Source organism: Microcaecilia unicolor, unplaced genomic scaffold (assembly GCF_901765095.1).
Source record: "Microcaecilia unicolor unplaced genomic scaffold, aMicUni1.1, whole genome shotgun sequence".
In the NCBI taxonomy this organism is placed as follows: domain Eukaryota; kingdom Metazoa; phylum Chordata; class Amphibia; order Gymnophiona; family Siphonopidae; genus Microcaecilia; species Microcaecilia unicolor.
The window spans coordinates 1-121,397 of NW_021963312.1; the positions used below are offsets into that span (position 1 = coordinate 1).

At 43.0% G+C, this 121,397-nt stretch overlaps 1 protein-coding gene across 1 annotated transcript; it reads left to right on the forward strand.

Moving 5' to 3' along the window:
* Window positions 1–21,670: 21,670 nt before the first annotated feature.
* On the forward strand, window positions 21,671–117,985 carry LOC115459180 (proton channel OTOP1-like; the record flags this gene model as incomplete). Its single annotated transcript, XM_030189042.1, is given in 10 exon segments — window positions 21,671–21,964; window positions 61,266–61,402; window positions 88,375–88,433; window positions 111,361–111,491; window positions 117,056–117,112; window positions 117,115–117,362; window positions 117,364–117,441; window positions 117,443–117,528; window positions 117,530–117,657; window positions 117,660–117,985. Coding segments are annotated over 10 exon segments (1,544 nt in total), but the record flags the coding sequence as incomplete, so codon positions are not given.
* Window positions 117,986–121,397: the final 3,412 nt, after the last annotated feature.

Consider the following 121,397-nt stretch of genomic DNA (forward strand, 5'->3'; position numbering starts at 1 on the left):
TTCTTGTATCCTGATCACAGTGAATGGATGCTTAGCTCCCTCCAGCAGATGATAGCTGATAGCTAACAATTCCGATCGCCGATGGTATAGATTCTCTCTGCAGGGTAACAGTTTACCTTTCTCATTTGATTGAGAGAGGATGGCTCCAGCTCCTATCAAGGGTGTGTCGACTTTTATGAAAAAAAGTTTCTCTGGGTCAGGATGATGAAGCACCGGGGATAAGACAGAGGTTCACTTCAACAGGTCAAAGGCTGAGACAGCTTTTTCAGGTTAGTCCCGGGTATTAGCATCCTTCTGGGTTAGAGCCGTGAGTGGTGTGGCAATGGTAGAATAGTTCTGGATGAACTGGCAATAGTAGTGTTAAACTGTTCATGAGCCCTTGTGCCCAGGCCAAGGCTTAGGAAAGACCTTGGCCAAGACCTAGGGTGGACCAAACAGGCGCTAAGCAAATCCCAGCCACAAAGCCCCGCACACTCAGAACAAACAACTAGCACCACCAGAAAAGGGAGATAGAGCACTCAGGCGGGCCTCACGGCCAAATGGGAACCCACTCATACAGAGTCCAAGCGTGTGGGCCTCACGGCCGAACTGGAACCGAGTCACACACTGGGGAAGGGAAAAAGAACAACGAGGGGTCCCAAACGGGACTGGCGCACATGCAAAGCACGCAGCGCTAGCTAGAGACACAAGGGAAGGGTGACAGACAAGAAGCTGGCAGGTACAAGCTATGACCAGGGGAAGAGAAAGTCAAGGACAAAATGGGACACAGAGTCTATAAGAGCGAAGCTCCACAAGAACACTCTAGGCTGTACCATACAGCACACAAATACACTAGGCTGTGCCACACAGTACCCAAAGGAAAAGGGAAGTCACCTAAAGGAATACACAGGACTGTGCCACTCAGCACTCAAGGGTCAAGGGAATCCATACACAAGAGTACACAAGGCTGTGCCACAGAGTCAGATAACAGATACTAGAGACAAAGGAAAAGCAAGCAAACAGGAAAGGCTGCCTTTACATACACCAAACAGATAAGGGAAATGTTCACAAGAATCAGGAGACAAGCACAACAGACAAAGCGTAAAAGCAGGCTAAAGGGAAGGGCTGCTAAACACAAGTCAGGGAGCAGCAGGGCTTACACTGCAGTTAAAGGATAAACGCTAACAAAGGGGAAAAAAAATAATGCTCTTACCAGAACTCAGTCAGTACACAGAGACAGAGCAACAGAGCACCCACAGGTGCAGGGGAGCAAGGTAATCAGGGAAGGCAGCTTAGCTAGAGAAACAAACAAGCATACGCTGGGAACAACCAACATACAGAGGAGCTACGAGCATAAGAGGAGTAAACAAACTCCCATGAAAGCACGGTGTGCTACTAGTACAGACAGAGAGAGGGTAACAGGCTTCATCTTACAGGGATCAACACTAAAGCATGGACTGTAGGGAAAAGTAGGTTTAAATAGATCTGATTTCTAGGGAAAAGTAGGTTAAATAGATTGATTCTGACGTCTGCTGCCTCAGACGTCAGCTCAATCCCTAACAGGCCAATCAGAACCAAGCCCCAGTCATTCCCTTCCCTGTCTAGCAGAATCATAACAAGTAGTGAAGTCCAGAAAATGCTGTAAAGCCCATCACCCTGGGGCCGAGGCCAGTCACAAATGGCTGACAGCTTTGCAGGGTCCATACACAGGCCCTGATCAGATATGATATAGTCCAGGAAGGGTAGTTCCTTTTGCTCGAAGATGCATTTTTCCAGTTTGGCATACAAATGATTCTCCCACTGGTGTTGCAAGACCTTCCTGACCTGTTCCTGGTATAGCAAAAGCATCATGGAGAAAATTAAGATGTCATCCAGATAAACCAGGATGCAGTTCTGTAATAAATCTTGGAACATATCATTGACAACATTTAAAAAAACAGCAGGGGTTAGAGAGTCCAAATGGATGACCAGGTACTTATAATGACCATCTCTGGTGTTGAAGGCCATCTTCCATTCATCTCCTTCACAAATGCATATCAAATTATAGACTCCCCTCAGTTCCAGCTTTGTGAAGATGCGAGCCCCTTTTAGATGAACAAATCATATAAGGGGAAGTAGGTACTTGTTCTTGAATGTAATTTATTTATTTATTTGTTTCATTTGTATCCCACATTTCCCCACCTATTTGCAGGCTCAATGTGGCTTACATGGTACCGCAACAGCGTTCGCCAGTTGCGGTATGAACAAATACAGGTGTTATTGTGGTAAAAGAAGGTTCGTGTTTGATAGATACATTGGGGAAGTTAGGGAGGGGGGATGAGGGTTAAGGTATGTCCATTACAGTCTATGGTTTTTCAGTGTCACAGGAACTTAGGTTTTTATGTTGGGTCGGTGGGGTATGCCTTTTTGAACAGGTTTGTTTTTAGTTCTTTCTGGAAACTTAGGTGGTCGTTCATTGTTTTTATTAACTTTGTCATTCAGTCTCAGTAATCGATGCAGGGACGTAGGGACCCATCCTTCTTCCCCCACAAAAAAAAAATCCATCTTCCACCAGGGATGTGGAGGGGCAAATAAAACCCCTTTGAAGGTTCTCAGCAATATAAGTTGACATGGCCTAACTTTTTGGAGAGCGGAAAAACCCTTCCTTGGGGTGGCATCTTGCTCGGTAAAAGAATGGGACAATCGTACTCCTGGTGAGGTGGAAAAACTTCTGCCTGTTTTTTAGAAAACACATTGGCATAGTCCAGAGGATGACCCCCCTGAGATGTCCAGCTCCGTGATTGCCAAGGACGTTACAGGGCTATCAAGTCAAGGCAACAGCGCTGATAGAGCATACTCCAGGACATTAACTCCCCACTGTCCCAGTCTATCCCTGGGTTGTGTTTCTGTAGCCAGGAGAGACCCAGGATGATTAGATTGATAGATGTCTGGAGAATGTACAGGGCGATGGCTTCCCCTGTGGAGTACCCTGATTCTTAAATGTAGGGGAACCATTCAGGTCTTGATGTGTCCCTGAATATTCCCATAAACTGAGGAAACTGGGATGGTCTGGGGAAGCTCCTCAGTGGGAATGTTATAATGGCGCATGAAGGCCTCATCAATGAAGTCTCTTCCAGCACCTGAGTCTATGAAGGCTTCAGTGGTGGCTAGTTCATGGTCAGGTTCCAAGGAATCAAGGACGAGGAATTACGCGTGGAGAATTTTGGCAAGAGAGTCTAGCATTGTTTCCCCTGCCAGGGCTAGGCCTGAGAGTTTCCTGATATTTCATAGCATAGTGCCCTCTCTCACCACAGTAGAGGCACAAATTCAACAACTGGTGTCTCTGTTTCTCCTTCTCTGAGAGGGTGGACCAGTCCACTTGCATTGGCTCCCTGGAGTCAGTAGGTGTGCTATCTTTCTCAGGCATGTGATTGTGTGTGTGTGTGTGTGTGGGGGGGGGGGGGGGGGGTATGCTGGAAGCTAAGTGCCAGATGGACCATCCTGCAGGATTCCTGAGCCCACTTTCAGAACCAAATGTCTACCTGCTTACAAAGATGAATGAGGTCATCTAGCATCGTGGGGAGATCACACCAGGCAGTTCATCTTTAATCTGGGGTGCAAACCCCTGCTAGAAAACTGTGATGAGACTGTCATTGTTCCATGTAATATAGGGCTTCGTTCTGTTTCTGTGAGTCTGACGTCCTGCATGTTGTACGTGCAGGACGTCAGACTGAGAAACCAAACGAAGGAAGACGACTTCGGCTGGCGGGGGTTGGGGTCCCCCGCCAGCAAAGGTAGGCGACGGCAGGCAGGGGGATCGAGAGGGTCATCGGCGGGGGGGGGGGTCAAAGTTGTTGGAGATGTCGGCAATGGCAGGGGGGGTGTTGGCTATGGCGGCGCGGGGGGGGGGGGGCTAAAATGTGCCCCCTCACCTTGGCTCTGGACCCCCCTACCGCTGAAGTTTGGCTATGCCCCTGATTTATTTATTTAGATTTTGCTCACATCATTTTCAGTAGTAACTCAAGGTGAGTTACATTCAGGTACTCTGGATAGTTCTCTGTCCCTGGAGGGCTCACAATCTAAGTTTGTACCTGAGGCAATGGAGGGTTAAGTGACTTGCCCAAGATCACAAGGAGCAGCAGTGGGATTTGAACTGGCCACCTCTGGATTGCAAAACCGGTGCTCTAACCACTAGGCCACTCCTCCACTCCACTGATTGAGAAACCCCCCTATAGGTCTTAGGATTTGCCTTTCATACTGGGGAGGGGGCACTAGATGAATTCCAGATGCGGTGGACATAGCTACCAGGATAGCACTGACAATCGGAGGGGGTGCGGGGCACAGTGGCCTGGGATGCCACAGATGTCTGAAGGTGATCCATGCAGAGGGTCACATCCCAGATGGAACTTGAGAGTTGTTAAAGCTGGAGGGCCAGCAGCTGAAGCAGCTGCATGGCTGGTGACTCACCCAAGCTCATGACCTTCACAATCTGTCACATCTAGAAGAGAGAGCCCTTGGGCTGCCACCGAGCAAGCATTATCCTTCCAACCTGGAGGTCAGGAGGGTCCTGACTGGTGGCAGGCGAGTCACTACTGGAATGGAGGAGGCCCATGGGGTGGTTCTAAAATGAGCCCTTGGGAGCAGGCCTGGCAGAAGCTGGACCTGAGGTGACTCTAAAAAGAACTCTTGGAGGCAGGTCAGGAGGAACTAGGACCTGGAGCAGCTCTGAAACAGACAGAAGCAAAGCCAAGGACAGGGCAAGGTGGAGTGGAGGTGAAGCAAGGCAAGCTTAGGTTGGACTGGGATAGACAGAGAATGGGACAAGGCAGGCAGGAAACAAGGCAGGCAGGAGATAAGGCTAGGCTAGCAGCGGACAGGGCATGGCAGGCTGGAGACATGGCTAGGCAAGCAGTGGACAGGGCAAGGCAGGCAGGCGGCAAGGCTAGGGCAGGAGACAAGGAATGTGCTGTAGGTAGGCAGATACGTTGTAAAGGCAGTAGGTGAGACAGCGCAGCCTCCTTAAAAGGACCTGTAGAGCTGTTGTCAGCCTGGAGTTTCCCCAAAGCCTCCTCCCCTGCAGGTCTCCAAAGACATGCATGTGTCTATGTGACCCTGCTCCCTGCGTCGCCCATGAGATGCCCTGGAGCAGGAGATAGATTTGCATACCATGGAGGCAGTGCTTGCAAATCTTTCTCCTGCATATTCATTGTGGATATCCTGAAAACCTGACCTGCCTGCGGCTCTCGAGGACCGGAGTTGCCTACCCTGCCCTGGAGCATTGAAGAAGGCCGCCTGCCGCTGAGTGGAGATTGTCAGAGGATGTTGCAGAATTGTGCCCCGATGTCCTGCGATGTGAGTGAGCCGCTGGGGCTTGGGACATGGCTAGGGCCCTGACAGACATCAGATGCTGCCGTCATGTTCACTAGAGTGGTAGCAGTGCTAAAATATGTGTGTGCCTGATGAGACATGTAAATTTGTGAGTTGCGGATTATGCTTTTTTTAAAAAAAATTCTCTTTACAAGCTGCTTGACACTGTGAGTAATTAGTGTTACCTTATTTCCAGAGAATGCTTCCCTGACAGCCATTACGAAACATAGTGCTATGTCGGAGGCTGTGTCAGAGAAGCATTTTTGGATTTTTCTCTTTCAAACATGAGCTCCACAGGCACCTATTTTATAAAGACATAAAGCACCTATTTGTCCTTTACACATAGGAGAGTTTTTATTAAATTACTCTTTAACCACTTGTTTATTCACACCTTCAAAAAAAAAATTATAAATTCCAATGGCAAGACTTGCCTTTGCTGAACTCATGCTATTCATTCCCATTAAGCCAAGTCTATTTTATATGGCCAGTGATCTTTGCTTTTCAGTATAGCTTCACCAATCTATAGTTCCCCAGATCATCCCTTTAGCTCTTTTTTTAATAACTGGCACTACATTGGATACACTTCTGTTCTCACATATGGTTGCTATTTTAAATAATAAGTTACAGATTCCTATTAACAGGTTAGCAATTTCATATTTGAACTCTTTCTGGAATCTGGGATGAGTAACATTCAGTCCTGGTGATTTGTTGCTCTTTAGTTTGTCAACTTCTGATGTGCTTTGTTTGCTCTGAATCATCACCATCAAAGAATGCTTCCTGTGTAGGTATGACCCCCAACATCATTTTCTGTGAAGACTGAGGCAAAGAAATTGTTTAGTTTTTCGGTTATTAACTTATCCTACCTATGCATTCCTTTTACTCCGTGGTTATCTAACAGTCTAATTGACTCCCTCAAGAGCTTTTTACTTTGGGTGTACTAAAATAGTTTTTTAGTATTCTTGGCTTTATAGCAAACTTGTCAAAGTTTCTCATGGTCTGCCTTATTACTTTCTTACATCTAACTTGCCAGTGCTTGTACTCATCCTTACCCCCCTGTTTACTAAGCCGCGCTAGTGGCTGCTGTGTGCAAATCTGACACAGTCCATTCATTTGAATAGGCTGGGTTGGCATTGCGCACAGCATAGTAAACAGGGGGCTTCATTTCTTCATTAGGGTGTGATTTCTATTTTCTGATAGATGCCTTTTGGCTTTCGCTGCCTCTTTCACCTCATCATTAAACCATTGTTTGGCCTTTCAAACTTTTAAAAAAAAATATGTGTAAATATTGTATTTCGGCTCCAAAATGATCTTTTTAAATAATGTCCACACCTCATACAAACTTCTGACTCCGGGAAATGATTCTTTCAGGGTTCCTCCCCCCCCACCCTACTTTCCTTATTTTATCAAAGTCTCCCTTTTGAAAATTAATGCCACAGCCGTAGGTTTTAAAAATTGTCTTCCTGCTGCAAGTGATGAAGAATCTGATTGCACTGTGGTCACTATTGCCTAGAGACCCAACCACCATTATCCCTAGCAGCAGGTCTTGTCCACTAATAAGGCTAGATCTGAAGTACTTTCCCTTCTGGTCAGTTCCAGGATCACCTGCTCCTTGAAACAGTCATTTATGGCATCTAGAAATTTTACCTCTTTAGCATGTCCCAATTGAAACATTTTCCCAACCAATACTGGAGTAACTGAAATTTCAACCACAATCAAAGAGAGATAACAGACATAAACTTGAAAATCAACCACTGCAATCTGCTATAATTTGAATTCAGGGGCATCCTAAGGCAAGATGCCACCTGAGGCAGACTGAGATGCTGTTGCTACTACTACCCCCATCTCCCCCCCCCCCCCCCCCCCCGAGCCATGGACTGGCATTTCTCCCTTCCTTCCTCCACTCTCTTCCCCGAGTTTACCTTCTTTTCCCATGTTCCAAAAGGAAGTGACAGCAATTCTCATGCGCTGCCCTGCCGCTGGCACCAGCACCGGCCTCTTCTCTACTGCGGTCTGCCTCTGAGGAAAGAGGTAGCTACATCAGAGAGGCAGGTCACAGTAAAGAGAAGAGGCCAGTGCCGGCGGTAGGACAGCATATGGGAATCGCTGCTGCCTCCTTTTGGAAAATGGACAAAGAAGGTAAACTCGGGGAAGAGGGTGGAGGAAGGAAGGGGAGATGTCACTCCAGGATGAATGCCACCTGAGGCCCCTGCCTCAGGTGGCCTAATTGTAAGGCTACCACTGTTCATATTGCATGGAATAAAACTTATTCTTTCTTGTGAAATTGAGTTATGAACATAGTACACTTACATAAAAAGTGGAGAAAAAAGAAATCAGCCAAAGGATCCCACCTTTACACAGGTGTGGCAAAACGTGGCCTTAGCGTGCCATTATGGGTCTATCCCATGCACTAAGGCCATTTTTACTGCAGGGGTAAAATGACCGACTTTCAGATTTTTCCATTATTGGCCACCTATTTTGTAGGCTGTAGGGACTCATGTGCTAAACCTGCACAATCGGTTAGTATGTGGTAATGCTGATTTGTATAGATGAGCTCACTCTCTGCCCCCAGACCTGCACCCTCCATGAAAATATTTAAAAAATATTTTAGCAAGCGATTTGTGCAGGCACATGCAAAAATTATTGTGGGACACCTCAGAGTGCTCCCCCCCCCCCCCTGATGTGATTTTAAGCTGCAGTAAGTACATGTTAGTGCTTACCGCAGCTTTGTACAAGGGTCCCACAGTCTCTTGCTGATATATTGGAGCTCAATATAATCATTGGTCATAAAAATATTCCACCTTAAAACATCCATACATGACAAAAAGTATCATCACAATACAAATTTTGGAATACAAAAAGATGAAATGATGGTTCCCTTCTTCTACAAAAAAAATCCAATTAACTTGCAATAAAAAAATGTGCACACATCTTTTTATGAAGCCGCTGAAACTCCACAATACAGTCAGGGTTAAGTAGGGTTTCAGCAGCTTCTTAAAAAAGATTGGGATATTTGAAATTAGGTTTTTTGAAGAAAAGAAGGGAAGCCTTGATCTAAACATCTAATGTAATAAAACGCACCGTGAACGTTCTGAAGACAACGTTCTGAAGCCACTCAAACACTCCCTGTAGGGTTCGTGGATTCGTGGTGTGAAGCCAGCCAGCCGTCTCTGCCCCGCCCTCGCGTCAAACGTCATGACGTCGAGGGCGGAAAAAAAACCAAACAATTCCGGCAGCGAAGCGTCAGGGAAGGAGGCGGCGCTCCCGACGTCTAGCCTTCCCTTCGCTGTGTTCCGCCTTCTTCTGACGTCATCCTTGACGTCAGAAGAAGGCGGAACACAGCGAAGGGAAGGCTAGAGACGGGGAGTGCCGCCTCCTTCCCTGACGCTGCGCTGCCGGAACCGCCACGGAGGTAAATTTAAAAAGTAGAGAAAAAAAAAAAGGGATGTTGGGGGGAGAGAAGAGGGGGGGCAGTAAAGTTGAACAATGGGAGCGGGAGGGCAGGGGAGAAACGACAGCATGGATGCGAAGGGGGGGAGAAGAGGGCGGGCCAGGCTGGGACATGGGAGAGAGAGGAGCATGGATGCGAGGGGGGATCATGGAAGGGGAGAGGGGACTTGCTGGAAAAGGATGAATGGAGGGGGCAGGGGACAGATGAGCATGGATGGGCATGGATTGGGAGGGCAGGGCTCAGGGAGAGAGGGGAATTGCTGGATAGGATGAATGGAGGGGACAGATGGGCATGGATGGATATGGATTGCAGGGCAGGGCTCAGGGAGAGAGGGGAATTGCTGGATAGGGATGAATGGAGGGGGCAGGTGACAGAGGAGCATGGATGGGCATGGATTGGGAGGGCAGGGCTCAGGGAGAGAGGGGAATTGCTGGAAAAGGATGAATGGAGGGGGCAGGGGACAGATGGGCATGGATTGGGAGGGCAGGGCTCACACTCTCTCTCTCATATACAATGTCTTTCTCACTCTCACACACTCTGTCTCACACTGTATCACATTCACTCTCTATGTGCCACACAGTCACTCACACACTCGCTTGGTCTCATACACTCACTCTCACAGAGAATCTGTGTCTCACACACACTCTCTCTCTCGCCCACACACATACACTCTCACACTGTGTCTCACATACACACTTGCACACACTCTCATTCTCACACACACACTCTCTCACAAACACACTCACACCCAGACTCACTCTCTCTCACACACACACACACTCACACTTTCACTCTGACTCTCAAACAGTCACTCTCACATACACTCTCCCAAACATACACACTCCGAGGAAAACCTTGCTAGCGCCCGTTTCATTTGTGTCAGAAACGGGCCTTTTTTACTAGTTGAAAATAAAATCCTTTTTTTTGTGCCTTTGTTCTAGGAATGTTTTATTTTTCTAAAGGTGGTCTCAATCTCTCTTTTCACTTGATGGTATTTTTTCTACAGTTTTCTTTCTATCTTTCATTTCTTCTCTCACTTTGCTAGGGGGGAAAGGAAAGGAGCGGTTTACATGGTATATACAGGTACTTATTTCTATCTGGGGCAATGGAATGTTAGGGGACTTGCCCAGAGTCACAAGGAGTTGCAGTGAGAATTGAACCCAGTTCCCCAGGATCAAAGTCTGCTGCACTAGCCACTAGGCTGCTCTTCCACTCCCACTTTCACCTTTATCCTGTGCTCCCTCATTCCAGAGCTGTCATTGACATTGATCGTTCCCTTCATATTATTTTCATTTTTCTTTCACTACCGCTACACACTCATAACCACATTTTACCTCTCTCTCTCTCTCCCCATCACCCTCTCGGCTTCAGTCTTCCTCTTTTTACTTCTCACTTACCACCTTTCCATATCCCATTCTTACTCCTTTCCAGCCAACCCATCTTTGTCTCCTGCTCCCTCATTCCCATCCTCTGTACTCACCCCATGCTAGCTCTCAATCTATAATTCTCTACCCCTGGTTCCTTCACCTGTTCCAGTTTCTTCTGTCACTCATCCCCTCACTGGCCTCCAAACTTTTCTTCTGTCTCATATCCCTTTTTCAGAGTCCCTTTTTCCCTTTCACCTTTTCCCTGTCCCTCCATTTCTACCACATCACCCATTTCACAGATCTGCCTCTTTCCCCTGTTTCTCACCCTTTCTTCAGTCCTTTTAGGTCATTCAGTTTCATACCATCTCATAAGCACATAAGCACCGCCATACTGGGAAAAGACCAAGGGTCCATCAAGCCCAGCATCCTGTCTCTGACAGCGGCCAATCCAGGCTTCAAGAACCTGGCAACCCCCCCCCCCCTAAAAAAAAGCCAGCCGCTGCCACCACATTCTCCGGCAACGACTTCCAGAGTCCAACTACACGCTGAGTAAAGAAAACCTTTCTCCTATTTGTTTTAAATCTACCATATTCTAGCTTCATCGTGTGTTGCCTGGTTCTATTATTGTTTGAAAGTGTAAACAAAAGCTTCACATCTGTCCGCCTTTTCTCCAAGCTGAAGAGCCCTAACCTTCTTAGCCTTTCCTCATAGGGAAGTCGTTCCATCCCTTTTATCATTTTCGTTGCCCTCTCTGCACCTTCTCCAATTCCTTTATATCTTTTTTGAGATACGGCGACCAGACTTGGACACAATATTCGAGGTGCGGTCGCACCATGGAGCGATACAACGGCATTATAACATCCTCATGTTTGTTTTCCATCCCTTTCCTAATTATACTCAACATTCTGTGTGCTTTTTGGCTGCCACAGCAAACTGAACAGAAGTTTTCAATGTCTTGTCAACGATGACTCCCAGATCCCTTTCTAGGTCTGTGATTCCTAACGCGGAACCTTGCATGACATAGCTGTAATTCGGGTTCCTCTTACCCACATGCATCACTTTGCATTTGTCAACATTGAACTTCATCTGCCACTTGGACGCCCAATCGTCCAGTCTCGCGAGGTCCTCCTGTAATCTTTCACACTCCTCCTGTGACTTGACAACCCTGAATAACTTTGTGTCATCTGCAAATTTAATTACCTCACTAGTTACTCCCATCTCTAGGTCATTTATAAATATGTTAAAAAGCAGCGGTCCCAGCACAGACCCCTGAGGGACCCCACTAACTACCCTTCTCCATTGAGAATAGTGACCATTCAATCCTACTCTCTGCTTCCTATCCATCAACCAGCTCTTAATCGATAGTAATACCCTACCTCAGATCCCATGGCTCTCCAGTTTCCTCTGGAGTCTTTCATGAGCACTTTATCAAACGCCTTCTGAAAATCCAGATACACAATATCCACCGGCTCCCCATCGTCCACATGTTTGTTCACCCCTTCAAAAAAAATGCAGTAGATTGGTGAGGCAAGACTTACCCTTTTATATTCCGTTTCCCACAACCCAGTCCATCTAACATACTTGTATAAATACCTCCCATCAAATTGTCTGGTCTTTACTATTGTAAAGCTCCTGGCCACTGGGTGATTCAGAAATGCAGCCCTCTGTGGGGCAGAGTCTGACTTGCTAGTCTCCTTGGAGATCCCTTGGCTCTGAAGCCAAGCTACATATTGTAATTGTTGGCTCTAAAGCAAAACAGCACAGAAACAAACAGTTCAAAACAAAGTGGTTTCCTTTATAACCCTCTCTGGATATTCTTGAGCTCAATCCTCTTGAGGCTTTCTAGCTCTTGGCCTTAGAGCTGTTTATAAAGACATGTGTTCTTCTTGCTTACTATCTTATCTTAGTAGCCCCAGGCTCCTGAGTAAGACTCCAGCTGGTCTTCTCCTAAGCACTTGCAAGCATCCACCTCTATATATGAGGCTCCTTCCTTAATCGGGGTGACTGCTCGGGCATGCCTTCCTGCAGCTGGAAATCCTCCCCTGTCCGGTCCAGTGTGACCCGGTCACCCCTCTGATCCACGGGCCGTGACCCCTTGCACCCTCCTGGAACTTCAACTAGGATACTCCAGCCTTCACATATATGCAAATGAGACAGTCATCAAAATGCAAATTCAATTTATTAGACTATACTTCAGTCTTGGGGAAACCCTTCTTTCCAGCCGTTATTCACTTATCACAAGTTCTCTCACTGAGCCCATCTACTGTGGGGAACTTGGGTCTCGGTGTCTAACAGCCTCCCCCTGGATAGGACACTCTTCACTCTCCACAACTTTATCGTCCTATCCTCCACCCCACAGCTGTTAGTTGCTTTCACCTCACACAATACATCTTGTCACATACCTTGGCCACTGCCAGGTAAGTACCTCTTGGGGGTTGTGAGGGAGCCTTTTTCTAACTTTTTCAGGAGCTCTTTTCCAGCATGTTTCCTTCTTCACTTTCTTTTTCTAGTACTCCTCAGGCTCCTGTCATTGTAGGTCCCCCCCCCCCCCCCCTATTCTCTTTCTTTAGCTCCCTAGAACTAGGAGGCACTGCTTATATAGGCCTGCTCCTATATACATTCATGCCTACACATAAATTTAGCAATTATAAAGAAAATATCAATACTATTATCATTTCACTGAAAAATATCATAAGTTCCTTAGACCACAATAAATTTGTCCAAGATCAAAGAAATAAAAAGAAAATTAAGATTAGTAAAGCGAAAACAGAAAGACTCGTCTAAGAGCGCAGCCAGTGCATAGCATTCTATTCAGAGATTAATACACTATTCTTTACTGGAAATAAATTCTAGAAGTTTCTCAGGTTCAAAGAATACATAATTCTGAGAACTAAAAACTACCACACATCGACAGGGATATTTAAGCAGAAAGGTTCCACCTATAGTAAGAAGTCTAGATCTAAGCTGTAAACAAGCTTTCCTCCGTTTCTGCGTATCCCTGGATAAGTCCGGAAAAATTTGAACCTTTGCTCCTAAGAAACCTTCATTGAGGCGGCGGAAATATAATTTGAAGACATTATTTCGGTCTAGCTCGAAGGCAAATGTCACTAACATGGTTGTTCTCTCAGTAATTAGTTCAAGTGAATCTTGAAGAAATTCAGTTAGGTTGACTTGTGAGGAAGACCTCCCAACATTAATACCAGTGATATACTGTATCCTGGTTATAGGTGGGAGATTTTCCATAGGAATATGCAATATCTCTTTCAAGTATTTTTTAAACATCTCCAAAGGTGAGATTAAAGGTGATTTAGGAAAGTTCAGTATTCTTAAATTATTTCTTCGAAGCTGGTTTTCTAAATACTCAATCTTCCTAAATTGAATAAGTCTATCTTTGGAGAACGATGAGGAAACATTTTTTAAAGTTTGTACCTCTGTATCCAGAACTTCCAATTTCATGTCATGTGCTCCAAGCTTGCTTGAGTAATTTTCCTGAGTGGATTTTATCTCCGCTATCTCCTCCTGAGTGGACTTTGCCATTTGTTTCAGAGTAGCGTTTAAGCCCTGGATGGCATCCCACAAATTTTCAAGAGTCACTACGGCTGGTCTAATTATTTCTCCGGGGTCTACTGGAGGTGTCTCCTGCCTACCCTCAGTCAAGGGCACGATTCCACGCTCTTGCTAGATTGATGTTTCAGCTGGAGAGGAGGTAGCGAAGGGGCCTCCTACAACATCCGCCAGGGGCAAACCCTCCTCGGACGCCCTATGGCGTTGTTCAACCGACGTTCTCATCTCACCCCCAGGCCTCGGAGGAGCCGCGTGAGGGAGAGGGCTCAAAGATGCCCCCTCGATGCTATGTTCCAACAACCCTGTCGGATTCACCAAAGCGCTCGTAGCGGGTCCCAGTGGGCGCACCACCATAGCGTCCAGGGTCCCCTGACACATCCCGGAAGGTTCCGTCCGGCTTGAGGAGGTAAGCACGGGGGGGCTTCGCCTTTCTCTTAACCATTTCGGGCTTCAGAAAGTTCAGGCACGTCCAGAGGACAATGGCGCTTAGGAGGTGTCTGCTCACACTTCTGTCTCAGGCGCCATCTTGGACATATTCCATACTGTATTGTTTTAATCTAGTTTGGTTCCTGGGTTTGAGGTTCTTTTTTCTCTTTAGTAAGATGTGTATCCTATTATATGTTTACCCCTTCTTTAATTATCTTTGTCTGCCTAGTATTCTTCTCTTGGACAGATAGTTTATATTAGTATGTTCCCTGCTTACCTAATGCTCTACCAAAAAGTTATAGCCCCAGAGTACTAGATGATCTCACCAGGCTAATACTGATGTTTTTCATCAGACCCAACCACTTCAGTGGCATAGTCAGTAACCGGCATGAAATGCTTTCCTAATAGATAGTACTGGAGGGCCTCAATGGCCCATTTTATAGCCAGGCACTCCTTTTCCTTGGAGTATTTTTGTTCTGTTTCTGAAAGTTTTCTACTAATATACATCTCCCCTAGCCCCATCCTGGAGGCATCCATTTGTAAGGTAAATTCCTGGCCAAAGTCAATGTTTTTAGCACTGGTTCCTTACAGAGGGCTTCCTTTAGGTTTTTAAATGCTTGCTCCACAGTCCCGTCCCAAACCAGCTAGTTCGGCTAGGAATTCTATATTAGGGTCGTGAGAGCAGCAGTCTTCCCTGAAAATTGGGGAATGAATTTTCGGTAATACCCTATCATACCCAAGAAGGCTCTCAGTTGATCTTTGTATGGGGTATAGATATAGCCTGAATAGCCTTGAGTTTGGATGGTACTGGCTTCACCCACCCATTTCCCACTCAGTGACTTAGATACTGAACTTCTCTTTGACCTAAGTAACACTTCTTGGGGTTTGTGGTTAGTCCGGCTTGTCTTAAGGACTCACAGATGGTCTCAATGTGTCTCTGGTGACTCTCCCACATGGACGAGAAAATTACCACATCTTCCAAATAGGTATTGGCATACTCCTGATGGGGTCTTAACACCCTGTTCATGACCCCCTGAAATGTTGCCAGGACCCCATGAAGTCCAACTGGGAGGACTGTAAATTGATATAATCCCTGGGGTGTAATGAAGGCTGTTTCTTCTTTAGAAGTTGGCTCCGTGGAATCTACCAATACCCCTTAGTTAAATCTAGGGTTGAAATATACTGGGCCCCTCCTAACTGCTCTACCAGGTCATCGACCCTGGGCATAGGGTTAGCATCAAAACATGATACAGCATTGACATTCCTAAAGTCAATGCAAAATCTGTTGACCTGTCTGGCTTGGGTACCAGTAATATGGGACTGGTCCATTCGCTTACCGATTCTTCGATCACCCCTAACTTCAACATATTGACCACTTTTTGTTTTACTGCTTCTCTTTTAGCCTCCGGGAGGTGATAAGGTTTTTGCCTTATCACTTTCCTGGGTTGGGTAACTATTCTGTGGACCCCTAAGTGGGTGCATCCTAGCAAAGGGGAACACACATCCTGAAATTTTAAACTTAAGTGTTCAACCTGCACTTTCTGTTCTAGAGTCAGGGATTCCCCTATGTTCATTTATTTATTTATTTGTTGCATTTGTATCCCACATTTTCCCACCTATTTGCAGGCTCAATGTGGCTTACATTGTTCCGTAATGGCGATTGCCATTCCTGGAATGAGAAATAAAAATTGGTATTGCACTTTTTGTTCTTCTTTCAACCCGGCCACATCTGGTTTAGGTCTTCCTCCTCTTCCTGGGCTTCTACCATCAACCCTTCCCGAGTTACCCATGGCTTCAACAAATTAACATGAAAAATCTGGCTTCATTTACCTTTCTGGCTGACCTCATAATCGACTGGACCCACCTTTCTCTTTATTACATAGGATCCTTTCCACTTGGCCAGTAATTTGTTAGGTGTAGTGGGTAACAGTACTAGCACCCTATCTTGGGGCTTAAATTCTTGCTGCCTAGCGTTTTTGTCATGATAAGCTTTTTGCTTGGCCTGGGCCTTCACTAAGTTTTCTCTTGCCTCTTTCATTATATTCACTAATCTCTCTCTGTTCCATGACATGCTCAACTACTGAGCCAACCTGTGTATTCCTTCCCGTCCAGGCTTCCTGTTCTATCTCCAACAGGTTCCTGGGCTGGCTGCCAAATATTAGTTTGAAGGGTGAAAACCCTAAGGACTCCTGAGGAACTCCCTATAGGCAAACAGTATATATGGAATTACTGTGTCCCACTCATTTTTCTTATCCTCACTGCATTTCTTTACCATCCTAATGGGGCTTTGGTTTAACCTCTCTACTAATCCATCCATTTGCAGATGATATGCTGCAGTTTTTTGGGTTTTCTAGCTCATTATAAACCATAAAAGTTTCCCGCCTTCCTATGATGACGTATTTCCTGTTTCCGCAAGGGCGGGACACTGTGAGAGAAGGGAAAGACTGGAGGCGAGACTGCTTGCTATGCAGTTTTTTTCACTGCCATCGTAGAGAAGAGAAATCGCTGGACATGGAGGGGAGAGCAGGGGAGATAGGAGAATTGCTGGACATGGATGGATGGATGGATGGAGGGGGCAGGGCAGAGAGGAAATTTGCTGGATATGGATGGATGGTGGAGAGGGCAGGGGAGAATGGAGAGTTGCTGGACATGGATGGATGAGAACTCAGGAAGGAGATGCACATGGATGGAGGAGAGGGAAGAGAGGAGAAATGCTGGACATGGATAGAGTGGAGGACAGGGAAGAGAGAAGAAATGTTGGACAAGGATGGAGGGAAGGAAAGAGAAAGGAAGGAGATGCACACGGATGGAGGGGAAGGGAGAGAGGAGAAACAAATGAAACAGTCAAGCTATGCCCATGACCTTCTTATAATCTCTAGCCTCCTCCCTAGGGTTTTTAGTTATTTTTTTTCTGCTAGGGGTGTTTGGTATTTCTTAAGTGGGTACCTCCTGTTTCTCCCTCCATCCCTCTTCAGCCTCCATATATCTCTCCACTAGCAAGGTAGCCTCCTCAATGGATTGTGGTCCTTGCCTAGTAACCCAGGATTTTACAGGGGATGGTAAAATGGTCAGAAATTGTTTCAAGACTATGGTTTTAACTAAGTCTTGTGGGGATTTCCGGGCTGGTTCTAACCATTGAGAGGCTGAATCCATCAACTGCTGTACCACTGCTCGAGATTGATCCCCTTTCTGAAAAATACAGGCCTATACCTCCTGCGATAATTTTCTGCTTTGAGGCCCAACCTATCCTGAATAGCTGCTTTCACTTCTCTATAATCCAAGGCCCGGGTATTGTCTATGGCCCTGTAGACAGCTTGGGCGCCCCCATTAAATAGGGTGCCAAAAAGACTGCCCATTGGTCCAAAGGCCACTGGGCAACTGTAGCCACATGCTCAAAAGTAGTCAAGAATGCCTCTGGGTCATCCTCCGGTCCCATCTTAGTAAGAGGCAGCCCCCTAGACCAGTCCACACGAAAGAACTGCTCCATCAGACTGCCTTACCTCAGAGTCCCATTGGCTCTCTTGGTTCTGCAGTCCAGCTGCAAGGTTGCGCAATTCCAAAGCTTGTGTCTCTAACAACTGTAGCAATAGCCACTGCTGTTGTGTCTGCTGCTCAAGGGTCTTAGACAACTGGGTCCATTGCCTCTTGCTGAGCCTTCCTTTGCTCCATGACCCATTTCATGAAGGTTTCCAACGCCATCTTCCTAAAAAAAAGTGCTGCTCTCAGGGGCGTAGCCAGACACTCAATTTTAGGTGGGCCTGGGCCCAAGATGAGTGGGCAGAAGAACCATGTCCCTTCCCACAGGTGATTTGGTCTCTCCTTCTCTCACCTGCATGCCATATGGTCTCTCAAACACCCCCCCCCCCTCCCCTGCATGCCTTTTAAATAGCAGATTTTCATCAGCAGCATGCAGCAACTAATACACACTGCTCATGTTGGCCCCACAGGCTTCCCTCTGATGCAACTTCCTGTTTCCGTATTAGGTGGGAATACATCAGAGGAAAGGCTGTGGTGCTGGTGTGAGCAGTATGCATCAGTTGCTGCTTACTTCAGGTGAAGATCTGCTATTTACAAGGTATACAGGAGGGACAGTTGTTGGGAGTTTTCGGATGGTGGGACTTTGGGATCCCTGCCAGCCACATCACAGATGTGCTGCTACTGGGTGGGCCTGAGCCTAAAGTGGGTGGGCCTGGGCCCACCTGGGCCCACCCTTGGCTACGCCATTGGCTGCTCTTCAAGCTCTGGGTAAGTGCTAGGCTTTTACCCAAAGTCTCTGTAAAACCCCTACATTTTATCCTTTACCTATAACCTCACGATACTTTTACCAGCAGTACAAATGAGTCTGTGCTCTGCAAGGATCATTGGGCTTTTGATCACTGTGTGTGGTCCTACCAATTCCACTATTTTTCACACTTCACCTATCTGACGTGTATAGATAAAGTATCCAAGCTCTAAAACACTAGTCTATCTGAAGATGTGGACTGAGTATCACAAATAAAAATAAGGATTCTAATCAAAGATCCATCCACAAATAACTCTCTGGAAGCCATCAAGCAATAATCTGCCAATACATTATCCTTCATTATCTGTACGCAGTAAAGACCATGTACTCCTATTCTACTACCTGGCTGACTATTGTGGTCTGGCTTGGTTTCTGGACTGGATGTTCATACTTATTTTAATCCATGGTGTTCTTCTTTCTGTAATCACAATTTTTAAGGCAAAAGATATTTGTTACTATTGTACTAGGCTCATTCCTTCTCTTTTCTATATTAATCTCCATTTTTCTAATTTTTGTTGCCTGAAGATTAAATTTAGTAGGAAGAGAAGGAAGATAAGCAGTGCTTTGGATAATTGTTTTCTACTTAACTAGAACTGATAGCAATCATAGTTTCAGGGAACAGCAGCAGGACCCACATTTCCATGTCAGGAGTGGTAGTTGTGACTGTGGTAGCGGAGGGAGAGGGTGCAGGATGTAACATTTCAAGCTCTGACTGGGGTGATCAATGTGGCAGTGAAAGTGGGTGCAGGAGGCAATATGGTGGTAATTTTTAGGGTTTAGGGAAAGCAGGAGAAGGTTATGGTAACAGGGATTTTAAGTACCACATGCTTGTTATGACACAGGCTTGCTAAGTCAAATTGTCAGTGGCACACCTCACAGCTCTTGGAAATACACTCCCAAGACCTTCACTAAGATTTGGCCACAGATTGCATGCATTTGACTTATCAGCTCATTCTTTGTAAATGGCATTTGGCTTTAATAATCCTTCTTTTGGTAATATAGCATCTTTAAGTGCTCTAGGAGCTTAACTTGCATAGTTCATGTTATTTCCCATAATGCTCTGTGACATAACTTGCTGTATTCACTTGTAATATATCTTCTTTGTAATTTTTCTTAGGAAGCTTTTCTGATAATACTGTTGATGAGTCAGACCCTTCCTCTCCCTTTCCTTGGTACAGTATACCCTTTACAGATTACAGGGAATCAGCGTTCCCTAGCCAGAATCTGCAGTGACCCTTGTCTCGGGTTTGAACCATGATTAATCAGTATGGGGTCTAAAGCTTTAGATTATAATTTATATGTAAATATAAGAAAATAGCTGGGTTGCACTTCGAATCATAGGGCTGTATATTTCTAAGCTGTGTTAACCTATTAATGAGGGTTAATATGCATTAATGGACATTAATTAAAGCACATAGAGCCAGGTTCTGTAAATGGTGTCTAATAATAGGTGCGTCTAAAAATAGTTAGGCGCAGTTTATAGAAAAGTGCATAGGGCTGGGGAAGACACCTACATTTAGGTGCAACCATTTACACTACTGAAAACCTGGTATAAATACCCGAGCGTAAATATAGGCATGTTCCCTTGACTTCTAGAACCATGCTCATAAATTTGAGGAATGCCTCCAACACGCCCACACTCCTCCCATGTTCACATTCCCTTTTCATGTATGGGCATTAGAATTTGTGGACCTCTTTTTAGAATATAACTACAAAGAAGCATGTATAAATACCAATTATTGCCAATTAGTGCTGATAATTGGTTGTTAATGGCCAATTATCACTGATTGGCTCACTACTCAATTAAGTGTGCTTGCCCAATTTAATGCGTGCAACTCACCACATGTTGTATAGAATCCAGGGGACAGTTGGTAAATAGACTCCACTAAGAACAGCGTAGGAAGGAGGGGGCGGGAGGGGCGGTCCACCCCGGGTGCACGCGCTCGGGGGGTGCCGGCCCCGCTGGTTCCCTGCTCCCTCTGCCCCGGAACAGGTTACTTCCTCTTCCAGGGCAGAGAGAGCAGGAACCAGCGGGGCCGACGCAGCTCCGAGTGACGTGAACTCGGGGTGGATCGGCCCTCCCGCAGGTAAGAATGCGGTCCGGAGGGTTTTTTTTTCGCTCCGGAGTGGAGGTCGTGCCGTGCTGCACCTGGGGGGGGGGTGCGCAGTGGCGACCTGCCCCGGGTGTCATTAGCCATCGCTACGGCACTGACTAAGAATAATGCAGTTTGATTATAGAACATGAGATAAATCACATGAATGTGCTTTAATGTGCATTAACATAGCTTCATAAATAGAGCCCATAAACTGAAGGCATGGATTAGTACAAAAAAATTAAGAGTAAAAAAACTAGTTCATCTATTCTTTCTTTCTCACCCATGTCATGTTGACGCCAGCTTAAAAAGCAACCTGCTTGTAAGTTAGAGCTGGTATCTGCATGGTTAATCTTTGCAGCCTGTCTCTTTGTGGGGAAGCTGGGGGTTGTGGCTTTTTTCATTCTCAGGACTGCACTGTAGGTGTTACCACTGAAATCCTATCCACCTGCAAGTGGAATTCTGCTGACGTCTCTTTACAAAAACCATCTGTATAAAAAGGATCGAAGTTTTTAATTACTGAGGGAAATGCAAAAATATATAAATACCTGAGAGGAAAATTTAAAGAGAAACATTGCTTTGTGCTGAGGCAGCAGGTTCCACTGATTCTAAAGCCTCTACTTCTTGGGTAAGGCAAAGAATACGAACATCCCTTTTGCATATATTTTGTTTACATTGAGTGATAACATTTTATATTTACAGAGCTTATCATGAATGTGAACTTTGCTTTTCTTAAAAACTGATCTCTTCACTTCAATGAGAAAATTTTGGCATTGAAATAGTATTTTGGCAGTCAGTCTCCAATCCTACAATGTTTATAATTCCTATGCTAGTACAGCTTTTTACACTTTCTTAAAGAGTTTGGCTTGATTTTTCATTTTGGACATATACTTTTTTCTCATTTTGTAACACTGTCCTAAAATCAGATTTTTCCCCCTTCTTTTCAGGAATTAAAAATATAAACAGGATGGCTGAAGGAAATAAGTTAGACATCTTGTCACAAGAACTGTGCTCAACGAATTTATCTGTTCCCAGTTCAGCAATGAGTCCCATACATATTCCAACTCCAGATCCCATACAGGCTCCAGGTCTGGGTCGCACCCTGGGTCCGGCTCCAGGTCTCATACTGGCTCCAGTTCCAGGTCCTGCTCTAACTCCTGAGCAGGAGAAAAAACCTCTGGAGGAAAAATAAACTTCAGTACAATCAATAACCGCCCAAAGAAAAATTGTGAAATTCTCAGCAGCCAGTATGGCATCAATGTTTTCTTGGCTGGACTTTTACTGATGTTTGCTTGGGCTATACATGCTGTTGGATTAACCGAGGGAGACCTACTATCCTATTTGATTACATTAATGTTGATCCAGCTCATCTGGATGCTGTGGTATGTTTTCAGAAGTTATTCCCAGAGAAGATTAAACAAGGAGAAAGACACTCACGCAGGAGCACGATGGTTAAGGTGTAAGTAAACATATTTATAAGCTGACTCTCTAATCTTACCAGATTTGGAGATCATGTTTCTCCTGTATTCATAGAACTTTCCTAGAATCCCATCTGCGTCTGGACGTATCAAGAATTATCCTAATTGTCTATCTTGGGCCATCTGCTTTTTCACCAGGCTCTTGCTGGCTTTTTTCTTCCTGCCACTGCTGCACCCTGCTTCACTCCGGGACTTTGCTGTTCAGTGCTAAAAATCTCTTAGGCTTCCTCTCGTATTCATAAATGATTCTTATTCCCTGTTAAAATCCTTATTCAAAACCATCTTCAAAACCATCTTAATTCCTTTTCCTTTGATCTTCAGGAGATCTCTGTAATTCTGATTCAAGTTGTGTCAGGGTCTGGTATTAAACCTATCCATCCATATCAGTACATGCCACCTGTCTTTTTCTCTCCCTTTTTCTTAATTGTATTGTAATTGTTTTAGTGATTTAAGTATTTTAGGATAGATAAAAGATGCTATAACCCCCTCCCGTATCACTGTATTTGAGACAACAGAACTATTTTGTATATAATTATTATTATTTATTACATAATCCTTTTATGGATGTGCATTCATTAGCATGCATTTATTTTATTTTTATTACATTTGTACCCTGCGCTTTCCCACTCATGGCAGGCTCAATGCGGCTTACATATTGTATACAGGTACTTATTTGTACCTGGGGCAATGGAGGGTTAAGTGACTTGCCCAGAGTCACAGGGAGCTGCCTGTGCCTGAAGTGGGAATCCAACTCAGTTCCTCAGTTCCCCAGTACCAAAGTCCACCAACCTAACCACTAGGCCACTCCTCCACTTTGATTTGTCAACATGCTTTAAACTATCTAGGGGTGCTTTAATTAAGCTACTATAAACACAAACGTGCTTGCCACAGGTTAAAAACACTGCAGCTCCTTGTGACTCTATTGAAGTCACTTAACCCTCCATTGCCCCAGGTACAAAAATAAGTACCTGAATATAATACGTAAACTGCTTTGATTGTAAAAGCAGAAAGGCAGTATATCAAATACCGATCCCCTTTCACTTTCCCTAGTTTGAGGGTTGAGGCATGCTTCCCAAATGCTATACAGTAATACCTCGGTTTTTGTTGACTTTGGTTATCATCGGTTTGGTTTTCGTCAATTTTTTTCCGCAAAAAAATTTGTCTCGGATTTCGTCGGTTGCCTTGGATTTCGTCAGCGTGCCCATGTGACCCGCTGTTAATTTTGCGAAAACAAAGGGCGACCCCTGTGTTCTCCTGCTCAGTGATTCATATGGAAATAATTGCCTCGGTTTTCGTCGGTTTCGGATTTCGCCGATGGTTTTCGGATGGATTATCGACGAAAACCGAGGTATCACTGTAAAATGTAAAATGATTTTTAGAGCTGGGGGCAGAGAGTAGGCATGCTCAGTGTTAATTGTGTAGTGCAGCTGCAACACTGCACACTAACCGATTAGCATGTGGTTAGTGCGGAAGCACTTACCACCTAGTAAATAGGTGTCAGTAGGGGTTCCTGTGCTAATGACCACATGCTAATTGGGAAATTAGTGCATGGCCATTAATGGAACAAATGGAAAATGTGGCCATTTTACAGCCATGCTAAAAGCAGCCTCAGCATGTGGAAACTCAACGCTAGTAATACCACAGGCCACTTTTTTACCACAGCTTAGTAATAGATTGTAAGCTCTTTGAGCAGGGACTGTCTTTCTCTATGTTTGTGCAGCGCTGCGTATGCCTTGTAGCGCTATAGAAATGCTAAATAGTAGTAGTAGTAATAGGGTCCCCTAGTGACTGCATAATAGATTTAACATAGACAAATTAACACATATACAGTTAATCTGCATGTATTAGGAAGTTCTAAAGGATATAACTTGTTTAAAGTAAAGTTGTGTAGTAGCCGTGTTAGTCCACTTTTAAAGATAATAAATGTGAGCTCTGGGCCAGGAGAAGCCATCCATTCTGGTGGCAACAGGTGCTCTCACAGTTCTCCTTGAACCCTCTGCTCAGTGTGCAGCAGCGGCTAAGAAAGCAAGTAGAATGTTAGGCATTATTAGGAAAGGAATGGAAAAGAAAAATGAGAATGTTATAATGCCTTGCATTGCTCCATGGTGCGACTGCACATCGAATACTGCATACAATTCTGGTCATCACATCTCAAAAAAGATATAGAGGAATTAGAAAAAGTATAGAGGAGGGCAACAAAATGAAATGAAGATGGACCTACTTCCCTATGAAGAAAGGCTAAAGTGACTAGTTCTCTTCAGCTTGGAGAAGAGACAGCCGAGGAGAGATGTGACAGAGGACTAAAATACTGAGTGGAATGGAACGGCTAGCTGTGAATCATTTGTTTACTCTTTCTAAAAATACTAGGACTGAGGGCACAGAATGAAACTACCAAGTAGTAAATTTAAAACAAATCAGAGAAAAGTTTTCATCACTCATCAATGAGTAATTAAACTCTGGAATTCATTGCCAGAGAATGTAGTTAAGAACGTAAGAATAGCCACACTGTGTCAGACCAATTGTCCATCTAGGCCAGTATCCTGCTTCCAACAGTGGCCAATCCAGGTCACAAATACCTGGCAGAAATCCAATTAGTAACAACATTCCATGCTACCAATCCCGGGCCAAGCAGTGGCTTCCCTCATGTCCATCTCAATAACAGACTGTGGACTTTTCCTCCAGGAACTTGTCCAAAACTTTTTAAAACCCAGATATGCTAACTGCCATTACCACATCTTCCGGTAGTGAGTTCCAGAGCTTAGCTATTCATTGAGTGAAAAAATATCTCTCCTATTTGTTTTAAAAGCATTTCCATGTAATTTCATTGAGTATACCCTCGTCTTTGTACTTTTTGAAAGAGTGAAAAATCGATTCACTTGTACCCGTTCTATACCACTAAAGATTTTATAGACCTCAATATCCCCCCTCAGCCATCTCTTTACCAAGCTGAAGAGCCTTAATCTCTTTAGCCTTTTCTCATATGGAAGGAGTTCCATCCCTTTTGTCATTTTGGTTGCTCTTCTTTGAGTCTTTTCTAATTCCACTATTGGGCTCATTTTCAAAACAGAAAAGCATCTAAAAAGTGGCATAAAGTAGCATTTGGATGTTTTTCTCACAAAAACATCCAAATCAGTATTCTCAAAACCTGTTTTTAAATGTTTTTCTTTGAAGTCTGTCAGACGTGCGTCCAAATCTCAAGGGGGCGTATCAGGAGCGTGTTCAGGGCAGGACTTGGGCATTCCCGAGACTTAGATGTTTTTGTTTTTCAGCCATAACGGAAGAAAACAAAAACGTCCAGGACTAAAGCTAAGACGTTTTGAGCTAGACCTGCGAATAAGGCACAAAAAGGTGCCCTAAGTACTACTACTACTACTACTACTATTTAGCATTTCTATAGCGCTACAAGGCGTACGCAGCGCTGCACAAACATAGAAGAAAGACAGTCCCTGCTCAAAGAGCTTACAATCTAATAGACAAAAAATAAAGTAAGCAAATCAAATCAATTAATGTGTACAGGAAGGAGGAGAGGAGGGTAGGTGGAGGCGAGTGGTTACAAGTGGTTAAGAGTCAAAAGCAATGTTAAAGAGGTGGGCTTTCAATCTAGATTTAAAGTAACCGGATGACCACTGGAGGGAATCAGGGATGACCTCCCCTTATTCCCCCAGTGGTCACAAACCTCCTACCACCCCCCAAAAATATGATGAAAAACATTACTTGACAGCCTCTGTAGTAATCTAGTGGTGGGTGCAGGGCACTGCAGACAGGTGGATCCAGGCTTCTACCTCCCCCTACCTGTTACACTTGTGGAGGAAACTGTGAGCCCTCTAAAACTCACCAGAAACCCACTGTATCCACATAGAGGTGCACCCTTCACATGTAAGGGCTATGGTAGTGGTGTACAGTTCAGTGAATCCAGACTGCCCCAATTTGACTGCCCCTATCGGACCGACCGTTCACTTGTCTATTAGATTGTAAGCTCTTGAGCAGGGACTGTCTCTCTTGTTAAATTGTACAGCGCTGCGTAACCCTAGTAGCGCTCTAGAATATGTAAGTAGTAGTAGTAGTAGTAGTAGTACAGTTGGGGATAGTGGGTTTTTGGGGGGCTCAGCAGACAATGTAAGGGAGCAATGGTCAGATGTGTACCTAGGAGCATTTTATGAAATCTACTGCAATGACCCCTAGGGTGCCCCATGCTTTCCTGGGATGTCAGGGGGACCAGTGTACTAAAATGCTGGCTCCCTCCACATCTCAATGGCTTGATTTTGTGCGCTTTGCACTTGGACATTTTTTTCTTCAAAGATGGACCAAAAAATAAATGTCCAAACCACAAAAACTTCTATTTCGAAAACAAAAGATAGACGTTTTTTCTTTTTTGAAAATGATCTTCTTTGCTATTCAGATGTTGGACGTTTTTTGCAAAACATCTAAAGCCAGACTTAGACATCATATCGAAAATGCCCCTCCACATCTTTTTTTCAGATACTGCGACCAGAATTTAACACAATATTCAAGTTGGGTCACACCATGTAGTGATACAGAGGCATTGTAATATTCTTGATTTTATTTTGCATCCCTTTCTAATTAATTCCTAGCATCCTGTTTGTTTTTTTTTAGCTGCCGCCGCATGCTGGGCAGAAAATTTCAGTATAATGTCTACAATGACACCTAGATCTTTTTCTTGAGTGCTGACTCCTAAGGTGGACCCTAGTATCAGGTAACTGTGATTTCAGATCATTCTTTCCAATGTGCATCACTTTGCATTTGTCCACATTAAATTTCATCTGCCCACTTGGATGCCCCAGTCTTTCCAATTTCCTAAAGGTCTTCTTGCAATTTTTCACAATTCAACGTATGTGTTGACAACTTTGAATAGCTTGTGTCATCTGCCAAATTTAATCACCTCACTCGTCGTTCTGTTTTCTACATAATTTATAGATATGTTAAATAGCTCCGTTCCCTGCGGCACTCCGCTATTCACCCGCCTCCATATAGAAAAAATGGCCATTTAACCCTTTCCCTCTGTTTTCTGTCCAATAACCAGTTCTTAAACAACAACAGAACATTGCCTCCTATTCTATGACTCTTTAATTTCTCAGGAATCTCTCAGGAGGAACTTTATCAAAAGCTTTCTGAAAATCTAGATACACTACATAAACTAGCTCACCTTTATCCACATGTTTATTTATGCTTTTCAAAGAATGAAGCGATTAAGGCAATAAGCGATATGGCTGAACCCATTAAAACATGTTTGCCTACGTGTTCTGTAATTTATTCTCTATAATAGTTTCCCACTATTTTCCCTGGCACTGAAGTCAGGCTTTCTGGTCTGTTTCCCAGATCACCACTGAACCCTTTCTAAAAATTGGTTGTTACATTGGCCACCCTCCAATCTTCAGGTACTATGGATGATTTTGACAACAAGTTACAGATCACTAACAACAGATCGTCAATTTTATGTTTTGAGTTCTTTCAGTACCCTGGGGTGTATGCCATCTGGTCCAAGAGATTTATCACTCTTTATCTTGTCAATATGGCTCAGCATCCAGCTATTTTTGAAAGAGAAAGACGCCCAATTTTCGACCCAATCGGGAGATGGGCGTCTTTCTCCCTGTGAGCGCCCAAATCGGTATAATCGAAAGCCGATTGTGGTCGTCTTCAACGCAATCTGTTGCGGGAAACGGGCAAAGTTGACGGGGGGCGTGTTAGAGGCATGGTGAAGGGAGGGACTGGGGCGTGGTTATCGGCTGAGGAGAGATGGGCGTCCTCGGCCGATAATCGAAAAAAGAAAGGTGTTTTTAGCGCAAATTTGGGTCACTTTTGTTGGACCTGTTTTTTCACGAACAAGTCCCAAAAAGGTGCCCTAAATGACTAGATGACCACTGGAGGGAATCGGGGATGACCACCACTGACTCCCCCCAGTGGTCACTAACCCCCTCCCACCAAAAAAACCCACTTTACAAGATTTTTTTCCCCAGCCCTCTATGCCAGCCTCAAATGCCGTACCCACCTCCATGACAGCAGAATGTGTTCTGTCCTGTAACAGCCTTTCCCTGGTTCTGATGTGGCTCTCGGGTGAGTGTGACACCTTTTCTGTTATGCGCACTGCAGAGTCACATCAGCAATGCATTGTGGTGGGTGTAGGGTAGTGGGCTCCGTGATTCCACTAGGTTGTGTTCAACGCTCACGAGGTTGGTAGTTGGTAGGCTCTACTCCCATGGTGCTTTTCCCCCTGCTTACTGGCTCAGAGTGTGCCCTGTTTTGTTTCCGGTAGTCCGGTAGTGGCCATTTTTGTAAGCCAGTTTTAGCTCCCTTTCATGTGTTAACCACGTTACTGAAAGTGGGCATTGTACACCATTCTGCCAGCTCTGACCTACTGCTAATCTCAGTACCAGGGAGACTCTTTGCCAGTGGGGCACAACCTCTGATCTGCAGTTAACTGTGAGTAAACGTGTTTATTCAAATAAAGGACTTTTTCCGAGAGATTAGTCTTCAGGTGTGGACTGGTGTGCCAAGGTTATACAGCAGCAACAAGTCCTGTCCCTGGAGCACTTTTAGTGGGTACTGCAGTGCACTTCAGGCAGGCAGACCCAGGCCCTTCCCCCCCTCCCTGTAACACTTGTGGTGGTAAATGGGAGGCCTCTAAAACCCACATGTACTTGCCCCCTTCATCCCTAAGAGATATGGTACTGTTGTACAGTTGTCCTTCCTACGACCAAATGGCTTGGATTAGGACGTTTCTGAGCTGGGCGTTTTTAGTTTCCATTATCGAAAAAAAAAAAAACCCGCACATCTCAGAAAGGACCAAATCCATGGCATTTGGTCCGTACAAAAACTGTATTTTCGAAATGAAGGATGGACGCCCATCTTTTTCGAAAGTACAGTTCAAACCGCCCGCCCCTTCACATACCCGTTCGCGGACATAGACGCCCATGGAGATGGGTGTTCGCGTTCGATTATGCCCCTCCACGTCTTCCAGGTTTACCAAGATTTCTTTCAGCTCCTTCCCCATTGTCGCCCTTGAAAACCATTTCCAGTACAGGTAGATCTCTTACATCTTCTTCCCTAAAGACCAAAGCAAAGAATTCATTCAATCTTTCGAATATGGCCTTGTCCTCTTTGAGTGCCCCTTTTCCTCCTTCAGTTAGCTTAGCAGGGTTACAAAAGGTTTGGATAATTTCCTAAAAGAAAAGTGCATAAGACATTATTAAGATGGGCTTGGGAAAATCCAGTGCTTATTTATAGGTTAAGCAGCATAAAATCTGTTTTACTGTTCTGGGATCTTGCCAGGTACTTGTGACCTGTATTGGCCACTGTTGGAAACAGGATATTGGGCTTAATGGACCTTCAGTCTGTCACAGTATGTCAATGCTTATGTTCTTATGTTCTTACACTCCTTTGTCAGGTACATGTGTGGTGTAGGGGTTAGAGCTGTGGCCCCCTAAATACAGGTGATATGGGTTTGCTGATAACAGAAAGTTATTCAAAGTTGTTAAATTGCAAAAGCATTGTGCAAAATTGCAAGTCGATCTTACAAGACTGGGCGTCCTAATGACAGATTATGTTTAATGTGAGCAAGTGCAAAGTGATGCATATGGGTAAGAGGAACCTGAACTATAGCTATGTGATGCAAGGTTCCGTGTTAGGAGTCACCGACCAGTAAAAGGATGTAGGAGTCATCGTTGACAATACTTTGAAACCGTCTGCTCAGTGTGCTGCGGCGGCAAAGAATGCAAATATAATTTTAGGTATTAATAGGAAAGGAATAGAAAATAAAAACGAGGATGTTATAATGCCTTTGTATAAGTCCATGGTGCGACCACATATCGAATACTGTGTACATTTCTGGTCACCGCATCTCAAAAAAGATATAGTGGAATTAGAAAAGGTACAGAGAAGGGCGACAAAAATGATAAAGGGGATGGGACGACTTCCCTATGAGGAAAGGCTGAAATGGCTTGGGCTCTTCAGCTTGGAGAAAAGATGGCAGAGGGGAGATATGATAGAGGTATATAAAATAATGAGTGGAGTGGAATGGGTAGATGTGAATTGCTTGTTTACTTTTTCCAAAAAATACTAGGACTAAGGGGCATTCAATGAAGCCACAAAGTAAATTTAAAAAGAATCGGAGAAAATATTTCTTCACTCAATGTGTAATTAAACTCTGGAATTCATTGCCATTGAATGTGGGAAAAGTGGTTAGCTTAGCAGAGTTTTTAAAAAAGGTTTGGATAACTTCCTAAAAGAAAAGTCTATAAGCCATTATTAAAATGGACTTGGGGAAAATCTTCTGCTTATTTATAGGATAAGCAGCATAAAATGTAGTGTTTTGGGATCTTGCCAGGTACTTGTAACCTGGATTGGCCATTGTTGGAATCAGAATACTGGGCTTGATGGACCTTTGGTCTGTCACAGTATGGCAACGCTTATGTACCTATGAACAATGTGCTAGGAAGGCATGTGTGTGATATACTGGTCACTCTTATATTGGTCAAAGGTGGGTGCTGTCCAAACTCCTCCACCCCCCCTTCCTTTCCATATCATGTCATAGATCTGAGGTTGACTGCATCAGATTCTAGTAGATATGGGGGATGTGGGCACATTGTAATAAGGGTAGCTGCTTACTCAGGCCTTGATCCGGGACAGAGCTGTTATAGGGGTGCAATGTCAATGGTATTTACGTTGGGCTCATGTACCAGATGAAGCCCGGGTCTTTCAGCGTATCCACCTATACCAGCACTTGAGCACCTAAAGAAAGCCAGGAGTTTTTTTTTTAATGGGAGAGCAGAGTAAAGGATGAAAATTACCCCTGTCAACTTCTATGCAGCTTGTAAATGCAAGGACAAAACACAGTTTGAAGTGTCTGTATACAAATGCTAGAAGCTTAAAAAATAAGATGGGAGAGTTAAAGTATATAGCACCAGTGCCGTAGCGAGGGCGGCTGACACCCAGGGTGGTTCGCCGCTGCGCACCCTCCCCCCTGGGTGCAGCACGGCGCATCCCCCCTCGGCGTACGCACAAACACCCCCAGGAGCGCGCACATACACTCCCCGGAGCGCATTCTTACCAAAGGGGGCAGGCGGGAGGGCCGCTCCGCCCCAAGTGCACGTCGCTGTGAGCTGCGTCGGCTCCGCTGGTTCCCTGCTTTCTCTGCCCTGGAACAGGAATGTTCCGGGGCAGAGATAGCAATGAACCAGTGGCGCCGACACTCCCCCAGCAGCGTGCACCCGGGGCGGACCGCCCCACCCCCCCTTCCTACGCCACTGTATAGCACTAAATGAAGTAGTAGATATAATAGGCATCCCAGAGACCTGGTGGATGGAGGACAATCAATGGGACACTGTGCTAACAGGGTACAAATGATGTTGTAATGATAGACACGGTTTCCTCTAAGCTGAGCAGGAGTCCTCCAAAATGCATTGCTGCCAGTGGGTGGTGGTGCTTCAGTATTGTGTTTTCAATCACTAGGGACAGGCAGGTTTTCTGGAGTCCTGCAGAGCTTGCCTTTCCCTCACTATTGAAAATTTGATAGTGAAACAGCACCCCCCCCACTGGCAGAACTTTAGGTGGAGGAACAGTGATGATAAAGTTGATCAAATTTACCCCTGAGCCAACAAAAATATATGCTTTAGAGTATAGAATACTAGCATTTATGCACTTGTCTAGATTTAGGTGTGATCATTTCACCCTTGGCTGGCACAAGGGCTCATGCCTAAAGGTAGGCATGTAATTGCAGACTTATGGTAATATTCTATAATGACAGTTCTATACATAACTGCCATTAGAGAATTCATGCTCAGCATGTATCATTCTGGTGCTTAATTTTAGGCAATCTATAGAGAATTACCTCCTATTTATATAACTGGTACTGAAAATTCACAGAAGTTCAAACAGCCAGTTCCATCTTTAAAAGTTAAATAGTGGTCATCCTGTTGCATATTGACCTCAATATGTTTGCTGTTTTACTCAGTTCAAAGTAGCAGTGTTAGGTTCCCCGACGTTACGATTAATAAAGATGGAAAACTAAGGGGAAAATAAGAAGACAGAGCAAATCAGATCATAAAGTGGATGACAAAAGAAATTATATGCAAAGGTTAAAATAAAATGGAAGTGAAAAAGTGAAGAGAGCTGTCAGTGGTCCAAGAGCAGGAATAAAAGCAATGCAGAGACAGAACATAGCAGAATAAAAGGAAAAACAAAGAAGATGCAAATAAAATGCTACACAAGGGAAAAGACAAAGACAGAAGGTAATTGAGAAGGTATAAAGTGCTCTGTTATAAAAGGGGTTCTTCCATTCCATGACTATGGCTAAACTGTGTTTTGAATTGAGGGTCCAAAAGGAAGAAAGCGGGGGTAGACAATAAAGACTATCTCTGTTGGAATGCAATGTCTGGGATTGTTTTTGTCTTACCCAGAACATTGTGTAAAGCCATGATCATTGTGGACTTTATCAGTTGTATTTTCTTAGGGATTCTAAAGGATCAATGTTTAATTTTCCTTGAAGAATAGAAAATACCTTCACATTTCAAAGAGGCTTTTCATAATCTAAAACAAGTTCCTAGTCAGTTTCTTTTCTAGGAGGTCCTACAACACATCAGGTTAGTATTTAAACTCTGCAGTCAGCATGTCTATTAAATGCCAGTTGTCGCATTTAAATATTATTACTGGATCTTCAGTGCCAGCTGTGGATTTCTGGAGTTATCTAGATAATGACGATATTCAGCACCACTGTCAGATAACTATCCGGATCACGTAGCAGAGTAATTTTTCTGTCCTAAAGTATCCAGGTAATTATCTGAATAATGGCTCTGAATATTGCTATCCGCCTAATTTCCTGATCTGTCCTTGCACTACCCAAATACTTCTAGGACAGTCTGTAACGTAATGATTTTCAGCACATTATCCCGGTAATGCAGTGAGAAAATTGGTGGTCCCGGTCAACAGCACTTATCTTGGTGGCAGGTTATTGGATGATAGCTTTTCAATATCAGGTCAAAGTTTTTATTACTGTGATATGTTGTTAAAATGTAAGGAAGAGGGTTAGGGAGGAGGAGAAAAGCAAAATAGATGTTGAAGAGGACAGGCGGATAAAAAGGGGGCGAGATAGCAGCAGAACGGACCTGAAGGAAGAGGGGAGGAAAAGAAGGGGATTGACAGAGGGGAAGAATATAGGAAAGGAAATAGAGGAAGAGATATAAAAGAGGAAATGATCAGGATGAGGAAGGAAGAGATAAAAGAGGAGGGAAGAAGAGAGATGAAATAAGGAGGGAGAGAAGGGGAAGGAGAACAGCAGGAAAATAGGGGGATTTGGAAGAAAGGAAGGAAATCGGGCAAGAGAAAAGAGGACAGAAAGAAGAGAAGGAAGTGCAATAGAGGGAGGCAAGGGAATAAGATGGGAGGGAGAGTAACAGATGAGGCATTTAGGAAAGAGGGAAGAATGGAGGAGGGGGAGTAGTGCAGAGGAGGAAAGAAAATGGAGGCCTGGATTAGCAAAATCTCTGTAGCAGAAGCTGGCTTCTGGAACAGAGACTGTGTCTCTGTATTGATGGGTCAGACGCGGGAGTCCCTCAACCAGGAAAGAGAGGTGTCACCCAGAGGGGGTTTGAGGATCCTTCAAACTGAAAAGAAGGGTATTCCCCGAAACCAACCCTGAGAATGAAACACTGAGGTAAGTTCAGAAAAACTTCCAACTGTGAGATGGAAGTAATAAAAGTGCAAGCTGAAATATTTGAAATTATTCAGTTAAATTAACCACTTTCAATGTTTCTTTAATGCTATACTGATTTATGCTAGCTGGAGGGTTTGGAGGGAAAAGTTCCCTCTGAAGCCAGAGGGAACTCTGGTATCTTTGATACACTGACCACAGGAATGAACATTATCCTCACCAGGAGCTCCTTCTCCCCATGATGATCATCTGGAGCTCTAAATTTAATGAGATCAGTCTAAGCTGAAGAAAATATTGTCCCATGAGACCTACCAGAGGACTATTCTTTCAATAGGAATCAAGACCACTCCTCCCTTCCAGAATCTCAGATTTCTGAGCATTTGGGGAAGAGTCCAGCAAACTGGTCAAACAGAGATGAATGAACTGGTGTTTCCCATGATCACTCACCTCAGTTGCTTAGAAATAGTTCTTGCTAAATGATCTCAGGTTTCCAAGGTTTGTACAGAACCTGGCTACAGAAGATAGAAAACGTTCAGCAGATGTTTTTGGTTTGCCAAAGTACATCAATGCAACATAAGAAAAAGTGGCAGAGCTTGCTCACAGAGATTCTGGAGATGTAGCAGAATCCAATTTGTTGTGCTCACGGTAGCAAGGAATAAAGTAGGATTTGAAAGAAGAAGAAGCTAAAAATGAGGTGATAATGCTGGGGAACACACTGTGGAGAAGAAAACAATTGTTCTGCTACCTTCTTCATCCCCTCACCTCCTGTTCCCTACAGGCTGCCTGAGGGGAGGAACTACAGCAGTAAAACAGAATAACTGTTGAGATTCAGGGCATTAACTGATAGGTTTGGGGCACAAGTTGTGTTTGCAAGTAGGTAGTGGTGCCTCTTTTCCAAGTGCAATTTGGATTCCTGACACATGCATTTCCGCTCAATATGACTGATTCTTAAGACTATAATTAGGGCTTCTGATCTTAAGTGTTACCTTTTGGAATTTTAGTTTATTTTAAAGAAATTAGGTGTTTCCGGGGTCAGAAAAAAGTTTTTATTGGTGTATTCACATAGCAAAAAGAACAAAAAAGGGCTGTATAAATGGATACCATTAGGTAACTCAAAACACAGATTTACAATACCAGCCCTTCTTCCCCTACCCAAGAATCAGCAACACCATCAGACTCCCCTTCTCCAAGCCCCATCAAGAGCATCAGCTGCCTTTCTTCCAACACCAGCAACAGCCCTCTTCAATTCTCAGACCCCATTCTTCAAGCTCCTACATCAATTCCCCTTCTGCCACCTGCCCACAGCATCAGCCCCCTTCTGTGGAGGAGTAGCCTAGTGGTTAGTGCAGCACACTTTGATCCTGGGGAACTGGGTTTGATTCCCACTGCAGCTCCTTGTGACTGTGGGCAAGTCACTTAACCCTCCATTGCCCCAGGTACAAAATAAGTACCTGTACATATGTAAACTGCTTTGAATGTAGTTGCAAAATACCACAGAAAGGTAGTATATCAAGTCCCATTTCCCTTTCCCTTTCTACTCATCCCACCATCTGTCAGCAATGCCCTATCTGCCCTCATCACCAAACCCCAGTGTCATCCACTTGCCCCCAGCCCCCTTTTCCCACCTGCACAGCACTTTCATGCTCTGCAGAGTGGCAGGAGCTTGTTGTTTCCTTTCCAATGCCCAGCCTGCCTCTCTCCTTCCTTGGCAGCCAGCAGCACAGAGGAATTTGTTTAAACTGTATCTCTTGAGAAGTACCTGTTCTTGTAGTACCTGGTAGGCTGAGTGGTGGAGGGAAGCAGCAAGCTCCTATCTCTCTGAAGTACATTCCGGCGCAGGTTGGTCCTCAATAGTTCCTCTTCTGATGTTGTCCAACAGCGGTGGCAGATGCAAGGTGCTATCATTGGCAAACCCCTGGACTAACCTTTTTTTGGGTGGGGGAGTTTCAGTTGAGCATAAGAAAAGCCATACTGGGTCAAACCAACGGTCCATCTAGCCCAGTATCCTGCTTCCAGCAGTAGCCAATCCAGGTCACAAGTATCTGGCAGAAACCCAAATAGTAGCAACATTCCATGTTGACAATCCTGGGGCAAGCAGTGGCGTCCCCCATGTCCAGCTCAATAACAGACTGTGGACCTTTCCTCTAGGAACGTGTCCAAACCTTTTTTAAACCCAGATACGCTAACTGCTGTTACTACATCCTCAGGCAAATTCTCAATTGAGGTGTTTTATTTAGAGTTTCCGGTTATAATCAAATAAAGCCCTAAATATAATCTCAGGTTGAATAAGTATTATGTCGCACACTGTTAGCAACTCTTAAAGGACACTCTGAGGACTACAGCTAGAGCTGAGATTCAACCCCTGCAAATACCCTCAACCTAAAGCATTTTTCTGTCACGATATATATACTGTATATATATATATATATATATATATATATATATATATATATATAAACACACACTAATTTTCATATTTTTAACTTTCAAAAAGGAGACTATGATAAAATGAGAAGAACCAGCTGCGAAGGTCAAACATTTACATCAGGCGTGGATGCTATTAAAAAATACCTTCCTGAAAGCACAGGCAAGTTATATTCCATGTATTAAAAAAAGAGAAAGGAAGGCCAAATGATAGCCGACATGGTTAAAAAGTGAGGTGAAGGAAGCTATTAGAGCTATAAGAAAATCCTTCAGAAAATGGAAGAAGTAGCTGACTGAAAATAATAAGAAACAGCATAAAGAATGGCAAGACAAATGCAAAGTGCTGATAAGAAAGGCAAAGACAGACTTTCAAAATAAGGTTGAGTTGTAGGCAAAAACACACGGGCCACTTTTATGAAGCAGCAGCAAAAGGGGGCCTGCGCTGATGCCAGTGTTTTTGATGTGTGCTGAGCCCCACTTTTACTGCAGCAGCTAAAAGGTATGTCTTTTTTTTTAAAGAAAATGGCCACGCACTTGCCACATGGCCATTTCAGTGGGAGCCCTTACCGTCACCCATTAAGGTGATGGTTAAGGCTCCCATGCTAATCCGGCGGTAGCCCGGCAGCACGTGGCACTGCCCGATTACTGCCAGGTGCACACTGGTGCTACAAAAATAAAAATATTTTTGTAGCGGCAGATATGACACGTGCTGGAGATTGGAACTAGCACCGGCTGCTGCAGTAGCCCGGTGGTACTTCCTTTTTAGCGAGTGGTAAGCTCACGTTGGGCTTACCAACGCTTTGTAAAAGAAGGCCAAAATAAAACCCTTTTTAGGTATATTAGAAGCAAGAAGCTGGCAAAAGAATCAATTGGGCTACTAGATGACCAAGGGTAAAAGGGGCACTCATGGAAGATAAAGCCATAGTGGAGAGATTAAATGAATTCTTTGCTTCAGTCCTTATTGAGAAAAATTTGGGAGAGATACTGGTGCTAGAAATGTATTCAAAGCTGATGAGTCAGAGAAACTGAATGAAATCTCTGTAAATCTGGAAGATATTGGGGCAATTTGACAAACAGAAGAGTAGCAAATCGCCTGGACCAGATGTACTGATAGAACTGAAAAATGAGCTTGTGGAACCATTGTTAGTAATATGTAATTTGTGTTTAAAATAAAGCATGGTACCGGAAGATTGGAGGGTGGCCAATCTAACATCAATTCTTTAAAAAGGTTCCAGAGGTGATCCGGGAAATTATAGACCAATGAGCCTGACATCGGTGCCGGGCAAAATGGTAAGAGATTATTATAAAGAACAAAATTACAGAGCATATTCAAAAGCATGGATTAATGAGACAAAGCCAACATGGATTTAGTGAAGGGAAATCTTGCCTCACCAATCTATTACATTTCTTTGAAGGGGTGAGCAAACATGTTGATAAAAGCAAGCCTGTTGATATTGTATATTTGGATTTTCAAAAGGCATTTGACAAAGTATCTCATGAAAGACTCCAGAGGAAACTGGAGAGTCATGGAATAGGAGGTAGTGTTCTATTGTGGATTAAAAATTGGTTAAAAGATAGAAAACAGAGAGTAGGATTAAATGGTCAGTATTCTCAACGGAGAAGAGTAGATAGTGGGGTTCCACAGGGGTCTGTGCTGGGACCGCTGCTTTTTAACATATTTATAAATGATCTATAGATGGGAGTAACTAGTGAGGTAATTTTTGCTCACAACACAAAGTTATTCGAAGTTGTTAAATCGCGAGAGGATTGTGAAAAATTACAAGAGAACCTTACGAGACTGGGAGACTGGACATCCAAATGGCAGATGACATTTAATGTAAGCAAGTGTGAAAGGGGATCTCGAACTATAGCTATGTGATGTAAGGTTCCACATTAGGAGTCACCAACCAGGAAAGAGATCTAGGTGTCATCATTGACGATACGTTGAATCCCTCTGCTCAGTGTTCAGTGGCGGCTATGAAAGCAAATAGAATGTTAGGTATTATTAGGAAAGGAATGGAAAACAAAAATGAGGATATTATAATGCCTTTGTATTGCTCCATGGTGCGACCACACCTTGAATACTGTGTGCAATGCTGGCCACCGCATCTCATAAAAGATATAGTGGAATTAGAAAAGGTAAAGAGAAGCGTGACAAAAATGATAAAGGGGATAGGATGACTTCCCTATGAGGAAAGGCTGAACTGGCTAGGTCTCTTCAGCTTGGAGAAAAGAAGGCTGAGGGAATATATGAAAGAGGTCTATAAAATAATGAGTAGAGTGGAATGGGTAGACGTGTTTACTCTTTCAAAAATACTAGGACTAGGGGGCACGCAATGAAGTTACATAATAGTAAATTTAAAATAAATTTGAGAGATAGCCAGGATTCAAGATGGCGTTCGAGCAGGACGTGTAGCAAAGACGCTCCCAGAACTTCTCTTTTTTTTGGATAAATATTTCCTCTTAAACATGCCGAAAAGGAAAGGAAAGCTAAGGGGACCGCCTCTCCCAAAGCAAAATCCTACCTTGCCTGGGCAGCAAACTTTGACTGCATTTCTGGCGTCTACTCCGATCGCGGACATTTCCGCTAGCGAGGCAGGGAAGAGCCCCGCTCAGGAGAGCGAACTCTCGCTCAGTCCGTTAGGACCTTCAACCCCGACGCTTTCGCATACTTCCGGAAGGGCTGTACCGAATCAAACTGGAAGTGAAGATTCGAAGGAGTGGCGCCCTCAGGAATTGGCTGCGAAGCCTGGAGAAAACCTGGGATTAGCCGAGGGAGTCCAGCGGACGCTAGAAACAACTACGGGGGAAACTATGGAGGCATTGCCTGTAACATCGACGCCAGAAGAAATTTCTGCTTGCGTATCGGTGATTCAACCCCTAGTAAAGCCCGCAGTAGTGTCGTTGGAATCAATCTGGACAGCATTGGAGTCCCTCCACAAGGTCTGTACCTCTTTTATAACATTATCCTTGAATAATGCTTCACAGGTAAACTCTTTCAAAGGACAAATGGAGGGGATAATATCAAAGCAAACTAACTTAGAGACGCGAATTGGGGAAATATCGCAACAACAGACCCACATGTTGGGAGATTGTGTTTCTCTTCAAAGGAAAATAGAAAATATGGAAAACTTGTCAAAAAATTTGAATTTACGACTGCTAAATTTTCCTAAGTCTCAGTTTGTTGCTCCGAAGGATATGTTTGCTAAATTTCTTAAAGAGATATATAACTATTCAGATCAATCAATCCCCCCTCTTCAAAACATTTATTATGTGGAAATGAAACCCTCTCTTTCTGCTTCCAAACAAGACACTTCTCCTGAAAAGTTGGATTTGATGAACTTTTTAGAGCGGTCTGTCGACAATACAGAGACTAGAGCAACTCTAATTATAACATTTGTTGTTTTGCAAGACAAGGAATCTTTATTGAGACTTTACTTTAAAAAGATCCATCCTGACTTTAAAGGAGGCATGGTCTCTATGTTCCCAGACATAGCTCGATGGACTCAACAAAGGCGGAAAAAGTTCCTGCTCATGAAACAAGACTCCTTAAATGTTGGGGCAGTTTTTCAGTTACGTTCTCCTTGTAAATGTTTTTTGATATTCAAGGATAAAAAATATGTATTCTTTGATCCTGAACTATTGAGGTCATTCCTTGATAAGAGGAGAGAACAATGTTAATTCCATATTGGTTTTGGGTTTTGTAATTTAGGAGAGCCACTGCTTGATATTCCTTTGTTTCTAATCAGTAATACCAGCTTCCGATGGTTTCATTTAATCTTGAATCTCATTTTTGAGGACTGTAGTAACCAAATTAAGAGTATATTTGATTATTTACTGTATTCCTAAGAGCGAATTGTTCGTATTTGGTGTATCTTTTCAAAGAAGTTTATTCTTTGTATAACTATTAAAATCATAAAAATAAAAATAAATAAATCTGAGAAAATATTTCTACACTCAACGAGTAATTAAATTCTGGAATTTCTTGCCAGAGAATGTAGTAAAAGCAGTTAGCTTAGTGGGGTTTAAAAAAGGTTTGGCTAACTTCCTAAAAGTCCATAAGCCATTATTAAGATGGACTTGGGGAAATCCACTGTTTATTTCTAGGATAAGCAGCATAAAATATATTGTAGTGTTTTGGGATCTTGCTAGGTACTTGTAACCTGGATAGGCCACTGTTGGAAACAAGATGCTGGGCTTGATGGACCTTCTGTCTGTACCAGTATGGCAACATTTATGTTCTTATGTCTCGATGTTTGAAATGGTGGGTTTGGAAATACTTAAAGGCCCTTTTTAGATAGACAGTTCAGATTGGAATTGAGATGATCAGGTCAGGATGTGCTCAACTTCCACTGTATTTTCCCGAGGGCTGCACTGAATACAGAACCTTTTGTAAAATACATATAATGACACGCAGAAGCAGGAATTTTGCAAATATACATATCATATGTACAAAAGAGAAGCATCAGTCTGATAGGTTACATATATATAAGCACTGACACATATGTTTGGAGGGTAAGTTTATAACAGAGGGCCTGGTTTATGAGCGCAGGTAGGTGCCCACTTAGGCAGTGTTTTATAAAGGTACATAGGCGCTTATGGGTCTTTATAAAATATTAGCAAAAGAGACAGAAATTGTGCTTACACTGCAGGTTAAAACAGTTACACCTACTCTTAAGCAGTAATAAATGTCAGCACCTAGATCAAGGGTCCTCAAATCCAGTCCTCGAGGTCCATAACCCAGCCTGGTATTCAGGATTTTCACAATTACTATGTATGAGATCTATTTGCATTTGTAACGCCCCCTAGGTTTCAGCGCTGCCTCGCTTTGCAACAATAACAGAATCTGCTATTGGTCACAGCACCGGGGTAAGATGTTTCCCCTGAAGCGGAGCACACTTCCACCCAGCGCTACTGGTTTTTAATCATTAAGGAATAAAATAACTAAAATTAAATAATTTTTATTAACAGAGTCGATTATTTTCAGAGTGTGAGGAACCCCATTCACGCTGGCAAAGAAATGTGTATCACCACCTTTAACAAGCAAATATGTTTAATTTATTCTGCAACTCACATTTGTTTAACGGTTACATTTACTTAAGCATTATGTGAACAGCTCAAAGTAGCTTCTATTCCTGTTTACACTTTTCAACCTTCAGAACCTTACAGAACCTTTAAATGCTTATACTGAAAGAAATGCAAGAATACAAAGCATTAATTTGTGCACTAGCAAAGGAATGTACTCCCTTCTTAGGGTTTTCTGGATTTCATGGACCCAAGCTCAAAGATTCCTGAAAACTAAGTTCAGAAATGTTTGGAGACCGGAACCCAGTAAAACTCAAACCTCAGCATATCATTATTACCAGTCCAGGACTTTTTTTCTCCTGTTTTAAACCTTAAAAGCAATTTTCCTTTGGTTAAAAAAAACACAATTGTTTATCTTCTTTCACAGGTAGGGCAAAACAACAACAGGTACCTTTACTGTTTCAGCTGTTCAATGTTAAAATTATGTGTGCACACAAAAAAAATAGTTCTAGAAAATTATTCAAAAATGCATAAAGGTAAATAACTTATCCACTCCTTCCCGTTTTGATCTGGTAACCTCTTGCTGCTTGAGACTGGATCCCAGGAAACACTGCTGCCACAAGGAAACACCGCCACTCTGGAGGAATCAGCAGCTGCCCCTCAGAATTACTACTGCAATTCCCAGGAATCCGCTTTGCTGCAGTTGATGCACAGGAACAGGAAAACCTCAACTCTATTGTGACTCTGATACAGGAGTTCTGAAACTAATGCTGGCTAACTCCCAAACTCTGGTCCAGTTTCTTCACTTGGCCATACCCTCTGTCCAAGAATCATATGCAATGCTCTAACACTAATTCCTCCTTTTGTAATAATAACTTCGCTGGTAGCTTGAATGTCCCAGCTCATCACCTTCAAGGTGCTCTCTCTGAATTCCAATACTTATTGATGGAAACCTTTCACCCTGGCTTTTCCCAATACAGCTAAACCCCCCTTTCTTTTGGAGTACTGGAGAGTCCCCTTAAAAGTCCCTTCCCTTACCAGTACTGCCTCTGAGTTATCAGCTGACTCTACAGAAAGAAAACTTTTTTTTTCTCTCAGCATAAAAAAAACCTCCCTGTCAGTTCTCTTTCTCCTATCCTTCTCCCTGCTTCCCCAAGCCGTAGTCCAGGTAACCAGAATCAGATGACATCATCGGTCCCTTCTGAGCCAATCAACCTCTCCAGCACTTAAGCTACAGTTTGCGCTAAGAATATGGAATCTGAATTTCCCTGGTGTCAGCTCCATTTTAAAACCATCAGACCCATAGACTTTAATTGAGAAGAAACCTTTCCTAAATATTTTGACATCCGCTCATGTCACATCCCTCCCGCTCGCTGAGCAGGTGTAGCACATCTCTCCTGGTACCCTGATAACCTTAGAATTTAAAAATACCTTTTCTCCTGACCACACCATATTTTCCTAAAAAAACCCATAAATAACTTATAAAATTCTCTGATCACCATCTAATAATTTCCCTTACACCCCCCTCCATCCTATATAACCATTCAAATTCCAAAACACCCCCCCAAAGATGCGCAGCCTCCTTGAAACTGCGTATCTCCCTATAGATAACTTAAAAACAATATTCTTTTTGCCAGATCCCCCTAATTCCCCCAAACAGGACCCCCAAATGCCCTTACTACCCCAAAAAAGTTTAATTAATTAATCCTCCCAAGGCCCTGTCCAGGCCCCGATTTCAGGCCTACTCAGAGCTTCAGAACCTTACTGAGCATGTGCAGAACCTGCCATTACCCAGTAATGCTCTCTGCCTCTCCTTCACTTAAAGCCAGCCAGCCATCCATCAGGGCTGGTCACAAACAACTCCTGCCCCTAAAAATCCCATCTCTGCAGCCCTGAGGACCCCTCCAGCACTCCAAAAGGAAAAGGTAACATTTGTATTTTGTTTTTAACCATATTACATTCGTCCCTTCAGTAAAAAATGTCGCCCCCGACATTTCCATAACCCCTCAGGATTTTTTCTTTTTTTAATAAACTATATAATCTTTCAAATAGTTAGGCCTACAACCTCTAGTTATACGTTTTGGTCTTTCACTAAATGCTTCCGTATTGATTACACTATCTCCCGGGTTTCCTTCCCTTCTAGAGTCCGGAACATCTAGCATATTCTCCATCTCTAAAAAGTTTTCATCTCCCCCTTGTGGAGGTGACTCCAGATCACAGGTCAAAAACCAGGCAGTTTCTAAATCACCTGCCTCCAAAAAACCACTCTCTGTATCAGTGTCACTTTGTAAATCCCCATCCCTTTCCCTGACTTCAACATTATCAATACTGTCTGAAAATACATCTTTTGTAGGTCCCAATAACACTTTTAAGTTGTTTCTGTGCACTACTTTACACATTCCTTTAGGATCTTTGATCCTATAAGTACTTCCCTCAGGTGTAAATACGTGTACCACTTCATAGGGAATTTCCTCCCACTTATCCCTTATTTTTTTACGGCCCCTAAATTTGTTGTCTCTTAACAACACCCTGTCCCCCTTAGAGATGAGTGCTCCCTTCGCTCGCCGGTCAAATATCCTCCTCCTTGTCGAAGCATGCTGAGCCGACTCTTGCTGAGCGATTTGAAGAGCATCTTGCAATCGCCGATGATGCAATTTAACCCAATCGTCTAACTTTTCAGCTTCATTCTCATCAAATTTGGTTTGTATATCATGAGGTAAGCGAGAATCTCTTCCAAAGAGTAGGTAGAAAGGTGAGTATCCCGTAGAGCTATGCGTGCTACTATTATACGCCATTACCAGTTCCGGTAAATGCTCTGCCCACCGGCTCTTCTTGGTCTTAGACAGTGTCCTTAACATGTTGAACATGGTTCTGTTGAATCGCTCGCATTGGGCGTTCCCTTGCGGGTGATAAGGTGTGGTGTGACTTTTCCTCATCCCATAAATTCGACATAGCTCCCTGATTACATCAGATTCAAAGTTTCGGCCTTGGTCAGAATGTAACTGCGATGGACACCCATAGTATGATATCCAATGCTTCACTAACAATCTGGCAGTTGTAGAAGCAGTCTGATTCCTCGTGGGCACCGCTATTGTGAAGCGGGTGAACATATCAGTCATCACTAAGATATGCTCCATCCCATTGCTGCTGGCCTCCAAAGTAACATAATCCATTGCTACAATTTCCAAAGGATAACTGGCCTGGAAGTATTTAAACTGCGCTCGCTCTTGAGGGAATAGATCCTTTGCTAATACACATCGTCTACATTCTCTTATCCAGTTACTAACATCTCGTGCCATTCCCGGCCAATAATAATCCTTTTGCAAGTTTTTGAGCGTTTTCTCCTCTGCTGGATGACCCACATGATCATGCTTTGACTGAAACACTTCTCTTCTGATTTCTCTTGGCACTACCAATTGTTTCACTTCCAGGCTATCTCTAGGATTTATAATCCGACGATACCATATCCCATTTTCACAAAGAAGCCTGGCTCGTTGTTGCCACAACTTCTTCCGCTCAAGAGACCATTGGCTGATATTTATGGATGAATTCTGGTTCAGATGATCCAATATGAATTTGATATCTGAGTCCTTTTGTTGTTGTTCCCTTAATTCTGATTTCCCCATACTCAGCACCAAACGATTGCACTTTACTTTTTGGCCCTTTTCCCCTCTACTTTTTGGCCACAAACAGTCTCTCACTTCATCTGCCTTAATCAACAGAAAGTCTGGTCCTGCATCTTCTCTTTCTTCTTCAGAGTTTTGAGGCTGTCTGGACAGGGCATCAGCTACAAGATTGGTTTTACCAGGTTTGTAACATACTTCGAATTCTAACTCTGCCAGCTGAGCAAGCCACCGTTGTTCCGTAGCGTGTATATTGGCAGTTCCTAAATACCTTAGTGGATTATGGTCCGTTCGGATTAAAAACTTCTTATACATTAAGTAGTCTTTAAACTTCTCCGTGGCTGCCCACTTAAGTGCTAAGAGTTCCAGCTTAAAGATACTATAATTCTTGTCGTTCCGTTCTGATTTACGTAAGCCTCTGCTAGCATAGGCTATTACCTTTTCTGTTCCTCCCTGAACCTGGCTTAGGACTGCCCCAAGACCACGATGACTAGCGTCAGTTGTAAGGATAAAAGGCTGATCGAACATAGGGTAGGACAATACTGGTGCCGTACTTAAACTTCGCTTTAGTTCATCAAAGGCTTCTTGACATTCCGATGTCCACTGAATTGGCACCGTCTTTGCTTGCTTCTTGTTTTTCCCGGTCAATCGATGAAGAGGCATTGCGATTTTTGCAAAAGAAGGTATAAATTTCCTATAATAGCTAGCCATTCCTAAAAACTGACGTACCTCTGTGGTTGTAGATGGTACTTTCCAATTGGTGACTACTTCAATCTTCTCATTATCAACAGAGACTCCCTCCGCTGACACAATATACCCTAGATATTTCACTTTCTTCGCTAGCAATGTGCATTTCTTTGGCTTAAGCTTCAGGCCGCACTCGGCTAAACGAGTAAACACTTTATCCAATCGGTCCAAATGGTTGTCAAAGTCTTTGGAAAATATAAGGATATCATCCAAATAAAGTAGCAAGATGTCAAATACATAGTCGCTAAAAACCCCTTCCATCAAGCGTTGAAATGAAGCCGGAGCATTACTCAACCCAAACGGCATCCTTGTCCACTGATATAATCCAAATGGGGTAGCTACAGCTGTTTTTTCTTTATCCTTTTCATCCATCGCTACTTGGAAGTACCCTGAGGTTAAATCCAAAGAAGAGAATAGAGTAGCTTGACTTAATGCGTCTAAAGCTTCTTCTATACGCGGGAGTGGGTAAGCATCCTTGATAGTTATGCTGTTTAATTTCCTATAATCTACACAAAACCTAATTGAACCATCCTTTTTCCTTATGATTACTGCAGGGGAAGACCAAGGGCTCATACTATTTTCTAATATTCCTTGAGCTACCAAGTCTTGGACGTGTTTCTTAAATTCCTCATACACATGAGGCGACACTCTCCTGTACGCTTGTTTTATGGGTGGATGCGTACCTGTATTCACAGTGTGCCGAATCCTATCGGTGAATCCAATATCACTTTCATTTGCAGAGAAAACTTGACGATGTTTTCGCAGCAATTTCTTCAAATTCTCACTTTGCTCCGCGGTTAAATCTGACCAATTTATGTTTACTGCCAAATCTTTTAAAAACTTATCATCTTCTATATCCAACTGGTCCATTATTCCAGTTTGAGATTTCCTTACCACCATGATGTTCCCTTCGAGTTGACAATGGACAGGTGAAGGTGTAAAGATCTCGCTAGGCTTATATACTTCCGCAATTCGCATCCTTTGCGAAAGTCGAATTCTCCGCTGTCCAGCATTCAATACACGGACTACCACTCTGTCTTGTTCTGGTCGGACTAGGGTATTAGCTATACAGACTCCAGCAGGCAACATGACTGACTCAGATCCCGTCACAACCACTGGTGCTCTGGTACGACTGCGTAACCCCACGCAGCTTCCTTGTATCATAACCTCTGTTAGTGGAGGCAGAGTCACCTTCCTTCTGCCTACTAGTTTCACAAATCCAATCTTCTCTTTGGTTTCATTCTGTACTTGTCTCCAAAGGCGATGCATTTCTCCCCGTTGCAGCCAACTTTCTGCCAACAAATCCCAATCTAATCTTTGTAGAATATTCATTCCTATTATTCCAGGTACCGGATTCACCCGCTGGTAAGCCTCATCATCACGCACAATTAAAATTCCACATTGTCTCACCATCTGTCCCAGACAGGTAATATCCGCTTCTATGCAACCCAACAATGGAATTTCCACCCCATTCACTGCTGACAGCCTCACCAGAGTCATTTCCTTTAGTTCTACTTCATCTTGCAAATATTGGTGAAAGAAACTTGCTGTGATAGTAGACACTTCTGAGCCACTGTCAACACAGCACTGAAGTATCACTCCACCTATCTTCACCTCAATCACCGGACTGGTTCCTATTACTTTACTTTGTTGACCGTATAAATCAGCACTGTTCTTTTGAACCCGAGTTACTGAGGTGATAACTGCTTTTGAGGTTGACGGAGCCACAGACAACTCTGGCTGTGTATCCTTCCTGTCCCGAGGAGCTGCCGCATATGAAGTAATGGGTGCTGTAACTGGTGCTCCACTAGATGCAACATTGGATACCATACTATGAGTAGCTCCAACCCAAGCCACATCCGTCCCACAGGCTTCCGCTTTCTCGCTCCGACATTCTCGAGCTACATGTCCTGCTTCTGCACATTTGTAGCAAATAAGCTGTCCTCTTTCATTCCTAAGAGGAGCCCTTCTCTCTCTCGGCTGCCTGTTAGGAAGATTAGCCCACTGCTGACCATTTTCTCTGACCAGCTGACGCCCAAAATCCCCCCGCCTCAAAGCAGGGTATTCTCTAGCAGACTGTTGTTGGCTCAAAAGTTCAGCCATCATTCGCTTTAAATCATTCAATTCGGTTTCCACTCTTGACTCAATGCTGGTGCTTCGAAGTGACACCTCACTTCTGGCTCGAGACAAAATCTTTGGTGGCCTTTCCTCCCAATCAACAGGCACATCTTCCTCAGCCCACTTCACTGCCTCTTGTAGCAGAGTGGCGAATGACATCTCAGGGACCCGCTCTATTCTTTTTTTCATTTCTCGGCGTAAGCTATCCTCCCGGATTCCCAACACGAATCGCTCTTTCAGCATCTTCTGCGAATCACTAAAACAATTTGGATCTATTGCTTCAATCCGTGATAACTTCTCTTGCAGGCCATAGGCATAAGACCGGATATCTTCTCCCAAATCTTGTCTTTTATCATAAAATTCCTTTACTCTGACTGTCACCGGTACTTTGTCCCCATAAACAGTTTTCAATACTTCAAAGAGATCTTCCACAGTCTTTTGTGAACTGGGAGCCACAAAACGAGCTGTATCTCTTGCTTGCCCAATCAAGTGATCCTTCACTATCTCTAGTTGATCTTCGGGAGGAATTCGCAAGACTCGGAGGGCCGCTCTGGTCCTCTCTATCCATTCCACCACCGTCAGGTCACCATGCTTCTTTGGAGTTCCGGAGAAATCAGGAATTTTTTTATCCCTTGGGATATACATAGCTGTAGCTGTTCGTGGTCCTTCCAGGAACCTTTCAAATATTTGCTGCTCTCTCCTCCGCTCCTCCTGAATTCGATGAAGTTCTTCATCCCTAAGCCTCAGCTCCTCCTCTTGCCTACGCTGCCGTTCTCGCCGCTCTTCTTCCTGCTGCTCACGGTAGGCACGCCACTCTTCCCTCAAAGCCTGTGCCCAGTCTTCCATAGCTTCCAGGAGCACCCAACTCTTCCAGAGGACACAGCGTTCTTTGAGACTCTATTGCTCCCTCCCGTGAAGGTGTACCCACACTCTGAGACTCCAAAACTCTATCCTGTCCGTGACGCCAAAAAAAACCTCTCTGTAACGCCCCCTAGGTTTCAGCGCTGCCTCGCTTTGCAACAATAACAGAATCTGCTATTGGTCACAGCACCGGGGTAAGATGTTTCCCCTGAAGCGGAGCACACTTCCACCCAGCGCTACTGGTTTTTAATCATTAAGGAATAAAATAACTAAAATTAAATAATTTTTATTAACAGAGTCGATTATTTTCAGAGTGTGAGGAACCCCATTCACGCTGGCAAAGAAATGTGTATCACCACCTTTAACAAGCAAATATGTTTAATTTATTCTGCAACTCACATTTGTTTAACGGTTACATTTACTTAAGCATTATGTGAACAGCTCAAAGTAGCTTCTATTCCTGTTTACACTTTTCAACCTTCAGAACCTTACAGAACCTTTAAATGCTTATACTGAAAGAAATGCAAGAATACAAAGCATTAATTTGTGCACTAGCAAAGGAATGTACTCCCTTCTTAGGGTTTTCTGGATTTCATGGACCCAAGCTCAAAGATTCCTGAAAACTAAGTTCAGAAATGTTTGGAGACCGGAACCCAGTAAAACTCAAACCTCAGCATATCATTATTACCAGTCCAGGACTTTTTTTCTCCTGTTTTAAACCTTAAAAGCAATTTTCCTTTGGTTAAAAAAAACACAATTGTTTATCTTCTTTCACAGGTAGGGCAAAACAACAACAGGTACCTTTACTGTTTCAGCTGTTCAATGTTAAAATTATGTGTGCACACAAAAAAAAATAGTTCTAGAAAATTATTCAAAAATGCATAAAGGTAAATAACTTATCCACTCCTTCCTGTTTTGATCTGGTAACCTCTTGCTGCTTGAGACTGGATCCCAGGAAACACTGCTGCCACAAGGAAACACCGCCACTCTGGAGGAATCAGCAGCTGCCCCTCAGAATTACTACTGCAATTCCCAGGAATCCGCTTTGCTGCAGTTGATGCACAGGAACAGGAAAACCTCAACTCTATTGTGACTCTGATACAGGAGTTCTGAAACTAATGCTGGCTAACTCCCAAACTCTGGTCCAGTTTCTTCACTTGGCCATACCCTCTGTCCAAGAATCATATGCAATGCTCTAACACTAATTCCTCCTTTTGTAATAATAACTTCGCTGGTAGCTTGAATGTCCCAGCTCATCACCTTCAAGGTGCTCTCTCTGAATTCCAATACTTATTGATGGAAACCTTTCACCCTGGCTTTTCCCAATACAGCTAAACCCCCCTTTCTTTTGGAGTACTGGAGAGTCCCCTTAAAAGTCCCTTCCCTTACCAGTACTGCCTCTGAGTTATCAGCTGACTCTACAGAAAGAAAACTTTTTTTTTCTCTCAGCATAAAAAAAAACCTCCCTGTCAGTTCTCTTTCTCCTATCCTTCTCCCTGCTTCCCCAAGCCGTAGTCCAGGTAACCAGAATCAGATGACATCATCGGTCCCTTCTGAGCCAATCAACCTCTCCAGCACTTAAGCTACAGTTTGCGCTAAGAATATGGAATCTGAATTTCCCTGGTGTCAGCTCCATTTTAAAACCATCAGACCCATAGACTTTAATTGAGAAGAAACCTTTCCTAAATATTTTGACATCCGCTCATGTCACATCCCTCCCGCTCGCTGAGCAGGTGTAGCACATCTCTCCTGGTACCCTGATAACCTTAGAATTTAAAAATACCTTTTCTCCTGACCACACCATATTTTCCTAAAAAAAACCCATAAAATAACTTATAAAATTCTCTGATCACCATCTAATAATTTCCCTTACACCCCCCTCCATCCTATATAACCATTCAAATTCCAAAACACCCCCCCAAAGATGCGCAGCCTCCTTGAAACTGCGTATCTCCCTATAGATAACTTAAAAACAATATTCTTTTTGCCAGATCCCCCTAATTCCCCCAAACAGGACCCCCAAATGCCCTTACTACCCCAAAAAAGTTTAATTAATTAATCCTCCCAAGGCCCTGTCCAGGCCCCGATTTCAGGCCTACTCAGAGCTTCAGAACCTTACTGAGCATGTGCAGAACCTGCCATTACCCAGTAATGCTCTCTGCCTCTCCTTCACTTAAAGCCAGCCAGCCATCCATCAGGGCTGGTCACAAACAACTCCTGCCCCTAAAAATCCCATCTCTGCAGCCCTGAGGACCCCTCCAGCACTCCAAAAGGAAAAGGTAACATTTGTATTTTGTTTTTAACCATATTACACATTCATTGCTTCCACTGCATGCAAATAGAACTCATACATTTTCATTGTGGAGATTCTGAAATCCAGGCTGTGTTGTGGACCTCAAGGACTGGATTTGAGGACCAGGGCCGCCGAGAGGGGGGGACAGGGGGACAAAATTCCCCGTGCCCGGGCCTCGGGGGGGGGGGGGGCGGCCCGTGCCCGTGCCCGGGCCCCTGCCCGCCCTCTGTCGCTCCCTGGCATTGAACTTAAGCGCCTCACCTTCGAAAGCGCAGCAAGCAGCGGCAGACCACTCCTGCCTTCTGTGTCCCGCCCTCGCCTGATGTAACTTCCACGAGGGCGGGACACGGAAGGAGTGGTCTGTCGCTGCTTGTTGCTGCGCTTTCGAAGGTGAGGCGCTTAAAGTCAGTGCAGAGGGCCCGGGGGTGGAGAGAAGGCCTGGTGGCGGGTGGAGGGGGGGCCCGCGGGCGGCCTTGTCCTGGGCCTGGCCCAGTCTCTCGGCGGCCCTGTCAAGGACCCCTAATCTAGGTTATCCATGTATGCAAGTAGATTAGTACATTTTAGAATCTATTCACATACTTGCAAATTCCATCCACACTTTCCTGGAAGCCAATAAGTTGCAAGATCCGAGACAACATGGTTTTACCAAAGGGAAATCGTGCCAAACGAATCTCATTGAGTTCTTTAATTGGGTGACAGGAGAATTGAATCAGGGACGAGCTATGGACGTAATCTACTTAGATTTCAGCAAAGCTTTTGACACGGTTCCCCACAGGAGGCTCTTAAATAAATTGGATAGGCTAAAGATAGGACCCGAAGTGGTGAACTGGATTAGGAACTGGTTGACGGACAGACGCCAGAGGGTGGTGGTGAATGGAATTCGCTCGGAGGAGGGAAAGGTGAGTAGTGGAGTGCCTCAGGGATTGGTGCTGGGGTCGATTCTGTTCAATATATTTATGAGTGACATTGCCAAAGAGTTAGAAGGTAAAGTTTGTCTATTTGCGGATGATACTAAGATCTGTAACAGAGTGGACACCCGAGAGGGAGTGGAAAACATGAAAAAGGATCTGAGGAAGCTAGAAGAATGGTCTAAGGTTTGGCAATTAAAATTCAATGCGAAGAAATGCAAAGTGATGCACTTAGGGAATAGAAATCCATGGGAGACTATCCTGCTTATAATCGAACGAGAAAAACGCCCAAGTTCCGACCTAAATCGGGAGATGGGCGTTTTTCTCACAAAAACAAATAAAGCGGTATAATCGAAAGCCGAACTTTGGACGCTTTCAACTGCACTCCGTCGCGGGTGCGGACAAAGTTGACGGGGGCGTGTCGGAGGCGTGGTGAAGGCGGAACTGGGGCGTGGTTATCACCCGAACAGAGATGGGCGCCTTTCGCCGATAATGGATACGTTTGTAGCTAGAATTTAGGGCACTTTTCCTGGACCCTGTTTTTTCACGAATAAGGCCCCAAAAAGTGCCCTAAATGACCAGATGACCCCCAGAGGGAGTCGGGGATGACCTCCCCTGACTCCCCCAGTGGTCACTAACCCCCTCCCACCACAAAAAAATGATGTTTCACAACTTTTTACTTTCACCCTCAAATGTCATACCCTCCTCCCAAGCAGCAGTATGCAGGTCCCTGGAGCAGTTGTTAGGGGGTGCAGTGGACGTCAGGCAGGTGGACCCAGGCCCATCCCCCCCCTACCTGTTACAATTGTGCTGCTTAATGCTTAGTCGTCCAACCCCCCCAAACTCACTGTACCCACATGTAGGTGCCCCCCTTCACCTCTTAGGGCTATAGTAATGGTGTAGACTTGTGGGCAGTAGGTTTTGAGGGGGATTTGGGGGGCTCAACACCCAAGGGAAGGGTGCTATGCACCTGGGAGCTCTTTTACCTTTTTTTTTGTTTTTGTAAAAGTGCCCCCTAGGGTGCCCGGTTGGTGTCCTGGCATGTGAGGGGGACCAGTGCACTATGAATCCTGGCCCCTCCCACGAACAAATGCCTTGGATTTATTCGTTTTTGAGCTGGGCGATTTCATTTTCCATTATCGCTGAAAAGCAAAAACGCCCAGCTCACACCTTGGCGAATAACACATGGGCGTCTATTTTTTTTAAAAATACGGTTCACTCTGCCCCTTCACGGACCCGTTCTCGGAGATAAACGCCCATGGAGATAGGCGTTTCTGGTCGATTATGCCCCTCTATGTGTTAGGCAGGGAGAGTCTGATAGGTACGGACGGAGAGAGGGATCTTGGGGTGATAGTATCTGAGGATTTGAAGGCGACAAAACAGTGTGACAAGGCGGTGGCCGTAGCTAGAAGGCTGTTAGGCTGTATAGAGAGAGGTGTGACCAGCAGAAGAAAGGGGGTGTTGATGCCCCTGTATTAGTCGTTGGTGAGGCCCCACCTGGAGTATTGTGTTCAGTTTTGGAGGCCGTATCTTGATAAGGATGTAAAAAGAATTGAAGCGGTGCAAAGAAAAGCTACGAGAATGGTATGGGATTTGCGTTACAAGATGTATAAGGAGAGACTTGCTGAACTAAACATGTATACTCTGGAGGAAAGGAGAAACAGGGGTGATATGATACAGACGTTCAAATATTTGAAAGGTATTATTCCGCAAACGAACCTTTTCCGGAGATGGGAAGGTGGTAGAAAGAGAGGACATGAAATGAGATTGAAGGGGGGCAGACTCAAGAAAAATGTTAGGAAGTATTTTTTCACGGAGAGAGTAGTGGATGCTTAGAATGCCCTCCCGCGGGAGGTTGTGGAAATGAAAACGGTAACGGAATTCAAACATGCGTAGGATAAGCATAAAGGAATCCTGTGCAGAAGGAATGGATCCTCAGAAGCTTAGTCAAGATCGGGAGGTGGGGCTGGTGGTTGGGAGGCGGGGATAGTGCTGGGCAGACTTATACGGTCTGTGCCAGAGCCGGTGGTGGGAAGCTGGACTGGTGGTTGGGAGGCAGGGATAGTGCTGGGCAGACTTACACGGTCTGTACCAGAGCCGGTGGTTGGGAGGTGGGGCTGGTGGTTGGGAGGCAGAGATAGTGCTGGCCAGACTTATACAGTCTGTGCCCTGAAGAGCACAGGTACAAATCAAAGTAGGGTATACACAAAAAGTAGCACACATGAGTTATCTTGTTGGGCAGACTGGATGGACCGTGCAGGTCTTTTTCTGCCCTCATCTACTATGTTACTATCCAGCTTATAATCGAAAGAGAAAAACGCCTATATTTTGACCCAAATCGGGAGATGGGCGTTTTTCTCGCAAAGGCGCCCAAATCGGTATAATCTAAAGCCGATTTTGGGCGTTTCCAACTGCACTCCGTCGCGGAAATGAATAAAGTTGACAGGGGCATGTCGGAGGTGTGGTGGAGGCGGGACTGAGGCGTGGTTATCAGTCGAGGAGAGATGGGCATCTTTAGCTGATAATCGAAAAAAAAGGCATTTTTACCGCGATTTTGGGTCATTTTTTTTGGACCCTTTTTTTTCACGAACAAGTCCCAAAAAAGTGCCCCAACTGCCCAGATGACCACTGGAGGGAATCGAGGATGACCTCCGCGGACTCCCCCAGTGGTCACTAACCCCCTCCCACCAAAAAAAAAACCACTTTAAAAACTTTTTTTCCAGCCTCTATGCCAGCCTCAAATGCCGTACCCACCTCCATGACAGCAGAATATGTTCGATCCTGTCACAGCCTTTCCCTGGGTCAGATGTGGCTCTCGGGTGCACTACAGGGTCACATCAGCATTGCATTGTGGTGGGTGTAGGGTATTGGGCTCCGTGATTTCATTAGCTTCTGTTATAGTCTCACGATGTTGGTAGTTGGTAGGCTCTTCTCCCATGGTGCTTTTCCCCCTGCCTACTGGGTCAGAGTGTGCCCTGTTGTGTTTCTGGTAGTCCATGAGGTAGTGGCCATTTTTGTAAGCCAGTTTTAGATCCCTTCCATGTGTTAGCCACGTTAGAGAACTTAGTTCTTACCTTGAATGTGGCTGAAAGAGGGCATTGTACAACATTCTGCGAGCTCTGACCTGCTAATCTAACTACCAGGGAGACTCGTTGCCAGTGGTGGGGCACAACCTCTGATCTGCAGTTAACTGTGAGTAAGCATGCTTATTCCAATAAAGGACGATTTCGGAGAGATTAGTCTTCAGGTGTAAACTGGTGTGCCAATGTTATACAGCAGTAACAAGTCCTAGAGGCCTGCGTGTATGCAGGTCCCTGGAGCACTTTTAGTGGGTACCGCAGTTCACTTCAGCCAGGCGGACCCAGGCCCATCCCCCCATACCTGTAACACTTGTGCTGGTAAATGGGAGGCCTCCAAAACCCACTGTACCCACATGTAGTTGCCCCCTTCACCCCTAAGAGCTATGCTAGTGTTGTACATTTGTGGGTAGTGGGTTTTGGGGGAGGGGGGTTGGGAGCTCAGCACCCGTGGTAAGGGAGCTATGCATGTGGGAGCTTTTTCTGAAGTCCACCGCACTGACCTAGGGTGCCCTGTTGGTGTCCTGGCATATCAGGGGGGCCAGTGTACTATGAATCCTGGCCCCTCCCACGACCAAATGGTTCGGCCCGCCCCTTCACGGACCCGTTCTCGGAGATAAACGCCCATGGAGATAGGCGTTTCCGTTTAATTATGCCCCTCCACGTTACTTCATCTCTGTACATGACTACTGGCAAAATACATGTCAACGCACTTACTCTTACATCATTGACTTGCATATGTGGCACCTGTGCACAAATGGCTTTATAAAATTACCTATAATACAAAACGTTTGCTGAGAATAGGGAAAACAAACCCATGAACAGGATCATCTCTTGATGCAGCAGATGGTGAAACAAGGCCTCCATGTTGAGGTTTTATGAGCATGAGGTTTGAGCTTGCTCTTGTTTCAAGTGTTGTGCCTATTTCCTGTGATGGTTGACGTGGTGGCTTTTGGTAGCTGATATGAAGTAAAAGGAGGGGAGAAGCAGTGTGCAACACAAATGCAGGACATGACAGGTTACATTTGGCGAGAAGGACATGGGGAGGGGGGGGATGGGATTTGATATATCATCTTTCTGTGGTTTGTGCAACTACATTCAAAGTGGTTTACATATTATATGCAGGCACTTATTTGTACCTGGTGCAATGGAGGACAAAGTGAGTTGCCCAGAGCCATAAGGAGTTGTGCTGGGAATTGAACCCATCCCCCCCCCTCTCCCCGGATCAAAGTCCACTGCTATTCCTCCACTCCATTTAAGATAAGTTGTTTAATTTTTTTTAATCAGAGCAAGTTTGAACAGATTTTTTGACACAATTGATTTTGGAACAGCTTTCACTTTAATTGACACCCACAACAGTTTCTGAATTTGGATTTTTTTTTGGGACAGTTATTTTTCTCCTGAAATTGGGAGGTTTTTTCACTTTTTCTTTTTTACTCTTTTATTTATATATTCATTTTTATTTACTTATTAGGATTTATTTACCGCCTTTTTGAAGGAATTCACTCAAGGCGGTGTACAGTGAGAATAAATCAAACATTTTAAGAGAAACCAATGATATTACTGGTGCTTCTGAAAAGGTAGCGGGTTTTCATTGAAAAGTAATGCCACTGGGAGCTTTGAAGTTTCAGTTAGTAATAAATTACATTCTGTGAAACCAATATGGGTTTGTTTCCCTATTCTCAACAAACTTTATATTTATGTTATAGTTTGCTGCTCTATATATTCTTTTATAAAATTACCCCATTTAGGATAATTTTGTAAGAGGGTGCTTTGGTTAATAGGGCAGGAAGTTGCCTATTTGTTGCCTAGTTATGAAGACACAAAGAGAAATATTTTCAAAGCACTTAGACTTACAAAGTTATAAGTAACCTATGAAACTTTGTAAGACTAAGTGCTTTGAAAATGAGCTCCCGGCATCTATATGTCTTTAAAAAGTAGTACTAGAACAAATCCTGCATAAATCGCACCTAGATTGAAGGCACAGATTATTACCTCTGCTTGAGAGTAGGTGCAAATGTTCATATCTGAATCATGACTCTACCCATGCTCCGCCCACACTCTTTCCCTAAGCACATCTACCCTTCAGATTCTGTATAAGTTGCCAAAATTTGAGTGTGCAGGGCAGATGTGCATTCAAATTAATTAACAAGGGCTTAACCATCAATAATTGGAGTTATTTGGCAAACATTTGCATTTATATGCACATCTGCACTAGTTGCTAGTCTATAACATCAGTGCCTATATTTTCTAGCGCATTCAAAAGGGGCATGGCCATGGGAGGTATATGGGCAGATCAGGGAATATTCCTAGAAGTTAGGCATGGTGATAAAGAATACTATCATTTGCGTGCTGAACTCTCAAAAACCAGCATTTATGTCAGCTTTCAGTAGGTGTAAAAGCTGGCACCCTAAGTTGAGCAGGAGCTTCTTATAGAATACTAGAGTAGATCTTTCCGGCACCAATTTTTGAGCGCTATTTACTGAATTGCATTCCTACTGTATAAGTGTTCACTGGCTTGCAAAACGCATACTTTTAGATGTTAACTTATTTTTTATAAGAGCTCAATTATGCAAAAATGGTTTATTAAATTATCCTCAAAACGGGGGTATTTTAAACTCCTGTAAGTGCAAGTGTCATCAATTAACTAGCAAAGACATAATTTTTATTTTTTGAAAAATTTGGAGGTGGAAATAAAAAAATGGGGGATGAAAAAGAAGGACTTCTTTAATCCTTCATGTAAAGTCCTGGCTGAAGAAAATCATTTGTTCAAAAAACCTGTGCAAGCTCCCATTGATGAAATTTGTTTGAATATTTGAGTTTTCCCATTGTAAGATGGGGCATACACATACAAATGTTTGACTTGCCCAAACTACACCCATTGAAATCTCTGTGTCCTAGGGATCTCTGCATATGAATAGGAAATTTATGAAATCACCATCTACATGTGTATGCAATTTCCCTGGGAATCTATATATGGTGCCTCGATTTCCACACAGAAATCAAAGCATATTCTATAACAATGTGCATAACGTAATTGGTTAACTAGCTAATCAGCACTGTTAATTGGATGTTAACAAGCAATTATCAGCACTAATTGGTATTAATTGAGATTTATGCGGACAACTCACTAAGTATATTCTATAATGTGGTGCACCTAAATTCTAAGTCACCTAGTTGAAAAGAGACATGATCATGGGTGGGGTATAGGAGTTTGTAAACTCTATGTGCATTATTATAGAATACACCTGATCTGCACCTAATTTAGGCATCGAGATTTAATGTACGTGACCAAATTTAGTTGCGTGGAGAGCCGCTCAGCATATTCTATATACCGCACGGAAATTTAAGCCTATTCTATAAAATGTAGGTGTACTTTACAGAATACACCTAGGTGTATTTTTTTCCGTGCGGATTTTTCAGGTGCGATATATAGAATCTAGCCCTTTGCATGCAATCATGAGATCCCCACACAAATACATTTGTTATGAAGCCATTAACAGTGGCTGTTATCAATTATTGATGCTAATTGGCTCTAGTTTGGATTTGCATGCAGATCTGACTATGTGTGATTATTTATTATTTATTTGGATTTATTTACCGCCTTTTTGAAGGAATTCACTCAAGGTGGTGTACAGTAAGAATGGATCAAACATGAGCAATAGGCAATTATAACAGTAAAAATATTCACAAACAATACAAAGTATGGCATGCAGGCTTATTTTTGAAAGAGAAGGGCACCCATCTTTCGACACAAATTGGGAGATGGGCGTCCTTCTCTCAGGATTATATAAGGATCTGTGCCCAAATCCTCTTGTGTATAACCCAAAAGGGGGTGTGGCTATGGAGGGGACATGGGTGTGTCAGAGGTGTATGTGCAGTGTCATAGAATTTGGGGCAGTGCACCCAAGTTGCGCCTCAGGATTTACACTAGGTTTCAGATGGTATAAGTGCTTGCATCCAAAGTTGGGTGCTGGAATGCACACTTACCCCCAAATTGTATAAATGGCACCTTAAGTTGTGCACGTTAATTTGGCCACATGGTCAAATTGTGCACACAACTTAATTGATTAACAAGCCAAACAGCACCGATAATTGCTACTTAACAACCAATTAGTGGCACTAATTGGCTTTAATTAGAATTTACACGCACAACATTCTAGGTGTATTCTATAATGTGGTGCACGTAAATTCTAATGCATGCAGTTGAAAATGGGGCGTGGCCATGGACTGGAATGGGCTAGTTGTGGGCATTTCAAAAAACTATGCACACTGAGCCTAAGTTAGGTACAGGCACACTAGCTCAGACACACCATGCTCCATGACTTTTGTCATCACCAATGTTAATCAAACAAATAATGAGAAACCTGCTAAAGAAATACAAATATTCTATTTAATCATCTTTATATAATAAATACCTGTCAATATTAACCATTACAAATCACATAATAACCCTTCAACCCATTCAGGCAGCAATAAATGTACTTTTCCACCTTAAATAGTCTTTATAATATTCATGTCTCAGATATGCTCTAAATGACGCAGAGGGGCTCATTTTCAAAGCACTTAGACTTACAAAGTTCCATAGTAACCTATGGAACTTTGTAAGTCTAAGTGCTTTGAAAATACGCCTCAGAGTATCCTATGCTAAAAGAGCCAAAATAAAGCTTTAAACTTATAAAATGAGACAAAATTGGAAATAAATACAACATCAAACAGTTCTTAATCTGCTGCCCAAAGGGTCCTCACAATCCCAATTTGTGCTGAAGAATAAATTGACAATTTCTTCTTGTAATAAAGCCTCAACAGTGTCTTTGCTGCCAACAAGTGTAGCTACATAACTCTCAAACCAGCTGAAAACCAGCTTAGCAGTTCAACAGTCCAGTAATTCAAAAACCATATCAAACAGTTTGGCACAGTTCCGCGTTTCGCTGGATGGTGTCTTCAGGAGCCGTTAACCTGCACAAGATAGATTTACAATTACATACCCCACTAAAAACAATACCCAAACATACATTTTCTCTCACCCTTTATCTTGTTGCATCACCAATTGTATTTGTTAACCTGGAATGGCTATGCCATAGCTAGTCTCTGTAAGCCACTTTGAGCCTGCAAATAGGTGGGATAATGTGGGATACAAATGTAATAAATAAATAAATAAAAACAAAATACTTAATACATTCATGATTACCTAAACATCATGCATTAAATCCTAATGGTAACGGGACATGGCGGAACCACCACCGAGAACTGTCTCTGCTCGCTGATAGAAAAACTCCTGCACATGGGCTGAAAGACACACGTGCAGCCCAAACTTCTACAAACTTTTAAAAACAAAAGATATAACAGATACCTTAACATACTTCACATCATTCGATTTCTTTATTCAACCCTGTGAGATGTACAGTTTGCCATAAATATATCATTTTCTGCTCCAACTTTAACAAATGTTTTGACATTACCACCCCTATTGGAATGAACTTGCTGTAACATTACAATTCGTAAATCCTCAGCTGAATGTTGAAATGTTTCGCAATACCAATGAAGCCTCACTCTTATGAACATGAATATTGCTCAAATGTTCCCTTATCCTGATTTTAATTTTTCTAGATTAATACCGCAAGCATGGCAAAACAGTTATACTCACGGCAAGATTAACCCTTTGGTTTGCACTAGGTAAACAAGAGTATCAAGCCCTCTTTTAAATAAAAATACATTTTAAAATGCTTACAATTGGGGCTCTGCATGGGTCTAACTGCAGATGAAAACCAGCAAAGGAGAAAGTAGCGGGCAAGAAACAATGTTGCTGACGTCTTCTGCTAACTGGAGAAAAATGCATAGAAGGTGAGGGCAATAGACAGCTCACGTCTTTATACCAACTGCTGATTTACCAGGGGAAAATCATCTAAAAGGGCCCCCTGTAAGCGTCTGGGCTCAGGCCTATGCCTAGTTTGCCTGTGCCTTAATCCCATTCTGGAAGTAGGGGTGGACCGAGAAGTCTTCACAGCCAGGGATCAGTAAAAGCAACTTTTATTCAGCACTACACTAGTGTATGACCTGACATTGGGCTGTGTTTTGACAGTACAACCGTCTGCCTCAAGGGTCTGACACTCACTGAAGAAAATCACAAAAATGGGTGCAGATTGGTACAACTGATGATCAATAAGCCGCTCAAGTGCAATGGAAGTTAGTCGGACGCCAATAAGGCTTAATAATGTCTTGAAGTTGTGTAGTGGGATCCTCTTCAAGACGCTTGCATGTTGGCCAACTGAGAATATGCTTCTCTTAAATAAATCTGTGTTGATTGAATCATGGTGGCTCCTCCTGCATTAAAAAGGCATTTAGCATAATTCATGAAAGGCACCTGTGATAATTCACGCAAGGCGCTTGGTTTTCACAGTTGTATAGTAAGAAATGGAACATTTTCAACATATGGTCTCTGTTTTAAATGAAAAATATGAATGGATTTAAAGGCTCATGTGGTATGAATGTTCATAAGATATTTTCCTACATATTTACATGTTGAATTATATTTTTATATTAGGTGGTATAACTTTATTTGCGGTGATTGCTTTACTGCTGGACTCTTTCAAAATTGGATACTTTATTGGCTATTCTGAATGTGTATCAGTTACTGAAAGTGTGTTCCCAGTCACTCATACAGTGCATACTCTTCTACAGGTAAGTCCGTTTCTTTTTTTTCTATTTTTGTCAGAATGCATATAACTTTTCCAATTCTGCATTATGAGGGCAGTTTAAAAACAGGGCACCAGATAGGAGCCTATTCTACAAAAGAAAGTAGGTGTCTACTTTCCTTTATAGAATACTAACATAACCAACACGTGTACATGTTTGTACTTATGCATGATCACTTACACCAGCCATAGAGCTGGTGTAAATGATTGCACCTAAGTGCTGAAGACACACACAATGGTTCTCCATCTAGTCCTTGGTTTAAAAAAAAAAACATCAGTCAGGATAAAAAAAAAAACATGTTTATTTGTATGCAACAGTAGTTGAGACACTGTTGCCGGCACAGTCCAATTGGTTTGAAGGCTTTCGTGACGTCCTGGACCCTCATCTCCTAGTGAGTTGAGGGTGGAGGCGCCACGGTCTCATGTTTCAGTTTTCTAGGAGAAGTAAAAGTGTAGAAATTGAAGAGGAAGACAAACAATCCCCCAGAAAGAATATCCAAACACACTCACCTATGTAGAAGAAGGTTTTTACAAAGAAATACCTTTACTCATGCACATTCACATAGTTCCAGTATTAAAGTTAGGCTGTCTCAGCAAGTTTGTTTTTAGTATTCCAAACGGACCCAGGAAGAGACAAATTGACCTATGCTGGTGGAGTATTTAGGTTTGTACCAGCTGGTTCTTTATTCCCCTGATGCAGCCTGTACTGTTGGTGAAACATAGCCACGTTGGACATCTGACTATGAATCATAGGAGCATTAGTATGACTTATTAAAGACCACATTTTCTTCAGCAAGGTTTGCTTCTTGTCTTTTATTCTGAAAATGTACAAATAATAACATATATTACACTTAATATATTCTATTTCTATTCTTCTATATTCTATTCTCCACCAATTAAATATAACGTTATATGATAAGAATAAGAATATGTAGGAAAAGGGGGAATTAAATACTATATTTATTGAATTACATTAACTTGCACTGTAAGGTTTAAGGACATGTGCTCAGAACATAAAGACTATATATTTAACTTTAAAATGTTTATTTACAATACAGGTAATGTAATAATGTTACAAGAGAGAGACAGTGCTACAAAATCGGCACCCCCCCCCCCCCCACACACACACATTTAAGTGCTATTCTATAAGCTACGCCTAAAGTTAGGTGTGGTTTATAGAATAATGCTTAGGACCCTGGGGTCAGGTGTAAATTTAGGCAATGAAAACATGGTGAAAATGCACCTGCCTAACTTTATGGGCAGAACTCCATTATTCTTTAATTGCGAGTGTAACTCGAATTCACATCCACGCTTCACCCCAATACGCCCATGACCCTCTCATTTCTGTGCTCCCTTTTCTGGGACGCATGTAAAATTTAGGCATGGATCACATGCCTAAATTTACACGTGTAAATATTGATTTCAATTAGCACCAATAATTGCTTGTTAAAAATCCAATTCTTGGCACCAATTGTCTCATTATTCAATTATATTGCGTGCACAAATTTATGCACACAGTTTTGGGGGACTTTTATAGAATTGGGGGGAAAGTGTGCATAAATATTAGCATCTGTTTTATAGAATTGACCCCATATGTTTCTCTACTCAACATAATTTTTAAGTATTAAATTGAATTCATGTACTTGAACTACTTTTCTCCAGCTGAGCAGTACCTGCACAGTCAAGCTGAAAATGACCTAAAAAGCTAAGGGGTCCTTTTTCTAAGGTGCATTAACAAATTTAGCATGCACTAAATGATAAGAAGCCCATTTTATAGCTATGGGCTTCTTAGCATTAGGCATGCGCTAATCATTACCGCACACTACATCCATTAGCACACCTTAGTAAAAGGATCACTCAATGAACTATATAAGTTAACTACTTCTGGTATTTTTGGCACATAGAACCTTTTCACATTTGTAACATTAACTTGAAGCATAAATACAGCTGTTTTCTAATTAATGGATACCATTTATGGTGTAGCACGTCACCTGATTAAAGAAACGGTATTGCTTAATAGTGTGAATAGGAAATCATTTCATTGTTGTAATGTAGCATTTTATAGTATATTTTTACATTTTTATATATTTTTATTTATGTTTGCTTGTTGAAAATGGATCCAGCCAGAGTGGCAGACTTGCAGGAATGGCAGGTACACATAATAACAGGACAGAGGTGTAGCCTAATGGTTAGAGCAGTGGGCTCAGAACCAGCAAAGTCAGGCTTCACATACCGCTAATGCTCCTTGTTCCAACAGCATCAATTTTTAATAGATCTAGGAGTAATCTTAGACTCCCAACTCTTTTTCTCTCAACAGGTATCAACTGTATTAAAATCTGGATTTTTTTGTGCTCAGACAATTAAGATCAGTTAGAAATTATCCGGACAAGGAAGCATTACTCACATTATTCTATGCCTTTATAAATTCCCAATATGACTTTTGCAATGTCATCTATGAAGACATTTCAAAGGCCAGTCTTAAACGTCTACAAACCCTTTAAAACAGTGCTGCTCAAGTTGTGTAAGGCAAAATGCAGAGATCATGTTATACCTTTATTAAGCCACCTACACTGGACACTAATCGGATACAGGGTTAAATTTAAAATACTGACTCTTACCCATAAAGCCCTCCATACTAATAAACCTAAATTTTTGACATTTCTAACTGTTCCTTACTTTCCCACAAGATTTTTGTGTTCTCTTAATGATCACAAGCTTGTTCTCCTAAACCCAGCTCAGGCAAACTGGGAATTCACACATTTTCTTTCTGGCCCCTGCCCTGTGGAATAATCTCCTGTGATCATTATGCTCCATAGCATCCTATGGGCAATTTTGTTCATTATTAAAGACTCAGGGATCCTTTTACAAAGGCGTGCTGAAAAATATTTATGTAAACCGCTTTGAATGTAGTTGCAAAATACCACAGAAAGGCGGTATATCAAGTCCCATTTCCCTTTCCCTTATTGAAAAATTCAGATAATACAGAACATGGCAGCCCACCTTATATTTTTAGTACATAGGTATGAGTGGGTTACATCATTGCTGATTAGATTACACTGGCTCCCGGTAGAGACCAGATTTTATTTTAAACTATGTACTTTGATATTTAAAATACTTTATAGTGAGGCTCCAATAAATATGAAGACAATTGTTCTTTTGAGTAGATCTAGGGAATTTTTTCCTAGAATCTTCTACTTTTGCAGTTCACAAATCCTTGAGGAATCCGTTCTATGTATATTTTTTCAACCACATTTCAGTTCCTAGCTGTGCAAGTCTGGAATGCCTTACTAACAGTGGCGTACCAAGGGGGAGGGCGGTGGGGGCGGTCCGCCCCGGGTGCACGCCGCTGGGGGGGTGTCGCACGCCTGTCTGCTACGTTTGTTCTGTGCTCCCTCTGCCCTGGAACAGGTTACTTCCTGTTCCAGGGCAGAGGGAGCATGGAAACGAACGAAGCGGACAGGCGCGCGGCACCCCCCCTCCCAGCGGCGTGCACCCGGGGGTTCTTTCGCCAGGGGGGTGTCCTTTCGCCAGGTGGGGGGTCGCGCTGCACCCGGGGGGGGGGGGGGGGCGGGGCGCATCGGCGATCCACCCCGGGTGTCAGCCCCCCTAGGAACGCCACTGCTTACCAATTAAGATTTGAATTATTTCTGATTCTGTGGTATTCAGAAAACAGTTAAAAGCATACTTTTTAAACATATCTTTATTAATTTTTGGTATTTGTAATATTAGTTTATATTTCAATTTGTCAGTTTATATTTCTGTTAACTGTAATTCTTCAGGTTTGTCTGATTTCTTACAATGTATATAATCCATACTGAACTTAAAGGTTGTAGCGGAATAGAAGTCAGTATCAGAGTGATTTGTCAATTGTCATCGTGTGAGCAGATAGAGAGGGAGTGGTGGTGGTCCAGGACAAAAGGCAATAGAAGAAACTAACAGACAATTAGCAGATGAACAAATGTATATGAAACTAAAAGAGGATCCTACTAGTTTCATATAAAATTCTGAATTGGTGAAGGAAGTATATTGTGTAAAGCATTTCAACGGGGTATTTTATCCTCCAAGGAATGTCAGTATTTGTTTAAGCAATACCCTATCATACCACACCCTCTAAACTTTCACTTCTCACTACCACATTCGCTGTTTAGTGCTGATACTGGGTGGCTCAGCAAGGCTAAAAGTTTCTTCTTGATCTTATATTTATTCATGCTGGCTGGAAGGCATCTCCCTAGATGGCATGGGGCAGAGGTGGGAAATGGGACTTAAGATAGGGGTCTCTGCTGCCACAAGAGCCTTCCCATTGATTATAATAGGCACATCTAATATTCTACCAGCTTCTATGAGCTTTCTATTTCTTTTCTAGAAGGTACTAGCTCCTTCCTGGCAGGTGTAACTAAGCAGGGCCGGTCTTGGGCATAGGCGACCAAGGCGGCCGCATAGGGCCCTGCGCCTAAGGAGCCCCGCGTGGCATGCCTCAACTCTGCCTCGCTCGTGCCTCCACTCCGACCTCCGCCGCTGCTCGCCTTAGTTGCCTGAGATGATGCCCATTCCCGCCACCACCGGCGCGGCGCCCACCCCCCGCTTGGGCCCGCTGAGCCCACCGTCAGCTTCCGCGTCCCCGGACCCTGGCGACTGAGCGATGCCAGCGAGCCAGCCCAGGCAGTGATGGACCCGCCCCCGACGGCAACAACAGACAGTTGCAGCGCAACGGCTCACCTCCAGGATCCAGCTTCCCGCTCAATGTCCCGCCTTCTGATATATTTCCTGTTTCCGGATGCGAGGGCGGGAGTCACTGAGCGGGCGCAAGGCTAGGGTGGGGCGGGGCTGGGGTGGGCCCCACCAAATTGGTCTGCATAGGGCCCTGCACTTGCTAAGACCGGCCCTGGGTGTAAGGAAGCAGAGTTCAACTAGAGGACACTGATCACCTGACTGCAGGAAATGTCAGTCAGTTTGCACTGCTTTCTTGATACACTAGTGACAGCACTGAGGATTCAATAACACCTGACAGTGCTGACAAGTAGAAATTAAGGATAACATTACAAGTTCATAGATATGTAAAAATGTCTCTTGAAAAATGGTATAAGAAGTGGTAAACTAAACTGATAATTGTGATATCTCCCACTGGGCTGCCCCCCTCTGGCCCTAGGGACAAGGCTTCCTTCCTCTGCTCTGGGAAGCCTCCCGCAACTTTCCAGGACTGCTTCCCTGATGAGACACAGACTGAGACAAATCAGTAAAATGCAGGTTCTTTTAATACGTCTAAAGTGAACAGCATACCACCTCTACATAAAGGTACACTCCATATATTCCTGAGTGTTTTCTGCTCTTTTACTTAAGGTCTTTGCTTGACCTTGCTCCAATTCAGAATCCAGACCAGGTTTTCTCACTGTTCTACTGGTACAGTGTTAAATTGGTTTCACTCATTTCTCACTGAATATTCCTTTTTTGTTCAATTTGTCAGGCTGTTTCTTCCATTAAATATTGAGAATGTGGAGTTCTGCTGTTTAATATTTACTTAAGTCCTTTAGCCACTATTATTCAAGAGTTCTGTATTTCTTTTCATATATATGCTGATGATGTTCTGCTGCTCTATAAGATTCACCTTCTCAATAAAGATCTCCTTCCTTTCCAAGGCTGCTTATGTTCAATTGCCCAGTGGCTGACGGACCAACGCCTTGTGCTGAACCCTGCCAAGAGGGTGGCCTGTTGCTTAGCTGGTCATCTTTTGACCCCGCCTGGTCCTCTCTTATTATTTGATACTTTGACTGCGCCAGTATCTAATTTTCGATATTTAGGAGTACTTCTTGATTCTAACCTCTCCTTTGAGCCCCAAGTTTTCTGCACTCTGTAAATCACAGTTCTTTCTACTACGACAGCTGAGAATAAGGCAATTCGATTTGGACATCGTTGCCTTGAGAAAGAGTATGCAGGCTTAGCTGTTAGTTACATTTTACTGTGCTCTTGAATGAATGGTTTGCTTTCCTATTGGACATTGTAGTTCTTTTTCTTGATTTTAGTTTTTGAATTTGTAAACCGCTTTGATCTGCATGTCAGTTTAGGCAGTATATCAAGCCATGAATAAAAAATATTTTATTATTTTTATTTATCTTATTTAAAAATTTGTAGACCAACTAAAATTAGGTGGTTTCCAATAATACATTCACAATCCAATACTCATCATAGCACACAAACAGTACATATCAGAATACCCTATGACAAATTCCTCAGAACATCAACAAAGTGTTATAAGTACATAAGTAATGCGACACCAGGAAAAGACCAAGGGTCCATCGAGCCCAGCATCCTGTCCACGACAGCGGCCAATCCAGGCCAAGGGCACCTGGCAAGCTTCCCAAACATACAAACATTCTATACAAGTTATTCCTGGAATTGTGGATTTTTCCCAAGTGGTTTATGGACTTGTTCTTTAGGAAACCGTCTAACCTCTTTTTAAACTCTGCCAAGCTAACCGCCTTCACCACGTTCTCCGGAAACGAATTCCAGAGTTTAATTACGCGTTGGGTGAAGAAAGATTTTCTCCGATTTGTTTTAAATTTACTACACTGTAGTTTCAGCCCATGCCCCCTAGTCCTAGTATTTTTGGAAAGCGTGAACAGACGCTTCACATCCACCCGTTCCACTCCACTCATTATTTTATATACCTCTATCATGTTTCCCCTCAGCCGTCTCTTCTCCAAGCTGAAAAGCCCTAGCCTCCTTAGTCTTTCTTCATAGGGAAGTCGTCCCATTCCCGCTATCATTTTAGTCGCCCTTCGCTGCACCTTTTCCAATTCTACTATATTTTTCTTGAGATGCGGCGACCAGAATTGAATACAATACTCAAGGTGCGGTCGCACCATGGAGCGATACAACGGCATTATAACATCCTCACACCTGTTTTCCATACCTTTCCTAATAATACCCAACATTCTATTCACTTTCCTAGCCGCAGCAGCACACTGAGCAGAAGGTTTCAGTGTATTATCGACGACGACACCCAGACCCCTTTCTTGGTCCGTAACTCCTAACATGGAACCTTGCATAACATAGCTTTAATTTGGGTTCTTTTTTCCCACATGCATCACCTTGCACTTGCTCACATTAAGCGTCATCTGCCATTTAGCCGCCCAGTCTCCCAGTCTCGTAAGGTCCTTCTGACTCTCCCCCACTATGCTACCTTAGAAGCCAGGGTTTAAACCCCCTCCCCCCCGATATTCAGCCAGTGGCGGGGCAACACTTTTGCTGTCTGCTGCTGGCGTTAAACCCAGATGTTCAATGCTGGGCCGTTTCCGGCAACTGGAATTGAATATGTGGTTTCATTTTCAACTGCGGCAACTTAACCGGTTAAGCTGATATTCAGAGCTAACTAGTTAAGTGCTTATCCCTGGATTCTATATAGCGCACCTACAGATCCATGCCGAAATTGGTGCGGATTCTATAACAATGTGCGTAACTCAATTGGCTTAATAAGCTACTGAGTATTGATAACAGCACTTAACAAGCAATAATGAGCACTAATTGGCAGTGATTAGAATTTAGGGGGACAATTCGCTAAGCATGTTCTGTAACGATGTGGGAACGTGGTTCCCACATCGTTACAAAATGTGGCAAAACCTGGTTATGGGCAGAGAAATGGATGTTTCATGGGCGTTCTGAAATTTATGCGCCTACTTATAGAATATGGCCAGTGCACCTAAATCTATGTGCTGGGATTTACACCACATTTTTGTTGGTGTAAATGGATGCGTGTATATTTAGGCACTGAAATATCAACTAAGTGTATTCTATAATTGGTGTCTAAATCTAGGTGCCGATTATAGAATACGCTTAGTCGGCACTGATTTCAGCATCAATTTTTTAGGCACCATTTAGCGGTTAAAGATAAGCTTGCTATTTATGAGACCTATTTTATACACTAAATATAGCCGGTTTGGTCCCGAATATCCATGCCTAACTAGCTATATGAATATCCACAGTTAGGCACTAACTCCCCGATTCTATATACTGCAATTTGAGTGGCATGTGCAAATCTGAGCAGATTCTGGATTTGTGCACACAACTTAATTAGCTTAAGAAGCCAATCAGCACCAATAATTGAACTTAACAACCAATTATTGGCACTAATTGACATTAATTAGGATTTACACACACAAATGTCCAGGCGTATTCTATAAACTGATACGCGTAAATTCTATGACGCAGATCTGATAAGGAGGCATAGCCACGGGCAGGTCAAGGGTGTTCCTAGAATTTATGCGCACTGTTATTAAATATGCCCATTCCGCACATAATTTAGAGGTCAGCATTTACACCATGTTTTCATTGGCATAAATGGTCGCAAATAAATATAGTCATTGAAAACAGATGTATTCTATAAACTACGCCTAGATTTAGGCATATTCTATAAACCATGCCTAAATTTAGGCGTGGTTTATAGAATGCGCCAAGGCGGGGTTTTTTTGCACCAATTTTTTAGGCATCATATATAGAGCCTAGCTGTAAATGCTATTTAACCGGCCAGGAGCCATTCCTTGCTGGTTAAATAGTTTTGAATATCAGGCCCCATTCCTTTTCATCCTTTAATTTAGCTAAACCTAAAGGCAATATATCAAATAATAAATAAACATAAACATACAGGCAGTGGTGTGCTGGTAAATGTTTAACAACAGGCTCTCTCCCCGGTCCATCTCTGTGCCCCTCGTCCACCTCTGCGCCCCCCCCCCCCCCCCGTCTACCTCTGCGCCCTCCCCCCCAAATTGCAGAGCTGGCTATAGCCTTGGAGAGAGCCTGGGGGGGGGGGGGGGGGGATGCATTACTCTCTCCAGGAAAAAAAATTAAATGCTCCCAGGTTCCAATCAAATTCATGTTTTATGTGGGATAAAATGCCATAAATAAGTAAATAAATATAAACTTTTAATGTTGAGCACCTGATTCTCAAAGTGGAAATATTCCAAACACTAAAATGAAAATAAAATGATTTTTTTCTACCTTTGTTGTCTGGTGACTTTGTTTTTCTGATCATGCTGGCCCAGTATCTGATTCTGCTGCTATCTGTCCTCTTAACTCCATTTCCAGGGCTTCCTTTCCATTTATTTCTTTACTTTCCTCCTTTCTTCTTCATTTCTTGCCCTAAATCCATAAGTAAAAGCTGGGTCCTCTGCAGACTTGACTGTCCAGTGGATCCAGCTTCTGCCTATTTTCTTCATCCATGTGCAGTTTTTCTCCTCTCTTCCTTTTCCCTCATCTCATCTCCTTCCTCACTCTTTCCTCCCCTCCATCCATGTCCAGCATTTCTTCTCTCCATTCCCTCTCCTCCATCCACCCATGTCCAATAACCCTCCTCTCTCCCCTGCCCTCCCCTCCCCTCCAGCCACCCATACCCAGCGATTCTCTTTGCTCTGCTGCCCCCTCCAGCCACCCATACCCAGCAATTGTCCTCTTTCCCTTGACTCCCTCCAGCCACCCATGCCAGCGATTGTCCCCTCTCCCCTGTCCCCCTCCAGCCACCCATACCCAGCGACTGTCCTCTCTCCCCTGCCCCTCTCCAGCCACCCATGCCAGCGATTGTCCTCTCTCCCCTGCCCCCTCCACCCACCCATACCCAGCGACTGTCCTCTCTCCCCTGCCCCTCCTCCAGCCACCTATGTCCAGCGACTCCCTTCTCTCCCCTGCCCCCCCTCCAGCCACCCATGTCCAGCCGACTCCCTTCTCTCCCCTGCCACCCCTCCAGCCACCGAGGTTGTTCAGCGAATTCTTCGGGGCAGGCAGTCTTGCTTGCCCGCTGCCGACGCTGACTCTCCCCCGCTGCTGGAACGCTCTTCAAAATGGCTGCCAAGACTTACAAGGGTGGCCTCCAAGACTTCAGCAGATGTCTTGCAAGGCCGCCGCTAAGTAGTAGTAAGAAGTAAGGTAAAGTAGCACATATGAGTTTATCTTGTTGGGCAGTCTGGATGGACCGTGCGGGTCTTTTTCTGCCGTCATCTACTATGTTATATGTTACTAAGGTCATAATATGTTGACGCAAAGTTAAAAGAATAAAATTATCGGAAATAATATGCAACAATTACTGAAGCAACAATTTTCCAAATAAAACAGTTTTTAACAGCTTCAGAAATTTGGCACAGTTAATCTGACCTCTAATATTGCAGGGAAGACTGTTCCAGTGAGCAGCAGCCCAATATGCAAAGGTACTAACATGATAATTTATATTTAACTCTCTTGGGATTGGGGAAATGAAGCAATAGGAAATCTCATCTGGGGATGTACCCTAATTCATGGAGCTACTCTGGGTTAAATGGGGCTTGGACCTAGAATCCCTGACTCCTCTTGCCTGATAGAGCTTGAACCCTCCTGTACCAAACAGTGTACTGGTTCCTAACCTCAAGTAATCCTGTTTCTTCATCCCTGGCACTGAGCTGCTCTGCAATCCTGGAGTGCTGCTCTTTCTTTCTGGATGTGTCTCCTCCCTCCACAAAACTAAAAGCCTCCCTTTTAAATTCCCTCTCTCTCATTCCAGGAAGGCAATGCTAATTAGCCCAGCCGGAAGCCTGATGAATCATCAGCTTCCCTATCTTTCCTATGCACAGCCCCCTGGGTTTTGGAACACATAGAGGGGCATAATCGAATGAAAATGCCTATCTCAATGGACATTTATCTCCGATAACGGGTACGAGAAGGGGCGGGACAAACCGTATTTTCGAAAAAAATGGACGTTCATATTTTTTCCTGAAAATACGGGTTGTGCGGGGCAAATACCTTGGATGTGTTCGTTTTTGAACTGGGTGCTTTTGTTTTTCAGCGATAATGGAAACCGAAAGCGCCCAGCTCAAAAACGAATACATCCAAGGCATTTGTTCTTGGGAGGGGCCAGGAGTCGTAGTGCACTGGTCCCCCTCACATGCCAGGACACCAACCGGGCACCTTAGGGGGCACTTTTACAAATCAAAGAAAAACCGTAAACGAGCTCCCAAGGGCATAGCAGCTTTCCCTTGTGTACTGAGCCCCCAAAATCTCCCCCAAAACCCACTGCCCACAAGTCTACACCATTACCATAGCCCTATGGGGTGAAGGGGCGGCACCTACATGTGGGTACAGTGGGTTTTGGGGGGGTTTGGAGGGCTCAGTATTACGCACCACAAGTGTAACAGGTAGGGAGGGGATGGGCCTGGGTCCACCTGCCTGAAGTCCACTGCACCCACTAACAACTGCTCCAGTGACCGGTATACTGCTGTGATGGAGCTGGGTATCACATTTAAGGCTCGCATACAGGCTGCAAAAAAAAGTTTTTAAACTTCTTTTTTTTTTGGTGGGAGGGGGTTAGTGCCCACTGGGGGAGTCAGGGGAGGTGATCCCTGATTCCCTGTAGTGGTCATCTGGTCATTTAGGGCACTTTTTTGGGACTTACTCGTGAAAAAAAAGGGTCCAGCAAAAATGCCCTAAATTCTCGTTAAAAACGCCTTTCTTTTTTCGATTATCGGCCGAGGACGCCCATCTCTCCTCGGCCGATAACCACGCCCCAGTCCCGCCTTCACCACGCCTCCGACACACCCCTGTCAACTTTGTCCGCATCCGCCACGGAGTGCAGTTGAAAACGTCTAAAATCGGCGTTCGATTATACCGATTATTTGTTTTTGTGAGATAAACGTCTATCTCCCGATTTGGGTCGAAATATAGGCGTTTTTCTCTTTCGATTATAAGCAGGATAGCCTTCTGGGATTGTAGTCAAAACCCCTTGTAAACTGTTGCCAGATGGGTGGGTTTCCCACCCAATTGGGCTGGTTTTTAAGCCAGGATGCGGGAAATTTTCGAAGGCTGCGGGAAATTGGGCTTCTTTTTCGTTGCAGCTGTGCGGGGTTTGGGCTCTTTTCCGGGGCTTCTGTTGGTCCAATTTGGTCCAATAGAAGTTTTTCCGGGGTGGGGTTAATGACATCATAGGTGATGTCGGGGGCGGGGTTAACGACGTCAGAGGTGACGTCAAGGGCGGGGGTCGGTGATGTTGGAGGCGGGGTCGGTGATGTTGGAGGCGGGGTTTGACTTTGGGTGGGTTTTGGGTGGTTTAGGGCCGATTTTGGGTGGGGAAAATTTTTCCCATCTGGGCAACCCTGATACATTTCTTGTTTTTTTCCCCCATTTTCTGGCTGGATATGTGATCCCCCTCCCCCCCCTCGGGCTGCATACCACACAACTCAGTCAGTGAAACAGTTCTTAGAAGAAGATCAGTTCCTTTATGACCTCACAATCAGGACACCTAAAGGGAATTTTAGGAATACACAGGCATGGAAAATATTTGAAATTAGAGTAAATACTTTAAAACAAACAAAAAGGTTTAAACAGGTATATTAGTCTTCTCAGCCATTATCAGATACAAACAATTTAAACTGATTTGATTTGATTCATTAATTTGTTATTCAACTATTCTCAAAGCATCATAAAGTTTTACTGTCTTATCACCTCTGTCATACTACCCTCCCCTACCTCCCCTTCCCTTTACAAGCTCTAATAATATATGCAGGCAGCCTAAAACCTAGATTACTCTTTATTATGTAAACCCAGTGCAACTGTAACGTTTCTTAACTGATCTTATGAAGAAAGCATAATACTCAAAAGCTAGTCACAGATTTATTAAGTTTATATCTAAAGCATTCTCAGTAATTAAATTTAATATTTCTTCCTCCTTGTTCCTTGATTCTAGTGGAGCTTGGTAAATGAGAGGTATTCCCATATTCTTTAATCTTAGCATATTCAACATCCTTATTTTATGAAATTCCTTCCTATGGAGTATCCCCTATGGAGGCTAAGAATCTTTGCTAAGATTAAAAAGCATGACTCATGACTTGGAAGCAATTCTGTTCAGTCTAATTAGGAACTTAGATCTGAGCTGGTATGCTTAACTGGCTACCTTAATTAATGCTGGCCTACCTCAGGGCTCTGTAGTAAGGCTTGAAAAACTCCCCCAAAACAAAACAATTATCGGTGTGAATTGACTCATATTTGATTAAATTGCACACACAATTTTTAGCACTTTTTACAGAATTCAGGGATTAGTGTTTCCTAAATAGAATGCTGTATGTGCTTCCGCATTATTGTTTTGCAAGTACTGCAGGCTAATGGAAAAATTACTGATGAAAATCAAGGAAAGGATCTTATTCACTTGACCACAATAGGTAAACAACCTCACAACAAAAAGTGAATGTGAAACAAATTTTTGAAAGTCCTACAAACAGCTCTATCTTTAAAAAAATATACGGTATATTTTTTTCTATTGAAAATACAAAAATAGGAAGAAAAGACCTCATCAAACTGCAGCTGTTAGTTGAAAAAGTAATCATCATTCAGTAAAAACTCCCAAAAGCCAGTATTCAATACTTTTTTCTAATATTTATTAATGTCCAAAACCTTCACAATTCTAAGTATCATTTAAAACGTCATTCAGAGTATCTTCATGTAGATACTGTCCTTCCCCTTGTTTAAAATTGTAAAGCGCTGCGTAACCCTAGCAGCGCTATAGAAATGCTAAGTAGTAGTAGATTTAAAGAGCCCTTGTGCAGCGCTGTTGTCCAATTGGGAAGAGTTTTCACACAGCACAACACTGCATTTTCCCGGGCACAGGAGCAAGACAGTGTCGGTCCTAACAGGGACCCATTTCGCCATGTGCTTCTTCAAGAGACCTCACTATCTTGCTTCTCTGCCCGGAATAATGCAGTGCTGTTCCATGTGAAAACTTTTCCACGATTGGACAACAGTGCTGCACAATGGCTCTTTGAATCTACATGAAAATAAGTGTTGTACTTTGAGTGACATTTTAAATGATACTTAGAATTGTGAAGAAGTTCCAGAGCTTAAATATTCTTTGAGTGAAAAAATATTTCCTCCAATTTGTTTTAAAAGTATATCCATGTAATTTAATTGAGTGTCCACTGGTCTTTGTACTTTTTAAAAGAGTGAAAATCGATTCACTTTTACCCGTTCTGCTCCACTCAAGATTTTGTAGACCGCAATCATATTCCCCCTCAGCTGTCTCTTTTCCAAGCTGAAGAGGCCTAACCTCATATGGAAGGAGTTTCACCCTCTTTATCATTTTTGGTTGCTCTTTTTTGAACCTTTTCAAATTCCACCATATCATTTTTGAGATATGGAGACCAGAATTGAATGTAATACTCAAGGTGAGGTCGCACCATGGATAATGAGTGTGACTGTTTGGCAGATTGAATAAACGATTCAGGTATTTATCTGCTGTCATTTACTATGTTACTATCTAAGCTGACTATGAATTAAACTTTAAGTGGCACTGGTTATGAACTAAATTGCACTACTAACTTTACTTAACGGCTTCATGTGCTTGGGAATTACCATCAGTTATTTCTTGGACTGAAAAGAAATGGATTTCCCATTTAGCTAGTGACTCAGATTATCCACTGGCAGAGACAGGATGCTGCACTTGATGGATAAGCTTGTGTGACATACACCGATAACAGCCTTTTGGGAGTTATTGGGGAACCTGACACTTAGTATAAATCACGAAAAGAACAGCACTTTGCCATGGTTTCTTTTCAGGAGAACTAGTGTCAGAATCAAGTGTTGCCACTTATCCCTAGATCCACGCTCACAACGCCCAAATAATAAACAGAACTAATTCCACACCAAAGGTATTATAAAAAAACAAACCCTAGAGTGCTCACTTATTTACAATAGCAGCAAGAACAGAATGAAAATGCAAGTCATAAAAGCAGTGATTGTATCATGAGAACAGCATAGAGTAAACATTTCCCTAAGGCTCCTAATGCGGCCTGTTACTATAAACCTACAGCACTACACAGCTTGGTAGATGATGCAGATGTCTGATGTCAGCTTATTCCTCAGATGGTCGTACAGACATGGAGGTGGGCAGCACTTCAGATGGAATTCAACCCCAATATCCTAGCTTGCAGCCCCTCTTATAGTGAAAAGCTCAGCTGCAAGCCAGGTTGATGACATACATTCTTGGCCTTGCTGTCGAATCACAACAACTTGTCTCCTATGCTGTGGCTCTAGGGGCCACAATATTGTCCCACTGGCACCACAGTGAAGGGCACTCTAAAAATGAGATCAGTGTTTCAGGTATACAAGTGCTTTTCTGGGGTGCAACGGTGTCACTAAGTTCGGAACAATAGGCCTGGGACTTTCCAATACTGATTTAGAGAACCAAAGCATTACATCACATTCATGTTAGCTTAGAGCCATTCTGTCTGAAGAGTGCATTATCCAATAACAACATCTTGTGTCACTCTGCTGCTCTAGCCATTATATCGACTTAGTCACCAAGGAGATTTTCAGGAGTCCTTGGCTAGATGACTGACAGTCCTTGACAAGGTTTTTTGTATTGCAAGGCTTTTGCTGACTACATACATATTCACAGACCTTAGCAACAGGCTTCAGCAGTGAAAGATGGAGTTAGCTAAAGTCTGTATTTTAAAGTTCAGGTTGATAGTGCTGTCTATAGTGTTTTTATGTGGGACCCTTTTGCTCCCATAACCCCCCCCCCCCTTTCAAGGGGTTCAGCTTGAAAAAGGAGCTGAGTGGCTTGAAACACTAGCTAAAACACAACAGTGTGCATTTGCTCCATCACAAAAACTGCCATAACAAGGTTTCACAAGTTGGTGTAACTTAAAACACAGCATTTTGATTACAGTTATACATCTAGACTTAATAAATGGGTAGCATAGAACAATGTAAATATGCTTCAAACAATAACGACATAGTAACAGATATATAAGCATGAAAACGTATTATACTTGAACACACAACTACGCAATAAAGCAAAGGTCCTTAACTTGCATGCGAACATAATTTAGTGACTTAAAACTGAATAAGTAACAGTAGATATCCATGGAAGCCAAACGATATATAAATTCATAGAGGAAGAAAAATGCATTTTGTTGCAAAACATGGTTGTAAATGAGTGATGAACTACAGTGTTGGTGTAAGTACTTGATACACCATATTGAGCATCGTTGAATGGCCATTACATGGTGGCCATGGGCTGTCCTCGGCTGTGATACAGTCCATGTGAATCTTCCACTCAACAGAGGAATGATGAGATGAAAAACAATATAATCAAGGTTAACTGTGGCATACAATACACTGCTATAAGTATGTTGCAGAGTCCGTGTCACAGAGGCCATAGACACACATGCTTTTAAGTTTCTGGAAAGGCATGCAGTTCTGAATTTATAAAGGAAGGTATGGTACCTAAAATAACAATATTGCAATAAACACGGGCAATAATGATCAATACATAAGTATTGCAGTGAAGCTGTATTATTGATAGTGAAATGCAAATGTAGGAATAACCTATTCAGGATAGAAACCTACTAGCTCAAAGGTGAGTTATAGTCAGGTACAGTAGATAGTTCAATATTCCTGGAGGGCTCACAATTTATGTTATACCCAAGGTAATGGAGGGTTAAGCGACTAGCATACCATATAAAGGGAGTGGTTGTGTTAGGGGATTAAAACAACACAATGGGAGATGCTACTTACAAGCAGTTAAATATGTACCTGGTGTAGTCCCCACCCACTTCAAAGAATAACCTGACTTGTTTACTTAGAGCCAATGTTTGTTACAGGATGACATAAGAGGGTGTAAAGGCAATTAACATTGTTCATGGATTACAAACCTCTTTCTATATTCTCAGTCAACTCTGGGGCAAAATGTTTTGATGTAGGTGCCTGTTGAGAATTACTTTTTATGATATGTTTAAAATATATGTACCAATTTGCTATATCCAGATGGAAATATAGGGGTTCATTTTTAAAACAGAAAAATGTCCAAAGAAGGGCTCGAAGTGGCAGATGGACTTTTTTTTTTGCAAAAGCATCCAAATCGCTATTTTTGAAACTAATTTTTAAGACATTTGTATATGCAGTTAAGGGAGCTTGTCAATGTCAAGGGAGCTTGTTGGAGGTGTGTTTTGGGTGGGACTAGGGTGGGCTTACGATTTGGATGTTTTTCTGCAATAATGGAATATTGTAAAAATGTCCAGGGCAAAAATAAGAAGTTTTTGGCTAGACCTGTTTCAATAATTACTAAGGGGTCCTTTTACTAAGATGCGCAGAAAAATGGGCTGCGCTAGTGTAGGCGTGTGTTTTGGGCACGCACAGATCCATTTTTCAGCGTGCTTGTAAAAAAGGTCTTTTTAAAATTTTTGCCAAAAATGGACATGTGGCAAAATAAAAATTGGCACATGTCCATTTTGGGACTGAGACCTTACCACCACCCATTGACTTAGTGGTAAGGTCTAATGCGGTAACCGTGCAGTAATCATCCATGTGCGTAGAATGATGATTACTGCCCAGTTTCTGCCGTGCACAGGAAAATAAAAATTATTTTCCGGTGTGCGTAGTGGACAGACATAAAAAAAATGCAATTATCACCCGGGCCACGTGGTAGCCAGGGGGTAACTCCAAATTGACGCATGCAGGACATGCTTACGTGCCTCGGTGGCTTAGTAAGAGGGCCCCTCTAAGTGTCAAAAAGGTGTCCAAACTGACCAGATGACTATTAGAGGGATAAAGGCATGATCTCCCTTAATCACCCAGTGGTCACTGACCCTCTTCCACCCCCCTAAGAGGTGAAAGTGATAGTACAATCCAGCATCTATGACAGTCTCAAATGCTATAGCCAGTCCTGTTGGAGCAGCAAGCAGGTCCATGGAGTAGCCTAGTGGTCGATGCAGTGTACTGTAGAGAAGAGGACCCAGACCTATATCCCACTCTGGTACACTTGAGCTGGAAAGTGTGAGTGCCCCCCCCCCCCACAAAATATCTACTGAACCCACATATAGGTGACAACTGCAGGCATAACGGCTATTGTAGTGGTGTACAGTTGGTTATAGTACATTTTTTGCTATTTCTGGAGGCCTCACCATACAATGTAAGTGGACTATGATATGATGTGTACCTGGGACCTTTTATGTGACGTTCACTTAAATGCGCCCTAAGTTGCCCCACTGCTCTGCTGGAACATCTGTGTAGCCAGTCTAGTAACACTGCTGGCCCCCAGACATCCAAATTGCTTGTTTTGGGATGTTTTTCCCTAGGACATTTTTGTTTGAAAATGGCCCTTAAAGATGCTTTGAGCACAAAAACATTTAAAATAGAGTGATTCTTGAACCAAAAAAATAGACATGTTTCTGGATCGAAAATAAGGTTTGGAACTGGATTGTTGGATGTTTTCATTTGGACATCACATCATAAATGCACCACATAATTTACAGATAAGAATAAAAAATAAATGTGATCTTGCGGCCCATACAAAACAGACCTTTTTCACTGATTCTTGCCTTTTACACCATATCTCTGGAACGAATCCTTTCCAGAGAATAAAGATTCTTCATTTATTTATTTATAAAAATTTATATACCACTTTATTGGTATGCAAACATCAAATGTGGTTTACAGCCATTCAAAACATAACAATAAAATCACAATGATAAAAACAAACATATAAAAACATAGCATAGAGACATATATACAATCAGTAAAAATTCATAGTAGCTTCTCATCTGTTGCCAGAATTAAAGACCTGAACATTTCAAATTGACTAAACAAAGAGAGGATGAATGCAAGTGTTCTTTTATATTGCTCGTCCAACGTTACTAGAGTATGTTAATCTTTATAAGGTTTTCTGAGTAGAATGTCTATATCTATCTATCTATCTATCTATCTATCTATCTATCTATCTATCTATCTATCTATCTATCTATATATGTATATATATATACGTTGCACGGCTGTACAGGATATACACCTGCTTATTTATTTTTGAGCCAAGAGACATTACTATCATATAAAGAATGATCTATGAAAATGGACCAGAATGAGTCAAGTCAACAAGCAGATGGGTGGTTAATTGAGCATCAAAGGAAATTACAAGCTGCCAGGGAATTGGCCAGGTAGTATTCAGCACTGTAAATTGGATGTTAATAAGCAATTATTAGTGCTAATTGGGATTAATTAAGATTTACACGTACAACTCGCTAAGCATATTCTGTAATGTGATGCACATAAATTCAAAGTCGCATAGTTGAAAATGTGGAGTGGCCATGGGCGGGGTGTGAGAATTTCTAAAATCTATGTGCATTGTTATAGAACACATCCACTCTGCGCCTAACTTAGGCATCGGGATTTATGCCAAGTACAACATGGCGTAAATGGTCTTGACCAAATTTGGTCACGTGGAGACGTGCTTGGCATATTCTATATACCATGTGAAAATTTAAGCCTATTCTATAAAATGTAGGTGAGCTTTAGAGAATATGCCTAGCTGTATTTTTTACTGTGTGGAGTGGAATTGGTAGACGTTTGTTTACTCTTTCCAAAAATACTAGGACTAGGGGGCATGCAATGAATCTACAAAGTAGTAAATTTAATACAAATTGAAGGAAATTTTTCTTCATTCAACATGGCTAGAGAATGTGGTAAAGGCGGTTAGCTTAGTGGGGTTTAAAAAAGGTCTGGATTGCTTCCTAAAGGAAAAGTCCAAAGACCATTATTAAATTGACTTGAGGAAAATCCACTTCTTATTTCTGGGATAAGCAGCAGAAAATGTATTGAACTTTTTCGGGATCTTGCTAGGTATTTGTGACTTAGATTAGCTACTGTTGGAAACAGGATGCTGGGCTTGATGGACCTTTGGTCTGTCCCAGTGTGGCAATACTTAGTACTTATGCTCCAAAAGTTCCATTCATTATTCGTATTGCCATTTTTTTTCTAAAAAGTCTTTCCACTTCAGTTTGTAAATCACTGTACAGTAGAGTCTCATTTATCTGACCTTTGCTTATCTAACTGTCCGGTATATGCAACAAACCTTCATTGACATCACAGCATTGTCACTGAGATGTGTGCAGCTTTCCCTTTTCTGGTGTTATGTCCAGTTGAAAGGCAGCAGTGCTAGATAAGATTCTTGTGCACACTAAGGTACTCATTTTCAAAGCAGATGGAAGTCTTAAAATGCCTAAAAAAACAACCAAATCCTGATTTTGGAAAGTCAGAATTTGGACATTTCACACTGCAGTTTGTCTAAATAGCAAGGGGATGTGTTTTGGTTAGGTCTAGGGGGGGCCCAAAAGTAAGATGCCCAACAGAGATTTTTGAATGGGTAGAAATGTCCATATCTAAAAAGGACATTTTTACCTAGACCTGTCCAAGTTATAAAAGTCATGTCCTAGTCATGTCCAAGTTATAAAAGTTGCTTTAACTCACCAGCTAACCAATGGAGAAATTAAGGCATGACCCGCCTCAATCCCCAAGTAGTGGCTGTCCCCTTCCCTCTCCCCTGAAAGTGAAATTGGGAAGGAAAACCAGAATCTGTCAGCTGCAGGTATTATGGCCATTCTGAACAAGTCCCATTTCAACTTGAAAAAAATAATTCTGAGCCATCCAAAAACAGAAAAATACCTACTTTACCTCAGTATTTGACACCTGCAAGCCTGAAGGCTGTCGAAGTGGTGCATATTCAGGTACAGTAGGTAAGATTTACAGTGGGGTTCAAACCTGTGTCTCTTGGTTTACCATCTACTGCACTAACTACTAGGCTACTCCTTTGTTCTGCAGGGATATCTGTGTGGCCATATTTTTGAAAATGATGCCAGACAGACATTCATGTCCCTGTTTTTTGGTCATGCAAAAGTTAGACATTTCAGTTTGGAAAATGGCTATTCATTTTGGACGTTTTCAGTGCAAAAATGTCAATCTCACAGCCATAATAGAACAGGAGATCTAGACATTTTTCCTGTTCTGGCTGTTAGATGGCCTTTTGTTTTATGAGCAGGACTTTTTTTTGGACTGCATTTTTTAAAAATACCCCTCCATGCTTTTAAACTCTTATTACTATTTCTTCTATTATATTTACTTTTTATTCTTATTCTTAGATACTTTTCACTTAAAACCAAGGGGCCCTTTTACAAAGGCGTGCTGAAAAAATGGTCTGTGGTAGTGTAGACGCGTGTTTTGGGCACAAGCAGAAAAAACTTTTGCTGAAAATGGACGTAAGGCAAAATGAAAATTGGAGCGCGTCCATTTTGGGTCTGAGACCTTACCGCAAGCCCTTGACCTAGTGGTAAAGACTCACACAGTAATGACCTACGCGCATCAAATGCCACTTGGCGCACGTCCAATACGTGCCTCCGAAAAGGAAAATATTTTCTATCGTGGAATTCGGTGCACGCTGAACTCGGAATTACCACCGGGTGCTTGTGCTACCCTGGCTGTATGGCTGATTTGGTGCATGCTACTCGTGCATTAGCCCTCCCGTGCCTTTGTAAAAGGTACCCTGAGTGATGTACTTGGGATGTATTCTGATTTTTTTCTGTTTCTGTATTTTGCCTATTGTATATTTTATGGATGTTCTTATTGTGATTCACCTTGGATAAGGACAGAAAACAAATAATAAATCTAATCTAACCTAATCTAATTCTCCATTTCAGAAAGCAAATGCATGTGAATGTCGTAATTTATCAACATTTTGATTTACAGCTGCTCCTGGGCACATAAAGGTTTTCTAAAAGTGCTCATTTTGGGCAGCAACCCCAAATTGAAAGAACAAAAAGATTTATTTATGGCCACATGTGCTGGGGGCTTTTTACGGTAAAAAGGGCCCTGGTGCACTGGAAAAATGGCTCCCGCCACCAGCGCAGGGCCCTTTTTCCCACAGCTTGGTGGGGCTAAAATGGCAGACATACCTGTGTAAGTGGTACACACACATAAAAGTTCTGAAATACCCCTTAGCATGTGTAAGTGTTGGTCCATCCATGTGTAAGTTGTTGAGTTTCTCCATTGATGATTTCCACGTGGACACTTGTAAAATGGATGCTACTGCTGCATGTAGCCACAACATCCACTATTTCTGGGATAAGCAGTATAAAATGTTTTGTACTTTTTGGGGATCTTGCCAGGTATTTGTGACCTGGATTGGCCACTGTTGGAAACAGGATGCTGGGCTTGATGGACCTTTGGTCTTTCCCAGTATGGCAATATTTATGTACTTATATACACATGCATTACAACATGCCTTTTATAATAGGCTCTACATTGACAGATCATTTTCTAAAATGCTATCCAGAATTGTACATCTCCCAACCTGTATGTATCATTTCCAGTTTCTACATTGTATATAACATGGGCCTTATTAATGTTACTTTATAGGTGTAGGGTGTGATTTATTATCAATTTCCTGGTTCTTCTCTAAATCAGTTTGTTTCAAGTCTACAATTCCCAGCAGTATATCTGACTGGAATTGCCCAATTGTTAATAGCTTTAATTGCATTGCCTCTACTTAACTTTGACTTTAGAATTTTCCCAACGGAATATAATTTGAGCTCATTTCCATGTTGATCTGTTCATGTAGCAAATCTGAGGCTCAGGCTTCTAATAATCCTAGATACTTAAATTGTTCTTGTGCCAATTATTAAAAGAGACTTCCATAAATTAACTGTAAACTATCATACACGATTTTGCCTCCTTTAATTGTCAATGTTACACATTTGTCTAAGTCAGATTTCATTTCTTTGCCTTCACTAAAAATGTGAAAAATCTTTTGATTTCCCATGCAGTTTTAGGCTGTCTATATAGAGAAAATGTTTGTTTGCTTTACTTTGTTTTGACACTTGGTAACCATAGTTACTTTTATGTAGTGTTTCTTAGAGGGATCTTTTCCAGTACAAATAGCTGGGGCGGTAGTGATTCGTGGAATATTCCTTGTCTGATCCTGACTTTATCAATCTCTTCTCCATTTAGCTCCAGGAAGCTATTAATATTTTTAGAAATTTTCAGATACCTTTATTCACTACAAAAATGTCTAGACATGTAGAGTCATTTCATATCACCAAATATTGTGGGTTAATTGAACACTATCCAGCTTATTTTCGAAAGAGAAGGCCGGCCATCTTCCGACACGAATCGGGAGATGGCCGGCCATCTCTCAAGGCCGCAGAAATCGGCATAATCGAAAGCCGATTTTGGCCAGCCTCAACTGCAGTCTGTCGCGGAGCCGGCCAAACTTCAAGGGGGTGTGTTGGAAAGGGTAGCAAAGGCGGGACAAGGGTGTGCCAGGGCGTGCTTAAGAGATAGCCGGCTTTGCCCAATAATGGAAAAAAGAAAGCCGGCCCTGACGAGCATTTGGCCGACTTTACTTGGTCCCTTTTTTTTCAGGTCCAAGTCCCAAAAAAGTGCCCGAACTGACCAGATGACCACCGGAGGGAATCGGGGATCATCTCCCCTGACTCCCCCAGTGGTCACTAACCTCCTCCCACCCTCAAAAAAACAACTTTAAAAACTTTTTTTGCCAGCCTCAAATGTAATACTCAGGTTCATCACAGCAGTATACAGGTTCCTGGAGTAGTTTTAGTGGGTGCAGTGGACTTCAGGCTGGCAGACCCAGGCCCATCCTCCCCCCCCCCCACCTGTTACACTTGTGGTGGTAAATGTGAGCCCTCCAAAACCCACCCAAAACCCGCTATACCCACATGTAGGTGCCCCCCTTCACCCCTTAGGGCTATGGTGGTGGTGTATAGTTGTGGGTAGTGGTTTTTTTTTTTTTTGGGGGGGGGGGTTGGGGGCTCAGCACCCAAGGTAAGGGAGCTATGCACCTGGGAGCTATTTTTATTTTTAATTTTTAGAAGTGCCCTCTAAGGTGCCTGGTTGGTGTCCTGGCATGTCAGGGGGACCAGTGCACTACAAATGCTAGCCCCTCCCACGACCAAATGCCTTGGATTTGGCCGGGTTTGAGATGGGTGTCCTCGGTTTCCATTATCGGTGAAAACCGAGGCCGGCCATCTCAAACCCGGCCATCTCTGACATTTGGCCAGCCCCAACCGTATTATCGAAATGAAAGATGGACGCCCATCTCATTCGAAAATACGGTTGGCCCTGCTCCTTCGTGGCGCCGTCCTCGGAGATGGGCGCCCTTAGAGATGGGTGTCCCCGGTCAAAAATGCCCCTCTATATGTTACAAACATGAAAAAAATGGAGGACAAAGGCCTTAAAAATTGCCAGTGGTGCTTCAGTGCTTTCACTCATAAACTTAATCACCAAGACTGGCAATCACCATTTGCCCAAATACCTCCATATATACACAGTTACTTTATTATATAATCACATGTTCATTTTTAGTACTTTTTGTTATAACTAAAAAACACTTTTATAGTGCATCAGGCATAATTCATATGATCAAGACTTCAAATACACTACAAAAATGCTTTTTATTTATAAGAAAATGTATTAAAAATGAACAGGTGTTAAAGCCTGCTATTTACTGAAGAGTCCATTACAGAAAATGGGCCCTGCTGTAAATGTGTGTTAAATGGCATTATCATATCCTGTTAGTACATGACAACTGTTAGCATAATTTTATAACTGGTCACCTAGGTTAATAGAGCAAGAAAGTGCCTATTTTATAAAAATATTATTAAAATAAACTAGCTCAAATCCAGCAGAAACAGTGCTTAGAACTCTTCTGTGAATCCTCAACCTGAGTTAAATCTCACTGAATTTTTGGAGAGCTCTTTGGAGGTAATAACTGAAAGAACAACTCTTCTAGTGACTTTTGCTCTGGAACCAGATAGAAATAATATATTTTGTTTGTATTTCATTACATGAATGCATCTTTTTGGGGTTCTAAGGTTCACATTTTTCCAGATCTAGCTAGAGACACACAGAAAAGAAGACAAGAATTCTTGGTTTTAAAACCAAGTTGTGTTATAGGCACATTAGCATTTTTAACGCACGTAAATGGTGGACATGCGTTAAACGCTAATGCGCCCATAGCAATGTATAGGCGCATTAGTGTTTAACGCGCCTTAAAATTAAAGGTGCGTTAAAAACACTAACGCACCTTAGTAAACATATCCCCAAAAGTTCTCTCTCTGGGTGGATCTTTTGTGTTTAAATTAGCTTGTAGATGTTTGGTGTCTCTAAGGGGTCATTTTACAAAGGCACACTGAAAAATGGCCTGTGGTAGTGTAGGCGCAGGTTTTGGGCGCACACAGAATCATTGTTCAGCGCACCTGTAAAAAAGGCCTCTTTTTCCCCCTGAAAATCAAAATTGCCGCGCGTCCATTTTGGGTCTCAGACCTTACCGCCAGCCATAGTCCTAGCGGTAAAGAATTTGGGGGTAATGACCTGTGCACATCTGCTATGTGCACCAGAAAATAAAAAATATTTTTCAGACGTGCGTATCGGACGTGGGCCCAAAATAAAATTACTGCAAGGGCCATGCAGTAATCGGGCGTTAAGTCCATTTTGGCGCATGTTGGGCATGCGTAGGCACCTACATGACTTAGTAAAAGGGGCCCTAAATGCAGTTAATGATGTTTTCTTTGACCTAAAGAAACTGCAGGAATTTATTTCTCATAAGGAGGGTGAAAGAAATGTTTCCTTGAATGAACCCACTTGATATAATATGCTGTATAAACTGGCTGTGAGTGTTTGACTCTTTCCTGCTGCATAATTGATTTAGATTAATAATAACGTATTCTTTTTAGTATTTCCTTGTATCTTGGTCAAGAATATTGTGGACTAAGTTTGAAGGAATGTTTCCTTAATTTTCTTTAAGTTCAATGTATCTTGTATTTTGCTGATTTTGCTAATACATTTATAAGTTTATTCTTTGAATGTAATATTAAACCTATACATAAAAAGTAAACAAAAAAAAAAGAAAGAAAAGAAATTGTGCTTAGATTGAAAATGCAGACATTACGCTTGTTAAACAACAGGTGTAAAGGTTTCTGTGTACAATATATACATAGGCATGTATCATGATTCTGCACACTCTCTACCCAAGAATACTTACCCCCCAAATTCTATATATGGCTCAAAGTACATAACTTAATTGGATAATGAGCCAATCAGCACTGATAATTGGGTGGTAACAACCAATTATCAGCACTAATTGGGCTTAATTAGGAGTTAGATGCACATTAGATCTGCGCCTATGATGTTATGCACACATCAGATCTGCACCTAATTTCTACCATAACTATATGGGGGTGTGGTTAGGGGCATTCCAGGGGCATTCCCAGAATGTGTGCTCATAAATATAGAATCATGCCTAAATGTAGGTGTGCAGTTAGGCCTGCTCAGAGCAGGCCTAATTCCAGACACTTACATTTAGGTGCAGTAATGTGCTACACGTGATTCTATAAAAGACGCATACCCCTTATAGAATTGAGCTAAGCGCATTTTTGTTTGTCACCGATTTTGTTGGTGCCATATACAGAATTTGGGTCTTACTGTATGAATACACACCAGCTTGCACCACATGCAATTTAGGCAGGGACTAACATTGTAAAATCTAATTATGTGCAAAACTGTTGTACAAAATTATACAGTTACTATTTTAATCAATTCTCATGACCAAAAACTTTAATTGAAATTAAGATGGGGTATCATACTTGTGCACTACTAATGGCCTACTGAAACAATAGCTGACTTACAAGTAATTTCATCATTTACCCCCATTTTTTATTTATATAACAAAGAGAACGATGCACTTAGCTGCATAACTTTGTTAAAGCAGTGCAATAACTCAAGTCCTGACGTCAGCCTTTCGGCATATGCAATCCACATGTCAAAGGAACTTGAGTTGTAAATCTCTTTCCTTTGTTTTTTTTTTTCCAAAATTTACTGATACATCAAATTTTAAATAAGCATAAACATAAACTTGCGATTTTATAATTCTTTCAGGACATTGAGCACTGTTACAAAATGGCTGCTATTATCTTTAAATGCTATTTTTGATAGTCATATAATAACATATGTTAGGAGTAAAAAAAATTCAGTACCATTGTCTGTGGAAGTATGTTGTGGCTATTTAATGAACTGTATATTTCCCTAACATTTCAGGAATATTTCTTTCTGATACATATGAAGCATTTTATCTAACTGAATAATGTAAATATTTGTCCACATTTATTTCTATTTCAGGTTTATTTCCTTTGGTTTCATGCGAAGGATATCATCCAGTCATTCAAAACGCTTGAAAGGTAAATGATTTTCATGTTTTAAACTGAAAGGAAAAATACAGTTTACAATTTACATCAAGAACAAAAGAAAGAACATGGTTCTTTTCCCATTCCCTTGTTACAGCTTTTAGCTAGTTCTGTTTTTGAAAATATGCTGTGAAACTACTGGGTTAGAAAGAAATATAAAAATAAATAAATATTTTTGAATCTACTTACCTTCTAAAAGATGGCAATTCTGTATACCCTAATTAGGCTTACCAACCCATTATAACATCTACTATTGTTTTTGTACTATTAAACATGGAGGGGACCCTTTTGTCCTTAAGGTAGTATCTATTAGATTACTTCTCTGTCACTCTCCCTCTACTATGATTCTTTATCGATACATATAGATGGCTCAAAACCTTTGTCCTGCCTGTTCATTTAGGTGCCCTTTTAGTAAGCCATGTAAGCGTCTATGCGCGCCAAAATGGAGTTACCGCCTGACTACCGCGCAGCTCTTGTGGTAATTTCATTTTTGACGCGTGTTCGATATGCACGTCTGAAAAATATTTTTTTTATTTTTGAGCGTGTGTAACGGACGCGCACCAAGTGGGATTTGACGAGTGTAGGTCATTACTGCCCGGATTCTTTACCACTAGGTCAATGGCTGGCGGTAAGATCTCAGACCCAAAATGGACGCGGGGCAATTTTGATTTTGCTGCATGTCCATTTTTGGCAAAAAAAGGCCTTTTTTAGAGGCGCACTAAAAAATGGATCGGTGCATGCCCAAAACCCACGCCTACACTACCACAAGCCATTTTTCAGTACGCCTTTGTAAAAGAATCCCACATTGTACTCCTTCTGACTTCACTGGTTCATTTGAAGACCTTAGTAACAGAATTTGGCCTTAATTATGGTGCACTGTTGCTTTGAGGAAATTTTAACATCCATGTGGACAACCCATCTACTCATCTGTCTATTAACTTTGTCTTCCTTGCCTGCCTGGGCTTTTCACCGCTATTTAGAACTCCTACCCACACTGGTGGTCACTTTGGATCTTGTCACCAGATGTTACTGGATTTTCTCATACCATACCCCATGTATTGTTTCTCTACCATGGGCTGATCGTTACTTTTTTGGCATCTTGGTCTCTTAACAAACAACTAACCCACAATTATGTTCTGCTTTTACATGTCCCTTTCATTCATTTGAAAGAGAACTGTTTATTTTATAATGTCTCTCACTTTTACCCCTGCTCTATAATATCTCCCTTGAGGAGAAGATTTCTATCTGGCCCCTTTATTCAACCAAAGTGCTGAATGAACTTTCCCCTCTGCAGTGCCGTAGCGAGGGCGGCTGACACCCGGGGTGGGTCGCCGCTGCGCACCCCCCCGGGTGCAGCCCCCCCTCGGCGCGCACCCCCCTCTGGCGCGCACCCTCACCCGGAGCGCAATCTTACCTAGTTTAGAAGCGAGGGGCGGGCGGGAGGACCGATCCGCCCCCGAGTCCATGACGCTGGGAGCTGCGTCGGCTCCATTGGTTCCTTGCTGTCTCTGCTCCGGAACAGGAAGTAACCTGTTCCGGGGCAGAGGGAGCAAGGAACCAACGGAGACGACACCCCCCCAGTCTAGATATAGGGCATTGTTAAAACAGGCCAAAGCCACTTTCATTTCACAGAGAATTCATTCTACTGAAAATTACCTGTGACGGTTATTACAGGTTGTTTATTCTCTTTGCTCTACTGACAACTTTTCTTCTGGGTCTCCTGGTTTTACTCCTGATTATTTTTTGCTTTTCCTCCTTGATAATTTGGCCAGTCTGCAGGGACTTTCTGTGCAGACATTACATTTCTTCCTCCCTCTTCCATTATCTCCCCTCATCCCATGTTGTATTACCTCTATACCTTGTCCCCAAAGTGCCTTCAGTAACTTTACTCCTCTATCTTATTTCAGTCTTGGGCAAATCATTCCCTCTATGAAACTTTTGTCTTGACTCTCTTTCAGCATTCTAGTTAAGCATTCTTGGTTCTCTTTATCTTTTTTTCTGGATATTATTAATTCTAACTTGACCCTAGGGATTGTTCTGACAGTATACTATGGAAACAATCTATACTTAAACTGCTGTTAAAAATATATCATGCATGTCAAAATGGAGTTACTGCCCGGCTACCGCATGGCTTTTGCAATAATTTCATTTTTGGCGTGCGTCCAATGCGCGCGGCCAAAAAATAATTCAGACATGCATATTGGGTGTGCGCCAAATTACATTTGATGTGCGTAGGTCTTTACCGCTCGGTTAACGTGTGAGACTTTACCACTAGGTCTATGGCTGGTGGTATGGTCTCAGACCCAAAATGGACACATGGCAATTTTCATTTTGCTGCACATCCATTTTTCGCCAAAAATTTTAAAAAGGCATTTTTTACAGGTGCGCTGAAAAATGATACTGCACATGCCCAAAGCATGCATCTACACTACCGCAGGCCATTTTTTAGCGTGCCTTTGTAAAAGGGCACCCAGGGAAGCTAACGAACTGGGTAACAGAATAAGAACGGGCAATTTTAATTACCTAAACAATTAGAGCTAGAGCAGTATATAACCAAGAAAATCTTTCAAAACTGCTCTAATCTGTGCTATGTGATCCCTAATGTATTTGATTTTATCTTATAAAAAAATAGTGGAGAAAAAAGACCTCAACCAGGCAAAAATCACCACTATTTAAGGCAGATAGTAATAGCTTAATCATTGTTCAACTCCTCCCCCCCCCCCCCCCCCCCCCCGGCATGGTTAATAAGTGAGGTGAAGAAGGCTATTAGAGCTAAAAGCATCCTTCTGAAAATGGAAGAATTGCTGGGCTGTCCCTTGGCAGTAAATCAAACAATGAATGAATTAATTAATAGTCAAACATATTCTCAGAAATTAATTCTATGACAAACATTTGTCTGAAAAGGCTGAAATTATCCAGCCCATACATCATTATTAAGTTATTGTTAAAGAAGGAGACCTCATTTGTTTGTTACAACTGATGACGCAGCATTAAAATAACAAAAAATAGTCCTAGATCCCCTGAAAGCAAAAGTGTATGAAGGCGGAGAGGAAAAAACACTGCATAGGAAAAACTCAGTTGAATAGACTGCATCAAGTTTCAAGAGAAAACAGTATTTCATTACTTCTCACTGGAGTCTTCCATCTGTCCATGTGTAAGGTACTAACTGCATTCACAGAATATATTCAGTCTACATTTTTAAAGGACGTTGAGTTTGGAAAACAGATATTTAGGTCTATGTGTACAGAATTGTAACAGCACATTATAATATGTTTACCAAATGTGAAGCACACTTACAGTGGTTGAAAATATCCATCTGCCTGTGGGGCTCATTTTCGAAAGAGAAAAACTTCTAAAAAGTGGCATAAAACAGCATTTGGATGTCTTTCTTGCCAAGACGTCCAAATCGGTATTTTTCAAACCCATTTTCTAGTCTTTTTTTCTATGCTTTTAATCTGCAGTGTGTCCAAATCTCAAAGGGGCATGTTGGGGAGCGTTAAGGGCTGGATATGGGCATTCCTAAAACCTGAACGTTTTTCAGCCATAATGGAACAAACCAAAAATGTCCAGGACTAAAACCAAGATGTTGTTAACTACACCTGTTTTAATAACGACACAGCCATAAATGTGCCTTAAATGGCTTGATGACCACTGGAGGAATAAAGAAAATACCTCACCTTACTCTCCCAATGGTCACTGATCCTCCTCCCACCCCCCAAAAATGTAAATTAAACAGTATATACCAGCTTCTATGACAGCCTCAGATGTTATAGCCAATCCTATTAGAGCAGCAAGCAGGTCCCTGGAGTAGCCTAGTGGTCAGTGCAGTGCATGGTGGAGAAGGGGACTCAGGCCCATAATCCACTCTAACTGTTACACTTGTGGTGAAAAGTATGAGCCCTCCAAAACCCAACAAAAACCTACTGTACCCTGCTCCATTACAGCACTGTATGATTATCTCCCAGTTGGTGAGACGTCATATGTGTGTGCCCGATGCAAAGAGTTCCTAGCTCTCAGAGAACGTGTCCATTCTCCTGAGGCTAGAGTAGCAGAATTGGTTGGAGCTGAGGGAGACAGAGAGGTACATAGAGGAGACCTACAGGGATGTTGTAGAGAAGTCCCACCTCCAATCTGGTAGCCTCTACCTTGGAGGGAGGTCTCCTAGAAGGAGAGCATCGCGCTGGTGAAGTAGGAAGTACTCCTGTAGGCAGGACCTGCCCACCAGGGGATGTACTATCCTCTCACACTGAGGATATGTCTCCAAGTGCTGCCCAGGAGGGAAGGGTTAGGACAGCTGTTGTAGTAGGTGATTCGATCATTAGGCATATAGATAGCTGGGTGGCTGGTGGATGTGAGGATCGCCTGGTGACTTGCCTGCCTGGTGCGAAGGTGGCAGACCTCACGCGTCACCTAGATAGGACTTTAGATAGTGCTGGGGAGGAGTGAGCTGTCTTGGTACATGTGGGTACCAATGACATAGGAAAATGTGGGAGAGAGGTTCTGGAAGCCAAATTTAGACTCTTAGGTAGAAAGCTCAAGTCCAGAACCTCTAGGGTAGCATTTTCTGAAATGCTACCCATTCCATGCGCAGGGCCCAAGAAACAGGCAGAGCACCGGAGTCTTAATGCGTGGATGAGACGATGGTGCAGGGAGGAGGGTTTTAGATTTGTTAGGAACTGTGCAACATTCTGGAGAAGGGGGAGCCTATTTCTAAAGGATGGGCTCCACCTTAACCAGGGTGGGACCAGGCTGCTGGCATCTGCATTTAAAAAGGAAATAGAGCAGCTTTTAAACTAGAAATGGGGGGAAGGCTGACAGTCGCTCAAAAGTGCATGGTTCGGGATAAGGTATCTTTCAAAGGAACCACCAAAACAGGGAAGATAGGGTATCCTGATAGTGAGGTTGCAAAACAGACCATAGTAGATCAGGGACAAGATGCACTAAACTTAACGAACAAGTTAATGACCCTTTAACAAACAGTTTTCCTACCCTGGCATGCATTAAAGCCCAATTTCTGATGATGATAGCAGCAAACAAAAACGGAATGCAGATGAGCAAATTGTGTAGAAACCCTATTGAAATGAGATGCACTAAAGTTTTCCGCTTGCCCTAACGCTGGAAAACTACCGGAAAGCTAACGAGAGGTCTGTACCTCTCGTTGTGGCTGCCCAGCTAAAACTTTAATGTAAAAACAAAAAACAAATCGCGAAGGGGGCAAAAATGCTCGCCAGGAGCGTCCTTTATTGAGGCCCGAGGTCGCCGCTGCTCCCCGCTCCCCCTGCATCAAAAAATCAAAACTTTAAGTTGCCCCGGCCCCCCTCCTTTCCTCTCTTTCTCCCCAGCTCTGCCTCCTGCCATCCTCCACCCCTGTGCCCCACCCCGCCGCCCCCCTAAGGTCGTCGCCGCCGCTCCCCCCCCCCCACCGGGCCCCCCTCCATCTTACCGGGCCCGCGCAGCGCCTCTCACCTCTGTGTGAAGGCGCTGCACGGGCAAGTAGAACAGCTGATCACTTCTTCGCTGAGTCTTCGGACGTCCCTCCTTTCCTCCTGGGCCCACCCTCGTCTGACAGGAAAGGAGGGACGTCCAAAGACTCAGCGAAGAGGCGATCAGCTGTTCTTGCCCGTGCAGCGCCTTCACACAGAGGTGAGAGGCGCTGTGTGGGCCCGGTAAGACGGAGGTGGGCCCGGTGGAGGGGGGAGCGGCGGCGATGACCTCAGGGGGGTCGGCGGGGGCGGGGCATGGGGCGGAGGATGGTGAGAGGCGGAGCTGGGGAGAAAGAGAGAAGAAGAGAGGAAGGGAGGGGGGGGGCCGGGGCAGCTTAAAGTTTTGACTTTTGGGAAGAGGGGAGCAGCGGCGACCTCGGGCGGGCGGGCAGGCGGGGGCAAGGACGTCCATAAAGGATGTGTTTTTAAAAAAAAAATTCTTATGCACATTAGCCACGCTGATAACGTGTGCTTTCTGTGCGCATGCGTTTCCTATTCCGCTACAGGGGATTGCACCAGATTAGTGAAACTTTCATGCATCCGACTTTTGAATACCGCACCGAACATTTCTGAGGTGTGTTTTTAGTGCATTCTTCATTTTTTCAAATTCGGTAAGCACTTTTACGTTTTAGATTCTTTTACATTTGGTTGATGCATCTTGCCCAAGGTGTCTTTAATAAAAATAAAAAATAGACAAAAGATAGCAAATTAATACTGTCAAGTAATGAGCATGATGTAAATAGGAACAACAAACATAGTTTGAAATGTCTATATGCAAATGTCAGGAGCCTAAGAAATAAGATGGGAGAGTTAGAATATATTGGACTAAATGAAAAATTAGATATAATAGGCATCTCTGAGACCTGGTGGAAGGAGGATAACCAGTGGGACACTGTCATACCAGGGTACAAATTATATCGTAGTGATAGGGTGGATTGAATTGGTGGAAGGGTAGCATTGTATATTAATGAGAGTCTTGAATCAAATAGATTGAAAATTCTGCAGGAAACAAAACACTTCTTGGAATCACTATGGATTGAATTCCATGTGTAAAGGGGAAAAGAATAGTGATAGGAGTGTACTACCGTCCGCCTGGCCAGGATGAACAGATGGATGCAGAAATGTTAAAGGAAATTAGGGACACAAACAAACTGGGCAACGCAATAATAATGGGTGATTTCAATTACCCCGATATTGACTGGGTAAATGTAACATCGGGGGACTCTAGGGAAGTAAAATTCCTTGATGAAATCAAGGGCAGCTTTGTGGAGCAGCTGGTACAGGAGCCGACGAGAGAAGGAAAAATTCTAGACCTAGTCCTTAGTGGAGCGCATGATCTGGTGCTGGGGCCGCTTGATAACAGTGATCATAATATGATCGGATTTGATATTAGCTTTGAAATAAGTATACATAGGAAATCAAATATACGTTAGCATTTAACTTTAAAAAAAGGAGACTATGATAAAATGAGAAGAACGGTGAAAATAAAAATTTGGAGGAGTGGCTGCAAGGGTCAAAATTTAACTTCAGGCGTGGATGCTGTTCAAAAATACCATCCTGGAAGCCCAGGCCATATATATTCCGCGTATTAATAAAGGAGGACGGAAGACCAAACGATAGCCGGCATGGTTAAAAAGTGAGGTGAAGGAAGCTATTAAAGCTAAAAGAAAATCCTTCAGAAAATGGAAGAAGGAACCGACTGAAAATAATAAGAAACAGCGTAAGGAATGTCATGTCAAATGCAAAACGCTGATAAGGAAGGCAAAGAGGGACTTCGAAAAAAAGATGGCGTTGGAGGCCAAAATACATAGTAAAAATTTTTTAAGATATATTAAAAGCAGGAAGCCCGCAAAATAATAGGTTGGACCGCTAGATGACCGAGGAGTAAAAGGGGCGATCAGGGAAGACAAAGCTGCAGCGGAGAGATTAAATGAATTCTTTGCTTCGGTCTTCACCGAGGAAGATTTGGGTGGGATACCGGTGCCAGAAATGGTATTCAAAGCTGACGATTACTGCCGGGTAAGCGCCAAAAATGAAATTACTGCCTGGTGCACGCGGTAGCGCCAATTTGACATGCATTGGATGCACATAGGTGCCTACACACCTTCGTAAAAGAGCCCTTAAGGGCCTCTTTTACAAAGCCGCAATACTGATTCCTGGTGCGTCAAATGAGAGGAAGCCCATTTAAATCCTATGGGCTTTATGGCACTTCTTCAATGATTTTCTGTTTCAAAATGAGCCCCAGAGTGAACTGTTGTATCAGCAGCTGCAGAACCTTTGTCTTTAGATACAAGAAAAGAACAATGTTTAGCAGGGAAACTATAGTAAAGTTTCACTGCTTCTTGTGTCTAAAGCCCACAAACAAAATTCAGCAACTGACCAACTATTGAAAAAGGTTTTAAAAAAGCCACTGACTCGTTTGTCCCACCCAGTGCCAGCAATGACATTAAAACTTCTACATTATCTCGGGAGTTAACATTTCCAGGTAGTATAGACAATAGATAAAGCAGAAACATTTTTCTGCACAATGAAGAGATTCTACTTGCCATCAATAATGTACTGAGCACCTGAGCAAAGTTCAAGAACATCTTTCAGAATGATGGGAGTGGATAATCCTTTTATTTAAACATGGGTCGGTGTAATCCCAGAAAGCATTAAGGATTTCATTTCTATATTGCAGAAATGCTGGGAAAAGTTCTGTTAATTCCTACTGGGCTAGATTTTGTAGAAGTTTAACTGGATGCAAGACATACTTGAGATTTTACAGAAAATGAAAAGGAGCTGAGCATTTTCCTGGATGGATACATTGTTTCAATTCATTTAATTGCATTCATATTCTACTCTTATCCATGATTTTAGTCCTCAAATACTAGGCAGAACTTACCTGTCATGATAATTAAGGTTCAAACACTTAACTTTGATGTAATAATCAGAACATTCCTGGATGTGTTATCTGAGCTCCTAGCCTGAAATGCCCTGTTTCCTCAATTAATGAAAGGACCCTCTGTATGAGACCCTGAACTTCCTTTCTACTGGAACCCACAATTTAATATGTCATTCACAAAGGAATAAATATAGTTTCTGTCCTGTACAGGGCTTTTTTTGAGGGGGTACTTGGGGGTACTGAGTACAGGCACCTTTTCTATTGTCTGCTAAAATTGACCCATGGTTCCCAAGTTTTAATGAAAGAGCTCAGGCTCTACACACCAATTCTGCCTTGTCATTGATTCTGTGATTGGTTGCAGGGGGCCTGGCTATTGTGGGGTAGGTCCCTCAGTGATCACAACACCCCTGAAGGGTGTCCTAGCATTTAAGTACCAGCACCTTGTTTGCTAAAAAAAATGCACTGGTCCTGTATATCGAACAGTTCAATCCAAGTAACATAAAGATAACACAGAATAAGAGAATTATAAAATCCCTGGGGAAGGAAAGTAAATGTGAGTTGTTTATTCTGGAGTGTTAAAACCAACCTGTCTTGACCTTCTGGATGGCGTTTATAGCAAAGTAGCAGTTTGCCAAATCAACTACAGAAAAATATTTATTTTCTGGGGTGATGGAACTTAAAATGTCCAGAACAGAGGTAATAACAGGTGCTACAGCTTTAATACCCTTGTTAAATTTATCAGCAATCCACAATTAAGCCCCAATATATACCACCAACCTTTTTTTTATTGCGCTTGGAGAAAGAGGGAGGCTGTGCTCCTGTGTTGTAAAAAGCAGGAATGTTTCGCATACATTGTGTGTGGACTTAAGTCACGTTTGATGTGCATTCAGCTTTCAGCTGGTTTCTTCATTCTAAACAATAAAATTGAAGACCCCTGATGAGGCGCTTTGCGCCAAAGCACAGCCCGTGTCAGGTCAGTGGTACAAGATGATGTACAAGACACATGTTGTGCAATTAAAGGATTTGCCCCACTTGTGAAGGCTCCTATTACCCCTCCCCACCCCACTCCATTGTACCTTAGGTAAAGATAACCACCTGATACTTATGCTTTTCATTTTAAATTATAGCTGATAAATAATTTTTAAAAATCAGATTTTAACCTCTTAATGTATGCCCTATTTTCTTACCCCCTCATTCAGGGGTGCCTTTATAGAGTGGTGGTAAGCCCAACACAGGCTTACTGCTCGGTCTTTCGGGACTACCGCCGGACCAATGCGGTCACCGGTGGTAGTCCCGCCCTGAGCGCATGCCATTTCCAGTGGAAAAAAGAAAGCTCCCAGAAATGGCTAGTGCGGTGGTAACCCAGTGGTAATTGGGCATTGCTGCATGCTGCCCAGTCACCACTGGGTTATTGCCACAGCATTTATCGCCACCTCAACGGGTGACAGTAAGGGCTCCTTGCTGCATGGTCAAGCAGTGAGAGTTATCTCACCGCATGGCCATTTTTTTCAGGTTTTACTAGCATCAGGAAAAAGGGCCCTGGTGCATGGAAAAAATATCCCCACCACCAGCGCAGGGCCCTTTTTCCTGCAGCTTAGTAAAAGGACCCCTCAGTGTATTTTATATTGTATATTACTTAGATAAGCAATTCTATATGGGATATGTCAAACAAAGGTGAACTATGAACTAGGATCCAGAGGTTTGGGTTCTGTCACATAAGTTGTGGCCTTATGCAATTTTCCACATTTCCATTTTTGCCCTGTTTAACATCATGCAAATGCCTCCTAACCATTTTTTTAAACGGGTTGGAGCTATCCATGTGAATCATATAAAGAATGCAGCAGGGCCACCGAGAGACAAAGCTGGGCCTGGGGCAAACAATCTTCAGGGCACCACTGCTGCCTCACCCACCACCACTGTTCCCCCCCCACTCAGTGGTGTGCTGGTAAATGTTTAACAACAGGCTCTCTCCCCGGTCCACCTCTGCACCCCCCTCCGTCCACCTCTGCCCCCTCCCCAAATTGCAGAGCTGGCTATAGCCTTGGAGAGAGCCTTGGGGGGGGGGGGGGGGACAATGCATTACTCTCTCCAGGAAAAAAAATTAAATGCTCCCAGGTTCCAATCTAATTCATGTTTAATGTGGGATAAAATGCCATAAATAAGTAAATAAATATAAACTTTTAACGTTGAGCACTTGTTTCTCAAAGTGGAAATATTCCAAACACTAAAATGAAAATAAAATGATTTTTTCTACCTTTGTTGTCTGGTGACCACTAACCACAATCGCTCAACTGCAAAACACTATACACAACTTTGTGCAAAAACACACTCAGAACCTTACAGTACCATAAATATTACACTGGGCAGAACTTAATACACCAATATACCACCCATACGGAAAATGCAGACTGTCAACAATATGAAACAAGGGATGATAATATCACAATTCTCATGTAGAGCCACAAAACACCCTAATTCATGTTTAATGTGGGATAAAATGCCATAAATAAGTAAATAAATATAAACTTTTAATGTTGAGCACCTGATTCTCAAAGTGGACATATTCCAAACACTATAATGAAAATAAAATGATCTTTTCTACCTTTGTTGTCTGGTGACTTTGTTTTTCTGATCATGCTGGCCCAGTATCTGATTCTGCTGCTATCTGTCCTCTTAACTTCATTTCCAGGGCTTCCTTTCCATTTATTTCTTTACTTTCCTCCTTTCTTCTTCATTTCTTGCCCTAAATCCATAAGTAAAAGCTGGGTCCTCTGCAGACTTGACTGTCCAGTGGATCCAGTTTCTGCCTATTTTCTCCATCCATGTGCAGTTTTTCTCCTCTCTTCCTTTTTCCTCATCTCATTTCCTTCCTCCCCTCCATCCATGTCCAGCATTTCTTCTCTCTCCCCTCCATTCATGTTAATCTCACTTCCTCTCTCTCTTCCCTTCCCTCTATCTATGTCCAGCATTTCTTCTCTCTCCCTTCCCCTCCATCCATGTGCATCTCCTTCCTCTGACATCCCTCCCCTCCATCCATGTCCTGAAACTCTCCTCTCTCCCCTGCCCTCCCCTCCATCCATCCATGTCCAGCAACCCTCCTCTCTCCCCTGCCCTCCCCTCCATCCACCCATACCCAGCAACTCTCCCCTCCCCTCCATTGACCCATGTCCAGCAATTCTCCTCTTCCCTCCCCTCCATTCACCTATGTCCAGCAACTCTCCTCTCCCCTGCCCTCCCCTCCATCCACCCATGTCCAGCAACTCTAATTCGCCTGCCCTTCATCCATCTATCCATCCATATCCAGAAATTCTCCTCTCTCCCCTGCCCCCCTCCATCCATCCATATCCAGCAATTCTCCTCTTTCCCCTTCCCCCCTCCATCCATCCATACCCAGCAATTCCCTTCTCTCTCCCCTCCCCTCCATGTCCAGCAATTTCTCCTCTCTCCCTGGGCCCTGCCCTCCCCTCCATGTCCAGTGATTCTCCTTTGCCCCTATCATCCACTCCCATCCATGTCCAGTGATTCTTCTCTCTCCCTTTTAGCTCCCGCTCCCATCCATGTCCAGCAATTCTTTGCCCCCATCCTCCCCTCCCATTCATGTCCACCTGCCCAGCCTCTTCTCCCCCCTAACATCCCCTTTTTGTTCCTATCACTCTGTGTGATTTAAATCTTTTATTTACCTCCGTCACAGCAGCCGCGTCAGTGAAAGCCCTGCCCGTCTCTAGCCTTCCCTTCATTCCCTCTCATTGTCCTGCCCTTGCGGAAAGAGGAAATGATGTCAGAAGAAGAAGGAAGGACACTGAGAGGGAACGAAGGGAAGGCTAGAGACGGGCAGGGCGTTCACTGACGCGGCCGCTGCGATGGAGGTAAATAAAAGATTTAAACCCCCCAAGGCGGCACGGGCGCAGGCAAACAAGGGCTGTGGGAGGTGAGATAAGTGGTTGTAAGCATGGCTTGTGGCACCCTCCAGCCATGCGTATCTCGCTTACTGGGTTGCACTGGCCCTGGAGAGCCGGCTCGCCATGCTAGAACAACTGGCTTGCAAGATGTTAAAAAATTTAACAACCGGCTCTTGCGAGCCAGTGCGAGCCATTTCCAGCACACCACTGCCCCCGCTGCTACTGAACCCGCTGCTCCCCCCACCACCAGCATCACTGTTTCCCCTGCCACAATTGCTGCTACTCCTTCCTGCCACCACCGGTATTACCGCTGCTGCTTCCCCTCCCGCAGCAGCAAATGAGACAGAGTGCTCTGTCGGCTACAGGTCCTTCTTCCTGCCATGTCTAGTCTCCTGTGAAGTAACTTCCTGTTTCTAAATAGGCAGGACACGGCAAGATGAAGGACCTGTAGCCAGCAGAGCAGTCTCTTTTGATCACTGATGCCAGGCCCTCCTTGGAGGCCAGGCCTGGGGAATCTTGCCCCTCTGCCCCTCCCTTGGTGGCCCTGGAATGCAGCACCTGGGGGCAATTTTACAACTGTTGGAGTGCTGCACAGTTTGGCGGCCAGAATCCCCCTCTTCACTAGCAGTCAGGTTGAAGCAATCCTTGTCAACATTTTTGGTGAAATTGCGAACTGTTCTATTATAGCAAATGACATTAACAAAGCATGTCAAAAATTTGAACTGAAAGTACCGTTGACTTCCAATTATGGCTGCCAATGACCTTGATGATATTGCAAAGAAAGCAGTGGCCAGTGCGGCAAATAAATAAGCAACAAATTGGAACCACTGAAGAATAGTCTCTTGGAAATACGATTCACTGCAGTGAAGATGATCCTTTCAGAGGAAACTCCCAGACGAAGCAAAAACTAAGTGCATTGTAGGACCAGGATTCATTTTTTTTTAAATACACAGCGATATGTAGAAATGATTAGATCCTTAATCTGCACAATGGGTAAATAACGGACATCACATAATTACTGCTTCTTTATGAAACAAACCTATGCTAACTCAAATGTGCCATTTCTCTGCAATCTGATGAACTGAAATCTAGTGTGATAAGCAGTTGATGGGTTGTATTCATGTGACAGTGTTGTTATCTAGATGCGAGAAAATATTTTCGGCAGCTCAGTTTTTTCATTTACTTCTAGTATGCACATGTATACAATTATGTTTTGATGTTAGGACCACTCCAGCCACTAGGTAGACTATGGTGGCACAATTTCAGGGGGTGGCACCAGTGTGGAAGTCAGCATATCTAGTATGGCTGACACTGGTCATTGATTTCCCATGTGGCTCAAGGCCTATTGCATCCCGACCCCTTTGAAACAGAATGTTTGGAGGGCAGGGCACAACAAGCCTCAAACATATATGGATGCTCAAGGACCCATGTCATTCATGCTTTGTTTTGTTCAAAGATATTAATTAATGTGCTGCTGCCACCCACCAAATTGCACTGCCCTGGGAGGGGGGGGGGGGGGAGGGAAGGGGAGGAAGGGAAGGGAAAGTGTTGGACACCTTGGGAGTGGAGGAGAAAAGGAGAGGCTTCACACTTGAGAGTGTAAAGAAGGGAGAGACTAGGAATTGGGAAAGGTGTCTAGAGAAGGGGAGATGACGGATATGGAGGGGGGGGGGGGGGGGTTTAGAGTGCATGGCTGAAAGGGCAGGCCCTGATGTATATGTTTTTTCAAAGGCAAAATATATGTATATTTTCAAAAGCCCGAATACTCAAAATTAATTCTCTCAAAAGAGGATGAAAGAGACCAAATATATATAATTTCACTCAACTCTTTCTATAAAAGAACTAACAAGATTTGTAAACCTTTTAAACACTATGGAGTACAAAAAACTCATAGGGGGAAAAAGCCTCAGAACCCTTTCTCCACTTCTTATTCGTAGAAGAGCATATGGTAGGAATATCTCGGGTACATTTACTTTATCAGCATAAAAAACCTCTTGAGAATTTAATTGTTAAAACTCTAATGAAATCAGTTTTCCTGGATCCAAATACAAGTGGCATTAAAAATGAAGTTCAGATGTGACTTAACTTGAACATTCATGCAATTCAGCTCCCAATGCAACACACACTTTGCAAAACTTAACGGTAACAATACGTCTCACAAATAATCAACAGTACAATGAAAACTAATATGGCACAGAATTTTCAAAAGTTTTCTCAAATAAGAAAGCTTTCAGCCTTCTGTGAAAACTCAGGAATGAGATTTCCTGACAAATGCTCAATGGAACGCATTCCACAGATGAGGTTCAGCGATATATCCTAGTGCAGAGCCCAGATAATTTAACACCATCTAATGAGGGCACCATAAGAAACCATTGTTGACCTGATCTCAGTGACCCCATAGGTAAATACAGGTGAAAAACACCACAGTTTGTTATTCAGCATCCCCCTCCCAGATTCTAAATACGGTGGCTGAAATTCTATGTGGAAACCGAAGCATGTTCTATAACAATGTGCATTACTTAATTGGTTAACTAGCTAATCAGTGCTGTTAATGGAATGTTAACCAGCAATTATCAGCACTAATTGGCATTAATTGAAATTTACATGCACAATTCACTACTATAACTTGGTGCGCCTAAATTCTTAGTTGCATAGTGGAGGAGTGGCCTAGTGGTTAGGGTGGTGGACTTTGGTCCTGGGGAACTGAGGAACAGAGTTCGATTCCAGGCACAGGCAGCTCCTTGTGACTCTGGGCAAGTCACTTAACCCTCCATTGCCTGCCGCATTGAGCCTGCCATGAGTGGGAAAGCATGGGGTACAAATATAAATAAAATAAAAAAAAGAGGGCTTGGCCATGGGCAGGGCATGGGTGTTTAATTTATGTGCATTTTTATAGAATACATGCATTCTGCGCCTAACACCAAGTAAAACATGGCCTAAATGGATATGACCAAATTTGGTTGCGTGGCAAGCTACTCAATGTATTCTATATACCATGCAGAAAGTTAAGCCAATTCTATAAACGTTAGGCGCTCTTTAGAGAATATGCCTAGGCATAATTTTTTTCTGTGTGGATTTCTCAGGTGCCATATATAGAATCTAGTCCTCTATGCACAATGTAAAGTGGACGAATCTGAAAGGACTGAAATGGCAGCCAGTGGACGTCAGTCAAAGCTGGAGAGATGTGGTTAATTGCCAGCATTAACCAGGGTCACAGAGTTTGTATTATAATGATTTTGTGCTCATTTTAGGTGAACCAAGATACAACATGTTACAGTAGTCCATATAAGGTAAAACAAATAGCTGGACTACCTTCCTATAATCTTACCCATCAACAAAATGATGCAAACTGTGTGTCCTTGTTCATGTCGTAAAGAATTACAACATTTAATCAAATATCCCTTCCCAAACCTGTCTTCAGATACACCTCCTCAACCTACAGATAAAGCTACGTGCATGCAGTCAGCTTGAATGTGAGTTTACCTTCACATAGGGGGTCTTTAACAAGGTGGCAGTAAGCCTAACGTAGGCTTACCATTCGCTAATCCAGAACTACCACTGGCCCAACGTGACCGCCGGCAGTAGTTCCACTTGGAGTATTGTGTTCAGTTTTAGAGGCTGTATCTTGCTAAAGATGTAAAAAGACTGGAAGTGGTGCGAAGAAAAGCTTCAAAAATGGTATGAGATTTGCGTTGCAAACTGTACAAGGAGAGACTTGCCAACCTGAACATGTATACCTTGGAGGAAAGGAGAAACAGAGGCGACATGATACAGACGGTATTAATCTGCAAACAAACCTCTTCTGGAGACGGGAAGGCGGTAGAACTAGAGGACATGAATTGAGGTTGAAGGGGGGCAGACTCAGTAATGTCAGGAAGTATTTTTTAGCGGAGAGGGTGGTGGATACATGGAATGCCCTCCCGCAGGAGGTGGTGGAGATGAAAACAGTAATGGAATTCAAACATGCCTGGGATAAACACAAATGAATCCTGTTTAGAAGGAATGGATCCACGGAATCTTAGCAGAGATTAGGTGGTAACACTGGTAATTGGGAAGCAAAATCAGTGCTGGGCAGACTTCTACGGTCTACGCCCTGATCCTGACTGAATAGATAGGGATGGGCTTGAGTGTAAATTTTAAGGGGCTTCGACATTAGCTTCAGAATTTTTAGTACAAGAAGAGTGCTGGGCAGACTTCTACGGTCTGTGCCCTGAGAATGGCAAGGACAAATCAAACCCGGGTATACATATAAAGTATCACATACCATGTAAAATGAGTTTATCTCGTTGGGCAGACTGGATGGACCATTCAGGTCTTTATCTGCTGTCATTTACTATGTTACTATGGAGCGCACACCATTTCCTGCACTCCAGAAATTTTTTTATGTAGCACAACGTTAACCTATCGGTAATCGGGCATTGCTGCACCCTGTTTGGTTACTGCTGTGTTACCTGCTGGAGCCCTTACCGCCACCTCAATGGGTGGCGGTAAGTGCTCCTTACCGCATGGCCACATAGTAAGGGTTATCTTACCGTGTGGCCATTTTCTTTTTGGGGATTTTATCCGCTGTGGTAAAAAAAGGCCCTGGTGCATAGGAATAATGGCCCCTGCTGCTATTGTAGGGCTATTTTTCCCGCAGCTTAGTAAAAGGACTCCATAGGGTGAGTGATTTCATAAAACCCATTTCTATGGTTAAAGCATTAGTTCATCTGTACAAATGATTTTAAAAATGACTCTCTGTCTTGGAAAGCAGTACATTATTTGTCAGTGAGGAAGTATGTAAAATGATTGCACAGACACAGCTAAATATTACATGCCTGCATTAACAGATAGGTAACTTTCAAAAGTAGGTAACATCTTTATTTGATGGTATCCAGAATACACATACATATCAGCAGGTATCTCAAAATTTTATTCCACTATAGCAACAGTAATTTTATGTATAATGTGGTTTTTGAGGTAAAATACAATGTCAATTACAATACAGAAAGCAAAGTTAAATCTTACAGCATTAGATTTAATGTGGAGGGGCAGTTTCGTTATGACGTCAGTCTGACTTTGGATGTTCTGCAAAAAAATGTCCAAAATCTGAATAGGAAAGAAGGTCATTTTCAAAAGAGAAAAACTTCTATCTTTTGTTTTCGAAAATACAAGGTTTTTGGTCCATTTTCAAACAAAAAACGTCCAAGTGCAAAACGCACGAAATCAAGCCATTGGGATGTAGGAGGAGCCAGTATATTTAGAAACAGCCCCCATGACATCCCAGGAAAGCAATAGGGCACCCTAGAGGGCACTGCAGTGGACTTCATAAAATGCACCCAGGTACACATCTCACCCCCAACCGTACACCACTACCATAGCCCTTACGGGTAAAGGGGGCACCTATATGTAGGTACAGTGGGTTTTGGGTGAGTTTTGGAGGGCTCACAGTTTCCTCCATAAGTGTAACAAGTAGGGAGAGGTATGGGCCTGGGTACACCTGTCTGCAGTGCACTGCACCCACCACTAGACTATTCCAGGGACCTGCATGCTGTTCTAATGGACCTGAGTATAACATCTGAGTTTGGCATAGAGGCTGGCAAGTAATGTTTTAAATCACATTTTTTAGGGGTGGGAGGGAGTTACTGACCACTGGGTGAGTAAGGGGAAGTCAACCCTGATTCCCTCCAGTGGTCATTTAGGGCACCTTTTTGTGCCTTATTCGTAATAAAAACAAGTCTAGCTCAAAACGTCTTAGTTTTAGTCCTGGACGTTTTTGTTTTGTTGCATTATGGCTGAAAAATGTCTAAGTCTTAGGAACGCCCAAGTCCCAGCCTAAACACCCCCATGACACTCCCCCTTGAGATTTGGATGCACTTCTGACAGAGAAAAATGTCTAGAAATAGATTTTGAAAATGCTGATTTGGAAGTTTTTGTGAGAAAAACATCCAAATGCTGCTTTTGCCACTTTTTAGACATTTTTCTGTTTTGAAAATGAGCCCAATAGTGTGCTAGTGTATTAACATTTCCCCCCGGATTCTATATAGTGTGCCTAGAGATCTCTGCAGAAATCGGTGTGGATTCTATAACAATACGCATAACTTAATTGCCTTAACAAGTTTATCAGCATTGTAACAGCTCTTAAGAAGCAATAATGAGCACTAATTGCCACTGATTAGAATTTACATGCACAAGCGTATTCTGTAATGAAGTGTGCCGAACTTCTAATGTGTGCAGGCAAAAAGGAACATGGTTTCTAGCGGAGAAATGGGCATTTTGTGGGTGTTCCAAAATCTACATACGTAGTTATAGAATATTGCCCAGTGTGCATAAATCTACACGCTGGGATTTATACCACATTTTCATTGGTGTAAATGGATGCTTGTAGTTTTAGGTGCTGAGATCTCAACCAGGGGCATAGCTACGTGGGGCCACGGGGGCCTGGCCCCCCTTAGATTTGGCCCTGGACCCCCCTGCCGATGACCCTCTTGACCCCCGTCCCACCGCCAACCCACTGTCGCCTACCTTTGCTGGCGGGGGACCCCCAACCCCCACCAGCCGAGGTCCTCTTCTTCCTTCGTTCTGTTTCTGAGTCTGACGTCCTGCACAGGATGTCAGACTCAGAAACAGAACAAAGGAAGAAGAGTTCCTTGGCTGGCGGGGGTTGGGGTCCCCCGCCAGCAAAGGTAGGCGATGGCGAGGGCGGGGGAGGGTTGGCGGCGGGAGGGGCGGTTAAGAGGGTTGTCGGCAGGGGGGGGGTCAAAGTTGTTGGTGGTGGTGGCGGCAGCGGTGGCAATGGCGGGGGGGGGGGGGGGATAAAATGTGCCCCCTCACCTCGGGCTCTGGACCCCCCTCCCACCGAAGTCTGGCTACGCGCCTGATCTCAACTAAGTGTATTCTATAATCGGCACCTAAATCTAGGCGCAGATTATTCAATATGCTTAGTCGGCACTAATTTCAGCAGTGATTTTTTTTAGGTGCCATATATAGACTCTCCTTCTTTATGTACTACAGGTCCCACATTATGCAATGGAACTTATTTACTAATGTGTATTAATGGCCCCAGTGCATGCTGACAAGATTCTATAAGTGGCACTGAAAAAATCAGTAGAGAAAAAAAACACGCTTAGTGCAATTCTATAACCCATTCCTAATGTTAGGTGCAGTTTATAGAATACAGGTAGCACCTGGACCCATGACTAAATTTAGGCATGACCATTAACATCAAGTAAAACGTGGTGTAAATGCTCACTACTAACTTAGGCACGGATTGGGTGTATTCTATAACAGTCCATGCAATTTCTAGAAATGCCCATGATCCACCCATGCCTCTCCCATGACCACACCCATTTGGAGATCCGCACATTAGAAATTATGCACACCACTTCACAGAATACGCTCAGAAAGTTCTGCGTGTAAATTCTAATTAGTGCCAATTAGTGCTGATAATTGCTTGTTATTGGCCAGTTATCAGCATCGATTGGCTTGTTAAACAATGAAGTTGCACGTGCAATTTGGCTGCACTGCCAAATTTGTGTGCACAATTTTATTTATTATTTATTTATTTGGGATGTATTAACTGCCTTTAAAAAGAGATTCACCCAAGGCAGTGTACAGTAGGTACAGTTTAACATCAAACTTACAATTTTGTTAACAGCATAACAATAGTAAAATGACCAAAGAATAAACATAAATACAATAAATGAGGTAAACTTTAAAAGAGTAAATTGAAACCTAATAATAGGACTAACATGAAACAGGATCAAAAATTAACAGCATCGGAGTTCAAATACTAGAGATATAATAAAATGTCAGCATAATACTAATGAAATATCATGATATTTAAATGAATATTAAATGAAATATTTGCAAATAGTATGTACTCTTTACAAATAGTGCACTCTCATTACAAAGAAGGTACACTATTTGCAAAGAGTGCGCAGTCTTAACAACATTGCCCCCAAAATGAGAATACTCGATAAAATTGGCATTGGAGAGAAGGTGCTTGAATGGCTCCTAGGCTTCTTGATTACCAGATCCTACCAAGTGAAAACAGCTTCCTCTCTCTCTCTCTCCTCCATGGAAAGCGGAATGTGGGGTCCCCCAGGGCTCACCACTTTTCCCCTTGCCTGAACACTATTCAGTCAAGGTTTCAACCCCCTTATATACGCCGATGACATGTCATTTTATATCCCTTTCAAAAAGAATCTACACAAAATCACATCTAGGATTGCGGACGGCATAAACACAATGGAATCTTGGGCATCATCGTTCAAGCTCAAACTGAACAAGTAAAAACACAATGCCTGATACATCACCACACAATACCAATCACTTTCCAAACATCAATGCCATGGGCACATCTCTTTCAATATCTGACAATTTAAAGATCCTAGGAGTCACCATAGACCACAATCTATCCTTCGATAAACAAATCTCAGACACTACGAAGAAAATGTTCCAAACCATTTGGAAACTGAAACGAATAAAAAACTACTTCCCAAGAGAAGTATTCTGCCCACTAGTCCAAACCATGGTCCTCATCCATGCTGGCTATTGCAACGGAATTTATGCTGGATGCAGGGAACCACTACTAAAGAAACTGCAAACAGCACAAAATACAGCTGCAAGACTAATATTCAGAATAAATTGATTCGAAAGTGCTCCAAAAACTACACTGGCTGCCAATTAAACTATGTATATCCTTTAAGATAGGCCTACCTATACGCAACACGATCAAGGGTGCAAGAACCTACCTCACCTTACACTTTCCCAGATGTCATGGCCTAAAATATAAATCTTCATACTCAACCAGCTTCACATTCATTTGCCCCAAGATTAAGGAGTACAATACCGAAAGTCCTAAAATGCTCAAACAACTATATAAACTTTCCAAAAACTGTCACTGAAATGCTTTGATGTTCCCATGCATATCTCCTGGTCTCTCCCCCCTATTCACCCCCATCCTGTAAGACTGTCACTGAAATGCTTTGATGTCTCACTTATATATACTGTCATCTAAAGACACTTGCTTATTTCCGATCTGACAAAGAAGGGCAACCTTCGAAAGCAGATGCATGCTACCACATTCTCGTACCTGGGCTCACTTCTTCAGAAAATCTTTCTTCGATGAACCCACATGGTCAAGCTGAACTCCAACCAACACACCACAATACTCGACCACTAACAGAAACTGAACAAGGCATGCGTCAACCCGAAACGGCAATGTAACATGTCAAACCAAAGTAAATTGTAAGCCACATTGAACCGACAACTTGGTTGGAAAATGTGGGGTACAAATGCAGAAATAAAAAAATACATAAAAATAAATAAATAAATAAAAAATAAGGATTAACCAAAACAAAAGAAAATGAACAATGCTGCGAACAACATAGGAAATGAAGCGAAATGATCATTTTTAGGCTGCCTACCCCAATACATATATTTCCTATAGTGAAATGGTAATATATGTACACTTCAAAAAATGTCCATGTTGGCATTTGTAGCTGCTCTAAGACACTTCCAGCTAATTTTGTTTGGATTTCAGGTGAGTGATTGAGGAGGAATTGTATTTACCACTGAGGGTTCAAAATTATATCAAACTGCAAAAGTATTATTTTGTAGAGCTTGTTCCATTGGAAGTACATTTTTGTAAAAATCTCCTACTTATTTCAGATTTTGCTCACACCTTTTCAGTAGTAGGTCAACGTGAATTACATTCAGGTACCCTTGGCATTTCTCTGTCCCTAGAGGGCTCACAATCTAAGTTTGTACCTGAGGCAACAGAGGGTTATGTGACTTGCCCATGACCACAAGGAGCAGCAGTGGGATTTGAACTGGCCACCTCTAGCTGTCAAGACACCTGCTCTAACCCACTCCTCCACTCCACTTATACATGTAAGTGCTGTATAGATAGCAGAATCCACCTCTTACGCAAAGCCTGAAATGATGATACTGTTTTTGTTGAAATAAAAATTGAAATGTATTTATTTATTTTGCACATTTTATACCACTTGAATCAAAGTGGTTTACAAGAAAACACACAAAGCAATAAAACATGCAACAATAAAATCATTAAAAATACATAATTCAAGTAGTACCATAAGGTATATCACAGCCATTGTCTGCCTAATATTAGAACTGCACCCACAATATCACTTCATCTTCACTTAAAAACCTCCACAAACACAGAGGTCTTTAACAACTGCTTAAACTGTGGAACTTCATTGCACAATTGAAGTTGTCCTTTCAATGCATTTCACAACTGTACCCTGGCGATGGAAAAAGTAGCAGATTTCATCTCATAGTATCTTATATTTACCACCTTATCAAGAGACAAATTCATTGTCGTCTCTGACATTCTTGTTATATGTGGTACCAAATACACATTTTTCTCACATTCCTATATGTATTTTACAAAAGGTTTAACAAGCTTTTTATAAAAAATAATGAACTGCATAGACAACCTATAAGAATTGGGATTTTATTCTTGTCAACGTTGAAAAAAATTTGCAGAGTGGGTCAGATGTTACCCAATATCTCACTGACCTTTTCTACAGAACTGATAAGTATCATTCGACTCCTGCTTATTGAACTGAGGTACCAAGTAGTTATGTTACTTTCTTGTGGACAGTTGAATAATCAAGTATTTTTTTTTACTATCTCTATTTTATAAGGTTTGGACTGATTCATGCTGTGTTTACGAACTTACTCCTCTGGACTAATGGAATACTGGCAGAGTCCAAGCATCACTTAAATGGACATAAAGAGAGGTTATTCACTCTTGGTTATGCAAACATAACAATTGGTAAGCTACTGTACACAGCTAACAGCATATAGAATGCTCTTTTACATCAGCAATCTAAGCTAATAGGAGGTAATTCTATAAGGAATTGTCAAGCTTTAGAAGGCAAGAACTTGTGTAAATAGTCACATAACCATATAAATGGCCTCAACTGGTGGGAAAGTACGCACCATGTTCTGATGGTGCATACTTTGCTGATGAGTAAGCGCATGGGCAAACTTCTGGTGGAGTGTGCACACATGTTTAAAATTAAGAACTTCCTTAGGGGCCCTTTTACTAAACGGTTGCCACGTGGCAACCCGGAACTACCGCCGGCCCAATGCAGGTGCTGGAAGTAGTTCCACCCCCAGCGAGCGCTATTTCCAGCACTAGTGGAAATATTGAAAACATATTTCCACAGGGGCAACGCTGCCCGGTTACCGCTGGGTTAGCGCAGGAGCCCTTACCGCCACCTCAATGGCTGGCGGTAAGTGCTCCCTCCAAAATGCCTGCAAGGCAAGTGCGAAGTTACTGCACAGCCATTTCATATGTGACTATTTTCACTCGCTGCGGTAAAAGGAGCCCCAGCACGCGGCAAAACAGCCCCCCTTGCTAGCGCTCAGCAAAAACAGCCGCTAGTGCAGGGCCCCTTTTACTGCAGCTTAGTAAAATGGCCCCTTAAGAGAAATTTAACTTGACTTAAACAAAAGTAATCCTGGTTGAAATACCCCCCATGGGTGAAAGTAAGTTTTAGCAAGGCATTATTTATTTGTGTACTATGGAATGTCTTTCTGAATGCTTAATTCCTGATTGTCCTCTACGTCCTCTGCTGAGCCGACCAGAAAAGCTGCAGTTCCTCCAGAATGGGCTTCTAATAAGTGCTCTGTATTGTTTAATAAAAGACAGGCACATCGATACTCAGAAGCATTTATGTGGCTGGTAGCAATGAGAAAAGCATAAATGCTGTACAGTGCGAATGGAAAAGGATCATCTGTTTTGGCAGAAGTGGCAGCAGCAGCAGCATTGGCGAGCAAGGTGATAGGGGAGGGTATATATTCATTAGGCCCACTGGGCAGAAGCATTGGAAGTAGGAAGGTTAAAACTGCTCAGAAGAAGCAGGGTTGACATGAGGAGAGGAAAGAAGAGATGAGAAGGGACTGTAGACGGGGGGGGGGGGGGGGGGGGGGGGCTTGAGAATATAGACTGGGTGAGGAAGATAGGTAGATGAGGGAAAGAGGAGACTGGGGGATGAGAAGGATGAAAGAGAATGGAGACGAGGGATGATAGATGTGGGGAGGTAAGAGGAGACTTGGGAACATAGGCAGCAGTACTGGGTGGGCTACTGGGACCGTAGATTGACTAATATTGTGCCCAACGCATCATCAGTTATAGATAGGGTTACCATACTTGTGGAGACAAAAAAAGGACTGAAAAATAAAAATGGTTGCTATTTTTGCTAAAGAAATATTTAATTGTAGTTAATGAACACACTCAAACAGTGACTTATTTACATCACAGCAGTAGATGTTCTACTTTTCAAGAACTTCTGGATTTGAGTTTGACTGAGTCTGAGCCTAGGCGTATTCACCATAAGAGCGCATATCCCTTTGGCTGGCTTCTGAGAAAAGTGTGAAAATCTTTGTATTACATATGCTTAAAATCGTGCTGCATGAACAACATTCCTTTGACAGATTCAACCAGCAGGGGAGCAGAGAGGGGATTAGCAATGCCTTTTTCTCTGTTTAGCACCCCAAAGTGTCCAGACTGACTAATAAGCCAGAGATAGTTTCTCTCATTATGTGGGTAGGTGTGTTGGTCATAGGCACATAAAAGAAAAAGAGGACATTTCCCTAAAGATTAAAAATCCTGTAGGACATATCTGAAGTTGTCCAAAAAGAGGACATGCCCTCTTAAAAGAGGACATAGGTTAACCCTAGGTACAGAGCTTTGGGTGCAAGGCTGAAGATCTATAGGTATATTTGGCCCCTCCAAACTGGTGTTATGCTTCTCCTACTGAGGAAGAATATGGGGATAAGAAAGAGGAGGCTGAGAGTGCACAGATTGGAGGGGTGGAAAAGAGGGGGAGACTTGTGAAGACCTGTGCTACAGCTGATAAATGAATCAATGATGCTGACAGTACACTTGCGGAAGGGGAGGAAGATTGCTGGCTTCTGCCAGAACTACGCAGTGGTGCATCAGGAGCCTGATTTACAAACCTTTCTCTTCCCTAATTTGAAACAATAAATCAGGACCTAAACAAACTATGGAAGACCTCTGAAAGGACACTCCTCCCTCCCTCTTATGAACGTTAATGGGACAAAAGGAGACGGGGGGGGGGGGGGGGGATTAGAGGTCTCAGTCACTGACAAGTTTTTGGGCTGGCTCCTAGATTGAAAGAAAATGTATCAAGTCCTTTCTTAAGCAGTGAGATAAACTTGTAAATAGACAAATTAAATTATGTAATTCAGCACACATTAAAACAGCATGGTAGAACATTCATATGTAATGTAATATGGCTCTTGTATCCTGCTAGCTCCCACTAAATAGAAATTCAAAGTGGGTAACAAAAAGATAAATATGAAAAGAGTAATACAGTCAATCAATCCAAACCAAAGAATTTTTTAAATAAGAAAGTTTTCAGATTCTTACAAAAATAGCAATAGGAGGGGGAGGCTGGTAAATGTGACGGTAAAGAAAGCCAAATATGAACTGCCTGGTAGCAAAACCAATCTTCCAAAATTTTCTTAAATCTATCTCCAGAGAAGGATGGGTAAAACAGGAGGTAGGGATTTCTAGACTTTGAAATTCAACTGTTAGAAGGGATGATATAAATCAATAAGATACTTTGGGCTTGTTTCATCAAACATCTTAAAACCAGACAAGCGGGCTTCAATTGGGAGCCAGTGAAGAGAAATCAATACCGGATTGATGCTGTCAAATTTTTTCTAATGAAAAGTGAGTTTAGCAGCCGTATTAGTATTAGTGCATAATTTAATTGAAAGAGAAGAAAAAAAAGATCATTACAATAATCTAGGTGTGATAAGATGACAGCCTGAACCAGTAACATAAAATGCTTTTCATTCAAATAATGCTAAACATTACACAGTTGCCGGAGTTTGAAAAACACAGTCTGAACAATATGAATAACATGTGGTTCAAAAGAAGAGAGGTATCCAAAATAACATCTAAAACTTTAGAAGTGCATTCAACCTTAAAAGAAAAATCTGAGGTAATTAAAAACTCAGAGGGAATAAACTACTGGACTGATCCATCCAAAGCAATTTGGTTTTCTCTTTGTTAAGTTAAATCCATGAATTGAACTGTAATACTCAATCTTGGTAACGGATTGTAGCAACAGTAGACGTGGAGGGGCATAATCGAAAGGGACGTACAAGTTTTGATGAGGACGTCCTCGCAAAACGTCCCGATGCAGGGGCGGGGAAACCCATATTATCGAAACAAGATGGACATCCCATCTTTCATTTCGATAATATGGTCAGGGACGTCAAATCTTGAAATTTTGGTTGTCCTTAGAGATGATCGTCCCTAGACTTGGTTGTTTCTGATTTTCGGCAATAATGGAAACCAAGGACGTCCATCTCAGAAATGACCAAATATAAGCCCTTTGGTCATGGGAGGAGCCAGCATTCGTAGTGCACCGGTCCCCCTGACATGCCAGGACACCATCGGGCACCCTAGGGGCACTGCAGTGGACTTCAGAAATTGCTCCCAGGTGCATAGCTCCTTTACCTTGTGTGCTGAACCCCCCCCAACCCCCCCCCCCCCCCAAAACCCACTCCCCACAACTGTACACCACTACCATATCCCTTATGGGTGAAAAGGGGCACCTAAATGTGGATACAGTGGGTTTCTGGTGGGTTTTGAAGGGCTCACATTTACCATCACAAGTGTAACAGATTGGGGGGTGGGGTGGGCCTGGGTCCGGCTGCCTGAAGTGCACTACACCCACTAAACTGCTCCAGGGACCTGCATACTGCTGTCATGGAGCTGGATATGACATTTGAGGCTGGCAAAAAATATCTTTAAAAGCTTTTTTTTGAGGGTGGGAGGGGGTTAGTGACCACATAAGGGGAGGTCATCCCTGATTCCCTCGGTGTCATCTGGTCCAGTTTAGGCACCTTTTTACGGCTTGGTCGTAACAAAAAAGGACCAAGTAAAGTCGCCAAGTGCTCGTCAGGGACAGCCTTTTTTCCATTAGGGGTCGAGGACGCTCGTGTGTTAGGCACGCCCAAGTCCCGCCTTCACTACACTTCTGGGAACTTTGGTCATCCCCGCGACGGAAAGCAGTTGGGGATGCCCAAAATCGGCTTTCGATTATTCCGATTTGGGCGACCCTGGGAGAAGGACGCCCATCTCCCGATTTGTGTCGAAAGATGGGCGTCCTTCTCTTTCAAAAATAAGCCCTGATAGGGCCCTTTTACAGAGCAGCGGTAAGCCCAATGTGGTCAACAGCGTTAGCCCCACCCCAAATGTGCGCCATTTTAGGGGGAAAGAGAAAACCCTGGAAATGGCTTGTGTAGTGATAATCCAGCAGTAATCAGGCTCTGCCCAGGAGCCTTTATCACCACCTCAATGGGTGGCAGTAAGGGTCTCGGTTGCACGGCCACACTGTAAGAGTTATCTCACCATGTGGCAATTTTTTTGGGAGGGGGACATTTACTGGCTGCGGAAAAATGGTCCTGGTGCACTGGAAAAAACATCCCCTGCCGCTAGTAAAGGACCCCTTAAGACTTAATTATACCTCCCTTCCTATAATCAAAGCAGTTTACAAATAGGTAATAATATTTTACAAGTCATAAAAAAAGAACTAAAAAAGTAAAAAGAGTATTAGCCAGAAAAAAGATATGGAAGACAATAGGCTAGGGAGCCCACGAAACTGTCACAGTCGTGCCCAATCTGCCAACCTCAGAGATTGACAGGAAAAGCCTTAGAGAAAAGGTGGGTCATTAGGGCAATTTTAAACAGTTGGTAAGATTTTCTGTGTGTAATGAAAATAGCAGTGAATTCCATAAGGAGGGGCTTAGTGAGAGGAAAGCAAAGTGGCGAGTAGCGGGAGTAGGGAGCTAGTTGCTAGTTGAGGATCGCAAGAGCATATAGGTCTATATGAGACAATTAAAGAGGAAAGGTAGGCTGGGTTTTTTGAAGAAAGAACTTTGTGAGTTAAAGGTAGAATTTATAATGAATGCGAAAGGTGTTTTAAAGAGGGCTTTCCTGTGTGCTAAGCCCATTTCAAATGCGTTAACTCAGCATTATCCAATTAGTGTACACTAATGTAAATATGCTAGCTGGATAATGCTTTCATGCCCATTCCCCTCCCATGACATGCCCCCTCCCCAAAAAATAACAAAACAAATAGTGCATTATTAGTGTATGCTGAAGTGTGCCTTAGTACTTAACACGATTTAGGAAAGAGCGGTTAATTGGATAATGATTTATAATTTAGCAGTCCAAACTATTCTAATGGCCATTTCAAAAATGTATTTATTGGTAATTCATTTTAACATGCTACTTTATGTTTTTATGAAAGGATGGATATAATGTATTATTTTTTTTTTTTTTCATTTTAGATCAGCATGCACCTGAATGCAATTGTACAACGAACGTCTGCTTCATATTTTCACAAGGCATTACTACCTCTATCCGTTCACAATAGAGTATCACATTTTAGCATCTACGATGCTCTACGTTTTATGGAAGAATATTGGGCGTACAGTCCACCAACAGAACCAGAATAAGATGCAGTTTCGTTTTCGTGGTGTAATAGTTGGCACGGTTTTAGGACTGTTTGTGCTGACCATCACAATTGCAATTGTGGTTGTGTACCTCATTCAAATTGAATGTTCCAAAAGCAAGAGCGAAGCAGCACTTACTATGGTTTTATCTGTATGGTATCACCGTACTCACTCTAATGTGCACTGCTGGAATTGTTAGCCTGTTGATATCGAGATACGATTGACAGATCACTGGATGACTCAGAAAGTCCTTGCAGAAAATTAGATGCAAACTTATTAGTTGGTTCTGCATGTGGCTCATGGTTTATTCTTGGGGATCAATCTGGCAGTTATCTTTGCAGACACCCACCCACAAAACACATGGTATAATTTACCCTATTCTATATTGGTGATCATTGAAAAATATGTTCAGAATTTATTTATCGTAGAATGTGTACATTGCAAGATGGGAACATGAATGATGACATTAGAACTATTGAAAGAATAATCACGGTAACAGAGAGTACTCTGTCACTTGCACCTTCATATGAAACAGTTTGCAGTGAAACCAACTTGATATTCAACAAACCCTTGCCTCAGGGGTCCAATACAAATGTTTCCCCCACTGAAAGCTATGGTGGATTAAGAAAGAGAAGCAAGGAAATAACAGTTGTATTAGACTCCCGGTTCTTCACTTCCTACACCCACACCATGAACTCAAATCTCAGTATGAGGAGATGGATTCGGAAGAACGCTGCAGCATTCTTGTTCCTCTGCAATGTATCGGTAAGACATTTCAATTAGGCTACTTGATAAGTGGTTGTAACTAAAGTAGCACTGTATCTTTTCTAGGAAGCAGTTTGAAGGTGCCTTATCAAGCAAAAGGAATGTTGGTTTGGTATTCAGAACAGTGGACTTTGCTTTGAGGGAGGTGCTTATCTAGGGGATCAGATTAGGGGTTGGGGGGAATTAGGGGAATCTGCTAATGGAGTTGGGGTGCAATCGGGGAGTGGGATGTCAGAGGATGACATTGGGGTGTTGGGAAGAATAGAATGTCATGGGGATTGGATCAGGGGGGGGGGGGGGGGTCAATGACCACCTCTATTCAGTGGAAGTGCTACTGGGATACCAAGCCCAGCAGAGGAGGACAGCTCTTGGGAGGAAAACTGGTCCTTGGAGCCCAGAAAAAGCCCCCAGGAAGCTACAACAGAGACAGGCACAGTCAACCTGCAAGTCCAGCAGCCACCAACCTAAGAAGTCTCTAGCAGAAGGGTTGAGATCTGACGAGACTAGGAGAGGGTGGACTTGCAAGGAAAGGCGTCCCTGGATCCAGGGTCCAACCTGACTGGAGCCTCCCAAAGGCAGTGTCAGTCAGTCTCGTACTCACTTGGGGCTCGGTGCCCACTGAGCATTAGGGAGGAATGTGGGATACCCTCTTTGCATGCATTTGCATTACAATTAGCAGTCAGAGCCGCAAGCTCATTGTTTTGCACACTCGACGGCTCTGATCATTAGGCGCCGGCTAACGCTGGCGCTAGTCTGATGCTAAATAGCTTCTAGCATCCACATTTGCTTTGAGCATTGGGGCATCAGTTCCATAAATGAACCACCAACAGTCTTGTTATTTAATCTGTAAAACCAGTATGTCAAATACTTCCAAAATTTGTGCACTCAACCCAACAGTTTTAGTCTTTACCCTGATCTTCAGAACCAGTACTTGCAGTCTTTTACACCCTTTTAAAACTCCTTCAGTCTTGCATGTTAAGGTAGTAGCTGTAAGCCCTTCCTATTCCTTAGTTAAGTCTGTGAGTGGGTGTGGCTATGTTGCATAGGTCTCTCCTCTCCTTTCCTTGCAAGTCCACCCTCTCCTGGTCTCCTCAGATCTCAGAGCCCAAAGGTGTGTGTGTGTGTGGGGGGGGGGGGGGGCACATTTTGGGCCCGCCTCCCTGCTGCCATCCTACTGCGCCCACCTCTGCCCCCCATGCTTCTGCCTCCCCGCCACCGCTGCTGCCCCCCGCCGCTGCTGGAGGGTTACCGCCTCTGCCCTCCCTGCCGGCCCACACTCTTCCCCGCCACTTCCGCTGCCCACTGGAAGGTACCTTGGCTAAAGTGTTTGTCCCATGTGGTCTTACATTGCTGGCCCCCTGTCCTGCTTTCAGCGCCATGCACACTCGTTTCATTAAAACGAGTGTGCACGGCGCTGAAAAACAGGACAGGGTGCCAGCAATGTAAGACCAGCGCGGGACAGACACCTTAGTTGGTGGGGGTTAGGGACCTCCGCCAGCCAAACCAGGGGCCCCAGAGCCTGTTTAAGGGGGCCCAGGCCCCATGGGCCCCTGTAGCTATGCCACTGATGCAGTGGATATTAAACCAAGAGATCCAGGTTCAAACCCCACTTTATCTTTTATTTTGTAATTGTGAGCCCTTCAGGAACACAAAAATACATACTGTACCATAATGTACACCACTTAAATAGCCTTTAGGCTTGAAGGTGACCTAATATTTAAGTTCAGTAGGTAATTTTCTGTTTCTGGAGGGCTCACAATTTAAAAAAAAAAAAAAAGAGTTACAGTGGGATTTGAACCTGGATCATTTGGACTACAGTGACCACTAGGCTACTCCTCAGGCTTGCTGCCTACTTTCTTAAGAATGCCTATAATACCTGAATCTGTCATAGAGCCAGGCATTCCCTTTCAGTTTCATTTACAGGGGAGAGGGAGGGGGCAGCAGCTACTGGGGGATTAAGGAAGTATCATGCCTTAATCTCTCCAGGGGTCAGCTGTTCAATTAAAGCATCTTTTTGTACCCTGGATGTGATTGAAACAGGTCTAATTTAGGATGTCCTTCTTTTTAGATTTGGAGGTTTCTTCTCTTTCAGTAATCGCTGTTGGATGTCCTGACTATGGGCCCTCCCTAGTCCCGCCCCAAACATGCCCACAGCATACCTCCTTGGTATTTGGATGTACTGCAGTGTTGGATACCCCATTACTGCCTTTGTAAAATTGGGATTTGGATGTTTCAAGCACGAGGAGTGGCCTAGTGGTTAGAGCACCAGTCTTGCAATCCAGAGGTGGCCATTTCAAATCCCACTGCTGCTCCTTGTGATCTTGAGCAAGTCACCTAACCCTCCATTGCCTCAGGTACAAACTTAAGATTGTGAGCCCTCCTGGGACAGAGAAATATCCAGAGTACCTGAATGTAACTCACCTTGAGCTACTACTGAAAAAGGTGTGAGCAAAATCTAAATAAATAATAATAATGGATGTCCATCTGGGCATTTTGAGACATCTATATGCTTCAAAAAGAAGCTCCACAAGACAGTGCCTCCTCCTCTTGAGGTGGCAATAAGTGCCACTGTGCTGTTGGCAGTTTTGAGAGCTATCGTGTGGTACTGAACTGTGCAGTAGCTTTCATAGCTGGCCACGCCTTTAATTCACTAGTGTCTAGTGTTATTAGTACTAATCATTTCTATAGTGCTAGATGTAGCCCTAAAGGGCTCACAATCTAAGTTTTTCGTACCTGGGCAATTAGAGGTTTTAGGGGTACTTTAACTAAGACATTTTTCTTCAAGAATGCTTATCCCACTGTCAATACTAAAGCCTAGTCTTCCTCATCCCCTCTCTTATCCACATGTACTTACCCCCCTTTGAATTTGTTGTATCCGTTCCCTCCCTGAATTGTAACCATTTGTAAAACTTGTAAGCCACATTGAGCCCGCTCTTGTGGGATAATGTGGGGTATAAATGTACCAAAATAAATAAATAAGGTGCGCTGAAAAATGGCTTGCGGTAGTGTAGTCGTGGGTTTTGGGCGGGTGCCGATCCATTTTTCAGCGTACCTTTAAAAAAGGCCTTTTTAAAATTTTTGCCAAAAATGGACGTGCGGCAAAATCAAAATTGCCACGCATCCATTTTTGGGTCTGCGATCTTACCACCAGCCATTGACCTAGTGGTAAAATCTCATGTGGTAACCGAGCGGTAATGACCTACGCGCGTCAAATGCCACTTGGCGCGCATCCGAAAATAAAAATTATTTTTCAGCCGCACGCCAAAAATGAAATTACCGCAACAGCCACGTGGTAACTCCATTTTGGCACACATAGACGCTTATGCGGCTTAGTAAAAGGGCCCCTAAGTGACTTGCCCAAGGTCACAGGAGCGGCAGTGGAAGCAAACCTAGGTTGCCAGGATCAAAGCCA